Source organism: Chelon labrosus (assembly GCF_963514085.1).
Source record: "Chelon labrosus genome assembly, chromosome: 6".
Lineage (NCBI taxonomy): Eukaryota > Metazoa > Chordata > Actinopteri > Mugiliformes > Mugilidae > Chelon > Chelon labrosus.
This window is the reverse complement of record NC_140342.1, coordinates 5942722-6055178: the sequence shown is the minus strand read 5'-3', so window position 1 is coordinate 6055178 and position 112457 is coordinate 5942722. Positions and strand designations below refer to the sequence as shown.

Here is a 112457-nt window from a genome sequence, read left to right as displayed (position 1 = left end):
TCAATGTTCTTCCCGTCACTTTTGCGTTCTTGGCTGTCTCTCATCATCTGTCATGTTACGTCTTTTTTCTCCCTTTCCACTGTTTCTGCTTCTCACTCACCATTCAGTTGATGCCACGCTAATAAAACCTGAGTGGCAAAAAGTATAAATAATACCGTAATGTGAGAGGTACATTTTAGTATGGCTGGAAGCAGGCTGTTAATTTGTTATTTTCTTTCAAATTAACATTTTCCCCTTTGAAGGCCTGTATTCAACATAAACAGTTTGTAGTTAATGATGAGCCTTCATTCAAAAACCACCTTGCCTCGCTGAGGTTTTTTGCTTTGCTTATTATTACCCACCCGCAAGGAGGGAATTTGGACAGGGATGTTACGCTTCAGTTAGATGCTGCACAAAAGGGACAGATGGATGAAGGAATGAACAAACGTTTGTTCATTTGTTCGTCCATCTGTCCCTCACGCTAAAAAATCATGGACACAGTTGATTGTGACAAAAGTGGGAGTAATGATGCATCCCACCACCGCGCTCTGGCATTTTCAAATTACATTCACGGTGTCGCAATTAATGTTTGAAGAGTATATCTGTGGACCTGCTGAGAAAATGACACATACTCTTTAGAAAAACTGCAACTGCACCACAATGACTGATGCTGGTGTAGCTCTGCAACTGTTTACACAACAAATTTGAAGCTTACGGTACGTACACACCAAAATGACATCAGTGAGCTACCAGTAACAATGGGCGACTGTGATTTTGCCTCATGTCGTCTTGGTCTGGACCAAAAAGTCTTGAACACACCACAAAACTAGAGCCAACAACCAGCCTGCATACACACAGATCAGGCATAACATTATGACCACCTTCCTAATATTGTGTAGGTCTCCCTTGTGCCTGTGTTTTTGCTCTGACACTGTATTATCGAGCTATGCCTGTTCATATAGTAATTTATGAGTTTTAACAAAATGCGTCCACTGGACGATGGATGTGAGCTGAGACATTTTAGACAGCTCGTGGCATGTTTTAAAGAGCACTTGGTGTCAAAGGAGCAAGGAGAGTGCCGCCACTGATGTAAGATCAATTATTCAGAGGACCTCCACAAATGCCAGTGCGTATGTAGCAAAGTCATTTCTGTAACAGCAAGTAAGTGGCATGTTTACTTGTGGGGATAAGTGGTTTGTTTACTTGTGGGTTTTTTTTACTTGCTCTGGTCAACAACCTGCTCTTTACCAAAGACTGCACCTTCATTTCCCTGCTCACAGCTGGTCTGTGTGTGTTGGTCATCCCACTGGGAACAAACAAGCCTCCTTCCTCTGTCTGTGTGATCCGTGAGCCTTCGCCTGCCGAGGTGTGTTCTCTTGTTTGTGTCGTGATGCAGTCGACTTGCTGATGTCACTCCCAGTGTTTGTTGCTTAAGTCTCCTGAGAGACAGACCGTCGTGTCTGAATCATCAGGCTTGTCAGTCACAGATAGGCCCTGGTGAGCTCTGAATTGCCACTGATTTGAGAGCCACAGCGAGGCAACTATTATAAACATGAATAATGCATAGGAAATAGTTGATTATTAAAATGAGCTTTTAAAATCATCATCACTCTGCGTGTCTCTGAATTCCTGATTTGATCTAACCTCCTCTAACAGTTGTCTGCGGCTCTCTTCACTTCTGAAAATCCTTTTTTCTATTACTCGCTCACTGTTTCATCTTCTCTTTGCTGCTTCTGTCTCATCTCATTTATAATTTGTCACCTTGTTCCTTGCATTTCCTCCTCTGCCTCGTCCTTTCCCTTCTCATCCGCAAACCCAAATTACTCCAGTTTGTTTTTTTTTCCCCCCAAGTCCTCATGCTCCATCTTCTCTGTCTTTCCTCCATCTTATCCCAGTGCTATCTTGTACTGCCAGATCTACGAGAGCCATGCCTGCCATCGTCAACCTCCTCTTCAACGTGGTCTCCACCAACACCACCATCTCCTTCACCGTGGTGCTACCGATGGTCAGCCTGGTCTCTCTTTTGGTTGGGGTCGGAGGTCACCTCCTGTTGTGGCTGGTACTGGTGAGGAACCCCCGCAGCCGCTCCAAGCCAAGCTCCGTCCTGCTCCTCAACCTCAGCCTGGCAGACCTGGGCGCCCTGCTTACCCTGCCCTGTGTGCTTCTGAGTGCTGGTTTCCAGAACTGGCAGCTTGGTGGAGGGACCTGCGTCCTCCTGGGATTCATGACTTCTGTGACGGTAGGGGTGGAGATCTTCAGCCTGGCGGCGTTGTCGGTGCTGAGGTATCGCATCGTTGCACCTCGGACGAGACCTCCTGCCAGTTCAATGCAAGTGTGGGTACAATTTCTTTTAGTAATAGGGCTAATATGTGTGGAACATTCAAGTAGTTATGTGGTTTTCAAATAATTATGTGGAGTACTTACATACAGTCAAATTTTTTAATATTTTTGCGTATCTCTTTGCTTCCTTGAGTGGCAACACTCGATAACACCTGGTCCCCACCTTCTGTATGCTTTTTTGCTACATAAAGGGAAGGCTACTTCCTGCATACAATATGTATTGACACTAGAACATCCAAGGGTGTCTGGATAATTGCAACAGATAAAGGTCCTTCCCAGCAGAGCCAGGTGTATTGTATGTAGTGTTACATAACATAACCCATTTTTCATCTCGCTCTTCCCCAGGTTGTGTATTGTCCTACTCATTTGGCTGGTGTCAATAACCATGGCGTTACCAAAGGTCACCTACATCAACTTTGACGGCGGCTGCACGTGGTCAGTCGGCCGAGACGAGTGGCTGTTCTTCCTGGTTCCGGCCTTCCTGGTTTATTACGTGGCCCCTCTCCTGTGCATCGCCATCAACTGTGGCCTCATCATCTCTCACCTCCACCGATGCAGGGGCACGCTGGCTGCTGACAGACGCAACAAGAAAGCTACCGCCCTGCTCATCGGTTCAACGCTGGTTTTTGCGATCAGCTGGTTGCCCTACTACGCACTTGAGTTTGTCAATGTCATGTCCCCTTATGTCAGCTCAGCTGCTTCTCCAGTTGGCACATTCAGGCACAGGTTGTCTCCAACTTTCCCACCGTCCAACTTGTCAGCAACCACGCCAGGGTCCCATGAAGACACGCAGACTAGGGTGTCCCTTTTGTGGGAAGTGATGTCCTTGATGGCTATTTTGTTGGTGTGTCTGGCGCCTTGCTGGAACCCGCCGCTGTACTTCCTGTTATCACGCCCGGCTGTACGGCAGCTCCGGGCTCTCCTGCCTTCGTTCTTTCAAGAGCAGTTGGGTAAGAAACCTGCACAGCGCTGGCGTATCGCTCCAGCTCCTCCCCCATGCCTGACAGTCCCTCAGCCTCCTGCTCACTCAGTTACTCACCAAACCCTGACACACAAACTGACTCAATAAAGTTCACACAGCTGTGCTCACTCACGTAGCCCCACGAGATGCTTCATATTTTCCATCCCAAGAAACGCTGTAAATCCAAGCATACACACACACGCGCACACACACAGCATACTTTGTAAAGTGTAAACATACCGTAGTGGATGCTTGTGTGGTCATACTCACATCCTGCTTGCTTTTGAAACACATATAAAAAGGCTCTTGGTAACGGTGTGTGAGGCTCTCAAATAGATGGCCACATATCATAAACAGAAGGCATTATGAGCCATAAAATCACAAGGTTTATTTTCCTCATCACAATTCCACAGTCACTAAGCAAATTACTGTCCGGGCAATGGGAAGCTTACAGGGGAGGAGAGCTGTAACTCTGAAATGATTTAAAGGAAAGGGTGACAGCCAAATGAAGCAGTTTGAGGTGATATCAAAGCTCACATCATTATTTACAAAACCAGGTCACTGAACCGGCGTCTTCAGAGACGCCACGCGGGACCTGAACCCGGTATCTTAACAGCCTTTTTCAGGGGCTGAAGGACATCTGCTGGGGCAGCACTGACTGACACAGCTTATCCAACCATCTATAAACCACACTCCCCGTGGAGCTTTTAAACAAGCGTCTCCAAACGGCAATAAAAATAGCATCTTAAAAGTATGACATGTAGAACGTGCACAGCATGAGAAGAGCACTGCTATCATTACATCGCATATAGAATATTACAACAAGCAATAGTTCTCTGTAAGCCCATCATGAGCCATGCGACAAAGCAGAATCACAGGGGACATGCCTCCCTCCTTTGGAAAGCCTCCCAATAAAGGCTGATAGTAACACTGTCTGAATTCAATGTCATCTCCATAACCTTATGAAAAGAGGCATCCTGAGCTTATTAGTAGCTTTAACAGAAGCTGACTTGTTTTGTTCTGATCCTGAATGTGGATAATTGCTTGTTGAACAGGGATTTGACAGAAAGAATCACATCAGACAGCGTCTGCATGAGAAAATTACTTTTTAACAAGTGGACCCATCTGTATCCAGAGTGGTTTAACGTCACAATGTAAAGGGCACGCCTTAGACCTGCAATGGTTTTGTGACAAATTGTCTGAAGGCAAGTAATTGGATTTTTATTTAATTTTTTATTTTTTGTAAAGCAGTGGAGTAAATTTATTGGGTTGTTGGAATCACCAGAGCTGCCCTGATGTTGTAGGCTGGTGCCACAAGCAGTTCTTATCAGAATTTGGCGTCATAATACTCAATTGTCTTTACGCTGATGCAGAGAGAAAAATACCTCTGTAAACCTTAATCGCTGTTAACTGTTCATCCTTTAAAGTTATTTTGATGTCTTTTACAACAGACTCAGGTGACAGGGCTCCTATGGCTACGTCTCTATTATTCCTCTGTCCATCACCACATTAAGGCCACCGAAACAATTTGACTGACCTGATAGATCTTTACCGGGCATAGTGAATTCCAAACAGAGCGACTCCAGACCGAAATTCCCAAAGCTTTAGTGGGTGGGTGAACCGGGGTGGTGTCCAGGCTAGAAATAGTATGCACTGGGTTTGTTTTGCAGCTAAAATGCAGATGGGTTATTTTTTTCATATCTGAATCATAGATATTAAAAGCAGTAGTTCAACGTTTTGGGTTTATGCCTGCTCAACATTTAGCTACACCTAGCTAGCTTAGCCTACAGACTGAAAACAGCAAATGTCTAGCTAACAAATCCAAAAACTGCAGTTCCTTAAATGGCCACTTGAGGCTGGCTCTTAAAGCGCATCATTTCCCATATACATCCAGTTTGAAATTCCCAACTTTACAGCAGGAATAAATGTTTACAGCCCTCTCCCTTTTAATAACAACTTTGTGGGAGATGAAATTGTATATACCTCATCCATATCAAGGCTTCAAGTTGCATAAATAAGGATGTGATTACTCTGAGTGACACGTGGGTTATGTTCACAAGTTGTTGGCTGTTTAAGTACCTGCCAAGTTTCTGCCAACATAGCAACAGCCGGTGCCATCCACAGTGAGTTCAAAACGCGCCGCGGAGGGTTCGTCACCTGTAGGCGGTTTTTGTTGTTTTTGGAACAGATGCAGGTTAGTTTCTTTCCTACCTGTTTCTTGTGCTAGGTTAAGCTAGCGAGTTTCTGACTGTCTATATTTAGCAAGCACACACATTTATCATCGTACAAAAACACCCTCTTAAAGTACCTGTAGTGTTGTAAATTGATATTTTATCCAAGCTTGTGTTCGTAGTGATTGCTTCGTCTGATCAACATTAGCATTCTTGTGTACTTGTGCGTCAGAGTAAATGTAAGTCGGCTGTTCTCAGCGTGATTTGGTTCTGGTTTGGTCTCCAGCTTTGCAGAGCTGAAAAAGGTTTCCCAGTTTATAAAATAACTTTTTTTCTTAATCTTTTCACTGGGTAAATCCCAATGAGGCCAGGATGAAACTCAAATCAGTGCTGAAAACCTAAAGTATGAGCTTGAGATCATTCACTACGAGCACATCATCACCAAGAGGACCCACCTTTCTTCCTTTCTTTCACATTGCCCTTTAGATATCGTAAAACCTTCTTGGAACAACTAATCAGTTATCACATGCTTAAGCAATATTCATTATCATACACCTTCACTTCAATCAACGGGTAAAAGGAATTATGCCTATATAATTTAATAATAGACCTGTTATGATAGGCATGCGATGGTGATTAATATCTATAGTAATCCCTGAACTTGTGGGTGTCACCTTATTGGCAGCCATAAACTCTGCCTTAGTTACCTCTTGACCTTCTGACATCTCTCAGATTGCAAAGTTAAACGGCACACCAGAGCGTTTCCATTAGCAGGGAGCAGGCGTTTTTTTTTTTTTTTTTTTTGTCAATACTGTCTTGGTGGCTAATGAGAACACTTATCGCTGTCATCTGTCTGCGCTGTGATCCTCTCACGCAGTGCAAGGCAGTTGCGAGCTCTGATGTCCTGATGAGACATAATTAAGTCTGCAGATTAGTGAAAGCTTAAAATATAAGTCATGCACAGCAGGCCCACTGAGAGTATCCTTTCCTGTTCTATTCAGTATGTTTACTGGAGCCCTGGCGGGTCTCTAGGCCTGCTGTACCACTGAAAATACTGTGGGATCAGACGGCGAGCAGAGGAGAAGCTGGCAGAAGACTAACATCAGTGTAGGGTTTCTCATTGTCCAGATGATGATCCAGGAGAGGTCTTGGTTCTGCGTGTGTGGCAACAACAACGCACACTTACCACTTGATAGCCATAAAAGGATGTCAGGTTATTCCCTGCCATTGAACGCTATTTAAATCCCACATGGAGAACGCGTTGAAAGAGACACAGACGTGTAGTGATTCACAATTATGCCATCACTCAGCAGGGATGACGCTCAGCAACATGAAAGATGTCAGATCTTTTCAGTTTTTTAAAATAGTGGTTCATTATTTAAAAAAATACATTTGACACCAACTTTTAAAATTTTTAATGAGCAAATTCTTTGCATAGACAATCCTTCACAGTGTATTCTTTCTTTCTTCTATTTTAATGTGGCTTAGTTAAATGGGGTTTATTGCGCATATTTCTACTCCTTGAGAAAAAATAAACCATTTTTCATGTGCATGTGTGTTGCATCATTATGTTACTCAAATGCACAGTAGTTGTGCGTTTAATGAGTATTTTTTTTTTTCTTTTGGTATAAATAACAAAGATTTCAGCCTGAAGGCGAGACGTGAGAGTTGTTGATTCTGGAGCTCGGACACAAGATAAATTGGATTTGATGATGTCTTTAAAATTCATATTTTGAACTTTAACAAGCTCACGGGGTAATTGCTCCCTCAGGCTGTTTGATCTTCAAATGAATTTTGGGCCACTTTGGAGAAGCGCAAAAACTTTGCATCAGTTTATCAGTGTATACATTAAAGGCTGTATGTTGGCATAGAAATATGAATGTAGCTTCCAGATGGTACAGATCAATATCAGTATTCTTTTAGTTTAGCTTTGGTCTCTTCTCAGGGGAATACAGTACATCCAATGAGTCCATTTGTAGCTGTAACACGGGTTTAATAGAGCCCTGCTGTCATTTGGTCCTTGGTTAATATAGAAATATTGATCAGCAATGCACTAAATCTTTTAAAGTTTAGTACAGCTGTTATTGCTGCTGTAAAATACAGGATATCTGAGCACAAACAGATGCAAAGGCCTGACACCAAAATGCTAATACTGAGATGTCTGTCAATAACCAAGCTGATGGGGACGCACCACCGTGACAGGTTTGTGTCAGAACCGCAAACAAAGAAATGGGTAAATGAGAATTCCAGTACTGGTTCCCCCAATCTGGGTATTCTAGACTAGTGCAGGGAGATGTTTCTTGACTAAATCCAGCTTTGTTAAACTGTTGAACCAAATACCTGGACTGGTGGCTGGTGACCTGGACACACAGAATGCCTATTCATAAAAAATCCAATGGCCAAATCTCACTCCAAACAACATTTTTAAAAGATGGCAGTCCTGTGTTTTATGATTAGCAAGAAGCTTAGCAAGTGTATGTGACACTCACCAGGCTAAAGCACGATTCCTTTCAGCATGGAGACAAGTGGAACAAAAGGCAGCAAACGCATGAGCAGACAACAATAGAAGCCCCCGTGCATGCCTGTAATCACAAAGACTCGCAAACTGACAAGTAGTTCAAAAAGAGTTGTCTGAGAGGGCAGCCTGGCTCCAACAGGAGATGGAAGTAGAGGCAACAGCCTGCCACCCAGATCAAAGGGATCTGCCTCAGCCAGTCAACCCCTGGAAAACTACGTCAAACCTCCAGTAGGTGGGTGGGTGACCTTAACCCCAGCCTACAGCTCAGTGAAGCAGACTTTTCTGCACTCCAGGTAGAGCATATTGAACAACACACACCACAGGGACTGGAGGATGACAAGGTTGCTGACCTGGAAGAGGATTTGAAAAGCAATGAAATTAAAAATCCTCCAACTTTTCACATCACCTTTGGTGCTGTAGCTGCAACCCCTGCACCGCCTGGCACTGTGCCTAGCGAACACTGGAGCCTGCATCGTCCAAAAAGAACCCAGGTCTTAAAATTTGATGTGCTACGACAGCTGAAAAACTGCAAGCTGCTCGAGAGCCTGAAAACACCAGCACTGGATACGAGAACACCCTTGATCAGACCCAACGAGGCGTATTTCAGGCCTCTGAGCTGGAGTTTCACCAAATCTTGGGCAATAAGGAGGGAAAGATACCCACACTGGAGCAAAACAAAACCACCAAATGGGATGCCTTACTAAAATAGGACTAAATGTATATTAAACACGTGAATCACTGGATCTGCAGTGCATGGTTCTCACTCCAATCAGAAACTTGACCTCCATTTACGAGTTTCAGTTGTCTTTACTTTTCTTCCTTATAGTTCCTTTTCTGAAAGGTCACTTATTTTTCACAGTCATATTATTCTTTCTAATAGAGGGTTGAAAAACACTAATCTCTTCAGGCTGAGTGATAATCAGCCTCTTTTTAATAACCCGTGTTCTTCACATGAATTTCATGTGCGGCATAAATTCAACACGAACAAAAATTGGTTTGACTCAAAATATTAATGAAGTTTAGAATATTCAATCAGGAAGACTACTTCATGCTTTATTTAGGATCTCCTCTCATCAGCTGATTGATTTTGCCATCGCCCTTCTATGGGCGAATCTTTCTGCTTCTGTTGAAATGCAAAAATGTTCTTTGCTCTGCCATGGTAGGCAGCCACTGTATTTCAGTGTCAGAACGCATCCACTGTCTACGTCCTTCGCCTCATGGTAGTTCATGATTTTTATTTTGAAACGATCCTAATAAATTTGTGTTAGTGCACTTGTCTGAAATGTTTAACATGAGACAGTAGCAAATGAAGAGTGTTTGTTCTCTGTTGTGTTACACTTTACCAGCATTGCAAGACACACTGGAAGTTAAAGGGGAATTTGCCGTTTTTTACAACCTGAACCTTATTTCTGGCATAAAATACAACCGTTTACTCACCCATATAACGTTGGTGTCATTTGGAGTCGTTCGGACGATATTTAGATCTGTGTATATCCATATAGTGGGAGTGACTGGGGCACCGCACTGCAGCCTTTAAATAACGCATTATCTGCCGCGAAACTCGTTCATTTCACCAATATTTTGTTATGATATACTAGTGCTATTCCCAGTTGAGTCCGGAGTTACCTGTCATCTATTCGCGGACGTGCAGCAGTTTGTTGTTCTTTGGCCAGCTGTTACTCTCTCTGCCTCCGCATCCTCCTTTCAACGAGCTCCTCATCCGTATACTCTGGCTCAAAACGGTAAGGACGTCCATCATAAACAAAGTCGTCGTCCACAACCTCAGAATCGGAAAAATATTCACCATGTTGCAAAAAACTAGCAGTAGCAAATTACAGGTAAACAAGCGCTCAGAGATGACATCATCCAGGTCAGAGGTTAGTAGGTCGATCTACAGACCCTGGATGATGATGACAAGTAACTCCAGATTCAACGGGGAAGAGAACTAGCGTATCATAACAAAATATTGGTGAAATAAACGAGTTTCGCAGCAGATAATGCATTTCGGTGCCCCAGTCACTCCCACTATATGGATATACGGGAATCTAAATATCGTCCGAATGACTCCAAATGACACCAAAGTTATATGGGTGAGTAAACGATCATATTTTATGCCAGAAATAAGGTCCAGGTTGTAAAAAACAGTAGTTCCCCTTTAGAATAGAATAGAATAGAATAGAATAGCATAGAATAGAAAGCCTTTATTGTCATTATACACAGTACAATGAGATTTAAAGCAGCTCCTTAAAAGTGCACACAGCGCACTGTCCACTCTGTCCAGACTTGTGTGATGATATTAAGTTAAAAATAACATATTACCAAATATCAGTTCTGAATTGCTGAATTGATGGGGAGGTCATCCTTGGAAACAAGATGGGATGGGTGAGCATTTAAAAAAATAATTCCTTGGCGGGTGATTGAATGAACCATCTGTCTGTCTGTCACCATCTATCACAAACACAACAATCCACAGTCTGAGGAGCTTTAAAAGCGATCAGTCAGTGGAGCTTTCTGTCTAGTTAGCATGTTCCTAGGCAAATCTTGTTGTCTTTGAAAGGAAAATGTACACATAACAAACCAAATGCCCATAGCTGCCAATAATTCCTCTCAGGATGCTGGTTGGTGTGCACCTCCAGTGTTCAGCCACGAGCACGTAATTGGCCTGGCGAGATGGATTGTCATGAGATCTTGTCATATCAGGAATCTCACGAGAATCCAGCTCCCTGACAAGCTAAACAGACACGTCTAAGGCATGAAATATTCACACCGCAACACGCTGAGAGCTGTCATTATAACGGCCCCCAGATCCAGAGAACCAGGCTTCTTAACATTACTGCCAAGTAGCACTTCACTGCCCATGGCCTGTAAGTCAGAACTCCAATCTGCCTCTAAATGAAAGTAGGTTGAAGTAGAACACTCTTGTTCATGCTGGATTTATTTTATATTAAAGATGGCAGACATGAGTGAGGTCAGCTTCCAGATGACAATGCAGCTGGAGATAAAAGCTGGTATCTTCTACACAGCAAGATTAATAAAAGGATTTGCAGCACGCATGGCAAGAGGCCAAATGGCGTACTAATGAAAATGGGAGATAAGAGTTTACAGAAGCAACAGAGTATTAAAATGCGTGGTGTTTAATAGTATGAATAGCAGATTAAACATTAAATTAATGCCACCATCTGCAACAAGGACTCATAAATAAAAGCATCTGTAACAAACGTGCCTCTTTGTTTTTATGTTTCTGAGGAGCCCTTGCAGGTTTTTATATATAACCCCATAAAACTCTAAGGAGCAACTCAATTTGACTGAAGTCTGTGGGAGAAGTAAACTGGAGTGAGATGTGACAAAAAAAGGGTCTCAGCTCGGGGATAGACTGTGACAGGCAGACACAACATGTTATGGGAAACTGATTTTATTTCTCACATGTCGGACAGATATGATCAGGGACTGAGATGTTGTCAGCCCACGAGTGGTTATGTAAATAAATTGAACCGATGAATTTTCCGGAGAGAGTGCCAGTTAGCTAATGCACATAGTCACAGTGGTGGGTTCTGTCGGCAGAACTGGCGGTGATGGACTTGATAGCGGGCTGGATGCTCAAAAAACATCCTTCCAGATATGCGTTTGTTTAAGATTCAGTATTTGACGGGCATTTCACATTTGGCCTTTTGACCCTGCCGCCTTCCCCTCCCCCAGCGTGCAACCAAGATAATATTTCTCATGCAAAGGTCATCTGCTCCCTCGGTCGTGCTTTTCCAATTTACCTTTGCAATCTTGAAGAATGTCTCCAGCACTCCTCTTTCCAAGTGACGAGTAAAACCTTGTTCTCTTTGCATGGCAAGGACAACAGGAGGCTTCCCCAGGATTAGCATCAGTTACACTGTAAAACAAAAACATCCTGAAAATTGTGGCGGCAGATTGTATCAGTTTCCGCGTCAGGGAGCAATTTGAGCAAAGGCCCTACCAGCCTTTTCGTTTTCTCCCAGCAGCTCAGTCTCTGCGCAGTCCCTGGCAGCTGGTGCCTCTTGCTAGTCTAATGCAGCTGCAGCCTCGAGCTGTCTCTGCTGGACTCTTTCTCTCTGCATTAGAAAAATGAAGTCTATCCAAGTCAGCCAATTCTCTGCAAAAAGCACACTCGTTCATTCTCATTAAAATAAATTGGAAATTGAATTGCTTAGCAGTACAAATTGTCGTTTTTTTGACCACCCAGGACGACCAAGTTCATCAGCTCTGTTTTAGTGAAACATAAAAATCATTTTCAGTCTTTAGTAATGCTGTTTAATTCTCTCCTGTCATGGGGTGGTGCCAGCCTTCTCACGCTCCATTCCTCTGTACAGACGCCCCATTGGCAGCACATTCTTTAAGAGGCACCTCTCTGCCTCCCTCTGGCGGCCGCTCCCTCTCACAGCGACCAAAGAACCCCTGCTTATCTGCCGTCAAAACCAGAATGAAACCCAAACCTGGTGTTTGACAAAGGAGCACGTCTGAAGAAACGCATCATGGGCTGATATTTGCACTGGAGGGAAGAAGTGAGAGACGCTCCTTCACCCCATCACCATCCCTGCCTGCCTGCCTCCGTCCCTCCACCTCCAACCCAAGCCGTAGGAAGAGCGCTACACCAAGGACGCGCCCCCAATACACACTTTGCAGAGAGAGAGAGAGAGAGAGAGAGAGAGAGAGAGAGAGAGAGAGAGAGAGAGGTGCAGGTATTAACTGGAGGTGGGGAGGGACGCGCTGTGAGTGCCGGACGCGGGGACACCAAAAGGACAGGAGGGGATGTGTTTTAGTGCCAATGGCTTTCTTCCTTCTTCTTCCCATAACAAGTCGCCTCTTGCTCCAAACAGACACGCAGGTATAGGCTCCTTATCCACCTTATCCCAGTTTTTTATTTTTTTCTCCACGCGCCGCACCTCTCCACCCAAGTCAACAGAAGGGGGGGTTTTACGCGGCTGAGACTGAGAGGACTAACCGCCACGTTAAATGAATCGTGGTGCGTCTCTATTGTGCGCCGCGTGTCACCGCCGCCGTGAATGTGATGCCGGGTCCGCGGCCAGCGCAGATGACTTGAAGCACACAGCACCTGTTCCATAAAGAGAAGACTCATTGATAACCATGGCTGACCAGGTAAGGCGACAGCAGGTTCTCCACCTCCCTCCTAAAACCCACCTTGTGCGCTCTGCACTGTAGCAGACACACACAAAGACACACACACATACATCATGAGATGATGTGTTTTTCTGCTGCACACTTTGGCTTTCCCCCAGATATCTTGGATCTATGTGGGAATTCAGTTTAAGAAGCATTGCTTACTCTTTACTCTCAGAATGGGATATTTTTTTCTTTCACTTTCAGTGTGGACTTAGTAACAACTTAAAGTAAGCTTTGCGTGCCTTATAATTTGTCAACTCTCTCATTATTGTTTTCTGCCATAGCTCATTGTTTCTGACCTCCAGTAGTTGGGACGTGGGTTAAGGTTTGCTATTGTTTGTGTAGTAGTGATTAGTCAGGGTTACAGCTTTTATAGGTGGTCGATCCATCGATCTGTGTCTCTGTTTTTACATAGGTATCCATAGATACCTTGAATAGAATGGAGTATAATGAGCTGCTGTACAGTAACCAGCTTCCGATGAGACCAAAGTCCACAGACACCAACCAGGCTGCAGCGGGTACTGTTGCTGTAACTGGGCTGTGGAGATGAAAGAACAAAAACACTGCCTGTAGTATTAATTTTGTATTGTGCGCTGTTGTTTGGCCCAGTTTCTCGACAGCCTGGCGAGAGGAAGAGATTAACCCCTGACACACTGGCTCAGCCCGCGGTCACGGTTTACTGCCTCTGCGTGTACAGCTCCCCTGAGCGCTGCACACACTAAAGGCATGCTTAATTGATTAGCTTCTTCAATTAGCCTAATTGAGCTACCTGTGTGTGTGTGGGGGGGTGTGTGGGTGTGTGTTAATGTGCGTGTTTGTTTATATGTGTGTGTGAGAGAGAGAGAAAGAGCAGCAGCCACACCTCACACCAATACTACACATTAGACATGTTACAACAATACACAACACCACCACACTACTCTATTATACTATACTTCACTATATTATATACAGTAGACAATTATACACCTCTGCCCTAATCTATACTACTATATTATACATTGTGTTATAGTGTACCATACCATAATATAGCAAAAACTACTATACTATACTATACTATACTAAACAAAACTGTACTAGTCCAAACACTACTATACAATACCATACAATACTATGCTATACTATACTGTACTGTACTGTACTGTACTAAACAAAATTATACTAGTCCAAAAACTACTCTACCATTCTATACTATACTATACTGTACTGTACTATACTATACTATAACGATGCACTCTGCAATGGCATTATATACTATACTGCTGTATATTATACTCTACTCTACTCTACTCTACTCTACTATACTATACTGTACTGTACTGTACTATACTATACTATACAACAACAATACACTCTACAACTCTACGACACTATACTATACTATACTATACTATACTATACTATACTATACTATACTATAACGATGCACTCTGCAACGGCATTATATACTATACTGCTGTATATTATACTCTACTCTACTATACTATACTATACTATACTATACAACAACAATACACTCTACAACTCTACGACACTATACTATACTATACTATACTATATACTATACTATACTATACTATACTATACTATACAGCAAAAATCCACTCTACAACTCTATACTATACTATACTATACTGTACTATACTATACTATAAGCTAATTAGACTATGCTATGAAAACAAAGGCAAAGGCAAACTTGTCCTATACGAGACCCCAGTACAATCTAACAGTGGAATTAAATCCAGTACAACATCCCTGGTTCTACCTCATCTGTTTTTGCTGCCACCGTGTCAATCTCTCAATCAGAGGTGTTCAGCTCAATGTTTGAGAGACTTTCCTCTGTGGTGGTTCTGACCCGGCTTACATCATATTATAGTGTGAACCTGTTATTGTGTCTCTTTTAATTAAGTGCCACTACTCTACTTAAGTTTGCCACAGGCAGACTCTGAGCCACAGATGCCCAGCGGTGCTGCTGGAGCTGGATTAATTGCTGTATTAATATTGATGAGGGTCGTCTATGGTTGACCTGGTGGGGCTGCTAAACCCACACACGCACTTAGCCGTACTCACTGTTTCCTCAGCCAAACTATTGTTCTTGTGAAAACCCTTGGCAGACCCCATCACAGATTTCCATTTTCAAATAACTACAGAAGGAGCTTGAGACTGTGTGATTCTGACCTATTTTCATGCTGCACTCACTACATAAGCACAGTGCAGTACAGAGCCACCTGACGACACCAGTGCCCATATTACACACATCTGCCGCCCGTTTTCCTCTGCCCCTCTTGTTTGTCTCCGGTCTCCACCTTAAGCTCTTTGCACGCTCATCAACCTGCTGTCTTTTAGCATCCTTTTATCTCCTGTCATTCTTTCAGGAGCTCCCCCTGCCTTGTGTCTCCCTCATATCACCGCTCCACCACCTCACCCTCTGCCTTTTACACGCTCTGCATCTTCATCACCATCATTCTCTCATACAGGCACATATCTGCCTCACATCCAATGTTATCACCTCCCTCTTCTTTAGACACATACGTACACACAATGGAAACACCCTTCCCCCTATTCTCCTGTGATAATATTTACTAGAATAGACAGTGTTACAGGTGGACCTGTGACCTATTTGGAACAGAAGCATTTTAAGGAGGAGTGTAGTCCAGACAGAAACATCACATCGCATGTCATGCCTGGTGCCTGTTCTCTAGACTTACATGTGTCTTTCTTTTTATGTCTGTCTCAATTTCATTCTAGTATAGTATGTTTCTCACCACGGCACCCCCCCTCCGGCGAGGAAGCACACCCCTACCCGTCAAACATCAGCTGCGGAGGGAAGAGGCCGTATCCGAGGACTGTGATTGGATCCCAGGCTTGGAGGAGCCTGCCACATTGCCTATCAGCGACACAGAGGTGCCTCGGGATGATTCCTTCAGCCAGTCTGCTGCCGCCCAGCCGGGCTACCACAGCCACGGCGGGGCGCTGAGGATAGTTCTACTCGGACAGAATGGCGTGGGCAAGTCGTCGCTGGCCTTATCTCTGGCCGGGCAGTCGGACAGATCCCTCTCAATAGACTCTGAGACACAAGCATGTGGTAATGGCCTGGGCAGGGATTGATGGAGGGCGTTTTTGTGTGCATGTGCAGCATTATGTTGTGACTGGCAAACCTTATAATAGTTTCAACGATTCTTTCAGACACTTATTGTGGAGATAAAATACTTGGGAGGTCAGTGTATCCTTTCCTACGCCAGTCCTGAAATCAGTTCACCCAAACACTTATGTAGGCTGCTCAACTATCCCCTTTAGTAACGTGTTTTGTTAAAGCAGTTAGATGAGGGGATTGGACCACGATAACCAGGTGTCATGTAGAGAAGACTGATGTACATGAAATGTTCAACTGGAACTAGCTTTAGAGGCGCATAAAACCATAAGAAAATAATTTTTGAAGTAGTCTATAAAAAACTGAATGTGAAGCAAAGTTTTACAGCACTTTCACAGTTATGTTCATAGATTTCTTGGCAGAGACAGAAGTTCCACCCGTTGTTGCAGTCTTTTGTCAAGATAACCTGCTCCTGGTTTTAGTAGACGTCAGGTGTTAACTTGGAAATAAGGCATACTGGCAACTTTTCACTATTTCTAGTTTTAATGCAAAGCTAAGATAACCAGCTGTAATAGCCGTAGATTCATAATTAACAGAAAGCTACCTCAGCTACCCTGAGGATATATGCCAGTTATTGGTGTCTTGTCATTGGATATATTTCCCCCGTGAGAAAAAAAAAAAAAAACTTAATTTCCCTTTCCTTCCCTTGAGGCCCCTATCAGTCAGTAGGTCTGTCTGTCAAACTGCTCACCGCAACACCGGGGATAATCAGCTCTGGTCCTCAACCCTTCAACCAGCAAATCGATAAGTCACTGCCACCAAAAGGTGACTGCTCTCCCTTATGCATAAAGCCAACTAGCCCCTGATTCACGGCATACAGTATTCATTGCTGTTCATGTTGCACACTTTGATTCATGCATCATAAATGGACGGAAACAGCAATTTCGTCCAAAGAGCACATACATGTTTTCACAGATAGAATTCATGCAGTGTGCTAAATTATTCTGTGTCCTACACGTCAAAATTGCAAAGTGTAAAAAAAAGAAAAAAAATACACTGTTCGACGCCTATTTAATTAACACATTTCTGATAGTTTTGAACAGATGCTCCAGCACCGTATCAGCTGTGAGGGAAGTAACACCTTACCGACCAATGTGCGTCCTCGCCAAGTACAGTAATTACGAGTAAAAAGACAGCACTGATTAACACCAAGAGATGTGGTGTGCTTGTACTTTAAAATAGACATCTCATTCATGATAGTGGCCTTTCCAATTTCATTCAAACTGTCTTGGGCTAATGTGTGTTTTTTTAAAAAGCTACCTTACAATTACAGGTAATATATTTTCTAAGGATGTAATGACAGTACATTTCCAGTATATTGCACTACTCATTTTTTATTTTTTTTTTGTACTGAAAATGGAGTTGATATTAAAAAAGAAAATCCAGCTGATAAAAGCTCTTTTTAAGGTTTTATTAAAGGTTTTGTCTTGAATTATCTACAATGTTCTTATTAGTTCTTCTTCTTATTAGCTTAGTAGTTCTTATTGTGTTGTGCTTTTACCAACAACTAGTAGCTCCATGTGGCAGCATCCTGACACATTATTTTTTTATTTCACTGTGCAACAATGCTTTATTGTTGTCTATAAACTATAAAAACACTTCACAATTGCACATGCTCACTGTTCTCCTGCTGTGTATTCTCACTGGCGCATCGAATGGATATTAATCTGCTGCTGAAAAATGGTTCAAACTAAATGTACTACCTAGAAATGTGGTTTTGGTAAATCGCTTCTACCTATTTAAAAATTGAGATATATAGCCTATCGGCCCTGCGACCCACTTTCAGAGTAGGGCAGTCAAAAAGTATTGGAAAATGGGCTAATGGGTTTCCTTTCTGGGGACAATAACAAAACGACATGTATCACCAGCCGTATTCTTTGAATCGCAGTGTAAGAATGCCCTCGTAAACACATCAGTTGGCCCCACTTATTTAAACTCTTCACAGAAACCGATTTAAGCTTTCTGGAGTAGGTCAAGGACATTCCTTAAGGCTTGTCAACGTTTCGAGGCAGCCGCTGAAGCTGAAGACAATTTGTTTTCAGCGAGCATTTTATCTCCACAATGCAAACGGTCACATTTTATTTTGTAGCATGTCGCACCTGTGGTGTTTGCCGTCTCGCAGTGTGTGCTGTGCCGTTAATATTACACTCTGTGTGTGACATGGGCGTTTGCTTGCAGGTGAGGGCTACGAGTGCTCGGTGACGGTGGACGACGAGGACAGCAAAGTCGTCGTTTACGACAACTGGAAACCGGTAAGTTAGTGACAGAGCTTCTCACTTCAAGTTCTCATGCTCTCCAATTAGACTGGTTCCCAGTGCCCTCCTGCTCTGGTGACCTCCTCTCTACACCACCTATAAGTTTTTTCTAGTTATGGCGTTCTTTGCCTCAGAAAAAGGAAAAAATCCATTTGTTTGGTTTCCGTGTAAATTATTTGTGTGCTTTCAAGTGTAAAAAAAAGAGTGTGTTCGTACTTTTGATTTAACGCGTACATTGTGTGTGCCCTACGCCGTACAGGGAATCCTGCAGGAGCAGCTGTGCTTGCTGTGCTTAAGCTCCTTGAAGTTCTCTCATTCGGAAAAGTGGAAATCGCACTCTTGTTAACGCTATTTGTTTCAAATCAAATCTACCGCGAGCAAGAAACTTTTGGCGAGGACTAAAATTGCTGCCGCATCGTCAACCTTTTGAGCTTCACAGTTTGAGGGAGTTAATACGGCCGTGTGATGATGACATTTCTAGCAGGAGGGAGTTGAGCGACATCAGAGGAGGGCATTAACAGCTTCACCACGTCAAAATGCTCCACGTGACATTGAGTACATTATGCAAAATCAAAAAGCATGCAGTCATTAATGGCTATTAATATTATGCTCTCTAATTAGTGTGTGGTGTGGATCATCCTGTTCCAGATGTCCACTGAGCACTCTTGGCTCTGCCCTTAATATTAAATGAAGCAGCTACATTTAACTCTGAGGAACTCCATATTTTCCCTTCTTGGCCTTCTTCAAATCTCCCTGTCTGTTCACTCTATAGCGTTTTGTGTGTGTGTTTCACCTCATTCCACTGGTCCAATCTTGCTGAGAGTTAATTACATTTGTTTTTCTGTTCGTGTTAATACAAGGCAGGGCATTAAGGCTGAAGCAACAGACGCAGGCCAGCGGGAAGCTTGGAGTGATTCCAGGGCCGTCAGTAATGGGGGTGGGAGGCAGGGAGGGCTAAACAACATCCCACTTGGCAATTCATGCTCATGTTTTTGTACTTTTTTGTGGTAATGCACATAGATAGATTCACTAAATTTTCCTTCTCCCGCACATGTGCGTGGTTAGGTGTGGAGACAGATGTCATCCGGCCTCCTAACACGTGTCCTGGCCTTGAACTGGCACTGCCAGCACTCACTGTCCCAAGAGACAGGGCTTCTGGCCTTGTAACATGCTGCAAGTGTTCTCTATGGGGCAACCCAACCTACACTCGAGTTACCATAGCAACATGGACAGACACACATACACACACACACACACAACATACAGGGCTGAGTTAATCACTCACTCACGCATAAGATCATGCTAGAACAGTCAGCATCTGACCATGTAGGCTGTGGGGCTTCCTCTGTTCTCTCTGGCCAGCCGTCAGCGCCTCATCGCTCCCTTGCGATACAAACTTACAAAAAAAAAAAAAAAGCAAAACTGTTATATACACACTCGCCAATCGTTCCTTTAAGTGTTTCTTGGTTTGGCTCACAGCTGATTGACACATGAAGGTCTTGCTAGGGGTGTAATTTTCCGTAACCGCAGTGCAGGAAGCAGTGCACAACAAACCACAGGTAGAACTGTAAATGTGGAATTGTGTATACAGGCTGTGCTGACAAACCCGAGTGAGTGTGCACATGCGCTGCATGGCCACGGTCAACTGTGTAAAATACACCAGCGTACACATGCACAGAAGGCTGAGAGTCTGCTCAGCCAGACGCTGGGACGTTGCGAGCGTTGTTGACGTCACGGGGTAGGATGGTTTAAATAAGTCATCAATGTGCCCAGAATAGAAACACTGGCACACTTGGCCTTGACCTAGCCAGCCCAGGCTGTCCTCTATCTTTAGACTGACATTGGCAGTTGATAAATTTCTTTAACAGCAAGTTGGGTTCTCTGTGCAGGTGACCAAGAAGACCTCCTCACCTTATTTTTTAACAGGGTTTTAACATGTTTGTCTGTCTCATTGCCTGTGCATGTCTGACTTTATTCGAAGTGAGTGACTCTTGGAGTTTCCATTATTAATTGATAACCTAAAATTAAAATATTTATTACAGATAACTAAAAGGTGCAGCCTCAGGCCTGGAAAATATGTGGGCCAGCCATATACTGTATGTTTATCAGTGTGCAGTGAAAGGAATTTTCTGCTGCCCCTTAAGCTATGGATCGTTTATTGTGTTAAGGCAAGTCCAAGAAAACATCCAGGATGTAATTTGGAGGAAGATAATGGCTGCTCGACCACATTTCTTTGCTCAATTAGGACACAAAAAAACATCATTCAACCAGCCGGTTCTTGGAACGGAGACAGATTTTAACACTGAATCATGTCCTGGGAAGGAACTCCCCGGACATTTCCGCTTTCTTGTTTGCCCTTCTGCAGTCTTATGAGGGTCGTTCTGCACTATTTGCGGTTTCCAATTTCTTGGCCTAATCCACATCATTTATTACCTAAGCTGGTTTGTTTGTCTTAGTCTCCGCTGGGAGTAGCTACTCGTTTTATCAGTGAAGAAAACTCTGTGTGAACCAAACTCAAGTTTCTGAGTTGGACTTAAGAATTAAAGATATATATTTACACTTTCGAAGTCCTATTATGGCATGGTGTTGGAGTGTTTCCTCACAGCAAGGAGGGTTGTGGGCTTGTACTCACGGGCTGAGTGGGGCCTGTCTGTGTGGAGGCTTCCCTGTGCCTGCCTCAGTTTTCTCCAAGTTCTCTGGCTACCTCTCACATTGCAAAGAAAAATATAAAATAAACAAGCTGAAACAAGGGCAACTGGACTTGTCACTTTTCACACCTTGGGATTTGAGGCTCTGGCTAATAAAGGGTTAGAGCACCATGCATTGGGGAATGAAAACAGGATCGAAACTCTAACTCTAATTACAGGTGAGTATGGTCGTTACAGACCATAGTCCTGCTAGTGTCAGGTGGGCAACACCTACACATGTGCCTATTTAAACCCCAACTCTCATCCAGTCCTTTAGAACCGAAGAAGCTACTGGAATGAGCTTCAAGAAACCCAACAAGTTTAGTTTTTTTTTTTAGCTTGTTATAGCTTGTTTTTTTGGATATACCATGACCTGGAGAACCTTCACAACCAATGACATGCTTGTTAGGTTAACTGGTGATTCTGAATGTGTGCATGTGAGTGTGAATGGTTGTTTGTCTCTTTGTGTCAGCCCTGTGATAGACTGGCGAACAATCCAGGGTGTATCCCGCCTCGCGTCCTGGATGGACTCCAGCCCCCCCTTCTTGTGACCCTCAAAGGATAAGCAGTTATACATGATGGATGGAAAATCCTATTACAAGTTTTTGAGATAAGGCAGAATACAGATGGCAACTACTAATAGCTGCGCGTGACTTACAGCATTATTTTCAGAATGAGAATCCAAATGCCTTTATTGACTTTGCACGCAGTCCAACAAGATATTAAAATTGTTCCCTATGGGTTTCTGTGTGCGACCAAAAGGAGACAATATGAAAAGTATAAAAATGAAAACAGTATGTAAAAAAAAATAAAAAATACGGTGCAGATAAGAGAAACACAGTATATAAAAAACAACAACACTCAACAAGAACTTGACAGTAATAAATAGGTCACAGCAGCAGGAATAAATATGTATGTATATGTGTGTGTGTGTAGAGGTAGATTTATCATGGAAATACTGTATATTGCACAGTACCAGTCTCGAGTATTGAACAGAAATTGCACGGTGGATTGCACAGTCTCAAACATTAGCTCACTTATTGCTTTTGGATGAAAACTGTTCATGAGTGTGGAGCTTCGAGCTTTGATTGCTCCATAGCACTGTGAAGAAGCTGTCGCCTGGCTGGGAACAGTCCTGTGTGTGTCCTAATTTTCATGAATAAGTTAAAAACAGTTTAGTCTAACTTTGTTAAACAGACAAAATGTATTGACTACTCTGAAGGGGTTATATAATGTATTTGGGCACAGACGACAGCTAAATATTTGAAACACTGTAACAATTAGCCACGTATATGATATTAACTGAGTCTTCTGGTAATATTCTTTCTCGAAAATGTCCAGTGTAGACACAACCCCGTTTAGAAGCTTGGTATTCAGAATCACTAAAATATTATCAGCTGCTAACTTTGTCTGCTACTGTCCTTAGCCAAATAGCTAGCTATGCTATTTACTACAGTAAGCTAACTTTCTAGCGTGAGACCTAGTGGCGAAAATCTACTACTTTAAATCTACTCTTTTTTTCTTTTTTTATGACATCCCAGTAATATTAAAAAACGGGCTTAAGCTTAGTTTTGCATAACATGCCAATCTGTGTAACTGAATTTTCTAGGCTAGCTAGCTAGCTAGCATGACAGTTAATGGCATTAACTCAACATTTATATACTCATTTATAAAAAATGTCACATCTTTGGTATTTGTTTAAGTGTGATTTACTAAGACTGGGGTATAATCACACATTTAAATCAGGGGTGTCAAACTCATTTTAGTTCAGGGGCCACATACAGCCCAATCTGATCTCAAGTGGGCTGGACCTGTGACACAGTGGCACAATAACAACAACTTTTCCCTTTGTCTTACTGCAAAGAAGTACATTACGAAAATGTTTACATTTAATTAACTTTACTTTTACAGTACATTTTATGAACAACCTGAAATGTCTTAAGAAAAATACATGCAATTTCAGCACATTGCTGTCTGCTGTTTAGTTCTGGGTCTCTGTGTTGTGTTGAGTCTGCAACTCTGATTAAAGAGCGCATCCCTTGTGGACCAATTATGATTAACTTTTATTGAATAATTGCACTTAATGTCTCCTTTGTCATTTTTGTACTTTGCAGATTTATCCTGCAGGCCAGATTGGAGCCTCTAGTGGGCCGTATGTTTGACATCCTTGATTTAAATGGTCTCAGTGATTCATTCACTTCTTTTAACCTGCAACAGATCAATGAGGAGTAGGATTAAGAGTGATATATTAAGTGCAGCAGTTGACACATGTTCAAATAATAGTCTCGTGAGTTTTTTTTTTTTCCTGGACTAAATCGCTGATAAAACCTTATAATTCTAAAGTTAGAAAATGTTTTTAATACTAATACAGTATTGTGTCCTGGAGGATAATCCTCTTTTATCCTTCCCCTACATTTGGTTCAGAGGTCAGCCACAGAACCGCATCCCTGAAACGGTTAGGGATTCAGGGATTTACTAATGGAGAGTTCAGCGAGGTGGAGGGTCCACATGTCGACATATTAAAGCTTGAATTTGGGTCATACAGGGACATTCACTACTACACCATCCTTCATGTGTGATGTGGTTTGTAGACATGGCATGCAATAGTCGCATGCTAATATGCATGGTGCAACAGTCTGTAGGGTGTGCTAAGTATGTGCTTTAATGTCAGTTGCATTCAGCATTGACGGGGTCCTTCGTGGTCGTTGGTGTTCTGCTGATAGACTGCTTATGTGTGCATATGTGTGTATGTGGACAGATGTGTGGTTGGTTTACTCGGAGCATGCCAGACGTCCTCAGTAATACGTCTCCTCTATTAAGCATTGTCTTCAGGCGGCAGAAGTGCAGAAACAGAGTAAACCCTCCAACTCAGCATTCCATCTGCACTAAGCCCTGTCATCCTATTATCAGATTTTGACTTAGCCATCAAGCAAGGTGCTCTTCTGTCTCGCCCATCTTCCTTTCCTTTTCCTGTCTTTTTTCATTCCCTGCATTCATCACCCCTGCATCTTTATTGATCTGCCTGTTTTTTGTTTTTTTTTTGTTGTTTTTTTACTGTGCTTTGACAGGCAGTCTGTCAGAGATAGAACACAATCCAACAAAGTAGATATTTCCAAAGTGCATGTGCTTGCTTTTGAAAAAGCCAAATGGTAGCATGAGCGTCTATGTATTTATCTGTGCGTGTGAGCGCACTCTGTGCACGTTTAGTCCAAGCAGGTGGGGATGTATTTGACCTTTTGTTTCCATGTAAAGGCCCTAAGCTGCTTTGCTCATGTATCTTGTTCTGCAAAGCAAACGACTTTGCAGCCAATGGATGGCAGTTGCTCAAGGTCTGGGTTCCAGGCAGTGAGGACCATGTTGTATAATGAGGACCACATATAGCACAGCAAAAACGGGCCAAATGCTGTGTTTGCTGTTGTTTCCACACATGGAAGGAATAATAGTCTGAGTGCTCACAGAGCCAAAACATATTATGCAAATCATGTCTGATAAGTGATTCATTGTCCTCACTCTTAATGGTTGCTGATGTGGAGCGGGGCTCTAGCAAATGTGTGAGTTAATTCTCATGTGTGTGTATGTGTGCACACTTTCATATAATGTATTATATAATATTGTTTTTGTAAAAAGAGGGTTCAAACTTACATTAATATCCCTTCCAGTTCAGCAGTGCACCCCATCAACATATGACAAATCTGAACACCATTTGACCCTATGCCCATAGACCAAAGTTTTAATACCACCAAAAATTTGACTTTGAAATAATTTATTCCATAAAAATAGCAATGGATGTGATATTTTCCCGAGTAACAAGCAAATACATGATTAGACTCAAAAGCTCCCTTTAGCAATCCTAACTTCTAGTAGGCGTTTTCATTATTGTTCACTAGTCTCTGACATCAGCTTGCTGACATTTTAGACCAGTCATCCATGCAAAATTGTATTCATAACCCTCCATTTCTTCTTTCTGAGCTTTTCCTTGGTGGATTTGCTAGTGAGCTTAGGGATCTCTATCATGTTTAAAGGTCTGTCTTTCGGTTTAACTCCAACATCAACTTTTGGACAGATGGCCTCACGTTAACTTGTATGATATGAAATCATAGTTGAATCAGTGACTGCAAGGGCAGCAAGGAACCCTCACTGGTTCACAGATGGTATGAGTTTTTTAAAAGGCTGTCCTTGACCACACATGTCTACTGTTCCTGGGGCCAAACAACTCTGTCTGAGTCCTGCTCCTTGTCTATATGTTCACTGACAAACTGCAGTTTTGTCTTAAGCTTCTTTTTGGACAGCAAGGGCTTTTTTTCCTGCCACGCCAACCAAGCCGGTCAAATTTGTGCCCCCTTTCTGATTGCACTTTGGCACCTGCAATTTCTAGAATTACCTGAAGACCTTGTGGTGCAACACTGGGTTCTTGGAGACTTTCTTTTAGCATCTGTTGATCTGCTCTAGGGCTCTTTGTTATGCTACTAGTACATGGTTTTTCTTACAGGGGGATGATTTATTTTAGAATCCCTTTGCCAGGCGCATATTACACAACTCTTTTTCTGAAGGTCTTAAAGAGTCCTTTTGATTTTGACATGAAGACACCACACACTTCAGTAGCAGCCAACTGCCTCTACATGTCAGAGCTTTCATCTGTCACTCCCTTAGAAGGTGCTAATCACTAGCACATAATCTTAAAAACCTGATAAATTTTATGGATCTGATGGTGTAATAAATGTTGGGGTGTACTGACATTTTCCACGTTACATTTTCTTTATTGAAATTAGTAAAATTACTGCCAAACGCAGCCTATGTGCCATTTGATCATGTTACATTTATAAGTGTTTGATTATCCACTGATAGCTTTGTGAATCTCCTTGTTCTTCAGAAAGAAAAAGTCATGACAGTATGATACATGATAAAAAAACAGGGCTACAAACCATGCTTTCAGCTTTATTGGATGTGCTCTTCTTATCTATATCTCTGCCAGAAACAGGAAATGTTGAAAAATTAAGCCCTAGAAAGCCTGGCTAGTGAGTCATTTTAGATTATTTAGAACAGATAGACCAACTGATTCTACTGTGAGCTATACATTTTTGAAAATATACCATTTTTACATTTATGAAGGTCTTAATGATGTCCCCATTTAACTTCAATGGAGTGTAAAGTATCCAGTTCAGTTCACATTACTATATATTTACTTCTATGATGCGTGTGTTTTTTGTGATAAAGTGTAATACATGGTCATAAATGATGGGCAACAGCATGGGGCAGATGGAGGAGTCAACTGAGGATGTAGCCCAAAGCAAGAACCATGCACCAAAAATAAGACCATTATTTATTCATAATTTCAATATCGAGCCAGCATTGTAAGTGTAGCTGTGAATATAAATCAGATTCCAATATTACAATTGTGAATTTATGGCAATGCAACAATCTTGGCATGAGAATCTCAGCTTCACTGTTTAGAGGAATTAACGCAAAGGAATATATACACTCACCGGCCACTTTATTAGGTACACCTGTCCAACTGCTCGTTAACTTAAATTTCTAATCAGCCAATCACATGGCAGCAACTCAATGCATTTAGGCATGTAGACATGGTCAAGACGATCTGCTGCAGTTCAAACCGAGCATCAGAATGGGGAAGAAAGGTGATTTAAGTGACTTTGAACGTGGCATGGTTGTTGGTGCAAGACGGGCTGGTCTGAGTATTTCAGAAACTGCTGATCTACTGGGATTTTCACGCACAACCATCTCTAGGGTTTACAGAGAATGGTCCGAAAAAGAGAAAATATCCAGTGAGCGGCAGTTCTGTGGGCGCAAATTCCTTGTTGATGCCAGAGGTCAGAGGAGAATGGCCAGACTGGTTCGAGCTGATAGAAAGGCAACAGTAACTCAAATAACCACTCGTTACAACCGAGGTATGCAGAAGAGCATCTCTGAACGCACAACACGTCGAACCTTGAGGCGGATGGGCTACAGCAGCAGAAGACCACACCGGGTGCCACTCCTGTCAGCTAAGAACAGGAAACTGAGGCTACAATTCGCACAGGCTCACCAAAATTGGACAATAGAAGATTGGAAAAACGTTGCCTGGTCTGATGAGTCTCGATTTCTGCTGCGACATTCGGATGGTAGGGTCAGAATTTGGCGTCAACAACATGAAAGCATGGATCCATCCTGCCTTGTATCAACGGTTCAGGCTGGTGGTGGTGGTGTAATGGTGTGGGGGATATTTTCTTGGCACACTTTGGGCCCATTAGTACCAACTGAGCATCGTGTCAACGCCACAGCCTACCTGAGTATTGTTGCTGACCATGTCCATCCCTTTATGACCACAGTGTACCCATCTTCTGATGGCTACTTCCAGCAGGATAACGCGCCATGTCATAAAGCGCGAATCATCTCAGACTGGTTTCTTGAACATGACAATGAGTTCACTGTACTCAAATGGCCTCCACAGTCACCAGATCTCAATCCAATAGAGCACCTTTGGGATGTGGTGGAACGGGAGATTCGCATCATGGATGTGCAGCCGACAAATCTGCAGCAACTGCGTGATGCTATCATGTCAATATGGACCAAACTCTCTGAGGAATGTTTCCAGTACCTTGTTGAATCTATGCCACGAAGGGGGTCCAACCCGGTACTAGCAAGGTGTACCTAATAAAGTGGCCGGTGAGTGTATATATACATATATATACTACTGTAGACACAAAAAAAATGAATAGGCTTCCTACCAGATTGCAACGTTACTCATAGGATTTATGTTTATGTTAAATTTACGAGTCTTGATCCCCCTATGTCCAAGGCTTAGGTGACTTGAGCAAGCATCTGAAGACCATCGAGACTGATCCCCAGGTGACTTGCACAGCTGCCCACTGCTGGTGGGCAGTGGTTAAAATACAGAGATCAGCCACAACACTGGAGGCATTCCTTACTTCAGGGGTGCCCACACTTTTTTGGCTTGCGAGCTACTTTTACAAAGACCAAGTCAAAGTGATCTACCTGTATATGTATATGTATGTGTATATATATACGGAACGTTTGTCTTGCTGTTTGTTTTGGAATTGCAACAGATAAATGACTAACATCTAAAAAAAAAAATTTCAATGGCACGCGATCTACCCGCACTACCTTCATGATCTACCGGTCAATCGCGATCGACGTAATGAGCACCCCAGCCTTACTTTGATACCTACTACCACCTGCACGTTGTTGCGGACCAAGCACATGCCCATAGCAATAATAAGAGGGTATTCCTTGCATCCTGGTCACATGTACCTCAGATAGGCAATGTATGGAACCTAGCCATCCATGTGATGATGATGTGACCAGGCCACCTTCTGCGATTGCTCCGTGGTTCAGTTATGATGCTCAGTGTAGGCGCTTTGGGCCCCATACAGAATAAACTGTCATGCATCTGTCAGAACCAGCATGAACTTTTTTCAGCAATTTGAGCTACAGTAGCTCATCTGTTTGAGCAAACCACACGGGCCAGCCTTCGGTCCTCTCAAGCATCAACGAGCCTTGGCCGTGCTGTCACTGGTCCAACACTTTTCCTCACTGGGACCACTTTTGAGAGGTACTGACCACACTGCAGACCGAGAACACACCACAACAGCCAATTTTTTTATGGAAATTGAAGTGAATTGTTCACTTGCTGTCCGAAATCCTGTATATCCCCCCCAGTGACAGATGTCATCATAATGAAATAATGTAATTCACTTGACCAGTGATTATGACTGATCATTCGTAATGTTATAGCTCACTGGTGTATGTAGCTGTATTGTGTCAAGGTGAGGACCGCACAGGAAGATAACAGTGAAGTTAAACCTGACAAAAAATGTCACAATCAGCCAGATGGGTCTTTTGTTATTAAGATGGTTTCATTAATAAGTCTCTGAATGCTTGCTGAGCACTGTATTTGTGGATAATTTGAATATTTCTGTTCATGGGCCCTGCTTTTGTATTTGTGTGATAGTCCATGTGAATACGTGTATGGGAGGAGTAGGTACTGACAGATGGCCTGCTCTCTGTGAACACAGAGGAGCTGCTTAATCGAAAGACAAGGAGAAAGGGAGAGTTGGCAGAGTCCTGAGTTGGTCTGCCTCCATTTGATAGAGAGGCGTATGTACTTGGTCACATTTTTCCTCCTGGAGCGCTCCATCACGCTCCCAATCGATGTCCATTTCAGGTTTGTACTCCTTTGCTTACAAAGATTAGTGTTTCCCTGTCTCCGTTCCTCTGTTTCTGTCTTCTTGATTCCATTCTACCTTCCTCATTATCCAGTTGGACAGTGACAGGTGGCCAGTGGCTCCCTCCCCCCTCTCTTATCCTCTCCTTGTCTTTTCCTGTGCTCCATCAAACAGACGTAGTGCCAAGGCGCTCCCCGTGGATTTCCTGCTCCGGGGTCTGATGGTGCTTGGCTGGATGAGACAATGTGAATTTTTCAGGCGTCTGAAACTCTCTGGAGGGCACAAATTTATCTCCAGGGTTGTGGATGTAGGGCAAGGGCATCCACACACTCACACATATTGTACAAACGCGCAAAGTATAAAGTCCAAAGCTAGCAGGCAGATTGGGTTATCTGGTGGGAATAACAGGTTTTCATATTGATTCCGTCACTAGTGTTTATGGATTCAAAGTCGTATTTTCAGTTAAAATGCAACGTGATTGTGTTAGTGGGTCTGTAGGGTAGGATTTTGTCATGTTTATAAATAATCCACCGAAAAGGTTATAGATCCATGCTTAAACCAGTCCTCAAATAACTTGCCCTCGGTGTACAGTAATGTCAGGAGAAAAATCTCCAAGACTGTTATATTAACTTTACATTATGGCACTGCTCTATAAACACTGAACCCAAATATACTGGACTTTTTTACAGCCACGGTGCTTCACTACACAAAAAATACAACTGGATATAAAGCGGTAGTTCCTGTATGTATGTAATTTTATAATGTGACTCGTATTCCAGAATGTGACTTTGAGTGGCATTACGCTGGGGGAGTCAGGTCTCAGGTTTCTGTCTTTGGGAGAAAAATAGTTTGTATTGATTGTGGACATTCAACTATACTAAGATACATAACTAAGATAAAACGTCTTTTGTTTTAACTTCTTCAACCCCACACAGGCCTACAGACAAATGTAATGATGACACATTTACAGCGATCTGCCGCGACATTAAAACCACTGACAAGAGAAGTAAATAACATTGACCATCTTGTGACAATTCAATGTTCTGCTGAGAAACTTTTGGACCTGGCATTCATGTGGATGTTACTTAGACATGTACCACCCACCTAGACCAGACACCCCCACCCCATAGCAATGACACTCCTTGATGGCAGCAGCCATCCCCAGCAGGATGCAGCCTCACACTGGTTTCGGAACAACTCAAAAAACATAAAAAACAGCAGGATCCAAGGTGTTGACCTGGCCTCCAAATTCACTAGATCCCAAACTGATCAAGTGTCTGTGGAATGATCCACAGAGGCCCCTCCCTTCAACCCATAGGACCCAAAGGCCCCCACTAACATCATCCTGTTACCAGAGACACAACAGTTTTGAAGATACAAGGGAGACCTACACAATATTAAATACCATATCAACATATTTAGCAGATAAGGAGCAACAATAGTCATAAAAAAGTTGTTTATCTGGATACTTGACACTCTCCTTTACAATTTGTTTTGGTCTGCAACGACTATTGAAGTAAAGGATACAAGGATATTATGATGAAAAAATATGTTACTTAATTAATGCCAAGTATGGACAGCTTATTTTGTTGTCTTAGGTCATGAAAATGACCATGTCTGTCTTCTATCTGACAACGTTTACAGTGATTATCTGTGGCTTCAATACCAGGACATATCACCCGTCACATTACCCATACTCATTTGGTCTACTATTTATATAAAAATAGTTATTAGTGCAGCTTTAATGACCACATGGTCAGAATTCAGTCCAAAGTTAATTTGCATTTGATATTGCAGTTCACAACCGCAGAGAATTCAGTTGACTAAACCCTGAACCATATGGTCACCCACCTCATAGCAGACCTTTCACGGATATTAGATTGACAAGATATTATTTTGTGATAAATAATTAAGTCAACGAGTGATCAGCTAAGGGTGGATTTGACCATGAGTGATACCGGACACGATCTCTTCAGTTGGCATTCAGATTTCTGGTTTGATTTCTACTCTTTATTAAAAGGAAGAAACACCGACGCGAACGTGAACTCACAAATGCAAATGTACAGAAGCAGGAACTTTGACATGGCCCATGCTGCACCCTTGAGCCACCTTTAGTCCAGTGTGAATGCAGCTGACTGAATCAGGGAGAGGAAGTGAGCGAGGACAAAGATGGTCCCAGGCTGTTACATGCTGCTGTTTCTGCTAGAGCCACTCGGCCTAATTGAGCCTCTGTGACAGGAAGCCCCAATGGGATGTTGGTGGTCACTGTTAAGAGGGTCAGGAGATTCAAAGTGAAGCATGACATGCACGCCGTCAAGTTGAGCAAAGCCTCCTCTGCGTCCTCTCATGGGACAGTGATAAAAATTTGAGTGCTGCCTGCCTGGCATTGACACTGATGTCCGTTCAATGGCAAAGCACCAACACATAAACAAGGACAATGAGCTTAACATAGTTTTTCAAGGACAAATTGTCAATTTGCGGGTGGCATCAAGGGATCTTGTGTAACATGTCTTAGTTACCTGACATTCCATACCTACTCAGCTGTCACCCAATCTGCTTTCCATGTGCACACTGATCTGCCCCACCAACGCGTGCTTTGTATAATGCATGCATGTGTCTGTGCTTGAATCCCCAGGACCTGTCCACTCTGCAGTGTGATGTGTGTATCCTGGTCTTCTCGGTGACTGACAGGAGAAGTTTCCATCGTACCGCCCAGCTCCGCCTCCTTCTCAGGGAGTCCCAGCCACACACACCTATCATCCTGGTGGGCAACAAGAGCGACCTCGTCCGTTCCCGTGAAATCAGTTCAGAGGGTAGGTAGAAAGAGGGACGCTGTAGAGGGGCTCTGTAATGTAATGTGCGATTTTAACTACAATTTGTGGTTTTGAGGTTTAAGATTATTTAAAAAAGGATGTTCACACTAACACATGTATCAGCCTTTCCCCACAGCATATGACTTCCCACTTAACATACTATCGTGGCTCTGGTTCTGCTTTAGCATCCCTGCCTTGTACTTCATACAGAGCTGAGGCCGTCTCCTCAATATCAACAGAGAAACATAATCCAGAACGTTCTTGGTACCGAGGTTCAGTCGGAATTATTTGGTTATGTGATGCAGATTTGTGATTAATATTGAATATGGTGATGTAGGATTTACAATCTGGGTGATTACATCGGTACTTTAATAGCCAGTGAGATAAACAAGTATACGAGAACACGGAGCAGCTGTTAGTGATGTCAAGAGATAAGATAAGATAATTATTTATTTATCCCATGGTGTGAAAAACTGCAAAAAGAAAATAATACAAAAGAAGTGGCACATATGATAATGCACATGAGAGAATAAAGATGTGTAAACATAAGAAGGTTATTGCACAGATATTACACATGTCACTGTTTGTGTCGAGATGGTCCAGTGTGTGTTTTGTCTACTGGGAGCAGGCTTGGTTGTACACCCTCACAGCAGCAGGAAGGAAGGACCTGTGGTAATGCTCATTCACGCAGCATGGGTGAAGCAGTCGGCTGCTGAAGGAGCTGCCCAGTGTTGTTATGGCGCCATGGAGGGGGTGGGACTGGTTTTCCATCAGCAATGAGAGCTTTGCTATCATCCTCCGATCACCCACCACCTCCACAGGCTCAAGAGGGCAGCCCAGAACAGAGCTGGCCTTCTTCACCAGTCTATTCAGTCTCTTTTTGTCTGCCGCTGAGATGCTTCTGCTTCAGCAGACCACTCCGTAGTGGAGTCATTAAAGGTCCTCAGCAGTGCTACCTGCACTCAGAAGGACCTAAATGGTCTTAGCAGGTAGTCTTTTCTGGCCTTTCTTATAAAGTGCACTAGCATGGTCAGTGTAGTCTTGTTTTCTGTTCAGATGAACACCCAGGTACTTATTAGAGTTCACTATCTGTATGTCCATTCCCTGGATGTTCACCGATGTGTGTGGTGTGTGTTTGTCTCTGTGCAAATCCACCACCAGCTCCATGGTTTTACCAACATTCAGCTTAAGGTAGTTTTCCTGACACCAGACTACAAAGTTTCAGATGAGTCCTCTGTGTTCCTCATCTTATTCGTCATCATTGTAGAGGGAGAAAAGGAAGGGAGCCAGGATAGGTAATGGTGGGTCTGAGGATGGGGGAGCAGTGGAGGCGCAGGGTGGTTCTGTCCTCTGTGTTGTCGGAAGGCGGGTAGGGGGTGGAGCAGGTCATAATGGGTGTCAAGGGCAGTGATTGCAGCAGAAAAGGCGAGGAGGGAGGAGGGGCGGGCGACTCATCAAATCTGTTGAAGAAGATATTCAGGTCATTCAACCCCTTCTGGTCCTCCTCAGGCTGCTGGTTATTTCCCTCATGGCCAGAGATGATTTTAAGGCCCAACCAGACTCTGCTGACGTTGCTCTGCTGCAGCTGGTCCTCCAGCTTCCTCTTGTAGACACGCTTCCCCTCTTAGATCCTCCTCTGTCTTCAGGTCTTCAAGTAACTGTAAATTGTCTAGCCTTTCTTCTACAGTCCCTGACAAAAGTCTTGTCACTTATCCATTTTGTAGAAACAACAGTTTATAACCTGACTTTTAATTAATCCATTGGTTTTAGAAATGGCTCATATGAAAGCTAAAACCCTCCCAAATTATGTTTGATATACTAAAATAAATTTGCTTCACTGAAGAAAGATTGATCATTTAATGAACACAGAAAGGTCAGATTTTGGCAAGACAAAAGTTTTGTCGCCTACAGAAAGTAATGTGAAAATTGAACAAATCATTTACTTCAAATACAAAAATATGATGCATAACATCAGTGAATTAAGTACTGGTGCTGTGAGATCCATATTTAATATCTTGTATGACTTCCATGAGCTTGAAGGACTGCATCCATGCGGTTCGACAATGATTCATACAATTTATTGATGAAGTCATCAGGAATAGCAAAGAAAGCAGTCTTACATGCCTCCCAGAGTTCATCAAGATGCTTTGGTTTCGTCTTCCATGCTTCCTCTTTCATTCTTCCCCAGACATGCTCAATGATGTTCATGTCTGGTGACTGGGCTGGCCAGTCCTGGAGCACCTTGATCTTCTTCGCCTTGAGGAACTTTGATGTAGAGATGGAAGTATGCGATGGAGCACCATCCTGCTGCAAAATTTGACCCCTTTTATGGTTGGGAATGTAAGAGGTAGCTAATACTTCTTGATATTTTACGCTATTGATATTGCCTTCCACCCTGCAAATCTCTCGCACACCCCCATACTGGATGTAACCCCAGACCATGATTTTTCCGCCACCAAATTTAACTGTTTTCTGGGTGAATCTCGGATCCATGCGAGCTCCAGTAGGTTTCCTGCAATATTTGCGGCGGCTGTGATGTAATTCAACCGAAGATTCATCTGAGAAATCCACCTTCTGCCACTTTTCCAGCGTCCATCCTTTTAGCAGGCTGTGGGCCTTGGCAAATGCCACACGTTTTTTTAATTGCCTTTTGTTTAGTGCTGGTTTCTGGGCACTGATTCTACCATGGAGGCCATTTCGAGACAGGATTCTACAAACTGTTCTGGTTGACACGGGGACTTGAGGTGACAAGGCCTGGTGGAGCTCTGCTGCAGTGGAAAAGGGGCTGGCCTTGGATTTTCGAGCCAACAAAAGGTCCTCCCGAGCAGTTGTCTTGCGGGGTCTGCCGGACCTGGGCTGGTCAAAAACATCTCCAGTCTCTTTAAATCTTTTTCTTATTCTTGTAAGACTGCTTTCTTTGCTATTCCTGATGACTTCATCAATAAATTGTATGAATCATTGTCGAACCGCATGGATGCAGTCCTTCAAGCTCATGGAAGTCATACAAGATATTAAATATGGATCTCACAGCACCAGTACTTAATTCACTGATGTTATGCATCATATTTTTGTATTTGAAGTAAATGATTTGTTCAATTTTCACATTACTTTCTGTAGGCGACAAGACTTTTGTCTTGCCAAAATCTGACCTTTCTGTGTTCATTAAATGATCAATCTTTATTTTAGTATATCAAACATAATTTGGGAGGGTTTTAGCTTTCATATGAGCCATTTCTAAAACCAATGGATTAACTAAAAGTCAGGTTATAAACTGTTGTTTCTACAAAATGGATAAGTGACAAGACTTTTGTCAGGGACTGTACTACTGCCTGCCACTTCTTCTGTTGGCTGGTTTGACAGTTGTTAAGCAATGTTGCCAGATACAGCTGATGTTATCCATCCCAAAAGTGGTCAAAAACCATCAAAATCCACACAAAACCGCCAACAATCACGAGGTCGATATTTTGTTTAGGACTTTAACCACACTGATTGGTTACACAAGTGCAGTCTATCATGCAAATCAATGCAGTCGAAGCAATGAAATCATACAGACAAAAATCCACCAGCCAACCACATCATATCTAGCTACTATGAAGCCACCTGACATGTCATGTAGTTCAGTGACAGCCCTGTGGAGCTTCTGCACTCTTTAGAGTCAACTGTATCAAACACTGCTTGTTATGTGAAGACAGGAATGAAAACACAATAAGTATCTTCCTCTTTGCACAAACGCGAATAGCAGAGTTTGTCAGATCCTGCCTTTAAAGAACAGGCTGTCTGCAGCAGTTTGAGTGCCTCAGGAAGGAGTAAATGCGCGTCTGTTTTGTTTCAAATCAGCATTAAAAAGTAATTAGAGAAACTGCCAAAATAATCCCAAACCAGCCCAAATTTTGTTAACTCTATTTTTACCTGCAAAATTTAATTTAAAACCACCCAGCTGCGCATGAAACTGGCTGATCTGGCAACGCTGTTGGTGATCCAGCCCGCAGGCCAGCACCTACTAAACCGGAGCTTGGATCAGTAGATTTACAGCAAATTGTTGCACTGCAGTCTTAGTTATGTTTACATTTGCTTCCCCGAGAGACCACGTGCGTTCAGTGCTCCCCGATCTGGCACAAAAAAAGTCAAAATAACATCCTGTAGTGTGTGTTACACTGTTATTTTAAATCCTGCAGCGTGTGAAAGTTTAGGATTGGACCCAAGGAGCATCTGTGAAGTTTCCTGTTAAGCATGTGATGCAATCTAACTTCACAACTGTGTAAGACTGTAAAAGTAACCGGGCACTATTCAGCATTTCTTTCTGGGCCCCTTTTGAAAAGCTCCCAAAAGGACTACCAATTTACTCATATCGTTATTGCCTTTCCCACCGTTTTATTTTTAGGTGTCTGTGTGCATTGACTTGCTGTTATCACACACATGCCTGCGTTAACAGCAGCTCAGCTTGCAAATGGAGTCTTCATATTGAAACGACTTTTTGCTATTGTCATATAAACATATGTAATGAGACACAAATACATTATCTTGAGAAATGAGCATAAAGCTAGAGTCCAGACAGCAACAAAAAAAAGAAAACAGCATTGTGCCAGTTGTCATTTCAGTGGCTAAATTTGATGATTGCAGGTTTTGTCTATACCTCTTTCTGAAATCACTGACCCATGGCTTTTTTAAATGAATAGGAATTTCTAGTGCTAGAGCTGTCACTGTTGAAAACAAGCTGTACACGAATGGACAGCAAGCTTGACAGGCATAGCAACAGTAACTAAGGGGGGGCCGGGCTCTGTAAGCGGTTAGATTGCAATGAAACACGGAAAATTTGAAAGCACTTATTTCTATTAAGGCCTTGCAAGGATCTTACGGAAAATCTTAAGTCGAAAGTTTTTTTGGTAATTACAGTGATCTGTTCAATACTGATGCCTTGTGCTGTTGGCTGTAATGGACAAGATGCACACACACACACACACACACACACACACACACACACGTTTTCCCCAGAGAACAATGACACCGTGCTTTGTACAATTACTCATCTTTCCCTTCTATTTATCCTCTTCCCTGTCTTGTCTCATCCGTCTCTCTGCCCCGATTTTTTACCATGAATCTTTTTCAAGGCTGACATCATCTCCATTAGAAGGGCTCTTGAGGGATCTATCTTTGATCAGTAAAATCAATTTCTTCACTGTTTACAATAAATACTCTGCGGGCAAGACCTCTTGGGAAGATAATTTTATCATCCGATGTTGCTGAAGAGGGCTGTATATACTGTCTGGAACAGGTTAAGATCCCATACATCGTCCCCCTTGGCATTTTTATGTTTTATTATTTTACCACACTGGATCACAAATCTACAAATCGGCCAATCGGATGCAAATCAAAAACTATTTTCTCTTCAGCTCTGTAGGGCAGGCTTAAAACACGGAAGCCAACTTGTTATCATTCTTTAATTTGTATTCAGAAAAACATGTTCATGAATAATAATAATTATTAGTCAGATTCTGTCGATTTTAATTATCTCTGAATTGTATAGCTGCATTTGTCATTCTGCATGCAGTGTTTCAACAGCTGTTGGAGGGATTTCCTTAAAATTTGCCACACACAATCGTGACCTTTCAGCTAGTGCCACCTTCAGGACATCCCGTCACCCTCACCTATCATATGTTATAATTAACATGTACATTTACAACTTCAATCAGACTGAAACCAGTCTTAAAGATTCCAACAAAATGATCTGATAAGATTTTGATCGAGTGGTTCTGCCCATTGTGGAGCATTGAATCTGCCCATTTTTCCCCAACTTGATTTATAAGACTGCATTCATTCAATAGAAAAAGATGAACAAGATGGACTGAAACATACACTCCCCACATTTTAATTCAGATTTGTTCATCCTTTCAAACACCCTGTTTCTGTGCCTCCCGGAAACTCGTCATGTCACGTGATGTTTACCCTGCATAGGGCAAACGTGTTCTTTCCATCCAGAGAGAAATGGTGGGATGAAGTGTTTACATGGTTATTAGTCGCTGATCTTTTTGTACTAAAAAGATTATCAAGGGTTTACACTACCCCTCTCCCTACCTATCAGGCCAGATCAAGGGCAATCTGTTTGGTGGTTACATGAGGCATCTTTACTTCGATTGTGCTTTTATTCAGATTATTAGTGGAATGCTTGTGTCCATGTGATCTTATTATCATGCTGAGATTAGCATTTTGCCGTGGTCAAGCCTCAAACTGCTGCTCGTAGCATTTCTACAACTCGGATATAACAAATGTCATGTGTAATCCATGTCAAATAATTTCTGGCCAAATACGCCTGCACTTTGAGGGATTATTCAGCAAAAATTACATCAGGACGATAGGTAATTTTGTAAGTGTGTGGTAATGCTGCTTTGGTGCAATAACTGTATAAAAATAAATAAATCCAAGAGACGTAAGAGTTCACTGTACTTTAGTAAATATCACTGCCGGGCAGCAAGCCTTACATTTTTGGCACGCAACACTGAAGCAAGGACTTGGCAAAATGAATTCACTGAAGAAGAAACACACACAGTTCTGCACTGAATCCAGTTAGGGTAGAGTTTTGCTCGACTTTCTAAGTGAATGTTTATGGAGCGCTGCCAGGCCAGCCCATTATCTAAATTTCATTAGTTTCAAATAGAAACTGGGTGCAGAGTGATGGATGGCAGCTGCAAAGGATGAAAGAGTGACATTACAGTTTGACCTTGATTGGAATTTGTTATTACGTATATATATGGCACGTACTGAAAAACTCCACAGTCATCTCAATTTTCTCTGTATTTTCTATGTAAATGAATCCACTCTCTGCGAGTCCCTTGGCTGTGCTAGTTCATGTTTTGTCTTCCAGATGGCACATCTCCATTCGGATTATCTCCCTCTTACAGGACACCGCTGCTTTTGCTATCTTTATGTATGTTTGTTCTCGCCATATGTGCACAACTGGCGGCGCGCACATAAACACATCAAACGAGTTAACAAGCAGGACCCCTCGTCTCTCTCCGTCTTCTCAATGCCCGATGTCAGCGGGGCTGTTTCAAAGCAAGGGCTGTGATAAGAGAGGCGAGAAGTAGAGGAGTGACATGGGGAAGGGCAAATGTGTGAGAATGGCGTGCATGAATGGGAGCCTCAGTTTAGGGAGATATGTGAGGTGCATTGTTTGAACGTGTGGTGGTGTGTGCTCGGGGAGTGAGATTATTTTTCTGTCCTAGAATGAACCACTTTGGGTTCTTAGACCATCTGTCTGTGAATGTCTTAGCAAGACAAGGCTACTCTAGTTTTACATCCATGCACTGGGTTTGTCAAGCATCACTGTTTTGATTGCAACCTCTTTATGGAACACCATTGTATAAGAGTTGCAGTGCTCATCTGAAATTTTCCTGGCCTGTCCATGTTATCAGATTGTAGTCCTTTAGTGGTTATTTATAAAGTGCAGATTCCATCTTTTGTGATTCTCTGATTGACTGAGAACCCATCTCTGCAGCTCTGCCAGGCTTTAGTTTCCCTTCAAGCCCTTTTCTTTTGATTTTCTGACTGTAGATAGACAGAGACTGATTGGATCCCAGGCTGATTGAGACCCAGTGCTATTAAAAAACCCTTAGACAAAACTACAGATAACAAAGCTGGAGAGGCCAGAAAGCAGAGTTGAAATAAATATCTAGACAGAGACTCTGATATTCTGCACAGGAGCGCAGGCAGAAACACGGTTAAAAGAAACAGGCAGAAACATGTTGGGGATGCTAATGCTCTGTGTGTGCCAGGTACATGCAGCATTTTGTAGTTTGCTAACGTGTTCACTTCATCGGGGATAGTCAGACAAAAGCATCTCTAACGCTGATCATTTAAATTGACAATTTTGAAGGTTATGGGAAGGGATTACAGTCTAAAAAAGTAAGAGATCAACCAAGTGGGAAAACACAGATTATCACTGATGTGTCTTTTCCTTGTTGGAGAGCACTGAAAGAACAGAATGGACTGGGGGACTCTACCCTCCAGGCATTCATCATACACATGGCTCTGCAGGGTTTGTGTAATTACTCTCACTGCCAGTCGTTCCGCACTGTAGCTTTTTAAGTTTTGTAAACCACAAAGTGTTCTTGAAAGAAAGCCCTGAAGCCTCAGTAATATTTATCCATCCATTTCTCCGATGAGGTGACACTATAACAGGTAATGGATGAGTTTTTTTGTGGTACTTATGCCCCCTAGTGGCCAAAAATGCAAATGTGTAGCTTTAATGTTGTTTTAGAGTGAATGTAAAGAAAGGTTTTGGCTGTTAATGCTAGCAAGTATTTAAGTTCACTCTTATTGTATGCTTTCTGAGTAAAGTAGGTCATGGTCATGCAGAGTTTTTAACTGTAGAATTTAGGTTTATGATTAGAGTTATAACAACATTTAGACCAATCTTGGTGTTTAGGTTAAGTAAGGCCCTGCATTTTTTTACTTCAGGCTGGTAATAGGAAACGTTATGACTGCACACTTTTGGACAGGGACGTCAGTGGAACCAACTTAGCAGCACATCTAGTGTGTTTTTCTTTAATGTGCAGGTTAAACAGAGGCAGCAAGTGTAAAATGTGTGCACACTGGCGCCCGCACATGGCTGTCCACTCTAGTTCTGTCACTGCTCGGTGTACACTTGATGATATGAGCAGATGGACGGAGGCAGGGAGGGAGGCAAGGAATGAATGATGCCTATACTCAGCATATTCTCTCTTCTCCAAAAAAACCCCCCAACAACAACAACAACAGCCCAATGTGGTCAGCGATATGGAAATGCTCCATCTCCGTTCCCGGGGCGCCTGACAAGAACGTTCTTATGTTCTTTCCGGACAGGCCACATGTATTCTTTCTGATATGTGAGCCTGACAGGAAGCTGACTGGCCTGCTTGACTAACTAACGTTCTCCTTAAAGAACCCCGGGTCGGCCCGAGAGTGCTGAAGCTGTAAAGCCTATTTATGGCATGTACAGTGACACTTTTATTCCTCTATCTCTCACCTTCCCCCTCTTGCTACAGCTCTCTCCATCCATAGCACACACTGTGAAACACACACTGTCACACTGGGAACATATTTATTCATGGCTCAATGTGGTGGTAGTGGTGGTGGTGGTGGTGTGGCCCTGCTCCTCTGGGTTTTGATTAATATGCACTCTGGCTTCGTTTGCTGAGTCGACATTCTCTCTTTCTGTCTCTCCCCTCTGTCTGTCCGCCTCTTTCGGTTTCCTTCCTCTTCCCATTCAGGTTCATTTCATCGACCATCTTGCCTTTCATCTCCTTTCATCATCCCCTTCTTCTTTCCATGTGACTCAAGTTTCTCCCTATTCATTTTATATCCTCCGTCACGTCACTCCATCTGTCTCTTTCTGTCCGTTTCTTTTTCTTCTTGTCAGCGAACATATTGAGATCCCATCCCTTGATTCCTCTCTCCTCCCCTCTCACTTCTGCTCCTCTTTTGTTTCTCTCCTTTCCTCAATTCAGTTCCACTCCACGCTTTCCTCTTGTTTTCTTATCTAGTTTCATCTCGTTCCTGCTCCTGTCCTCTCCTCTCCTGGTCCCACCTCTCTTGTCCTCACTTACTTTCCTCACCTCTCTACCTCACCACCTCTTCTTCTCATTATCTTATCGCTCCTGTACTCTCTCAGTTGCCCTTGTTCAGTTTTTCCTCACTCCTTATTCTGTTCCATTTTCGTTGTCTCCTCTTCACTTGTCTCATTATCATCATCCTTTCTTCTCTTTTTGCTTGACTTGTTCACTCTGGTTTTTGATCTTCTTCCTACTCTCCTTTTGGTTGCTCTTCAATCTTCACCTCGTCTTCTCGCTTCCTGTTTCATCCTACCCCCTCCCGTCTCATTCTCTTCTTTCCTTTAGTTTTCCTTGTCTCCACTCCTCTCCTCTCCTCTCCTCTCCTCTTCAATTTAATTTCCCAAGCACTCTTTTAAAAGGCGATTCAATCAGCTGTCAGAGGCATTAGTGTGAGTCCTGTTGATCTGGTTTGGGATTTGCCTTGTTTTGTCTGACTTTCACCTCATGCTCTATTAGGTGACACTGCAGCAGGCAAACAGCTGCCGTGCAGTTGGATTATTACACCCAGATCAAATCTTTTTTTTAATTTTTTTTTTCTGTAATGCCTTTGTAACACTGAAATGTACAGTATATATTCATGCTGTGTTAATGCAGCCCCACAAAAAACAGACTACAGGTTACAGTGCGATGTCAACAATTCAGAATGTTAACAAGGTAGATTTAATGAGGCTCTAAGTATTTAGCTAATCACCTTCAGGAACAGATTCTTTCCATGTGAACACAGGAAACTCAGCCTGATTCAGACAATATTGGTAAGAGTCACATTCAGTTAAGATCTTCATATCTGCCCACATAAGAAGGCTTTGTTATTCTACAACCCGACTCTCTTTTTCTAGATCTCGGCCATAATTTGTAGCCTTCGTTTAATTAATCGTCTTGGGAATGGTCTAGGAAATATGCAAATTAACAGTTTACATCGACTCCTTAATAAAATGATCTGATAATATGTGTTTGGAAAAGTGTTTCACAATGTTATTGACAACACTTGATTCATTCAGTGGAGAAATATGGACCAAGATGGACCCACATCTTTTAAAGTTATTGTCTGAGAAACCTTTATTGCAAGTGGAGAGACTGAGAGGTTGACAAATATGGGGCAATAGAGCCATATTTTTCAGTGGTACTAGCCTTGTTTTAAACAACCCACTCTTTTGTTTCTGCCATGTTTCTGTCCCTCAAAACCTGTCATGTCAGAAAATGTGAAAGTATTTATCCATCCAGAGAGAAACAATGAGATCGAGTGTTTAGGATTTCATTATTGGGCATGCTTCACATGACAGAGAGGGACAAACAAGTCTCTGTAGTCAATTGGATAATCATACAAGCAATCAGAGCAATGAAGAATGTGACATTAAGCAACGGTGGTCATTTTTGTAGTAAACTAATTCAATCCAGGTGAAGTGTGTGACTACAGTACTGTTACTCTTCTGTCTATCACCATATGAAGCCCTTCCCAAATGATTTGATTGGTCTGGCAGATCTTTGCCGGAGCATACTCAGTTCCCAGCAGAGCGACTCCAGACAACTTTCAGCTGCAAGCATTTTGTAGGCAGGGGAAGTCGTGCTGACTTTCAGGCTATAGTTCTGCAGAAAATATTAGCTAATTGTTTTGGTTTTTACAAACTACAAATCTGCTGTCATCATTTCCACCACAAAAAAAAAAAAAAAAAAAAAAATCATTGGCAAGGAAGTGGGTCTGGCTTCCATGTTACTAGTGTCCATGTAAGCTTGGCAAGAGACGGCAATGCAAACTCCATCCACCAAAAAATAACCTTTAAAAGCTCCATAAAAAGTTAGCGAGTGGACCTTGTCTAACTGTACTCTTTTTTTTTACCCTAGGCAGATTAAGCATTGTATCACTTAAATTTTGATTGTTTTATTATGAGAATGTGAAATTGCAGCGTCACAACTAAACAGAGAGAGTCTGAAATGAACCCTATTACCTGGAAATAGGTAATGATCTGTGTTTTCATTTGTCTGAGTGGAAGCATTATTCTCCTTTCCAACTTGCCAGCTGCAAATGACAGAATGAGAAAAAAATAGGGCAATTAATGAAAAAAATGAGAGCTACTCAGTAGTTCTGGCATATTCAATCTAAAATTACAGCCACATAGTTTTCCTCTGTTATCCCTTATTGATGTTTTCAAGTGCTTATCTTATTCCATTCGCTTTACTTTTGTGCTGTGTTTTGGTCCCATTGTGGGTAGATCGTCTGCGTTTTTATCAGTATTTCAGCTCAAAATTACCGTCTGAACTAACACTCAACAAAAAAATGTCCTTATATAACCCACACATAATTCATCCACGGCTGCGTCCTCTTCCTGCTGCCATTACTTTGCAATCGTTTTAAGTATTTTTTCATACCCATACCGTGATTATGAACGCCAATAATAAGCTTTAAAAACCTTTTCAGCACACAGCTGTTAGCTCTCAGATATTCTCTGTGAAGGAGCAGAGGTGAAGTACAGTTGGGGGGAAAAAAGCCATTTGAGCTAACAATGAAGTCCATTTTGTTGCAGAATGATAGGTATCTGCCAGCTTTCCTTATCACGCTGGCTTGTTTGACCAGGGACAGACAGGAGCTTTTAGCAGAGATACCGAGCCATGTCAACAACAAGCTCAGTCACCTGTCCTTATCCAGGAGAGTCACGTTGAGATTGGAGCCATTTCCCCATTTGAGCTGTAGCCAAGAGATTTGAGCTTATACAACTGAGCAAATGCCAACATTAAGCCTTTCAGCCACAACTGTCTCTCCCTCTGTCTCTCTTTACACTGGCGAATTTAACAAATACACAAAATATGCATTTGGGCCTTACATGGTAGTTAAAAGCAATTAATTTTGTCAAAACATAGGAATCCATCTGTGTTTATATTAATGACTGAGCAGTTGAAAAAAATGAAATACAAGATGGAATTCCTAGGAGAAAATTGGATGCACATATCTTCGGCAGTGTTTGTGCTGCAAATAGTTTCTTGTTGTGTGACTTCAACCAATTTTCTTCAAAAAAGTTTCCAAGGCTTTCCATATTTCTTTGTCAGAATATGGAGTTTCATACTTTATTGTGCCCTTTATAGGGTCCTTGAATCAACCAGTTTGACAAAACAACCATTAAGGTCTACTTACTTTTCTACTTACCTTCCGCAATACCATGTGATCTACCTTAACTGCTGACCAACGAGCAAAATTAATTTGTTGATGACGGGCACATGATATAAATGCTCTTTTTCATCTATTACTATTACTATTTTCAGGGTCAACATGAACATTCATGTCTATCCTTAATGAGAAATGGCATTTTGGGTTTATGATGGCAAAAAAAAAGAGTCTCTACATTATTACTTTTTTCTTTCACTGTCAAATATTTGAGGCAAGATTGCAGAAGCGTTGTAAACAGAGAGTGCCGTCCGGACACAGTGAGATGCTGCAGACTGATTTAATTTGTCACAATCTGGTGTGACAGGAGTGACAAACACTTAAGAAGCTGATAGAGTCTCCCTTACAGCAGCAGAGCAGTGAGCTCTCTGATCTCGTGCTGATACCCATCACACAGCAGCTGGATGGTTAACATGCTGCTTTCATGATCTAAGGTCTGTAAATTTCAAACTGCTTCCTCTAATTGGGGAATGCAGCTGCCGCTGTGTGAAGCCTTGGTTGTTTAAAATGAGCACCGTTTAAAAATGTTTCTAAAAAAAAGATCTTTCTCTCTGTCACCAGAGGCCCAATCCAGCGCCATGATGTTCGACTGCCTGTACTTGGAGCTCTCAGCCTCCTTAGACCATGGTACCAATGAGCTGCTGGAGGCGGCAGTGAGGGCTGCCAGGGGCGACTGTGTGGGCCCCGGCTGGACAGATGGCGACCCCGGGGCGGGTCGCAGGGAGAGCCTAACGAGCAGGGCCAAGCGCTTCCTGGCTGGGCTTGTGCCGCGCTCATATGGCCGAGACCGGGAACGGGATCGGGGCCGCTACAGGGAGATGAGCCGCAACCGCGGCAGCAAGATCCTCCGACAGAAGTCCCGTTCCTGCCACGACCTCAGTGCACTGTGACACACACACAAAGGCAAAGAAACACACTCCACATGAACACCAACACACACACCAGATTGAAAGATACGGGGGAGGGGAGGCGCAAAAGATGGAGGAGGAAAAGGGACTTGCGATGGAGATGAATAAATGAAAGGACAAGAAGACAATGGAAAATACTCATATGAGTGGGAACATCGGGAGGTTGACAGGAGAGAAATTCGAATGTGACAGATAAAGGTCAAGGCAGAAGGGAGAAAAAAATGAATCGATAGAGCAGACATCCGCCTGGATTGCAGCACTGAACCAATGAGCAAAACCAATTTTGAGAGAGAGATAAATATAACAGAGAAACAGGTAAGGCAAGCTTGATTTGCTTCTCTGGCTTGGGTGAAGCTGCAAGCACTCGTTACCTGATGAGAAAAAGAGAGGGAAAATTAGCGAAAGAAGCACATCAAGATGCTGATTTGATGCTCAATGTGGCTAAGTGAGAGGGAGGTAGGGGTCACAAATGAACACACACCCAAGTAGCACGCACTGATTATGTAGAGACTGATAGCAATCTAATGTATACCTATTATAGACCTTGTTTTATAGCATGCAGAGTAGACGATCGAAGACATGACCCTGTAGGTTTCACAGTTACCCTGTGACTGACCCTGGATTTAATGTACCTCAGTGGCCAATAGCTAATGCACAATCTAGCTAGTAAATATCTCTAGCGATGCCACCTCAAAGGCAAATCATTTGTAGAAATTCTCCTTCTCTGCACATCTTTGGCCAGAGTTTCCACACTGCATCCACCGTTTCTGTCCCATACTGTTTTTAAGAAATATTTGATGATACCATTAATGACATATGTTCATCAGAAACTTTTAAACAAGGTTGAGACATCAGCACCCAAGCCATATATTTGCTGAATGCAGCCTGAGCACTCAGCACAAAGAACCCTTTACCGTAGGATGTGAAGCAAAGGATAACATGGCTATAAAGACGTTAGCAGGGATGACCAGACTGAACTCTTCTTCGGTTGAAGCTGAGTCACACAGGACTGGGATTTTCTTGATTCACAGGAGGAAAAACAAGAGAAAACCTAATCTACCTGTGGCTGTTTGATGATTTCTTTTGTTTTTCTTTTTACCCACTGGCATTATTATGTGTTTGGACTGAATTCTGTGGGGGCTGGCCACACAGGTGACCCAAAAGAGAACGTTCTGGAAACGTTGTTCCAATATCTCGTCAAGTGTGGCGGCGTCACTGACACATTCTCACTTGTTTGTCACCGTCTACTGAGCACTCTCGTCTTTACCACTGAGAATAAATACATTTTTGTTTGACATACTTTGTGAGCATTTTGTCATTTTTTTTTCATGACAGTACTGGGAAGTGAATGTCTCATTACAGCTGTTAAATATAAGTGGAAGGATGTCTTGACGGGCCTTTGGATGACTCACCAGCGTCTCAGGACACTTGCCCCATTTAGGACTAAGCAGCAAAAAGATGCAGTGTCAACATTATGTGGCTGTAACAATATCTCAGGTTTAAAATAGACTGTATCAGGATAGAATATGAACCAAGACAAGCAATGTGAGCTGACAAGATGTATATAGAACACGTGAATTTTGGAAGATGTGGTAAATTACTTGCTTAATGATGAGAATGCAAAAAACGAAATTCGTCTTCAGTAGTTTTGACTTTTTTTGTGGCTGGTGTAGCCTCACAGTCTCTCACAAATAAACTGAGGTGGCCCACATTTTTGTCCACATCACCCTTAATATTTTCATTTCAACTGATTCTAATGTGTCAATATTTGGTCAGTTTGGTCAAGCTTGCATTTATATTGTTACTTAATCAAAACCTGGACTGCACTGATGCATCTTTTTGGTTTTCTGCTATTCCATTGCTTTAGCTATTAGCCTACCCCATTTTCCCATTACATTTATGTATTTTAACCTTTTCATTGTGTTTAGCTGCCAGTTTCAACTGCTTGTCTATGATGTTGACACTGCAGTTGCTTTTAGCTAACCATTTCAACCAAGGTCATCACTTTAAGCTATTTCAGCCATGTTTATCACTTTTAACTAAATATTTCCACCATGTCCATCTGTTAGCTAACTATTTTAACCATACTCTTTTAGCTAACTAGTTCAACCATTGTTTTCGCTTTTCGCCATTTGTTCGCTTTCAGCTAACCACTTTAACCATGTGTTATCACTTTCACCTAGCTATTTCAACCATGTTTATGACATTTGGCTAATTATTTCAACCATCTCCATTTATTAGCTAATTACTTCATCCATCATTTTTGGACAACTAGCATGTAATCTCTTTTAGGTAGCTATTTCAACCATGTTCATCACTTTTAGCTCTTTTTTTTCAACTATGTTCATCTCTTTTAGCTAACTACTTCAAACATTTCTAGCAATGTTTATCAGTTTTAGCCAACTATGTCAACCATGTTGCTCCTCTCTAATCATTTCACATTCATCACATCAACTTTAATCATTTAACAATTACTTTCACTGTATATTTCACAATAATTCACCTTTTGATCATTATTTGAATGACCATTGCTAACAGTTTCAAACATCCGTCCATTGCTTTTAAATGATAATTGACCATTTGGCAATTTCTAGCTCCAGATTTTAGCTCCTTATGGTCATTGCATGACATTTTGATATTTATTTCAACTTTTTTTATTTAGCCATTTAGCACTGGCCTTTAAATTCAAACATGTTCATTATTTTCATCTGACTATTTCAACACTTTCAGTAGTTACTTTTGGCTATTTATTTTTTAACCGTTCACTTATTATTCAACATACATAATTTACCTTTAAGCCAATTGTTTGAACTATTTTGAACAATTTATCCATTGCTTTTAGATAGTGAATAAGGCCATTTAGTACAGCAAGATATTACTTGTTTTTATTGTTAATCATTTTTGACTGCTTATCCAAAGCTTATGAGTTGTTCTAATTATGCATTGCCTCAAGCCAACTGTTTTAACCATATAGAATAGAAGATAAGAAAACTCCACACAAAGCCTTTGCGTGATTTGTCTTCCATATTACTCGAGTAAGACTACAGACAAGACTGATAGATACGCCTCTGTCCCATTCTTCTTTTTTTGTGAAATAGCCAATTCACTTAGAAAATATATCTGACCATAGCACATTTTATTTATATATTTTTTTTCCACATTATTCCCTCAATATTTGTTTCAGTCTCCACGATAATAACCACAAATGTTATATTTATTCATTGGGTAATATACTTACATGTGGATGGTAATTCCAGTAAATTTACATTCTCTTTCTCTGACATGCACAGGTAGCTGTACGGCAATCATTCCGAATATAGTATAGTATATAGTACAAGCATTGCATAGTAGCTCCTGTCTAGTGTTCCATATGTACAATTTCCACCATGTCCATTCATTTCTGCAAACTATTTCAACACTAATAATTGTAATGTATGCATGTAGAGTCATTGCAGTGGGCAGCCCACGGCGAAGGGAAAATTAAACTGAACAGAGCTTTTCCACAGCACACATTTTGATTTGTCAAACACAGTCTAAAATGGGAATTAATCAGGATAGTGTTGCAGTAATTGCTGGGACTGAGGCGTTGTTAATATTTTTAGTTCAGCTTGCGCTTTTCTTGCATGACAAGTCAAAAGGTCTGCTGAAAGAACCATGCGTGCTCTGATGCTGGCAGGATAGATTTATTCACAAAGCTTGGCACATAAAAGAATATTTTTTTAAGAAAAGTGAGAAAGCATCTGAACACTCCCATTGTGTGCGAAAACTGAAAGCAACCTTGTTACCACTCGATTTTGCTACTGGAATCGAGTTATGCACTGGGGAGCTTCGATCACAGGGCTTAAAAAGGGGGACATGACAAAGAGAGGGAGGCAACACTTTACCTCATACCTGTTTGATAAAACTTTCCATGTAGTTTGATCAAAAAACAAAAACTCTGCTGTGATCTTTAGGGTATTACCTTCTCCCTCAAAATGAAAAATACAGCTAAAAATATCTCTGCAGGGGCTGGTTACCTGAAATAGACCCAGAAATGAAGCCAGCTACATGGATTATTTATGGATGTTCAGTTTATAAAACAACACTTAGATTAGATCTAGACTAACATCTAGTTACATAATTCTCTATGTATTATGTGCTGATTAACATGTTAGCATGCATTAACCTGGCTATTCATGTTTTAGCACACCAAAAATATTGGTTTTATACCGTAAAAGTGTTTTACTTCATTTTTGGTGTTTCTAGAAAACATAATGCCACAAATGACCATGAAAACAACTCCCATCCTTCTGCTCCACCCAAGTTCTAGCAGATGTAGAGAAGTGCCTCGGGCTAAAAAGCAAGAAACACTGTACCCAACAACCAGTCACATGAGATCATCCCAGATAGCTGTGCTTTCAGGTTCTGATGCTGGTAGGGTAACTATCAGGAGAGGATACAAGGAAGGACTCTTGAGAAGAAGGCAAACTGGCAATGAGACAGAGGGGTTGAGGAGAGAGAGAGAGAGACTCAGAGGGAGAGACGGGGTTGGAGAAATGCTTTGAGGAGTAATGGTTGCTTGGAGACTGTTGTCAAGGAGACGATGAGTCCTAGAGTCCTTTGGCATCTCAAATGTCCTATATTTATGTTGATTTTCTGAAAGAGGAGTTCTTTTTTTTGTTTGATTTTACTTCCCTCCCATTAGCTGAACAAGAGACTGACGGCAATAGGCGACACAGAAGGGGTGACTTTTTAAGCTGGCATTTTGCACAGTTTGCCACGCAAAACAGAAAACACAAAGGATGTTATCGCACCCTAATAGGTCAAATAGCTGTCAGATCATACCATACGTTTGACAGCCACACAGAAGCCGACGGGGATAAAGAGGACGGAACTGAGGACAATATGATAGAATTTGTTTCTGTGACACCGTATCAGTCTCTCGAATCGTGACAGATATCCTCCCTCTCTCTGTCTTTCTGTCGCTGACTCATTCTGTGGGCATATACTGTGATTTTCGGGCAAAAGAATACTTCTTGAGAGCAGGCAAGACAGAAGGAGCTTAGAAGACAAAAAAAAAAAAAAAACACCCACTGTGTGCCAGTGAACTTACTCCTCACTTTTCACCAAAGAAAGACTATTTTCAGTAAGCACTGTGCGTAACTAATGAGATGCATATTTTCTTGAGGTGTGGGTGTAGACATGTAAGAAAAAGGAAATATTGGTGACTGGGGATAGACTGGGGCATATGGAGGCTGCAGAGACTGCGATATACTGGGGCAGCACTGAAAGGAAAGGAAGCATTTCCTAAATCCCCAGGGAATCTGTGTGATTTGTTTTCAAGGAGCAACATCTCATCGTAGCCCAAAGGTCATTGTTCCTCTGCTTTGTTTCAACAGAGCCGATTACACAGTACATGCACAGAGCTGTAATAACCCAGACAACAAAAAGGAGCGATGAAGAGCCACACCACGATCTGAATATCATGCTCGGCTCAAGACACTTGTAATTAAAAACTGGCTCGGTCAAAGCAGGAAACCTACAGTGAATCGTTAGGCCTGGTGATTGTAATAACGGGTTGAAGAACAAAGAGGCACAAATCAAAATCCTTATGGGCTGAATTCTCACGCAATGCTCCGCGCACTCTTCCAGTAATGTGAATTAATAGCAGGTCAGCAAAGGCATGTGCACTGGATAATAGATCAAGACTAAAACAAGATTCTGTAACGAGATTAGCATCGATGTTAGATACTGTGCAATGCTTTAAGTAGAATTAAGACCGGACAACTGCAAAGCCAGAAATGGACCAATCAAACATTTAAAAGGTTTATTTATTCATTTTTTAAGTAGTTAACATTTGGCAAAATGTTAGTGAGCTTTATACAGATCAATACTTGTATCTGGGTAACAACTATTATTGTGTGGGGTGTCACTACTGGAGAGGATTGCTGTGTACTCAATGTGTTCAGGTTCGTCCATTCATACAGATTGTATGTGTGCTTAAACGTATAATAGACAGAAAAACTTACCACCAGCATATGATGCCACTAACCCATCCTATACTTGATCTTTACATGAACATGAATATGTTGTGCACATTTCAAGGCAGTCTGACCTGTAGACCGTGAAATAGCATATTTGCAAAGATGACAATTTGCTTTTTTTTTTTCATTCTGCAAGAAGATCTGGACATTCAAAACAAGATTCTTCCCCAGAGACTAGGTTTTTCAAATCTCTAGGCATGACTACTCAAAGTTAAAGCATCTCATACTTAAGTGTTGTCATAACAAAACCTCCACACCTGAATGCAACATATCTCAATCGTTGGGACACCCTAGGAATGTGAAAAAAATGTTTTTCCTACAAATGTGGTCGAAGTGATTCAGTAAATGTGGCTCAAATGCAAACAAAATGGTGGTTCAATCATCTTTAGTGATGGGTGCACACTCTGGAGTGAAAATTCAAAATAGAGAAACCTATGATGGCAATGCTATGTGAATGAACTGAGCGTTATTTATCATCGACACATCTTGTCTTGCTTTGTCACTTCACGCTCCTTCCTCTCCAAATAGAAGCACCTGCCAAATAAATGCCTTCCAGCTTCAAATCAATTTCTAATCAATAAACACGGTCTGTGACAAAAACAGCTCACTGCTGAGGCACAGATCAGTTATCTAACAAATTTGTTTCTTTCTTAAGGAATTATGAGGAAGCGCGACTACCAGAAGACTCCCTCCACGCTTTCTGATCACCCAGTGCGTTCATTTTACCAAAACTGTTTTTTCAGTCAGCAAAACCACAGTCACAAAGCACAGTAAAAAGGCTATAAACACAGCTGTGTGTCTTTGGGTCAGTGTTTCAGTGACTCTTATGTTGACACATTTGTGCTGGTGTTACTTTACTCAATTGCAGAGCGAGGCAATGGCAAGACATGACTCAGAATAAATGTTCCTCCAGTGCCCCCTACAGGTCAAACTGCTTCATACACCCAACAGGAGAAATATCTTTAAAACTAAACGGCATTTCAAGAAAAGAGCTTAAAATCAACACGATTAAAAAAAAAAAGAACATTTTTTATTCAATTACATTGAAAAAAAAACCTAAATGATTATTCAAATATATACTTTTCATGCAAGAATGTCATTGAAAAGCTTCCGCTTCTTGGACTCGCCGGTCTGTATTTCCTTCCAGTGGGCTCTTCTGTGTGCAAAGTGGGAGAGGGCAAATTTCGCCCACACGTGACGTGCAAACTGATCCGACCTCAGCTGGCTTTCGTTTGGAACTGGAAGGAGAGGAGAGACATAAATGGGAGTCATGAATAGGGAAGAGACTGAGAGGAAACGTGTCACAGTACAGAAGCGTGTATCAGTATCACCTAGTTCCTGTGCGATGCTTTGCCTCTGACTGACTGAAGCACTGTTCCACACGGCTTCAAGTACCCGACTGCCCAACCTGGAGCAGGCCATTTGGACGTACTGACCCTGGGAGAATCATTATTAATGTTTCATGTGCTTGTTGTAGTTATTTATATGTAAACAAAACGATAAGGTTTGCACGCTAACACAACTGCGCATGTACCTCCAGCCTCCTAAGGATCTTGCCCCTGCCCTTGTCACTGGAGGTGGTGATGAGGACCTGCAGGACATGGCTGCCTGCGGGGTCACAAGCCAGTGTGAGGAGGTCAGCTGGACTCAGAGTGCGCAGGCTGCTGAGGAGGACTGAGCGATCCTTGAACTTCGACAGCGCCTGGACCAGGCGGGAGCCGTGGTAACAGATGGAGGACAGTGGGACCTAGAACCAAGACCAGACGTACCTCACTGCATCTGCAACTCATTCACTGGACTGGAAGGGCTTTTTGGTGCACAGTTGCTCTTCTGTTTCATCGAAAATGTCCTGACTACAATTAAAATCCATCTGCAAATGATTTGATTAGACTTCTCTGGGCTGTTTACCTCCGTCTGTATGTTGCCCTCTGCTGTGTCACAGTGGTAATACACGTCATAGGTGAGCAGGGACATGAAGAGAGGGAGGCAGCTGACGTGTCGGGAACCAGGCTCGGCACAATGGAAAGCCTGAGGGCCAACACATCAGCATGAATCAAACATTAAGTAGCTGTCAATTTCACTCATAAAACAGTAGGAACAAAATCAAAACGAGTGTTGTAATGACTTAAGATCCATGTGAACCTTTGTATTCAATTAATAAAATACTCTTTAAAGCTTACGTTTAGGAGGCACTGCATCATCTCGCCCTGTTTCTCTTCACTTTCTGCACAGCTTTCTGCTAGCTGGACGATCACACCCATGTGACCTGTGGCCAAGATGGCCTCCAGACCCTGGACAAGCTCATCAAACAACTTCAGGAACTGTGGACAGAGGAAGAGTGAAAGGAAGTCATGGAAGAAATCCACAGAAATTACAAAATCTCCTCAACACTGAACTTGTAACCTACCAGTTTGTGTTTGGCAGAGGCTGCCGTTAGCCTCTGTACAGGGAAGTTGGCAATGGGATGGAGGGCTAGGTCAACCAGATGACCCTTGAGGTGATTCTTGTAGAGGTCGCGGAGAAGTGGCTTGTGGGCCAGCTGTATGATCATCTCTACAAGGTGACTGGAGGCTTGGTCCTTCAGAAAGACTAGAAGAGGACTGCAGAGAAAACAAAACCAGCATTTAAATATTCTTAGGAGTCAACATTCGTCACATTAAAGTGTCACTGTGTTAAAGTTTCGTCTCTAACCTAACTCCAGGAGCAGCGCTGCGACTCGTCAGGTACTCCATGATGCGTTTGAGGAGCTGTTTGCAGAGTTTGGGTCGATTTCTGTGACACACAGTCAACATGGTCTGGAACACTGCGCTGGCGACAGCATCTGTCACGCTTACTAGAAAGAAAAGAGAAGAGAGGCTTCTTCAGACCTCCCCGCCAATTTATAGGTGCCCTGCGGCAGTAGCAGAAGAGCCCTGTTTCCATTCAGGGTTTCTCACCGGAGCACATTCTCTGTCTGGTTTGGAGAGATTTTAAATCATGCAGCGGCTACATCCATGTTTTTTGCAGGTTCCTCATCTCCTCTGGGAGCACATTGCTATCACCAGATGCAGACCAGTGAACTAGTGAGTAATCTGCTTCAGGAAGTTGTCCGTTCAAAAGCATGCATGCTCTTGTGTGGTCAGAAAGTCCTCACGGTAACTTCAAGTTGAAAGAATATAACTCATTCAGGTGATGTTTTCTTCCAGGGCTGTGATCAAACACACATTAACTCCCAGTGTATCTGGACGGTGGGCCAAGGGTGATTTATTATAGCCAACAGTTGACCACATTAAAAACATTTACAATGAGATGAAAATGAGACAATTATGTCTAATTTTTAAAAGTAGTAACAGTAAAGGGTTTGGACACCTTTATTCATTCAAGGGTTCTTCTATATATTTATGTTTTTACCATTTTCTATACAAAGATGTTACACAAACCAAAATGTGTTTTAAATGTTAGCTTCTTGTTTTGCTTTGATGCCAGTTTGAACACTCTTCCTTCTCACAGCCAGCTCCATGAGGAGTTTTTCCAACAGTCTAAACTGAGCTGATAGCCGCTTCTACTTCATTCTGAGTTTAAATCAGTTAAGTATATGTCGGGTGATTGTGGAGGCCGGGTTTCATGGAGCACTCCACCACTCTGCTTCTTAGTCAAACAGCCATTACAGAGCCTGGAGATGTAGTTTAGCTCAATCAAATCTGTCACACGGAGCTGGGGTGGCATGTCTGGGATGTAGAATGTTGCTGCAGTCACGCTGGCTAAGAGTTGCCTTGACTTCTGAATAAATCACCAGCTGTGGCACCAGCAAAGCACCCCCACACCATTACAGCTTCTCCTACATTCTTCACGGTGGGAAGTGCACATGCATATACCACCTGTTCACCTTCTCTGAGTCACACAAAGAGACGGGGGCTGTAAGAAGTTTTGACTCTACATGGACATGGTTTTGATTTATTCATCCTGGCGTTTGATGGTTTTCGTGAAGAGTTCTTGAGATTTTCCAGGCTTCAAGATGTATCTTAAGGTAAGGATGGATTGTTGCTACAGCATTTGTATAGAGCTTCTTCCTCTATACCAACACTACCTCAATGCATCAAGACAGCAAAAAATTCCACAGGTTAACTTTTGACTGACTTTGACATGACAATGGCTACACTGAGAAGCCTACAACATAAAACACATTTGGTTTGTGTGAGACTTTATTTACATAATCTCGTCTATGTCATTTCGTGGTTTTAACATCCTTCTACAATGTAGAAATGGTAAAAATAAAATAAAACTAAAGACAAACAAGGTGTGTCCAAAACTCTATATTCTGTATTCTCTATATTTGGGCAGTGATTATCTGATAATCTGATAATTTAGCTCAGACTGAGACCGTTTATAAGAATTACTAACCATTTTTTAAATCCATTTTTATGATTAGCTCTTGCAGTGTTAGATTCCACCACTTCAATATTAGCATATAAATTCTCCAAATAATCTAAGCAGTGTTCTGTTCAATCACAAGCTGCCACTGGGGCCTTTTGACTCTCACTCTGTGAGCCCTGACAAGTATTAGACCAGCACTAAATGCTTTTCAGATTCCAAGGAAAATGTCAGCACTGTCCAGAAAGTAGAAGATGGAGGCTGTGCTGCTGGCGTAAGGCAGAATTTAAAACTAAAATGTACAGAAAGAAAATTATGCAAAATCCCAAAATAAATTGGAACTAAGACAAGCTTAAATCAGCTGTTGACTGTCGACTCGTCCTCCATTTTTCATTCCATTTAACAACAATTCAAATCAATCTTTATTTGAAAGATCTGACATTGATTCGTAAAATCGGATTGATTTTTTAATTTAGAAATCTCGCTGTTGTCTCGCACGTCAAATCTAACCACAAATCTAGTCCACGTGTGGAGCTCTGACACCATCAGGCCTGAAAGCCTGAAAGCTGACTGGATTAAAAAAGTATGACAACAGAGAGGAGCTGGACAAAAGAAGAGCTATATTAGAGATATTCCATATAGAGGTAAAATATTGTGGAAATACCACAAGTCTCTACTAATAATAATAAAGTGAAAATCTTTCTCTTTCATTACCGAGTAAAATTGTTTTGAAACTGAAGTACCTCTAAATGAAATGGATCTGGACCGTGTGATCAGAACTGAACCTATTCAGGAAATCAGTAGTGATACCCAGCTGCATTAATTATTACATTCAAAAAGCAATACAAAGTGTATACATAACAACAGCAATCCATTTAGCACAGAAAACCATCAGTTTAGCCTATATACACACCTTTCCTGTGGCCTTGTTGCACTACTAGAAGTATCTCTTTGTGGGAACGCTGACCATAAAAATGCAACATTCAGGTAATGTAAAAATTGCTAAGGCAAGGATGAACTACAGAGGAGTGATGAAAGATGACTCACGGTTCACGTCTTCCATCAAGGTCTCCGTGAGGCTTTTCAACTCATACCAAAATGACGTCGGGATCTCGAAGTCTGTCAGCTGAGGGGCAGCGTTGCGTTCTTTTGCACCTGGTTAGAAACAAGAATATCAAAAGAGAAAAGATGACACGAATACAAGCTTAAAGGCAAAATACCTCTGGGTACTGATTTCCTGACACAACCTCAAAGAGCTGCCACTGACAAAGCCAGCAGATCAAAAGCTTTATTTTCTCCCTGGATTTCTTTGAGAAAAAGGAACTGAGGTGAAAAACTACACCAAATGGAAGAAATAATTTAATTTCTACGTTGATCAGCCACTCAGACAGCTCTCTCTCTGCAGCAGGTAACAGTGTCACCGTGGCAGTTAGGGTGCTTTAAAGACACAGTTTGCATCAAAACATTTCTAATCATTTCCAGAGTCTTTAAATCTTTAAACACAAACACTGTGAATATATTTTTAGATTCAGTGTGACTTGCACTTGCCAGAGATATCATTGTCAATTCAGGCTAATAAACATAACCTGAATACGTAACCCATGTCCACAAATAGTTCTTTATGTGTAATTATAGGTATAATTTTTTAAACATAGTGTGTTTTATGTGCATAATCAGTTCATTCAACTCCCCAGTTCTCAACTGGGGAGTTGAATGCGGCTTGCTTGAGCACTGCTAGCAACCGGGCAGAACTTTTTTCTCGAGCCTACTATTCTGTGATTGGTCAGAAATTGCAAGCGGAAGTTGCAAGGGTTAATGCAGAAAAGCCGAAATGCTAGCAGCCACTCTGTTAGCTCCTAGATGATTATATTCGCAGTGCGACCGCTAATCTCCTGGGCAGAGATCGACATGCTGTGTGTGGAAGCATGGTGATTGAACGGACGTCAAAAGGACTGGCCGACATCCAAAAACAATAAGAAAAAGAAGTGCAGCTCATCGTCTGTCACCTGCATCTCCCGAAATGTTTAGCATGTGTGATGTATACTGCAGTGGGAGGGCACTGTGAAGACTTAGGAGTTCAGCACTCGAGTTTCTCGTGAAATATAAATTACTTGGTCAAAACAAACTTTTTTCTTGTTTTTGCAGTCCTAGGAGCGAGGACAAATTTCTCGAGTGTGTAACAAGCTTAACTGTGCGTGGTTGCAATTTTGTGTGGAAATGTCAAACCTTCATATAATTCAATGCCACAGGCTCAAACACCATTCTGGTATCTCAGTTGACAATAGATGTTTATTTGTTTATGTTTATTTAAAATCTTTGGAATTGTCCCCAACAAGGATTATTGGGTGAACATACAGGGGTAACATTTAAACAGCAGCCTCTAATTTGGCATACTTTAAATGGTGTACATTGATTATGTGTGTGTGTGTGTGTGTGTGTGTGTGGGTGTGTGTGTGTGTGTGTGTTTACCTGGCCGAGCCTCGGTGCGAGGCGGTCCGATGCAGCCTCCCAGAACATGCAAAAGTGTGCGGACCACGTGTGAGCCGTGAACGTGTCTGATGAACTCTGCGCTGTTGTCTCTCACCACCTGACTCAAAGACAGCACCTGGGCCTCCAGCCCGCTGCAGCTCTCCTCCTCCTCTTCTTCTGTGGTAGCAGATGAATCCTTCTGTGACGACTCTGAAAAGGACGAGAAATAAAAATAGAGCTGGTGATGAGAGATTTTTCCAATTAACTACCTGAAAAATGAGAATACACAGGTGATTGTCCACAGAGCTTACCCATCCACCTGGACATCTGTCTGACGGCACTCTCCACCACATGACCCCCACACCGGTCGCAAGAAACCGCCTTGAACTCAGAGCCCGATTCTCCACCCAGTTCAGCCAGCACCTCCCCCACCTGGTCGGGGCTAGACAGCGTAAGAAGCCGCTGCAGAGTGATGCTTCCCGCCTGGTTCATCGCCACCAGGGCCGCCTTGCCTTTGACTTCCATGAGGACATTCTCCACGAACATCTCTACAAGCAAAAGGTTGAGAGAGCACCGACCGTGATTATGGTGGCTGGAGTTATAAATAGAACTGTAGCAGAGCACGACACGCACGGAGGCAGAATAACCTGCTCATTATATTTCAGGTAAAGTGATGCAATACGCCTGCAACACGAAGAAAAATATCTCAAGGTCATCGCAGGGAACGGTCACATCCAACTGGCATCATGACAGCTCATGTCAACTCTTTTCTTAAAGCACTATTTGGACTTCGAATTTGTCAGATTCACAGAAGCACAGAAAGTATTGACTAAAACCTGCTCCAGTAAAAAAATAAGACTGGATACTGTTGGAAACAGGTGACAATGACAAGTCAGTCTACAGTAAATGTAATTACAGTCCCTTTAAAATATGTCATTTCCATGCTCTCGTTCTCTTTTCCTCATTATACATGACAGGATATAATGGCAGTAAATGACAGTTAATGAAACTGACAGCTGGTTGGCTAAAACAAGCAATTTGAAGGCTATAGGTGAAATAGTGTGTGTCACGCCCACAAGCTCTGCTGCTATCAGTGCAGCGGCAGAACGGATCTGAACACATTCATGCTGACAGTGACAGCAGGAGCTATGCCCCCACCGAGAGCGGAGCGTGGTCCGTGTGGAAGTTTCAAACTGAATGGTTTCATACAATCGTATAAAACTGAGCTAGCAAACGTCATACGTCTCACCGTCTGTAGGTAGATCACTCCATCTTTTTTTTTTCAATTCCTGGCCAACACTATGCCTATGTCTATGCCATCAAGACACGAAGATTTACTGGGAATTAACATAGAGATAAATGAACTTATTCACGTATGGCTTTTAAATTCGCTGTCTCCGTTTCTTCCCTGAGCAGCTCATGACAGTCCTCAAAATCTAGACGTCCACTAGATTTTGAGGAACAGTGAATGTTTTTTTAAATGATCCTTTTTTTTTTTTTTTTTAAATGGCAAATGACAGCTGTATTTTTAACATAGATGTTTTCAGGTTTTATCTCAGGTGTAATGTACTGTATGCTCAAAGACAAACAGAACTTCATATTAGTTCCTGAAGCTAAAATAACCAAATGAAAAATAACTCAACATTTAACTCATTACCTAAATATTCAGTAATGGTGTTTCATCTCTAAGTGATCGCTCCAGTCTTGCTATATGGATAAACTTTACCCAGAAAAACTGGCAGGGCATTTTCATTTCAACAGTCCAAAGTCCTGGATTTTCTTTTCTCCATATCATGCCGTACTAAATCACATATTTGTCTTATTATGGTAATGTACTACAATGTGTAATAGGACCTGATGCACGTTCCTATTTTTTTTTTGCTTTCATTCCTGTGCTATACTCAGATTTACAGAAAAATAATCATTATCACCTCTCTCCTCATTATCTTCAAAGCCTTCACTGAGTCTTTCTCCGACTCTGCGGAAATAGCCCACACTCAGGGCGTCCAGCCGTTTCTTGCCACCATCTCCTTGGGCTTTCTCTCCGTCTTCGGCTCCCCTCCTCTTCTTCTCTCCGCCTCCTCCCCCATCTTCATCAGTCTGCCTCCTCTTCTTTCCTCCCCCTTTCTGTGGCTTTCTTTCCTCTGCTTTGGCCAGCATATTTTAAACCTTAACGCATTCAAGTTACAAGTAGGATGTCTTGTTCACCTGGATCTTCTGGCTGAAAGGTGAAACTGGTGTGGAGACAACATTAGATTAAATTAGATGTCAGATTAGATTCAACTAGATGTCATTATACATGTTTAAGCACAAGGCAACAAAATGCAGTTAGCATCTAACCAGAGGTGCAGAAGCTGCAAGTGCAGAGTATGTACATATGAAGTATACATTAGGATAGGAATCATTTCACCACACAGCACGTCTTCTTCAACAGTGCATTTGGTTGTCAATGAAGATATGCTACCGGCAAAGTTTTCTGCAGATCTCAGTACCTACACTTCCATGCCTGGAAGTTAGTGTGAGATGGTCACATTGCAAATGTAAATAAGGGATGTATATTTGTTAAGTAAGTTCAATGTACGCCGAATTTAGCCCTGAATATTAATGATTCGAATAATTGTCTATATCATGTTCTACGAGGTCAATGTGGTCTCGACAAGCGACGGCAAATACAACTGACATATTCAGTTCAAAGAGTTCGGCCACAGGACAGACAAGAGGAGGAGTCCATACGCTGTAACACAAACTATCTCTGTATCTGTCGAAACAAACAGACAAACGGTAAAGCAGCCGCGAGATGAGACGTTCGGCTGATTCAACACAATATATGTTTCAATAAAAACAGAATATGTGGCAGACAACTCAGTTTTCACTCACGTGTGAGATCCGTGGACCTGACGGAACTTCTTGACGCATAGTGATGACGTAGTATTTGGGTACACTTCGTTTCCTGATTTTTTTTTTCTTTTTTTCACCACAACCCACAGAAAGCAACAAGCGTTCGCTGCCGTTTGAGTAAGACTATCCTCTGAAAGGGAAAAAGAGCAGAAAACAAAAATACTGTTGTACATTAAAGACATAAAAAAAATTCACGACCGTTTGTTACGTATGTAAAATAAAGGCTACTCAAAAAATTTTATTGAAGGTTAAAAAAAAAAAAACTAAACTAAAAAACAAAACAAAACATAAATTATTCTATAAATTAATTCATTAAGTTGTATGAATTAAATGCGCCAAAAATAACAGTGTGTTAGGCATCAATGGATTCATTAAAAAATCATATTTATCATATCATTCAAATCATATTTTAGTTTATTATATTCATTTGTGTTCTGTTTTAATCTCACAATTTACTGTTAAGGTTTGCTATTGTTTTTTTTTGTTTTAGTTTTTTTGTTTTGTTTTTTAATTAATTTTTCTGGTTCAGTTTTAAACGTACTTTTAGTGCTATTCAAAGCTACTAAAATATTTTTTTACAGCAGAGGGCAGTGTGGTTACTTTCCAAGTAGAATGAGTATGCTATCCTGAGTGTGGCCAAGAAAAGGTCTGGACTTGGCAGGCGCGTGACTCTTAAAATAGGTAAATAAATACATAAATAAAGATATGCAACCAGTCTTTAACACCATGTACCATCCCAGCTCACACAACAGAATATGCTTGGTGGGTGTCAGCTTCAAAACATGTAAAACACATGCAGTCATTGTTTTGTTTGACTATTAAAAGACAAACATTTGTTAAAAACACTTTTGTTTTGTTGACTATTTCAATGAATGATCAGGAAAAAAGCATGGCAGAATTTATTTTAAGTGGAGATGTTTTTATTTTCATGGTTAGCAAATATATTTCAGCAAGTGCAGGATGAGTGGTGATGCTCAGTCCAGACCTCTTTTGATTCCATTCTTTCATCTACAATAGCTGCATCAATTATTCTTTCTTTCTTTCTTTTTCTTTTTTTTTGTCTTTGGACAAGTACAGTATTTTACACTGTCGTCCTTCTGCTGTTTCCACAGCCTAATGGTTTAATTACTGAGGTCAAACACAATCCCCCTTTTAACAACATGGTAAAAAGGCTAATAGGGCATTCATGTTTAACTCTCAAAATCTAAAGTTCTCCAATGGCACTTGATCCAAAACTATGACGCTTGTGACATCATTATGCTTAAAGTGGAAAGTGACATATCCTGGCTACAAAAGTGTAGTAAGAGTTAGGTAAGAGATGCCGTCATTGTTTAATCATAAACATGTACTCACTTCCACAGGTAAATGTTAAAGCAGAAGATAGGTGGATCCCGTATTAGCTGAATCTCACACAATACACATCCAAAGTTCACAGTGGGGATGGAAACATGATTTATTAGATCTCTACAATTACTCATTATTTGATTTAGCTTTTAGCCAACAACAACAACAAGCTGTGAATAACAACACAAAAACCAAAAACCCGAACAGAAAGATTAGTTCCAGGTAAATGTGACGGGTACGTTTCCTGATTAACTGGCTCTCCAGAAAAGCCAGCCCATCTGGAAAGTGTCTTGCTAAAACTTTGGAAAGAATTTTTGAGTCCACATTCAACAGTGAGATCGGCCTGTACGAGGCGCAGTCTTCAGGGCATTTCCCTTCTTTAAGAATCAGTGAAATATTGGCTTCCCTCAATGATGGTGGGAGGGTGCCACACTCAAAGGAGTGGTTAAACGTATTCATCATAGGCTCTAATAAAAGACTTTGAAAGTCTTTGTAGAACTCGCTACCGAGACCATTACTGCCTGGTGCTTTGCCTGTTCGAAGGAGCTGAATGGCCTCACGCAGTTCAGCCGCTGATATTGGGGCATTTCATTTAGATTTCTGATCTTGTGATATAGTTGGCAGATCAAGTTTGGAGAAGAAATCTGCCATTAGTGTTGAAGCATTGTTAGCTTGTTCCAACTGATATAATTGTCAAGTGGTCCTCACTCTTGTGAGGTTAAACCCCGCAGTTTCCCCCACTTGAAAGGGTAGCTTGTAACGGATGACTTGGACTGGAATTCACTCAATGACCAGGAATCAATTCTTTCTTTTCTTTCTTTTATTTTGAAAGTTGACGTGGCCAAAAGCAGGTGAAAAACCTTAAACCCAAAACACAAATACAAATACAAATACGTCAAGAAGAATATATACCAAGAAGCCATAATAAACCAACATAACCCAAGATCAAAATACTTAATTTTAAACTACTAGCAATTAATCTTGAAATTAAGTAGGAAAGAAACTCCATATTTAAAGCACCCAAATAAATTGAAGACACTTTTTTAAAGCACTGTTCAAAGGATTTTAACTTAAACTCTAGCAGCTTTAACCTACTACAAATACACAGTTCCGTACTTTTTAGCCTTTTAAAGTCCTCTAAAATACAGTACTTTTAAACCTACATGATACTAAATGTATGACATTTTAACTTACAATTCAAGCACATGATTTTTCCCAATACAAACATTTTAACCTGAATTTGATTTTATGATTCATTTAAAGTCCACATGGCACAAACAAAAGCTCACCGACTCCTCCTTCCTTGTTTGAACAAGCTTTAGTTCTGCGGTGTCACTTTTCAGACCCAGTTTCTCCACACATCTTCACAATGTGCTTACCACGCTGTGAGTGACTCCACTTCCCCTGATTACCAAATCATTCCCACCTGGTGATCATCTACTTGTCTTCAGGCTGGGAGCCACACCCAGTGCAGGAGCACCCAGGCAGAGAGGGTGTGGTCTGCAGCTCAGCTCAACACCTCCCACTCGATCTTCCCACGGAAACCGCTGGAAAGATCGCACATAGTGAACTGATGTCAAAGATTTCTTCCTGGGCTCCCTGCCTGCTCCTCCACTGGCAGCAGGACCACCAAACGTCGGACGTCCCGGTGAAGAATTGTGGACTGAAGGTCCCTCCGAATGCTGGAGACGGGATGCTTGGATGCAGGATGCTTGAATGCTGATGTTGCAGGCCTCACCTCAGGGATACAGGAGCTTGTCATAACTCTAATATTTACATCCCGTACAATGTTTCTGGAGTCTGGGTTGACACTAACGACTCTTCCAAGCTTAAAGTGGCCCCTCAATGCATTCTGGTCGCAGAGCCATACAATATCTCCAATCGCAACATTCCTCTGTGTGGTGTGCCATTTGCTTCTCACAAAAAGATTAGGACCGGCAAGTTGGCTCCAGGACCTCCAGAATTTGTTGACCTGGTGCTGCATTTCCTGAAGTCTCTTATAGGGATAGCCTATGAAGTCAAATGTTTTCCAGTCACCACTTGAAGATGCTCGTCCCAGCAGGAGTGTATTGGGTGTAATGTACTCCACGGTGTCTTCATGGCTCTGCACCCTGGCATCAATGGGCCGTTCATTTGCAAGATTAGCGGCGAGCTGAAGTGTCGTCTGAAGCTCACTGAAACTGAGCCCCGACTCTCTTCCCACACTCTGGAATGCCTTTTTCACGATCCGAACAGCTGCTTCAGCAGAGCCATTCCGATGAGGTGAATCAGCTGGCAGGATTTTCCAGTGCCAGTCAGTCCCATTTTGAGCTGAAGTATCCTCCACAGCAGACCTATCCAGGCCGTCCAGGAACAGATACAACTCCTCCAGAACAGATTTGGCACCGACAAAATTGGTCCCTGGATCAGACCAAATCTTTTTAGGATGGCCTCGAATTGCTGTGAACCTCTGATAAGCCATCAGAAAGCTTTCAGTTGACATGGTGTTGGCGAGCTCCGTGTGGATTGCTCTACTGGCCATACAGCAGAATATGACTCCCCAGACTTTCATTGTGACTCTTTTCCTCACATCATCTTTGACCTGATAGGGGCCAAACAGGTCAACTGCTGTGAACTCAAATGGGGATGCTGGCCTAGTTCTCTCTTGAGGCAGATCACCCATCACTTGTTGACATCTTCTCGCTCTGGCTTTCTTGCAGATCACACAATTTTTAATGACTTTTTGAGCAATAATTCGTCCCTTGATGACCCATGCTCTCTTTCTCACCTTCAATAGAGTCGCAGCCACTCCCTCGTGACCCTTGCTGTGAGCTTCCCGAACCAACAATGTTGAGACCCAGGCGTTACAAGGTAAGAGGGGGACACCAACTCTGTCTTCATTAAAAGTTTGGACTCGCCCACCACAAACCAGTAGCCCAGTTTCTTCCTCTTTGAAGACCACCAGCCGGTCTATTGTGGTTGCTGGAAAGGTCACACCCTCTTGTGCGGCAAGAAAAAGATCTCTTAAAGCATCTTGGCGCTCTGTTGCAGTGACGACTCCGACTGATGAAACTGCCTCCCACTTTGGAGTTCCGAGGATCTTATTTTTAGCTGCAAAGCATTTTGCTGCCCTCCAGACCCAGGCGACAGTCTTAACCAGGTGAGTCAGGTTGCTGAACCGTCCTTCATTCACCAGGTTTTGGACAGCAGCACCAGCAGGTGGTCTCCGACACTCCAGATCTGGTGGCTCCTTCTTCACCTGAGCTCTTGTGAGTGCCGCAGCAAATGATTTCTTCTGCATCCTTCCAACACTCTCTCTGGCAGTTGCTGATACATCCTTTGCAGACTTAATTGGCCACTCCTTTGCTGGTAGACTCAGGAACTTTGGTCCTTGCTGCCATGGTGAATTTTCAGCCAACTCTTTTGGGCCAGCCCCACGAGTGATAATATCAGCGATGTTCAGAGGTCCAGGAATCCACCACCAATCCTGGAGTTGCGTGCTGCTTTGGATTTCTCCAATCCTGTTGGCGAAAAAGGTCTGGAAGCCATAGCTCTCACGTTGAATTGCACCAAGGACTGTTTGGCTGTCGACAAAGTGGTACCACTGCTTGACTTGAACCCGGCCATGTTGTTCAAAGTACCTTTTCAACCGGGAAGCGAACACTGCTCCACATAGCTCTGCCTTGACTGCTTCCCCCTTGTGGTCTAGGGGAGCCAGTTTAGCTTTGGACTCCACCAGCCTCACTGTCGGACCTTGGTCACAGTCCCACCGCAGGTACAGGACGGCACCATAAGCATGATCGCTGCCATCAGAGAAGGTAATTGCATCAGGCTCAGCTGGTGCGCTCGCTGGTGTCAGGGCTCTAGGGAACTTGACTTTGCCCAGCTCAGCATATTCTTCAAATAGGCTGATAGCATCCTCTCTGAGCTTTTCTGATAGCGCAAGGTCCCAAGTGTCTCTGATGGTGCTACATTTTGGTTTAGCCTCCTGGAATGCTCTCCGAACCAAAATGGCTCCTTTCTGCTTTACAGGCGTCGTCAGACCAACTGGGTCATACAGCCCAGAAACTTGGCTGAGTAACTCTCGTCGTGTCAGTGGGTCTGGTGTCTGAGCTCTCACCTCTTCCAGTTGAAGGTCTTGGCCGAGTCTCATTTTCCTTTTCCTCTTTGAGAAGTTTATCCCAACCATGACATGAAGCTTGTCATCCTCCAGGGTGTAGCCGAGGCCAAGAGCTTTGTTTTCCTCCTCTTTGAGCTGATTCGGCAGGATCACAGTCTTTGGAGTAGCTGCCTGCTCCTGTTTTCCAACAGACTCTCTCCTACTTTCACCAGAGAAGACCCACGGCTTCAACAGGAACCCTCCTGCTCCCAGAATCTGCTCCACATTTTCTGTGATGACTTTGAGCTGATCCAAGTTGTTATGAGAGGTCAACAGATCGTCGACATAGCTGTCTTCCTCTAGCACTCGACGTTCTTCCTCAAGATGGCTAAACTGGGGGAGATTCGCAGTCTCTCTCATGGCGATTTGAGCGATACAACCTGCTGGCTTGTCTCCAATGTTAACTCTTGTGACTGCATATTCACCCAGCTCCTCCTCCTCAGAGTCACGCCACAGAAACCTATGCAGATGCACCTCTTGATCTTCGAGCCACACTGAATTGTACATCTTTTTTATGTCTCCCAAAGCTGCAAAAACTCCCCTCCGAAACTTGAGAAGCACAGCACGAATAGAGTTGAGGACGTCAGGGCCCTTTAACAGGAGATCATTGAGACTCACCCCTCTGCACTTCTGACTACTGTTCCAGACTAGTCTCACCGGGGTTGTGACGGAGTGTGGGTTGGGTGCAATGAGGTGGCTGATGTACCACACTGGGCCAGTCCATGTCTGAAGGACGTCTTTAGACAATTTCATTGCGGCCTGGCGCTCAATCATCTCGTGAACTTGAGCAGCATAGGCGGCCTTCCACTCCAGCTCCCTGGTCAGCTGTCTCTCAGTCCTGAAGAATGTGGCCTCAACTGCACTCCTGTTGCTTGGTAATGTGGCTGGATCTTCTACCCAGGGGTACTTGGCGTGCCAGTGAGGCCTCTCACTGTGATCATCAGCAGCTACATATGTGAGGCCATTTTTTATCACCTCCAGCTCCCTTTCTTCAGCGAGGGTCATTTCTTTGCCGCCAGGCTGGCAGTTTCCACAGCGACAGCCCCCACATTTTGGGATGCAGCCAACACCGATACTGTCCCATTTCCACCACTCGAGGAAGTTGGATGTAGTAGTTGCACAACTGAATCTCTGAGGTTGGACGGTAATTGGGGCTTGCTGGCTTTGTGGAGGATGAAGGGGGACTACACATGTGTGTTCTTCATACTTTACAGCAGCTGCTCTCATAGACCTTGCGAAATGCGTTTTCGATGTGTGGGCTGATACAGTTACCTCCTCAAACAGCTCAGGATGGGTGCCAGCAACTGTCTTTCCCATTGGCCCGTCCCACAGCACAAGGTCCCCCACCGTGCGGATTTTCTGCGGGGTCAGCCGGCCCTCCTTGTGACTTATAAGGAGGTGGATCTCTCTTGGCCTTGCCAGGTCGCCGAGTGGGACGTCTGGGAAGAACGTTTGTAGTTTCTTGGCTGACACATGTCTTTGGATGTCTGCAATGCTGTCTAGGCCGTAGCAAACCAGCTGGTGGGATCTGAAAGTGCCTCTTGAGGTTTTGATCCGAATTTTCAGGAGGTACCGCTTTGTTTTGACAAGGACTTTCATGCCGCCTACACCATGGACCACAAGCGTGATGTCTTCACTTCTGAGATTGAGCCGACCTGCTGCCTCATGGGTGATATAATTGGTGTCGGAAGCTAGGTCGATCAGGGTCCCAATTTTCTGCCCAGCATTGGCTGTTACCTCCAACAGCATCATGATGACAGGCCTCTCCACTAGGCCGCTCTCTGCCAGAAGACTTGAGTGGCTCTTTGCGATATGGGAGGTGCTTGCTGCTGTGTTACAGAATGCGTCCCGGCATTGTTGGGCTAATTCAGGTGAGAGATTTCTGAAAAATTCTTCCTGGGCCTCGGTGTAATTCCTCCTGCTGCCACCTCCCACTGTGCTGCTTTTGCTCCTCCTCTGGGCCATGTTGCCTCTGGATGCTTCAGCATTGGGACACAGATAGTAGTGGTGGTCTGTGGCTCTCTTCTCCTCACACTCAGGGTTTTTACACAGGAACGAAGTTTTGCAGTAATTACCATCATCATGGACCTCCAGACATTTCCAACAGGCTCCCAGCTTTTGCACTGCATCCTTCTTCTCTGTGAGCTTGAGCACACGGAACTTTTTGCAGAAGTACAGCTTTTTCTTATGCTTGATGTCCCCACAGACGACACATCCTGAGAGATGGCTACTTGATTGGTTTGAGGCCCTGGTTCTGGCTTGCCTTTGGTCAGGTCGGATTTCTTTCCTTAGCGGCTCTTCATCCCTCAACTGATCCAGCTGTTCATAGATGCTCTCTTGACTCTTGAGAAAGGCCAGAAGACTGTCAAATCGCTTCTCTGGTTCAGCACTAATTCTCTCAGCAGCATAGAGGAGCCACTCTTTCTTCAGTGCATCCGGAAGCTTACTTTCAATTGACCTTGTCACCAGAGGGTTCTTTAAAGCGCCAGTGTCACCAAGGTCACTCAGGTCTTCAAGAGCCTTCTCCACGGCTTGGATGAGCTCAATAATTTTCTTGGGCTGGTGAGTTTTGGCAGCTGGAAGTCTCTGGAGCTCCTCCACTATTTCAATAGCGATTGCAGTTTTGCTTCCGAACCGGTTCTCCAGGACACGAAAGATGTCGTCTGCTGTATTGTAGGTCATCAATCGAATATCTCTCATTATTTTCTCATCCAAACTGCTGGAACTTTTTGACTTCTTTTGACCCAGTGGGTTCTCCTTGCCTCTGGAGGGCCTCCCAGTCTCTTTTCCAGCGATGAAAGTCTCGCCTGATTCCAGTAAACTTGGGGAGGGAGGTAGGCTTCAGTCTAATGGCTGCTGGTGGGTAGCTGATGGAAGCTGCACTCACAACTCTTTCGGCGTCTTCTTCAGCTTTTGCTTGAATGAACTCTGCTTTTCTTGACATTAACTTGGGGATCATCTGCTCAAGCTCCCGGACACGCAGCTGGAAGTCTTTCTGCTCAGCAGGAGGGGCCCAACACTTCCACTGCGTGTGCAGTTCTTTTGCTCTCTTAACCAGTCTTTCCATGTAGTCGAACATGAAGTCAAAAGCCTCTTTATTTCCGCCAGGTCCAAAAGATGCCACACTCACTACTTTCTCCTCCGCAGCCTTTACTGCCATCGTCAGTTCCTCTTCTCCGAAGTTGGCCCACAGTGTCTTCTGGATAAGCTCCTTTAGCTCGTTCAGTTTCATCTCACACTCACTTGCAGTTTTCCCAATATCGGCCTTTTGCTGCTCGCTCAACCCGGGAACATCTTCGGAATCTGTATCCAGTTTCACCTCTGCAAGGTACTGGGCTTCCACGTCATCGTTGGCTTCCATGACTTTGTTGGCCTCAATTATGAGTTTTTTGAAACTGCTTATGAGCTCCTCTTCAGGTGTGATGGCGTGCATCCGGACTATGTTGTTTGCCAGACGGGAGAATTGCCGCTTCGCGGATGTCCTGTTGGCTTTAAGCTTCTCCAGTGACTTTGAGTCAGCCATCTTCTTTTCAGCAGGATTGGGTGAGGTGATTTCCAACGTTATCAGGCCTGGCTGGTTCCAGTGTTCACAGCGGTTTTTCACTGTCAAGTGGTCCTCACTCTTGTGAGGTTAAACCCCGCAGTTTCCCCCACTTGAAAGGGTAGCTTGTAACGGATGACTTGGACTGGAATTCACTCAATGACCAGGAATCAATTCTTTCTTTTCTTTCTTTTATTTTGAAAGTTGACGTGGCCAAAAGCAGGTGAAAAACCTTAAACCCAAAACACAAATACAAATACAAATACGTCAAGAAGAATATATACCAAGAAGCCATAATAAACCAACATAACCCAAGATCAAAATACTTAATTTTAAACTACTAGCAATTAATCTTGAAATTAAGTAGGAAAGAAACTCCATATTTAAAGCACCCAAATAAATTGAAGACACTTTTTTAAAGCACTGTTCAAAGGATTTTAACTTAAACTCTAGCAGCTTTAACCTACTACAAATACACAGTTCCGTACTTTTTAGCCTTTTAAAGTCCTCTAAAATACAGTACTTTTAAACCTACATGATACTAAATGTATGACATTTTAACTTACAATTCAAGCACATGATTTTTCCCAATACAAACATTTTAACCTGAATTTGATTTTATGATTCATTTAAAGTCCACATGGCACAAACAAAAGCTCACCGACTCCTCCTTCCTTGTTTGAACAAGCTTTAGTTCTGCGGTGTCACTTTTCAGACCCAGTTTCTCCACACATCTTCACAATGTGCTTACCACGCTGTGAGTGACTCCACTTCCCCTGATTACCAAATCATTCCCACCTGGTGATCATCTACTTGTCTTCAGGCTGGGAGCCACACCCAGTGCAGGAGCACCCAGGCAGAGAGGGTGTGGTCTGCAGCTCAGCTCAACAATAATTTTGTATAGAAATTTGTGTCATTTATTAGTTTAGAATCAGAGGAGCAAGTCCCTGACCCATCTAAAATTTATTTAATAATTGAGAGGCCCTTCGCTTTTTTGTTGAATTGGCCAAATATCTTCCTGGTTTGTCCCCATGTTCAAATATTCTTTGTTTTGCATATCCTAAATTTTCCCCTGCCTTTTTTGTTAGCAAGGAGTCTACTGTGGAGCAATCATTTTTTTCAGTTTCGGTGCTGCAGGTTTCTTGTCATATTCCCTCTCCGATGTACTTAACCTTTTTTCTAATAAAGCCTGTTGTTCCATATTGTCAGGTCTTTTGGTAGCAGTATAGGATATGATCAAGCCCCTGGCATAGGCCTTGGAGGTCTCCCAGAGCAGAGATGAGTTATTACCAGTGGGGGAGTCAGTGGCAAGGAAATTCTGCCTAAATTCTGTAGTGAGATATGATATGAATTTGTGATCTTTTAGAATTGAGGTGTCCATTCTCCAACTCATGGGTTTCTCAGAGGGTTCTTCAAATGTGACGTTCACATACACTGCTGCTGCGTGGTCTGATATTATAATGTTTCCAACTGAACAGGAGACAACAGATTCTATAAGCTGTTTTGGGGCAAAAAAGTCATCAGTTCTGGTGTAACAATTGTGAGGATTAAAAAAAAAAAAGGTGAATTCTTTATCTGCTGGGTGAAGCGTCCTCCAAACGTCCACATATCCAAAGTCGTCACAGAGACCAATGATTAGTTTAGGTCTAAAGCACCTAAAGGAAACTTGTCCATCAACGGGTTCATAAGACACTTAAAGTCACCTCCTACAATAGAACTTTCCACCGCAAGCTCAGATAATTTGGCAAATGCCTCCATCAAAAAATGACATGGAGGACAGTAGACATTTAAGAGAGCAACGTCCTGCCCATGTAAGGAGGCTGAAAAAGGTACAAACCGTCCATATTTAGCTTTAATACATTTTGACACTGGTAAATTTTTCCTAAAGAGTATTGCCACCCCTCTGCTTTTGCTGGGGAAAGATGAGAAATAGACTTGATCAAAGCCGCACTGTCGCAACTTTAAATGCTCCTCATCATTCAAGTATGTTTCTTGCAACATAGCCTTATCAATCTTTTCCTTTCTTAAAGATGACAGTATTTTTCTTCTTTTGATGGATGAGTGGCTTACCTTAATATTCCAAGTGCACAGAGTCACTGTGTCACAGGTCATATCATTTTTTACTGGAAAGATTTAAGCTCCCAGATGTATTATAATCTCTGAGTAGATTTTGTACCTGGTTGTAGCCCAGCTGATTACAAATAACAGATCTATCTGTACCTACCTGACTCCTGGGTTGCTTATGGAAAGATAGCTAATTTAGTTTTTTTTTTAATGTGTAGTCTTTTTAATGATTTATTTTTAAGGCTACTGTGAGTTTTCTTCCAAATAAAGTGTGAATTTGCTTCTGAACACAACCTCCTCTGTTAATAAACTACTGAATAGTAGTATATTAAGTATAAGAAAATAATCTGTTTTAATGTGCTCTTCAGTAAATTAGTCATAGTTATAATTTTGAGAAAAAAGAATTTCTCTCAGAAAGCACGTAGCTCTACCTTTGATACATCGATGAGAATATTTACATGCTTCAGATTCAGGGCACACATGTTTAACTCTCAAAATCTAAAGTTTTCCAGTGGGACTTGATCCAAAACTATGATGCTTGTGACATCATTATGCTCACAGTGGAAATTACATATCCTGGCTACGGTAAATGTTTTGGGTGAACTTAATTATAAGTTAGGTAAGAGATGTCGTCATTGCTTAATCCAAACTGGAACATGTACTAACTTCCACAGGTAAGTGTTGAAGCAGAAGATGGGTGGATCCCGTATTAGCTGAATCCAAAGATCACAGTGGGGATGGAAACATGATTTATTAGATCTCCACAGTTACTCATTATTTGGTTTAGCTTTTAGCCATGTTAGCGGTGTGGCTGTAGAGAAAGTGTCAGCCAACCAGTTTACTGAGTGGCAGAAATATTTCAAAAAAGGCACGATGGTTTACCATGCTGTCCAGAGGATGATTCCCCCAGGTGTTATCATATATGTTAAAGTATGTGAACTTTTTATGAAGTGCTATAACCAGGTGTAAATGTCCATTTGATCAAAGCACTGCCTCAGTACTCCTTGTGTACTGCACAGACTTTATATAAATATGAACTGTAATGACTATAACAAAAGTTATAGTTTTTTTAGTTTTAGTTTTTTTGGTGTAGTACCAAATAGTAAATGCAAACATTAACTTAGATGGTGAACAATAGCTATAATATACAGTAATATCAAATCTATCTATCTATCTATCTATCTATCTATCTATCTATCTATCTATCTATCTATCTGACTCCTGGGTTGCTTATGGAAAGACAGCTAATTTTGTTTTTGAATGTCTAGTCTTTTTAATGATGTATTTTTAAGGCTACCGTTCTCTTCAAAATAAAGTATAAATTTGCTTCTCGGGATTACAGGAATACAAAAATTTTAGATAACTAGTGCAAATATATGTGCAAATGGGAATGTAAACAACGAACTGAAAAACGTGAATAGAAGCTGAAAAAGTGAACAGTGATTAGTCCATGGCACGACTCCTGTGGACTCTATGCTTGTAGATGCTCTGCAGGGAGGGGATTGGAGTCCTGGTGATCCTCTCAGCAGTCTTCACCACTCTCTGCAGATGTTTTCGGTCCACGGCCGTAATGCTGCCGTACCACATGGTGATGCAGCTGGTCAAGATGCTCTGTATGATGCAGCTGTAGAAGTTGCAGAGAATCTTAGGTGACATGCCGAACCTCCTCAGCCTCCTCAGGAAGAACAGCCTTCTTGACCAGCTGTGTGGTGTACAACCTCCTCTGTCAGCAAACTACTGATTCTGATAAAGAGAATAAGAAAATAAATATAACTGTTGAGTAAGTATGATTTTGAGAAAAAAAGCATCTCCATCAGAAAGCACGTGGCTCTGCCTTTAATACGTAGATGAGGATATTTACATGCATCAGATTTTTTTTTTTTTTTGTTTTAGATCAGCAAGAACAGGGAGTCAAGAGCAAACAGTCGGAGTAACAAATAAATCAATTGTTGACCAGCAGAGCTCCTGTTGGCTTTGTGTGTTTGTGCTCATCTCCAGAGCAACTGCGGCATGAATCAGCCCCCACACAACAAACCATGAATGAATGCTGCAATGGATTAAACTTTAGTCACACAAGTACGCAGACGAATTTCAACACACTTCTGTAGAATACAAAACACTCTTGATGTCATAGGCTGAACCCGACTATGAGTCATGAGTAAGGTCAACAGTAAAAATCTGATTGTTAAATGCTTTTCTGCCACTGATGACTGGAGTGTACATTGTGAAATTTGCCCCCAACCTCTGTCTTTATTTAAAAGTATGATTATTCTCCTGTGGAATCCGGAAAAAATACTGACATTGCATTTGATAACAGTATGTTATATCTGGTATTATTAAAGGTACTATATAGGGAAATATATTTTAACTCCATCAGCAGTCTGTCTGTCATATACCCACAGCGATAAACTGGTTAGCTAAAAAAAAACAAAAAAAACAAAAAAAAAACCAATAACATGAAAACTGAAGGAAAGGGAAGTAGCTAGCATACACAAAAACTGCTCCCCAGAACTTCTAAAGCTTCCTGTTTAACATGTCCTGACCTCTTCTCAGTTTTGATGCTATGTCTATTTTTAGGCAACAAGTAGCCTGTCTTAGCATAGCCTAGCATGAAGGTTAAAAAATAAACAAATTAGCATGTTGCACCTTATTAGTTTAATGTGTTGTGTATTATTTTTATTTGTTTGGGTGGACTACTATTGTCTAACCATTTCATGTTTGCAAGCTAGACTACGTATATTTCTAGGCAAAAAGATGCCTGTTAGTTAAGCTACAACAAATAGTTCCTTAGCTTAGCCTAGCATGAAGATAAAAAGAGAATTAGCATGTTAAATCCTATTTTTAAATGTATTTTATATGCTTGTTTGATGTTTTGGGTGAATTTTATAAGAGTTTATTAACAGTTTCATGCATTAATTATTTATTTATTTATTTATTTTTTTTTACGGTAGGCTTGGCTAAAATAATTAACCTTTGGAGAGACCCAAGCAAACTTCCTGTCTTCATGCTTAGGAATGCTAACAGGCTATTTAGCATTCGTGACAGTGACTTTTGCGTCACGTGGGCATATAGAACCTGCTGTGTTCCTTTACACTTTTTCTGGCATTTTAAATAGTAATAATAATTCTAATGATGTGGCTTTGCTGCACTTTTTAATCCTCCTTACAGAAAAGGTCAGAGGAACCTGGTTATTATTTAACAGAAATGTGTCAATACTGAACATACCAGAGCTATTCTCACCGACACTCCCTGACACAGTTACTCCACCATATGTTTGCAGAGAAAAATCCCTGTGCATACCTATTACCCTTTACATACAACAAACGGCAGCCATACAGTAATACATTACTGTATTTTTTACAACTTGTGCTTAGTTAAAACAATTAAAGGATACTTCGTACATATTGTGAGACACATTTGCGTCTCTCACAGTCAGGAAGATTCACTTGGCACGCTGCTGTGCTGTTTGGTTTCCCACGCATAGTGAGAGCCAGGATCCAATCTCATCTGTTATACTCTGATCCTCAGAGAACCCAAGTCACCTTTATGTTTCTTCTCACGCCCATTGCCCGGCAGAAGCCGCAAATGCTGCCTGAGTCATTTATCATGCAAGTGTCAAGCCAGCAGCATTGACAATAAATGGTCTGCATTTTCCACAAATACAAATAGTCAGGAGAAAAATAACTAATGTATGGCTCCAAGCAAAAAATGGTATACAGTTTTTTTCTTCAGTTTGTCAAATTAATTTCCCACAGTATTCCTGTTATTGGTAACGGGAATGAAATCAAAGATGTAGCTAACTGATTATCATGGCTCTGTTCCATTTATGTGTAAGCCTATAGTATAGTCACTGGATAAAAAAAAGAATGAAATGGTTTCCTGTTTTTACAGGAAATCCTTGACAGAATTTAAATCTTCAATTGTCTTGTCTTGTCTGTGCCATATGGTTATATTATATCAGTATATATCAGTCCCCTTCTATGCAGCAGGAGATAGTGTGGTGTTAAATCCAGCGGCACCAGAATAGACAACAGTATCATCTATTCGGTAGACACAGTGCTGATTATCTTTCAGCCACCCTTTGCACAAAGCACACCTTAACACATGCAGCACAAGTATAGTCAGAGTCAGAGGAGCTAACTGAGGACTGCACTGAGGAAAAAGTCACTCCACTTACTTTGATTCACACTGAAATAGCTCAAAAAGAACTGGGTGGATCATCGTGTAATTTTGTACAGACAATTATGATCCCCCCAGAGGATAAGGCTCACTGGCTTTGGGAATACCCTGGTTTCTTCCCATCCACCATGAGCTTTCACCTTCACGATTATTGGGTAAACTTCAGTGAAATGTGGTAACACTTTATATCTATGTACAGTATATCAGAGTGCTGATTTAGAGGATACATTTTGGTTGTTCGCTGACTTTTCCTCTAGCACCATTATCAGATCCGGGTTTGTCCTCTTCTTAGATAACTTCTTGCGTTTATAAACTATAACCTATAAAACTAGCGCAATTACATTACTGTCAACCTCAGCTGTTCTTTGGGTTTAGTGGTAATTAGAGAATCTTGCAAGTAACTAAGATGGTGAATAAGGTAAACAGTATACCTGCCAAATATCTGTAGGTTAGCATTGTTGCAGTGGTCATATTAGCATTTACTGTAAAGCACCGCAGGACCGTAGCACAGCATCAGAGACCAGCTGGCGGGCTTAGATACCATTACATAGTCCATCAACTGTGACTGACAGAAGAACACTGGTTACTGGTGCACTTTAGTCATCCACACTGTAAGCTATAATTTGTTGATGACACTCCTGGAAGCTATGAGACAGATAACAGACAACCATGATTTCATTATCTTGTGTTTTTACTATGTAGATGTTTTGGAGTAAAATCAAATGCAATGGCAAACCTGTACGGGCAGGTTCTCACTTCCCATTGTGGCCTGGGTATGAGGTGTCTTGAACTTATGATGTGACTTATATGATCAGAGGTCAGGATGGGTGTGTCATTTGAGGTCTTTGTGTAAACCACCCAAGAGAGAAGTACTGAAAGAGGAAGTGAAATCTAGCAACAGAGGGTTTTCCAGAACAGTGACAGTAAGCTGTTTCCGAAAGTTCCGGACAGAATTAACCCATGTCAGTCAAATTGTGGTTTTGGTGGGTATTTTGGTCTAGAGGTCGTAAGTTTGTGGTGCATGCATTATTTTTGATTTTATTGTAATACAAACGCAATTAACAATTTGGACTGTGTGCGTTTGGCTTATATTATGATTCTTTGACGTTATGTGCAAGAGTGTTCGTTGTTTTTTAATGCTGACTCTAAGGCCACTTACTTTAAAGTAAATTCAAGCACGAGGTCCTTATCTTTCTCCTCTCCACTCTCTGCCAGGTTCCACTCCCTTCCTGCATCGGAAAAAAGTACTACTGAGGATTGCATAACTACCGTTCTCTCCTCACTTTTCCTCTACGCGCCTGTGCGTACGCGCTACACATCATTCAATATTAGGTTATGATACGTGCGCTCTGTGACGCAGCGCGCACCAAGGAGCGCGACCCCCTAGTGGGAGTCGGGGAACTTCAGCCCATTTTAGAGGGTGGGGCGGCGTGGGCTGAGTCGTAAGGAAGAGGGGTGTGTATCACTTTAAAGTACCGCGCACTACATTCCGGGACACGCTTATAAGAGCTCCGGTCCAAGCGCGCAGCGAGAAAAGACCAGAGAAAAGTTTCCAAAACTTTTTCGGCTGAGAGATAATTACTCGGAGCGCAGCAGAAGTTTCACCGCCGGTCCAAAGAATAATCCACAAAGAGAAAGTAAGAGCATCAGTCTTTTATATTTCTTTCTTTTTTTTCTGATAAGTGAAGTGTCAGTTCGTGCGCGCATGATCCAGCGGTTTTTACTTAAGGACAGTTACTTTCTACAACTGACGTTTCATAGGATGACTGTCCACAGATAGAGACGCTCACATACAGACACGGGACAGACGGTATCACTCAGTTTAGGATCTGCTCTTGTTCCGTATATTAAACTTCAGCACCCAGTGAAGTTTAGCCTCGGACTTGGGAAAGTTTTTTGTCGCCACATCTGGTTGGTTTCCAGCAGCAGTTAGGCTACAGACAGAAGGTTAAGCATTAAAGCATAAAATCATAATCGCTTAGTTTAGGCATTTTCATGTTTTCAGCCTTGTGGGTTGGTGGCCAATCACCAGCTTACCTCTTCTGTCAGAGACCCACATGACCAGACAAACAAGCTGTATCCTCCTGACTACCAGGAAAAAAAAATATTGTCCATCACATTGTTTTAAAAAAATTCCCCAATCTCAAGTTGTTATTTTTAAGATATCATATAACTGATGGATAATGAGAAAGAGAAAAGTACCAAAGCCTCACCCCTTCACATTTGGTATCATTGAAAAGCCCTAAATGTCCTCTGTAGATAGTAAAAGGAGTTAATTCACTAGTATGCAGTGGATGGGAGATACTCAGGTTTACAAATGTCCTCCACAGAGGACAAATTAGAACTACTGGTAGTCAGGAGGATATAAAGCTGATGTTGTTGTTTTTGAACAGTGGACTTTAACTGGCAGCATTTATCTCAGGGGGCCAGTACAGGCGTAGCAGCCTTGCTGGCATACCAACACAAACCAACAGAAGACAAGTGCAGGGTTGCAGAGGGATGGGCACGAAACAGTGGAGAAAGTGATAAGTGTGTGTGTGGCTGTGTGTGTGTGTTTCAAGCTTGGCTGATGCCTGTATTAGAGACCCATTTAAGTTTGTGCATCAAAGTGTAAGGGAAGAGCAACGCTGCCAAGAAAATAGGCTCGTGGGATGGCTTTTCATGGTTTTAAGGGGTTCAGTGGTTGTCTTTAATTGGCCAATTTTGGGCCACCTAGGTGCAGTGGTGAGATAACGCTGACACAAATTGCTAACACAACACCCCGAAAGACCTTTGCTCAGTTCTTATGTTTTGGAACAACCTGTATGTTTTGTTTTTTTGTTGATTTATTTTTTTTTTTCGGTCAATTGAACACGTTTCTTTCCGTTTATCATCCAAACTATGTAGCCATCCATAGTCCACAAGTTAGTAGAGAAACATAAGTTAATTTAATACAAAGTAGTGAAAGTATGAATCAATGACTTCTGTCATATGTTTTATTTTGTTAGTTCCACTTTTAATTTACAGAGTCAGGGAGTGTCTTCAGTTGAATGTGGAGACCACATTTCAAAACATAAAGCTGGTCCATTGTTTTCGGCCTCTGTGATTATGAAGGTTTCTGCTAAATACTGTGGGGATTTGAAGGGAGGGGAAGACTTCTGGCCAGCAGATGAACTCAGGAAGACATGGTGTGTGAAAAATGTGAAAAGTGTAACATAGCATCCTGCACACACGCAGATGTTGCACACACACACACACACACACACACACTCTTCTCACTTGCAGGCTCTTAGTGTCTGATACTATAAGACGCCCCTCCCTACCACCTCTTTCTCAGCTGTTGCCTGCTCTTTGAACTCTGCCGCATAGCTTCACTATCACTTCTCTGCCCAAATCGGTATGTTTGATGCGCCTCCTAAGGGCAAATATTTAACCATGAAACTCAATAGTAAAGCAGCATTTATCAAAAACTGTTGCTGCTGTTTGTTCGTTTGAAATATGCAGGAAGATACCTCAAATGTCACCATTCAAATGTCACCTGTCTTACTGCTCTACTAGGCTATAAGTAATGCTGAAAGTGTGTTAAAATTGTTGAACAAAAATGTACCCTGCAGAATGAAATATCTACAACAGTGACAGTCACTGACAGCGAGCCGAACCCTTTGGCTGGGGGTTACCTTATCCGCCAAAATAAGAAACTGCCCATGCTCGCCATATCCAGAAATTGCTGCCAAAGTGTGCTTTCTAACTGACTACTATCCTACTAACGTAACCACCAGCATTACCATTGAAGTTAAAGACCATATCTTTAGCTTTACTAAAGATTACTTTTCAGGTTACTGTTCTACTCTATGTTTGTAAGAATCCTGTTGCTACACTGAGTGGAAGCCAAGCAGCTTACTGAAAAATGGCAAAAACTCCTTACCTGAAGTGTAAATCTATCTGCTATCTGCATTTGTGTCTTGTATGTTTTTCTATACGCACCAAAAAATAACTTAGTCACCATAATGCTATGCTGTCTTGCTAAAAAACTGACACAAGGGCAGATGTTTCACTCATCCAAGCTAGCTTCCTAGCTAGCTTCATAGACTGGGCATTTCGGTTTTAATTGGTTTTAGCATCAGTTGTTTAGCATTCAAGTGTCTATCAAGTCAATAGGCTATATTGTTATTATTATAATTATTATTATAAAATTTGCTAAAAATATTTAGATAAATGAACTAGAGCTGGAGATACGTATTGCCTAGTTTTTCCCTAATTTACAGTGAGTTAGCATTAATGTGTTAGGTAGCTAAAGCTGATAAAGTCTACTAGTGGCAGTTGAATATGTCTTTGACTTGTGTTTCTTTCCATGATTGTCCAGGGGAACTACCCTTTTTGTTGAGCTGTGTTTCATCTGTGTGAAATCGCAGACCCATTCTTTCAAAACATGACTAAGAATTTCAAAACTAGTCACTATATTACCGTAAACTCCATTGGGTGGAAAGCTTCAGGACTGTCGACAGCACCAAGGGAGATGCGACTCAGCAAAGGGTGTTTGTAGAAATGAGAGTCATCGCTCTATAAACCATAATTCCCTTATACGTGTTTACCTAGCAACACTGTATTTCTCCTGACTGTGTACATTACTGCAGCTCATTAAGGGTTCATGGGCGGTTTACAAGGGCTAACAAAATTTCACTGGCCCTTTAATGTTTGAGCAAAATAGATTTATTTTTGCATGCTAACCCTGCAGCCTGTGTGGCTTTCATGTTTTGATTGAGAGAAGATGCAGATGGTGAGAATAAAAAAAGGGGGGGAGGGGGAGGGGGTAAGAGGGAAGTCCTCCTCCATCAGCCTTTCAGTGTATTCAACACTTTTTTTTTACTTTCCCAGCATTCCTATTTGGTGTGTGACATTTGAACCTGAGTTAAAAATGTGGGGATGGGAAGGAAGGACGTGCTTATCTTCAGTGAGACAAATGATCTAATTCCCCTGTGATTATTAGTGCAGTGTATGAGGGTGGGGATGTGGCAGGGTGATAAATGTCCGCATGATGCACAAGTACTGTACACCTACCCCCGCGGCGTATGTGCACACAAAGAGCACACACGACAAGCACAGAAACAACATTACTCTCCAGCTGCAGCTGGGGTGCAGCAGATGGATTCCAGCTGTTTGTAGATGTTATGGTAAATCACACAGCCAGTGTACCCGGCAGGGCTGTACGGCTAAATACCCCTGAATGCTTTGGGAGTTTGCCAAGTCCAAATCAGAAATGTGGTAATTGTGGGAAAATAAATAAATAAAACTATAATGACTGTTTCTTGATTGAGAGATGAAAAGAATGGAGAACTGGAGAGATGTTTGGTTTATCACATCGGAATGAAATGTTCTGTAGCACAGTGTTTCTCTAATGACCTCTTAACACTAGCGTCTGCAATTTTCCGCAGTTGTTTTGAGTTTGGTCTGCATGTTTTCAAGTCTCAACTTATTCTCTATCACAGATTTCAATTTAAATAGAAGTGTGAGTGTGACATGTGAGTCATAAATTCTTAATTTAATACTACCTGAGTTGCAATCAATTAACCTCTTATTTACCTGATTATTGGATCAATAGTTTGGTATGTCAACTGCATAAGAGAACAGTGCAAATATTCTGAGGTGCAAACAGTCTAATAGTCTAAAATCCACACACACTCGTTTACATTTACTGACTGGTGGTATTACAACAATCATCTTCCAGAGCTCATTTTCACTCCAACCATATTATTTGCTTATTTCTGTAGTTTTCAGGCAGAGCTTTAAACCATCTTCATACCTAAAAAAGCAGAATAATTATCTTTGTTTTATAGCAGTGGGTTGATTGGTATCAAAGATTTTACTCCTCAAACAGAGACAGCAACTTTTTTCTTGTCTTTCAGAATGCCAGGTGAGCGACTGACAGTGAGAGGCACTTCAGAGATTGGGCGTTTCCCTGGAGCCGCACCCCCCACCAGGGTGGAGCTGACCATTCACAAGCATGGGGAGAAGAAGCAGGAGGAGGGAGGCTGCCGTCGCTGGTTCAGGAAGATGTGCCCGTGCTGCTGTAAGCGCCAGAACAGTACCTCCTATGATGTTACAGATAAGGTGGAACTGGACAAAATCCCATCCCCGGCCCCAGTCGTAGAGCCCACTAAGCCAAAGCCTGAGAATGGAGAGGCAAAGGAAATGGAAGGTAATGTCTCTGACTGTTATTTAACAATTAAATATAACATATTTTTATTCCAGCTGTATGGGCAGTTTTTTGCTTATTGGACATACAATGTGCATAAAGGATGGATGTAGTCACAGAGTCCTAAAAGTGAAGCTGGCTTCAAAAATTCTCTAGCTCCAATAAATGCCATTTAAAAATTGTCAGCTTCTCTCATAAAATAATAAGTCAGTACATTCAGTCAGTATGTCAGTAATTCAATTCAGTTAAATTCACTTCTTGTTGGTCAGTGGTGGTGGTGAACGTGGTCCATTTGAACATAATTCCGTTATTAAGGAGATATGAAGAGGTAGGGTAGTGGAGATGTCTTATCTAGAGGGATTAAAAAGTCAGCCAGATCCACCTCAGCTCCTCTCGATCTCCTCTCTTCTACCACAATATGATCAATTCTGACTCCAAAAAAACAATCGTGATGCAATGGGGAAAAAAAACAAATGTGGGGCTTCAAAATTGTAGTCCACAGATGAATGGATGTTGTCAGTGTTAGAATGTCCTTCTTTTATATATATTAGGCCTATAGTCCACGTTCCTCAAAAATATCAGCACAATTCCAACAGATACTATGACACTGTTGGCAGCAGAAGCATAGTCACATACTTACATTTGATATGCAACTTTCCTCTCTCAGAAATTAAGTTGTCGGTGTGCTCAGTGGACCTTCTGAGCTCCAAGACGGGTCAGAACCGACGGGAGCATCACACTGACATGTATCATGGTGATGAGATGATCATCCGCAGAGGACAGACCTTCCAGATGGAGCTGGAGCTCAACAGGCCCTTCAATGCCGACACCCACAAGCTGCACCTGGACCTAAAAACAGGTAGGTCTGCAGTACTCATAAACAGATAGTTAAGAAATACTGTTGAGTACAAGTGTCTCTTTTCCTTTTCTAAGTGATGGTGGGACCAAGAATGAATACTGTATGTCCTAGATCATATACTGTGTTTCATCATATTACTTAAGACAGATTAAGGAAAGAAGTCGCTGTTGTGTAATATCAGTCTTAGTTAGCTAAATGTAATGGGTGGATAACTATAAGTGAAGTGGCCTAATGGGCAAATAGTTAAACAGTAGAAAGTAAAGAATAAACAGCTGAAATAGCTAAAAAGTAGTGGATACATAGGTGGTAACTGAAAGTTACAGTAGCTAAATGATAGGATAGGAAATAGTGTGAATGAATAGCTGAAAATACTATATATAAACAGTTTAAATATCCTAGTTATCAAAATGGAATAGATAAAATGTTGAAAATAGCTGAAGTGTAGCTAAAAGAGTTAACAACTGTGAGCTAAAAATAGTTGATAAATATTTAATTTAGCAAAGTTAGCAAGATGGAATAGCTGAAATACTATAGCTAAGTGTAAATAAACAATAGCATGCTATGTTAGCTAAAAGTAATAAACAGTTGCAAGTGCTAAGCCAGCTAAAAGTAATAGCCTAGATTAAACAACTGAAATAGCTAAGGCTAGCTTTGTGTATAAACCTGCTCAGTAGCTCATTTGACAAGGTTGTCTTGTATGTCATGCTAAACAATAAGTACAACAATAAAACAAACATGCTGAGAACCACTGCTCTAGACTCTGAAGACATTTTATAACTGTTTTCACAGCACGAGTCCCATTATCCGTGATGTATAAGCTACTCTGATTTTCATGAGCAAAATTGCAGAGTGCCCCTTTCACCAATAATAGTTGCACATGTAAACACTAAGGGTCAAACCACTAACTGTTCAGAGTATGGGAAACACGGTTAAAATGCTACGCGGAGGTGCCGTGTTTAAATCAAGCAGCTCTTCAACTAGAGCTACACCACAAGCTTTGGATTCCATCCATCGGCCCACAGCATTAAGAGTTTCCAGACCTCATGACACCGGACACCTCCCTCTTGTATTTCCGGGCCTCATACTGCACGGCTGGGAATAAATGGACATTACATCACCACACAGAAGTGATTTCTTGTCACCTGCTGCTTAGATAGGCCTTATTGTAAGTGAGTATCTAACTTAGTCACATTCATCAGGCTGTAAATACCATTATTTTCTGGGGAAAAGGTTATGTTAAGGGCACAGAAAGTGCACTAAAAGCAGTGCTCCGTATTATATTTTACTTTTGTAAGCTGTTGGTCAACTTGCAATAAAGATTCTGACCCAGTTTTCAGTAAAGACAAAGTGGTTCCAGTCTTAAAGATTTGGTGTTTTTCACATTTCCCTTTGAATAAGTACTCAAATGTGACAAAGGAAGGGCAGGGTGTCCTGAATGCAGTCAGATGGAGAATAATGGTTTCTTAGTTAACTCCATAATTTTTTCAGCAAATGGCAGCCCTGCGGGGTGCCACAGCAACTCAGAGGAAACCATCCAGTACATCTTAATCTAGTTTGTGGGTGGGGTGGGGGGGTTATCTGTCCATTTTTCATGAAAGAGAGTGTTTTCACAAAGCTGTCTTACTTAATTATTTATTTTTTGTGTTTGGTTAGCCCATACCTAAATATCAAGTCATGTTCAAAGGAACACTTTAGCTAATTGTCTTAAGATAATTGTCCTAAGAAATACCACACACAAATGTGCTTTGCTTTCTACGGTGAAGTGTGTGTGGTGCAGTGTTGGAGGTCCTCCAGCCTCAGAAATGTGTTTGCTCAGAGAAGCTGTGTATAGCCAGGCCAAAGGTTGTGATCCACATGTGGGTTACAGTTTGTTATTGTTGTCATCCTCTGGAATTACTCTGACTCAAGCCGCCAACTACATGTTGCAATGAAGTCTCATTTGATTTGCATTTTCAGTTTTTATATTTTATCTGCACACGAACACGTTTCATTTTGTTTGTTCCTTAAAAGCACTTTGTTGCACCATTGGAGGTTTATTTATTTAAAATAAAATAATCTGTCACTGATTTACAGACAATTGAAAGACAGGTAGTAGATTTTTTTTCAGCCTTGTATTAAACTTCGTATTTAAATGTTTCCAAGAGCATTAATGGTTTCTAGTAGTTCACAGCAAATCCACTTTAACTTCATGCAACTGAGCTGGAGACAAGAACAACGATGCAGAATGATGTTAATCCTAGCAACAGTCTCCTGCACAGTTCAGAGTGCTATTAATCTCCTTAAATACATTTTTGCAAAAACATGAGTAAAAGCATGTCCCACAATGTCGAAATATGTCTTTTATTTGTAAAGCGTTTTTAGTGTCTCTTCTTATTAGTGTGTTCTTATGCAGCATTCAGTATGTGCCTGACAATATCACCTCTCTCATGTAGGACCACTGCCCGTGGTATCCAAAGGCACCCACATCATCATTCCACTGGTGGAGCACCTGGAGGATGAACGCTGGGAGGCCAAGATCACAGAGCAGAACGGCAGCAAGATCAAGCTGTCCGTCAACTCACCGGCAAATGCTGTGATCGGGCTGTATGGGCTCACCGTGACAACTTGCACTTTGAAAGGCGAGGCTGCAACTACTCACAACTCCAGCAAGACTATCGTCATGCTCTTCAACCCCTGGTGTGAAGGTAAGCTGGTAGTGGGGTGGGAATGGGGCAGAAGGTTTTCATGGACTGAGGGCAGGAATGTAGGAGAGAGCATGGAAAGAAGTCGAATCATGGCCAGGTGATAAGAGGAGTAAAAATGAAGGAATGAAAGACAGGTGGTGTTACATAACAAGTCTGAAATGAAATACGTACTATCTGGAGTAATGTTAAGTTTGAGGGAGAATACTTTTAAACAACAAGTCAACATCGCTTTGAGAGAAAAACAGCCTGGAGCAGTTCATTTCCCAGAACTGCTATCTATCTGATAGCAAATAGATGTCTATTTAGCTATTTAATCTCTGAAAGGAGGCCTGATATAATGTGGCACATGGGTGAGAGAGACGAGCTGAATCCATGAGAACATTGCTGTCCATCAAATAGCTACAGCGTGACAGTGTGTGACTGTAGGAGTTATGTAACTCAACTGGCTCTAATTCAAGATTTCTGGCTACATGATAGCCCCTTAAGCACTGCTTTCAGCTACATTTGAGATCAAAACAGTTTGTCTATGCGGTGAAGCAGATCTTGAGCTGCCTCATTTATAAAGTGTTTATACAGATATGGATTTGAACCTTTGTTTATGCATAAACTATTGCGACCCTGGAAACGTGATAAAAGGAGATTTTAAAAAATGACAACTTCTGCACAACTTCTGGTGGTTAGCACTGATGCCTCACAGCAAGAAGGTTCCTGGTTCGAATCCATCTGGGGCCTTTGTGTGTGGAGTTTGCATGTTCTCAATGTGTCTGCGTGGGTTCTCTCCGGGTACTCTGACTTCCTTCCACCGTCCAAAGACATGCTTGTTAGGTTCATTGGTGATTCTAAATTGGCCGTAGGTGTGCATGTGAATGTGAATGGTTGTCTGTCTCTCTGTGTTAGCCCTGAGATAGAATGGCGACCTGTCCCAATGTCTCCCCCCACATTTTCATTACAGAAAATGAATGAATATTTAACATTTTAATAATATTTTTAGTAACTTAAGCACATTGTACGTTAAAACTAAAAAAAGAGAAAATCCTTTTGTATAGAATTTCTACACAGTGCAGACAGCTGAGACGGTATGACACTTGTGCCAGCGTCAATTGACAGTTTTCCATTCTGCTGCACATTTCCAAGTACTCTACACAAACATTACACTGTTATGAGTTTTGTTTCTGACTTGGTTTCTGGAGAGGATGGCTTATTTTGTAGGCTTAACAGTAGTTTTTGTGAATTAGTTTAACTTGCAAAAAGATACCTGCTTTAAACATATTTGTGTGACTTGACCTTATTTTGGCCTTTAAACTCTCATTTAAAATGTCAACTTAACATGTAACACGTGCTAGCTGCTGTTAAAAAGGCGTTACTGATAATTCCTTTAAATGGAACGTGTACTAGTGCTTATGACATGGGAAGTTGTGCACACAAAATGCTTGGCATTCAAACTGATTGGCCATGAGTCAGAAGTCGTGAGAAAACCGCTAATAGGTAACTGCTGGAGTCTAGAAGCCATCAGTTTCCGCACCTACAAATGTCTTGTGGCAGAAAGTTGGTCTGGAAGCCCTCCATTGGGAACTAATTGTGCTCTGGCAAAGATATGTCAAGGCAATCAATCATTTGGACAGGCTTTATGTGGTGATGAACAGAACAGTGACGGAGGACTATTCATTTGCATGCAGAGGTATTTTTATCTCTGTATAGGCTGAAACCTGCCTCATAATAAAATCCAAATGGCATGTTATCATACTCACATTCTGATAACAAGACTCTGACTGAGCAAGTCTGATTCAGTCATTTACAAAAATATCAGCACGCCTGTCACAACTTGTAAACTCAGATTACAGTTGCAAGGTTCTGAAAACCACAAGAGGGTTCATATGGACTCTTCTTGTTAACCACGGTAAACTTGACCCCATTCGAAAGCGCCATACGTGATATCCTGTCGTGTATACTTGGGTTTTTCCTGCTAGGACAACGCAAAACATCTTCTTTGAAAAAGCTTAACAGAGAGATGAAGTCATGACATCAACTCCGGGTTAACTCTAGGTGTGGGCCCTAAAACAAAAAAATCAGTCAGTGCAGCATTGCATTATGATTATTACTGAACACAAATTCAAATTGTATTGTGTAGTGCCAAAACATGTTCCTATTATTTTGACAACCCCCATTTTGGTCAGAGGCTAGGTTAAATAACAGAAAACACAAACTTCATCCTCCAGAATGAGCATTACCACTTTCCTGATGCAGTTTCAACATAAACTGAGCATTAGTCACCAGTCATGAAAGACTGGCTGTTACAAAAGGACACATTTGTTGTTGAACTTGGCAAATGAGTGTATTTACTACAGCTGCTTTTAATACCATTTCTGACTTTTTTTTGACACAAATGGTAGTTCCTTGTGTTCGAAACTGTGCTTATGTACAAATTTATCAGTATTTCTTATTTCTGACATATTTAAAAAGGAAACAGAGGTCAGCTTCATTTTTATTATGTGTACTATTCTATTATTCAGTAAAGAAAGCATGAGGAAATGAGGTCCATTGAGTATTCGCCTGAGTTTTGCAAATTATCCAGACAGGATATTTGAGAGAAAGAGGTGAACTAGCAGCGCACCAGAACCTGGACCTGGATTTGATAAGGAAGACTGTCTGTCTTTCATTGTGGGTTTGCTGCTCTTGGCAGCGTGCCCAATCTCCTCTTCCCTCTTTCAATCTCTTTTTCCCCGAGACCAATCTCTGCCTCACGCTCATAAAAGTCAAAATCCTACAATTACTGTATGAAACGCCACGGGGCAAGTTCAGAGTAATCCCTGCAGCTGGCAACCTGTCCTCGCCATCGCTTTTACTGCTGCCATGTGTATTTCCTGCAGTTTTATGCCTCTCCCCACCCAGCTCCATTCTTGCTATCTGCTGACCCGACCCTCACTCTGTAACCCCATCACTCTCTTCTCTGGCCTCCTCCTCCATATCCTCCTGTGTGTCTGTTCCTCTCAGGAATTTTCAGTAAGAAGTGAAAACCACACTTATAACAACTGCCAGATACTGTCAGCTTCAACTCCCTCTGCTTCCTCCAGTAAAATCTCAAGACACTGCGTTGTGCTTCACTCTCTCTCCCTCCACCCTGTTCTCTTCCAAGCATAACTTCCCCTCTTTCTCTCACGCAACCCCTCCTCCAGGACTTTGTTAAACCTCTTCCTTTCACTTGCTTTTTCTCATGCCCATCTTAAATACTCTGAAAATGCCAGAATTTTCTTTTTCTTTGTCACGTTCCTTTTCTCCACCCACGGGTAGTCGTGGTGGCGCCATCAACGGATAAAAGGGATAGGAGAGGATATACACAGATTTGTGAAGCTCCTGCAAGGGGTGCACGCCCTTGTCTGTAGCGCTGATGTCACTCAAAACAGACTGTTTCCCATAGACGAGTGTGGGCCCCACTGCAAGGTCCATGGAGTCATTGTGTTTCTTAACCATTTCCTGGCCTCTGGAACATGCTCTCATAAAATGTGAAAAGAAATCGCATTCTTAAGTGGTTCAGTCACTGCAGAGGTGAAAAAAACACAGATTCTGGGTCACTTTCACTGACAGGGAGGAAGACGAAGCCTTCCTAAAGTCTTACATGCAAAGGATTCCTTGTATTCTCTGCCAAGAATGGTTTAATTGGATTGAACTTTAGTCATAACTTAGCAAAATGAGAAAGTATATACAATGCTGGATAAAATAGTTGGAGATGCACAGTTATAATGCGTTTCATTTGTTTGCAGAGGACACTGTGTTCCTGGATGACGAGGAGGGGAGGAAGGAGTATGTGCTCAATGACACTGGAAGGATTTACTACGGAACTGAGAAACAGATCGGTGCCCGCACATGGAACTTTGGGCAGGTATGGACTATAAAAATGAGACGTGACTGGAATGTGCTGCATCCTTATGTTCCTGAATGGTTGTTACATCTACAGTATGTTCCTACTGACGTCGTGCTCGAACTAGCTCCAAACACCACAGTTTTATTACAGCTGTATGTATTATGCTTAGAAAATACCTAGAAATGTGGGAAGAGCTGACATTTCTGCTAACGATAGTTAGACAAGAGTAAACAGTGTTTTTGCTGGGGGCTATTTTCGAGCTCAGATTATTACACATTTGGTGCACAAGTGGGTACTTCCAGTGGCAGGATGGTGCATTCCTGTGGAACAATTATGTGTTTTTACAAGGTTTGGGGAAAACAATGGAGCTCTGCTATATGTCACAGAGGAAACAAATCTAGCAGGCTTTAGCTACAGGGCTAGTACTTGTTAAGAGTGAAATAATTGAAGATTCAGTCTTTTCTTGGCATTTCAGTACAGAGCATTGGAAAATGAGCTTTAACTGAGAAGATTATTCTCCTAAATTGAGGCGTGACTATGACTATGACCTAAAATATTTCACAGTGAAGACTCTCCTTTGGAAACACAATGTTCCTGCTGTAATTTATAATTTGATGTCTCCACCGCTGTATTCTCATGGAGCTCAGGATCATTTTAATTTCATAATTTAGTCTTTTTTTCCTTTCTTCACTGCAGTTTCATGAAGGATTACTGGACGCATGCCTATTTATCCTTGAGAAAAGCGACATGCCTCCGTCTGGTCGTGGGGATCCCGTCAACGTGGTCAGAGTTGTGTCTGCCATGGTGAGTTAATGTGCATCAAAAAACAGATAAAAGAGTCATTATTTGGAACATTTAAAAAAAAAAAAAAACTGGTCATTGCTTCAAACCAACCTGAATGCCTTAATCTAATTCATTGATTCTCTTTTCAGATAAATGCTCAGGATGACCTTGGCGTTCTGGTTGGGAACTGGTCAGGGGACTACTCTGATGGAGTGTCTCCGGCTGCGTGGAGCAGCAGCGTGGAGATCCTGAGGAAATACCACTCCTCCGATGGGACGCCCGTGTCGTACGGACAGTGCTGGGTCTTCTCTGGGGTCACTACAACAGGTGAGCAAGAGAAAAAAATAGCGTGCACTTGTTGGCGTGAGAGAAAGCGAAGGGCGTGTTTATGGAGACAGGCTGAACCTTAGTGGGAGGTGGAGATTTGGCACGTGAAGGGAGTGTACACTGTGTGTGTGTGTGCTCTCTGTGTCCACATCAAAAAAACACAAAGAATATACAAGAGAGTTCCCTAGTTCTCATCTCAATTAAATTACCACTCCAGAAATGATTGTGAGCGTGGCTCTCTGTCTGTCAGGCCCTTTTCATTAGCTCACACTGTAACTCTATCACAGAACACTTCATTCATTGAGCGTGCATGCAAGGAGCCTCACATGATAGCTAGCTGACCTTAGTACATAGCGTTGCCCCCGATAGCAAGCCACAGCTCATATACACCCTAAATACCTTGCATAGACATTCCCGTCATACCTCCTACTTTTGTCACAGAGCCCCATGTGTCGCTTTCATTCAATCACAATAATAACATACTAAGGAACCATTCGAATGCCATCCTTGCAGAAATGCTTTAAGTATTATTATCTGCTAATTTGATTACTTTCAAGTATTAAAGGCCAGTTCTGTTTTAATTCATCTATGTCTGTCTGTCTGTCTGTCCGTCTTGGTTTCCAGTGCTGCGCTGTCTTGGAATACCTGCCCGCAGTGTGACCAACTTCCAGTCTGCTCATGATACTGATGTGTCCCTCACTACAGACGTGTATTTTGATGAGAATATGGAGCCGATCGACCTCCTCAATAATGACTCTGTCTGGTAAGACATGGAGGTGTGCATGGTCAGGACATCCTGCTATGAAAGTGGCCTGCTGCTAAATCAACACGTCAGGAATGTGCCATATATTTAGAACTGCTCCGTAGCATTCCCTCTAACTTGAAACCCCAGAGACGCCATGCACTCTCAATGATTTACTCTCAAACTCACTAATCTGGTATCTAGCTCCAGACTATCTTGTAGTACCGGTGTCCTTAGAATGCCCTTCGACATGCTAAAAGTGTGCTAAGTTCATTCCTTATGGCTAGTATTGTCACCTCTGTGATTCAAATTCAAAAATACAAATATCTAAACCCTATCTACCCATAGGAATTTCCACGTATGGAACGACTGCTGGATGGCCAGACCAGACCTGCCTCCTGGAAACGGAGGCTGGCAGGCTGTCGACTCCACTCCTCAGGAGACAAGCCAGGGCACCTTCCGCTGTGGCCCCGCCTCTGTCAACGCCATCCGCACTGGCCAGGTTTACCTCAAACACGACACGCCTTTTGTCTTTGCCGAGGTAAGAGCACTTTGTTATTTTGTTCTGTTCCATTGCATTGGTATCCATGCATTAGCAAACTGGGTATTTAGGATGTGCAAAGGTGGTCTTTGGAGCTGCAATAACTGCTGTAAATCAGACATACATGTAATAGATACAGTAAAAATATTTTCTAGTGGCATCACAGTATTCATTTCTTGATTTCTTGATTAACAAGGTGAACACAGAATGGGATCTCATCATTTTCCAACTGATGAATAACATAATTTTGATGCATAATTTGGTTGAACTTCTCATGAACTCTGATCTTTGACCTGGTCTTCTTTTTTCTGTCAGGTCAACAGTGATAAAATCTACTGGCAGAGGAACTTCGATGGTACCTTCAGTCAGATCCACAGTGAGAAGAAAGCTGTCGGCCACTTCATCAGCACCAAAGCAGTGGGCTCAGACGAGCGGGAAGACATCACACACCTGTACAAACACCAAGAAGGTACTGATGGGGTATTTTACTTGACCAACTGCAGACCTACCTTTTATTGCTATTCAAGAACCAGACAGAATAATTCCTCGATAAGTAATGATTATTGACCTGTCTGTACAATGTTAAAATACGCCTCTCTGTTTGTTTTGTTTGGGAAGACTGTGTGCCGTATCTCTTGTAATTTTTTAGAAACTCTGAAACCTCAGACAGAATGAGGTGCACTCACCTACTCCTTCTTTTTTTGCTGCCAGGTTCAGAGGAGGAGCGCATTGCTGTGGAGACTGCTAGTCGCTATGGCAGCAAGCCAGACGTCTACTCCTCACCTATGGCAGAGGATGTGTGTGTGGAGGTGAAGATGGAGGGCGAGGGGCCCAGGATGGGAGCCGACGCTCAGCTGAGCATCGTGGTGAAGAACCTGAGTTCGCAGCCCCGTCGGACAACGCTGCACAGCCAGGTGGCTGTCATGTACTACACTGGTGTGCTGAAGAACGCCATCAAGAAGGACGAGATGCACGTGGAGCTTTTGCCCAATGAAGGTTGGATTTCCTCTGAGCTTTAATTAATATTTATTGCTAAGAAAGATTTAAACCGCCATATATGATAGAAGATGCTCAGACTGACAAGGTGACATGGAGAATTGTTGTTTTGGTTTTAAGACCTGCAACTTTGTTTTTATTCCCTCTCATTCCTCTGAACCCATGCTAAGCTAAGCTAAGCTAAGCTAAACTAAACTAAGCTAAGAAGATTCCAGCTGTGGCTTTATATTACCATACAGACAGGAGAGTGCTGTAGAACGTTACATTTTCATTATATTTTCCCAAATGTCAGAGCATTTATCTAATGATAAGTAAGACTTGCAGTGAAATGTACACCTAGCTCATCTCTTTACTTCTCCATGCAGAGAAGACCATTGAGTGGGTCCTGCCGTACCAGCAGTACCAGAACCAGCTGGTGGACCAGGCAGCCCTGATGCTGACCCTGGCTGGAAGAGTTACTGAGACCCAGCAGGTGCTGGCCAACCAGACGACCTTCAGGCTCCGTACACCTGACCTCAACATCACGGTAGGATTATATTATATTTAGCATTTTTATAATTAGCATTTAAAACTTGTAGTAACCTTGTTCGGTTTACTTTGTCCCTCCTGACTAATTTATATCTTACATCTCTCGACAGCCTGTGGGAGAAGCTGTGGTTGGTAAGGAGATGGCAGCCAAGATTACCTTCACCAACCCCCTGCCTCGCACACTAAAGGACGTGGTGTTCAGAGTGGAGGGCCTGGGCCTTCAGAAGGGCCACGAAGTGGTCGTAGGGTAAGAACACTTCCTCTTACCTTCTGCCTGCCTATTTCTCCCCCACACATTTTCTTGTCTGGATTAACATTTCCCTCTTCCTTGCCCCTCTCAGTGATGTTGGCGGTCACTCCACGGTGACACTGACAGAGCACTTCATCCCCATCCAACCCGGGCCCAGGAAGCTGGTGGCAGCCCTCGACTGTAAACAGCTTACACAAGTGCACGGAGTGGCTGACATTGTTGTTCTTGAACAGTGAGCGTGAGACTTTCAGCTGCAACTACAACAATTATTTTCCTTATGAAACACAGTATAAGGTACACAGTGTATCTAATTATATAAAGTGTGCTACGTACCTTAAACCGTCTCAATTATGTTGAATTTTTGATAATCTAAACCTATGAGTATTATCAGTATTATTTTTTTAACTTTAAGATCGGCTGAAACTTCTGCCTTGCTGTGGTGAAGTATGCGACAGTATTTAAATTTGTGCCCAGCAAACCAAGTGCCTGAATTAGTAAGTGTTTGTGTACTGAAGTCATAAAACTGTCCTAACACGAACACTTCATATTCAAATATTCTAAAGTATTTCAAGACACTGAACAAAGCATGTGAAGGTGCAGAAAGTCCAACCATTTTGTGACAATGTAAATACTGTATGTTCATATAGCTCGTCATAATGTGAAAAGTATTCTGACAAAATGAACCTCACGTGGCTCAAATGAAGGGAGGCTGTGGAGTGTTTGGAAAGGGAATCATGCTGAAATTGGTGTTGACATTTGAAAAAAAAAGAAAGAGGCATGTTATAATTTCCTGTTCTTTTATTCTGTTATATTTCAGTAATATTTCTGTACCAATTGAACATGAACACAACAAAAAGGACAACTAATAGGTTATTTTAATCATCAGGTGAAATGTAAAGTCCCTGCGCCTCCTTTATTTTGAAAAGAAACAAGTTAGCACTCATAAAGAAGAAATGACTTGCCAAATGCAAAATGTTCCTTTCCAGATGTTGCTCTTTATTTCTTGTGTGTGTTTTTCCTAATTTGTATGTACTCAAACTGACATCAGCTGCACTGCAGCAAATATGCAAATCTGAACAGACCACAGTGGCCTTAAGTCACCTCAGCCTTAACAGTGTCTAGTCTCTTTACCTTCCACACTCCAAGTACAATGTGAAGGAAACTATGTTAATAACCTTATACTATTTATCTTATCTTTATTATTTTTTTGTATCATCTGTGTTGTATTAATAATAAAACTAAAACAATGACCTGGCTTTAAGTGTCCTACTTTATATTTATATTTCTTTCTCTTTTTATACTTTCACAAAGTGATTATATTTTGCAGCAGTGATAGTTTTGCTATTTAAAAAGTTTACCTTTTTTTTTTTTTTTTTATTCTTAAAAAAGGCCGACTCAGGAAACCTTGCACAAGCATTCCAATGCACCTGTACTTTTTTGTACCTGTGAAAATGGCAATAAAGTCAATTCTGTTCTATTCCACTCCAATGCGTCATTAGACATGCCCTTACTGGTTAGAGATGAGGGAGGATAAGATGATGTAATCCCAGCTCTGCAGAGGAAACCATTTATTGTAGCTGTCTGCCACAAAAAGGTTTGGTGCTCTTTGCATGGTTTACTTAATCATGACTAATTCCAGCTGTGCAAGTTAAGGCAGGTGACACACCTTTGTCACATTTCATCATTCAGAATCATTCGTTAACAGGTACGTTAAGCTGACTGGGCAACAGCAGTGAGTGATAGTGTGATGCTTCATCAAGAACCTGATCATTATTAAAATTACATCAGTAACAATAACACTGTCATCTATTCCTTGCTATGTGAACATGAACCCTGTGTGCTCCGATCAGGAAAAACATTATGACCACTGACAGGTGAAGTAAATAACACTGATTTTCTCTTCATGATGGCACCTGTTAGTGGGCAGGATATAAGAGGCAGTAATTCAGCATTTTGTCCTCAAAGTCAGTGCATCTCCAAAACAGCAGCTCTTGTGGGGTGTTTCCAGTCTGCAGTGGTCAGTATCTATCCCTTGTGGTCTGATCCAACAGACGAGATACTGTAGCTCAAATTGCGGAAGAAGTTAATGCTGGTTCTGATAGAAAGGTGTCAGAATACACAGCGCATCGCAGTTTTTTGCGTATGGGGATGCATAGCTGCAGTCAGGATGCCCATGCTGAATAATCTGTCTACCACAGAAAGCACCAACAACACAATCTTGCTTTTAGAACTTTTGTTAGTCAGATCATATGGATGCAGTATTTATGGAGAACATCGGAAACTACAGCCTGATCATATCTGACACTTGAATGAGTACAAATGCAGCTTTAAAGCAGGAAAGACACACGTTCATTTATTTATTTATTGAGGCAGAATAAGCTGTTGGTGATGCACTGAATATAAAATTCTGAGCTGATACCAGTGACCAGCCCTGATGCTAACCCTGTCTGGAAGAGAATCAGAATCAGAATCAGAATCAGCTTTAATGGCCAAGTATGTGCACATACAAGGAATTTGACTCCGGTAACTTTACTCTCTTGTACATAAACACACAAACTTAAATAAGTGAAAGAAAATTAAAGTAAAAATAAAATAAAATAAAATAAATCTCAATCTATACACATAAAATATAGAATAAGAGCAGATATGTACACCAAAATCAGGGTTTTATACAGGGACTATATACAGTAGTGCAGAGTTATTGTTTGTTCAGGAGGCTCCGTACTCCTGACCTCAGCAGATCATTTATTTATTTATTACAGATGCAGCTTTAAAGCAGCAATAACGGATACTTATTTATTTAGTACTACATTGATACCCACGTTTAAAATAACATAATCTGATTTATTTATTTATTGTTATTCATGCCCACCTTTTTGTGCCAGAGCAACAAATCTTCATTATAACACAAAAAAAAAAAAAAGAAACTAACACTAATGAGAAAATGAGGAAACATAAATCCTTACATGCCTACAACTACGTCCTGAATGGTCATGAACAAGACTTAACTTACAAAGATTTAACAGATGAGTTTTGTGTGGTGTGAGCCGAGGTTCTGCCTAGTTAGCGGCATCAGGCTTGGGTTATGAACAGAACCGTGGCAACGTCTTGACAGCTAACTGCACTAGCATGGCTAACCTACAAGCTGTCAACCATAAAGTTAACTACATATGTGATATGTGACAATTATATAGGCTAATGGATATGCTAACGGAGGCGATTACATAGGCTAATGGCTAAGAAGCTAACTAAAAAGCAAAATGTTTTTAGCTGTGTTATGTTTAGCAAAATATGAAGTAAATGAAGCTAGCTTGAACATAAACAATCTCTATTGTTGTACAGATACCATACAGCATTTCAGGATTGTGTGTCAGAGTTCATGCTGCAATACCTGTGTAATTTAAACACTGAACTGTGGTTAATGTCATTTCATTCACTCATTCCATTCAGCAGTAGAGATGATAAACAAGTGTTTGTGTTAAAAAATTCAGTGTTTTGTTTTGAAAATGTTTATAATTGAATCAAACAAAAACAGAATGCTCCTGGATACCATGTTCAGCTTTAGTAACTGGACCTGAACCTGCCACGGATCTTACTGGGGGAAAGTATTCCAAGTTGATTTTGCTTTTGAATTATTTCATAGTGATTTTTCTGCAAAAGATTGAAAAAGAAACAAAACAAATCATCAAACATCTTCTATCAGTTTTCAAAGTGGACCCACAGACAATGCAACAATGGTGACGTAAGTAACAACACTAATGATCTCCTGAAGTTTTTGATTCAAAGCACTTAAATGCTCAAAAAAACTTGAATCACAGTAATAAGTCAGTAGTAATACTTTTATAATACTATGATCCACAGCATACTGGAAGCTGTTGTAAACAGGAAAACCCCTGTGGTGTCACTGCAGAGTCCAGGATACTGGATGTACAAAAGGCTGAAAAAGCATTAATGCAGAGGGGTTGATGCCATGGCGCAAGACTGCAGCCATGGTTGTCAGTTTCACATGCCTTATCAGTATTTGAAATGAAAAGCAACGAAATATACATTATAATATACGTAATTATTAATTAGTCCATACTAACATAACTCTACTCCCACTCCTGCTTAGCTGGAGGCAAAACAATCCACAGGAATACGTTAGCTAACATGGAGCTAACATTAGCAGCTTTTGTTGGCTTGGTTTTGACAGTGGTGGAAGAAACGAACACTAATGAGAAAATGAGCTAACTGTACTAGCATGGCAAACCTACAAAATGTCAACCATAAAGTTAACCACACGACAACTATGTCACATATCACAAGTGTTTGTGTTCAAAAATTCAGTGTTTTGTTTTAAAAATGTTTCTAATTGAATCAAACAAAAACAGAATGCTCCTGGATATCATGTTCAGCTTTAGTAACTACCTGGACCTGAACCTGCCACTGATCTTATTTCTTGAGCGCTCTGTTGAACACTGGGTTGAGTTAGTAGATGAGAGGCTGCATTAATTATCAGTAGAAACACTGCAGTGAAGTGAAACATTGTCACTTGATTTGTGTGTCTCTTAATCTTCTGTCTTTGTCTTTCCTCAGTCATTGTTATGTTGCTGTAAGAGATGGCACAACACCTACACCAGCTAGCGGACAACATTGGAGCAGCTCACATCTTCTCAGCAGGAAGGAGCTATGCTGAACACTTCCTCACTGCTGTATTCAGAATGTCTCCTTGTGTTCTATGAACTGACTTGTCATGGTTTAGAGCTGCATTAATTATTTGCTCTGAACATCGGTTTGAATGAAAGATGTAATGCTCCACATACACTACACCATGGGCAGATGGTCCTCAAGGAACTGACTTTACACATGGACTAGTGGCTTTAGAAATAATCTAAATAGAGTTTTCTGCATCTTGATCCAAATAGTCTTTGTCCGGGCATCCTTTTATTTTCTACTCAGGAGTCTAAAAATGTGTAAGGAGCAGTTTTTATTTAAAATGCACTAAATATTTAAACAATTTGACAAGCTTGGATAATCTCCACTGACTTAATACATTTGTCATTTTCTCCTCAAAGCTTAAATGAAACAAGCAAAAAGGTGGCAAGTAGAAGTAGTTGATGTAGAAGTGTTGAAAAAAACAGCTCTTTATCCAAAAACTTACCATTTCTAAGGGTATTGAACTTAAAGTTGGTCCAATTTTCCGATCCCAAATCTCTGCAAACGCATTTCTAATTAGTGTAGACAGCCAGTTGACAAAGAGGAGTTATGGCCACCAAATTTATTTAATTTAATACTGTTACAATTTACAGCGTAACAAACTCAACGACTAATAACCAGTGCAAAATTGATTCAAAAAAACAACTCAAAGGTATCCACAAGAAAAGTTAGACCTGGAGGCTGAACTGGGGGAAAGGGGGTAGACTGAGCCAGGTCCTGTAGCAAGCACGCATATGCACCCTGAATGACGAACAGGGCCGGTCAAGGCATCTGCTGACATTCTGTTCTGTCAGCATTGTGACATTGCACTTATAAGATGATTGAAGGGACATCTTTAGAGGGTTTTTTAGCTAAAAAAGTACACAGATGTTTCTTCAACCATTCACTTTGTCTAAAAATGAAACCGACACAGGTCAGTCTACTGGGATTGATGCTCTAAGGTGTGGCTTGTACTTTTTTCTTCTGCTCTTTTTACTTTTTGTTTCTACCACTCAGCTATAAACAATATTACTGACATATAATGCCCTGTAATGGTGGACTGTGATAAATTCAACTAATGTCAATTCTGTATTTAAGTACAGCATTGATAAAGCAGCTGGTCCATGCAAGTAGGCCCATTTCATACATGCCCATATCAGTGTTTATACTTTTCACAATTATTTGTCTGCTACAGTTACTTTACAGGTTAGTATTAAAAAAGGGATTTGTATGTTTATATAAAACATGTAAATATTTCATATCCCCAGCGTATTCCGAGCGTATTCTAACTCTCATACTTAAAGAATATTGTGCTGGAAATGACATACAAACTCTTACTTGGCATTTTTTTAACCACATCTGACAGACAGACAGAACCATAGAAATTAACATTTATTACTGACCTCTACTGGTTGGGCCATTAAGTGCATCCTGCACAGGTAGTTTGTCAATTAAGCTTTTTATTGATTTCAAAGTATAAAATGCGAACAGTTGTTTGACACAGAGCAAAAGAGTTAAAAGAAAAGAAAAGAAACAACAGCATTATATCAGGCACATGTCAAAGAGTGAATCAGGAGTTATGTAGCTGATCAGGAATAAATAAAGATGCACCTGTTTCAGTTAAAACATACGACAATGCAACAATATTTAGTGGTGAATTCAGTCGTTCACTATGTATGAACTCAATCCTGTTTCCAATACTTTTACAGATATAGTACTAAATATATAGTAACAAATATCAGCAAAAAAATGTACTGTAATAATGTTAACAATTTATGATTCAGAACTTAAACACATTCACACTCACGATGCCTAGATATACCCTAATCCAAAGCCATGCATCACAATGGACTGCCTACTTACGTTCAGTTTTTCTACACACACTCACATGCAGTTAACGGATTCACATATTTTTTCGACCACTCTGTTGAACTCCTCTGGCTGATCGGCATACACGTGGTGGGACGCTCCATTTATTAGCTGCAGTGGAACAAATAAAGACTTCAAATTACTTTATTAAAATCACACTCATTCAAAGCAGACCTGCACATTTTTGACTCATAATTGGATGATCTGTATGTAGGTCCATGTCTATTTCAGCATTTCTATATCCACTCACCACTACTTTGGTGTTAGCCTCGCTCCTGATCTGGACCACTTGGTCCCCGGACGAGCTGTCCACCCAGGACTGTGCTCCATATAGCATGGTGACTGGCATGGAGGGGGGCAGCAGATGAACCCGCTGCAGCATAGGCCTCTTAGCCCAGCCTAGAGACTCCGTCATGGCCCGGAAACCCACCTCTCCACTGGGAGGATGTAGAGAAAGAAAAATTGAAGACATAGGAAGATATCAACATTTTCTAAGGAGTGTATTTTTCATATTTTTTTCCCGTTGTACCTTGGGGTCTGTGCGTTACAGTGGTAGATGTACTGCGTCATGGTGTCGTCATCAAACAGGTCATCAAATTTCCTTTTGAAATCAGGACGGAATCTGTTCACCAAGCCCGGACCTGAGTCAGTGACACATTGTGAGATGAGGGGAAAGCCACATTTGTGCCACAGAGTGAAAGCAGACAGATGTTTACGCTTCTTACCCCATGGGCCTGCTGCTCTGATGACAGCCAGCGGGTTGAAGAAGGAAACAATCTTTACAAAAGCAATCACCCAGCGAGGAGGGGACTGCCTCCTCACCACCTCCGTCTGGTTTTGTGTCTTTGGTCGCTCTGGGAAACCCCAGGGGTCGACCAGGATAAGGTGGGACACTCTGAAAAAAAAAAAAAAAAAAAAACACAGCAGAATATATATTAACTGGACTATTTTCCATCAGCTAACAAAACAATTACAAATAAGATTATGCACACTTCCATTAGGATGGTAAATGGCCTTGCTTTTATACAGCACCTTTCTACCTATGTTACTCAAAGCGCTTTACAGTCACAGACGCATCTACCCATTCGCTCACACAAGCACATGCACCAGTGCCACGGACTGGGAGCAACTGGGGGTTCAGTGTCCTGCTCAAGGACACTTCAGCATGTGGCACATTCCAGAGATTGAACCGCTAACCCAGTTTTTTAACAGATAATGTGGATAAGCTTTTGAGTTAAAGTAAAATCACAGTAATATTCAATATTTTCCCATCCATATCATACTACATGTTAGTAAAAATGTACACGATGTACAAATGCACTGTACCTGGAATGCAGCAATTGACCAATCTCTTTTTTGCTTTTGGTTGTTATTGATTCCACAAGTTTGGGCTAAGTAATAAAAATTAATTATTCAATCATGCAAAGCCTTTTCACTCAACACATCCTACACTGCATAACTACCACTCAGTGAGAATTTCTCAGAACTTCCATTTAACTTCCACAAAAATAATTTGTATAAAATAATTTTGTGAAACAAAAGGAAATTAGATTAAATGTAAAAGTGATTATAAATTCATTAATGCATTCGTTATCTGTAAGAGCTTGTCCTCAAGAGAGTTGCAGGGAGACCGGATAGGTCAAGCCTATCACACAGCTATAACAGAGAGACAACCATTCACACTCACATGCACACCTAGGGCCAGAATCACCAATTAACCTAAAAAGCATGTCTTATGACTGTCTGAGGAAGTATTAAGACATATAATTTGCCATCAATTCACTATACAGTCCTAACTTCTGTCCCAAAGAAGTTTCAACTTCATTCACACGTTGAGACTGGAGCCTCTGACTGATAATGGGTCTGTAGAGCTCCATTCATGGGGAAAGAGGACATGGACAAACAGTCAGCCTCAACGACAGGTAAGTATCTAGCCTTTAATGGACACTAGTTGTACCAGTTTCTGGTCGTTAACATAAACAACTCAGGCATACTTCTGATGGGTTGTACCCACAGAGTTTCCTATTTAAACCTCAACTTCCCCCGGTCCCTTAGAACTGACAAAGTTACTTGGATGAGTGGTGAAACAACCTCTCAAAAAACTCTACAAGTTCAGTTGCCTTTTTAAACACTTTTTGGATATACTCTGGGAGGAAGTTAAAGCGCACAGAGAAAAGCCACGCAGGCACACAGAGAACATACAAACTCTGCATAGAAAGACCCCACATTAGAAATACAACGAACTATAAAATAAATATACATAATTAACAATGAATAAATATTACATGCATAAACATAAATAAGATTATCAAGAGTCACATTGCAAATAGCCAAAACAATATATAGCATGCAAGTTAGGACCCAGGGAAGGGGGAGAGACAGTGAGCTTAGTCCTGCAGTCAAAGTCTAATACATATTTTTAAGGCCTGCCAATGTGAGGACCGCCAACATTTTGTCCTGCTATACTTAATGTCCAGTAGCCTACACAACTGTGTTCAAGTGATCATTTACAGTTGCCTTTCAAATTACAGACAGTATTTTGAATCATTGCTATGATTCAATAATGGGGGAGGGGTGCGTAAATGTGCATATTTTGCAAATTTTGGTTTTATAGCAAAGGAAACAATTGAAAGAATTCCTTTATCTGTGTGATACAATGAAGCAAGAGAAAGCAGCTGTTTAGATTAGACTGGAAACGAGAGGCAGCTATCCTTTCTCCGTTATAAAGTGTAATAAAGTTGAAATGTATTATAATTAATTCCTTTAGTGGCATGATAGTGCTGAGATTGGTAAACATCCAACATGACACAATTCATGGTGATTAAAATCATGTTTCTGCCTTTACTGACATCTTAGCAAAGAATGTGACCTACTGAAGCCCTTATGCCTCAAACAAACAAAGTATTTCATCACAATTATTACCTAGAAGGGTACTGGATGGCATAGGACGCAGCCAGGTATCCTCCAAGGCTGTGTCCCAGCAGGATCATGTTGTCCAGACCTAGAGACTGCCTCCATTGTTCAATAGAGTCGACAAACTGCTCCTCTGCCTCGGCAGCGTCTGAAGGGAAGGAAGGCCTGGAGCTCCTGCCGAAGCCCAAGAGGTCAAAGGCGTAGACAGGCCTCCACCGGCTGAGAGCGTCCAGGTTCCGGACCCAGAGTCCTACCCCTCCTCCAAAACCGTGCACCATCACCAGAGGTGTCTTATGAGCTAGAGGACAAACAGAAAGGGGAAGGAGAAATCAATGTTTTATGTCATCCTTTACAGCTCTGTTGGATCACAGCTGTTGCCCCCCTATAAACAAAGACTGGGAAGAGGAAGGCAGAGGTCAGCACCTGGTTTTGCAGGTTTGTGAAGCAGCTTGTCGGTGAGGGTCAGAGTCCATATTCGGTCCTGGTTTGGTAGGGTCACAAACCTGGCCCACAGGTCATTCTGAATACCTAGTAGTGACCAAACACAGAAGAGTGGGATTAGCAGCTTTGGCCACCATCGGGCGATCACATAATCACACCGAATATGTCAAGAAACTCTTACAGGCAAGAATCTTGGACTCTGTAGTCTTCAACAGGGACATGGAGGTTGGACGCCAGGAAGGCCACCAGCTCCAGATTGAACTTGACCTAACGAAGGCAACGTTGAAAGAAAGAGATAGTGAGAGTGAGGAGATGGTAAAGCTTCTGATGCAAGTCCGAGGGTTAAAGCCGGCGCAGTCAGTGTTATCACGATTTGCATGGATAGCATGTGAGCGCTACAAGGCCTGGAGTCATGTTTCAAAGCCCACATACTATCAATCAAAGTCAGGGCAGAGTGGTGGGAGTGGTTTATACTTATCCTGGTTACCTATAACCTTTAGCCACTGATTATTACATAACAAGACAGAATTATAGAACAAAAAAAGGTGTGTAAAGTGAGCTGAGGTGGGATCAGCCACTACTTCCTGTCTGACTGGAGGTAGGAACAGGCCAGAAGCACAATCCTACCTCCACCATGAATACACCAAGAACATCAGGAGACCTTTCACCTGGTTGCCAACCTACAATGCAGTTCAGTTTTGCTGAGTCACTTATACAAGTCTGGCTCCCTGCTGATCCCTTCTTCAGCTATCACTCTTAAACACAATACACAATAATACAATAATACATAAAGTCACAACATCCAGTCATTTACTACATTGCCCCCCCCCCCCCCCATATAAGTGGTAATGGATTTTTCGTTATTTTAGTAAAACATTTCAATGATGCATTTCTATAAATGTCAAATAACTGGTTTATTTTCCCAAGATTTATGTACATAAGAATAATAAAGTCAAACAGTCTGAAAACATCTACGTGTAACGTCCAAATGGGCTAATCATTGGTTCAGGTACAATGACACAGCACATCCTTGTATATATGTTTTACACAGAGCCCGGTAAATGAGTCAACACGTTCAGTTTTTAAAAGTGAAGCTAGCGTGTGTTATGAAAGGTCGGCTATTCGGCTATCGAAGTTACTCACTCTGCTTCACAGTCGTTCTGTATGGGAGCTGTGGCTGTAGCAGGATCCATTTGTTGGCATATTCCGGTTACTACATCCAGTTAAATCGAGGTTATTAACTCTAGCTTCGGCGTCCGATGTGAAATAACACTGAAGTCCTTTGTGTATGCTCGCTTTTAATGTTTTGTAACTCGTTCAGTCCTACGCCAGTTGACCAAACACGAAGATCGCCTCTCACGAAGATGCATCAACTGAAGGCCAAAAGTGTTGCTCCTTATCAGTCGAATGCAAAGCGTGAACGGGCCGTTCACAGTCAGCCGATAACGTATTTTCCACTTTTTCTGGGTTGCTTTTTCTTCAATTACAATTTTTACTAACTATCAAATTCACACTACAATAAATGTATTATATTAATGTTTTGCTGCTGCTATACACACACTCGTTAGTATATGTGCGTGTGTTTCCGTTGGTAAAAAAAAAAACTGAAAAAGAAAAAACATATTCGTCAGACACGATTCGTTAAAAAACAGGCACTGGAGTTAAAATTAATGACGAGAAACAAGACTGCAGTTGACACAACTACAGCGCAAAGTACCGTCGTAGCAGATCATCATATTCATTTTTACACATCTGTGTTCTACGGTGGGCGGCGCCTAGAATCCCCTTAAACAACTATTTGTTATACTTTTGCTTGAAGTTCCGAGGTACCCGGAATATATTCTGTGCAACACCGACGTCGCTTCCGGTTGGTCAGGACACGTCACTCGTTAGACTGAGGAAGAAGACCCGTGCAAAACTCGACCCTTTTTATACAGTCAAGAAGGCAAAATCATGTCGAACTCGGTCATATCTGTTATCTCTCGGTTTCTGGAGGAATACACCTCCACGACGCCCAACAAGCTGAAAGTGGTCGACGCATATTTGCTGTACATCTTGTTGACAGGAGCGCTGCAGTTCCTGTACTGTCTCCTCGTCGGCACCTTCCCATTCAATAGCTTTCTGTCGGGTTTCATCTCATGTGTTGGCTCTTTCATCCTCGCAGGTAAATCTTTATTCAGTTAAATGTTGTTATATCTAGGAGCACATGCATTCAACGCGTCAGTTGGCGGTTTTCAGTTGCAGAAGTCGTGGCGCACTAGTGAGCTAGCACTGGCACAAGTTAGCTAACTATGCTAAGACAAACGGTGATATGAGCTGTCCTTATATTAAACATAAAACACACAGTTATTTTCTAAGTATGGAAGTGGGGTGGCAGGGGTGACACTCACTACATGATGTTTGGGTAAAAAACGTAGTGGGTAACATATTTAGTTTAATTCAAAATCCCTTCTATTTTAATCAGGCATAATTTTAGACACACGTGAGTATCATTCGCTTTAAGATATAAAATGTATTTCCATTCAGCAGCACCACAAACTACAGCTTGAACTGTTTCAACATATACAGCACATGAGATTTATGTATAAATTGTACAAGTGTTTTAGTATCGGTTTTTAGCTAGGTCTGCGTAATAACCTGTTAACTTAATGTAGTACTTTTTTTCAGTAGCTATTACTACATAGGACTTGTTAGGTTAACTGGTGATTCTAAATTGGTCGTAGGTGTCCATGTGAGTCTGATTGCTTGCTTGTCTCTCTGTTAGCACTGTGATAGACTGTTGACCTGTCCAGGGTGTACCCCACCTCTACTGGGATAGGCTCCTGGTCCCCTGTGACCCTCAAGAGCAGGGGTGCCAAACTCATTTTAGTTCAGGGGCCACATACAGCTCAATTTGCTTTCAAGCAGGCTGGAAACATAATAACGCAATAACATAAATAATGACAATTCCAAATGTTTCCCATAGTTTTAGTGTATAGAGGTACATTATGAACATTTTTACATTTATTGAACTACCTAAAATATCTTCTGTTAAGTTCTGTGTGTTGTGTTCTGTCTGCTGCTCTTGCTAAAACAGCGGACAAATTAGCCATAGCAGTTACTTTCATTGAAAATCTGCAGTTTAAGTCTTTGCAAATTTATGCCGCGAGCCAGATTACACCATCTGGCAGGCCGGTTTTGGCCTGTGGGCCAAACGTTTGAGACCCCTGCTCTAGAGGATAAGCGGTTATAGATAATGGATGAATGTTGAGAACTAATTACCAACGTAATTTCTGCTACATGTCCTGTCTGTCTCTTTCCAGGTTTTTGTGGTTTCTATCATTTGTATGCAACCTAATGCTTGCATTTGAGCCACCTGTCAGTGCAAATGTATCTATATAAACCCTATCAGTGCTTTAGTCTCAGTTCAGAAACCTAATTTTAGAAATGATAAATGCAAAAACTGCAAATGTAAGCATGAGTTGTTGAAATGACCATGTAATGATTAAAAACTGGAGAGGTAGAGGGTGATGCTTAGGTTTAGAGGCAGCAACCAGCGATGGCACCCGCCTGTCTTCTAAAGCAGCCATGGCCATAATTATGCATAACATTAAGCCTCGATATCATTTAAAAGGATGAGGAATATAAAAATTCATCATCCATAGAATTTTTATAAATGAGGAAAACTAGCTGTAGAGACCAAAATCATTTTTTTATACCACGCTGTAAAAATGTTTATTCCTGCTGTAAAAGCTGGACAACTCAGCTGTTGGTTATATATGAACTGAAGAACAATAAAACTCACTCTAAATCCTCTTTATCTTCTTCCAGTGTGTCTCCGTATCCAGATCAACCCACAGAACAAAGGGGACTTCCTGTCGATCTCCCCGGAGAGAGCCTTCGCCGACTTCCTGTTCGCTCACACTGTCCTCCATCTCGTTGTGATGAACTTCATCGGCTGATATGGACGTCCATCCAACTCAGGTTGTGGCCCCTCTCCCAGAAGGGGTATATTTCACACATGAGCTGTGCTGGGTTGAGAGGGAACATCTCCATTTAGTTCAGTGCCATTGCCACAGTGTAGTTAACACCCTCATTATCCAGTATTTCTTAATTTTACTTTCTGTAGCTGGTTTGTGATCCAGTTAATGGTCTCCTAGAGATATATATAATGGTGCTTACAGTCTCCAATGCCTGATACTAACAATTTCGGTGCCTAAACAGAGCCCTTTAGGCCTTTTTTAGATTGGAACATTCTTTAATACTGATATGAGAAACCCTAAAAATATCCAGTGTAAATCTGCGATACGTATCCGTGGCTATAGGGTCTAGCCTCTTAGAGGACAATTACAGATATAAAGAAAAATGCACTCTTCTCCCCCAGGTGGTCTCAGTCACATTAACCGTCATTTCCAGTTCTTCACTTCATTCTCTGCGGAATAGCTTGACATAGTACATGTGATACAATGTGTCTCTGAGGAGGTCTGCGTGATGCCACGTATATGCTTTTGGAGTGATATTGAATTTTTCCTCTTATGGGGGTCGTTGGGGGCGGTTCGCTGTTGCTTCTGAATGACGACTTCCATAATCCCTATGCTACGGGGGCGGCTGTGGCTCAGTAGGTAGAGCGGGTTGTCCACGAACCAGAGGGTTAGCGGTTCGATCCCCGGAATGTGCCACATGCCGAAGTGTCCTTGAGCAAGACACTGAACCCCCAGTTGCTCCCAGTGCGTGGCACTGGTGTGTGAATGTGTGTGTGCTTGTGTGAGCGAATGGGTGGATGTGTCTATGACTGTAAAGTGCTTTGAGTACCAATAGGTAGAAAAGCGCTATATAAAAGCAAGGCCATTTACCATTTACCATTTACCACTTACCACTAACCCAGCCACCTCTGCTTTATTTTCCCCACAGATCACGGCCAGAGATGTTATTAAACCTCCCCCTGAAGACATGACGCTACGTCTGTTTTTGTGCCGCAGACTTGGACCGGCCATCAGTGATTAATTGAATTACACTTGCCATGCACGGATAAAAAAAAAAAAGATTCTTTTCATTTTTTTTTTTTTTTTTTTATTTTTTTAAATGATGACATTTGTAAAGCATTCCCTTTTTGCACTGACACACAAGAAATAAAAACATCTGTAATGCTGGCATTGTGAATACTGCAGCAGTTCTTGAATAGCAGTTATGTTCCACTAAAAATTAAAATTATGAATACGTTATTTGAGACAGAAAATTGAAAATAATAGTATATGGACTGTTGCGTAAGTGTATCCTATCCCGATATATATGCAAACAATGGATTTTTTATTTTTTTTATTTATGCGAACAGGCCTCATATTTAACACAAAACAGACAGTATTCATCAGACAGGGCCTCTCCAAACATCCATTACTTTTTTGCTGACTTTGCAGCTTCATGTGTGATGTAGGAGTTTTCATGCTTGGTAGATTTGTGTGTCTCTATTTAGAGCTGAGTCCTTGACAGAGAAATCCTTTTAAAAGGTCACCATGAGGAACAGTCCAACATCCATCAGACTTCACAAGTTTAAAACATTTCCACGTTGTGCCACTGTCCAGGCTTTTTTGGGCTCTCTGCTTCAGCAAAGACGGCTTCAGTCTGATGGAAAATAATGAATACTACATTAACAAGGCAGCTGTCTTGGCTTTGAGTTCAGCTTAAATTTCATGCCTAAATTGACATCTGTGTGGGAGGTGTAGCCCCTTAAACAAACTTATAAAAAAAAGTTTAGGCGTTCAGAAGTAATTGGATAGATTTTGTCTGACTTTATCTTCATGAAGCCAGACAGAGTCATTATATTTAGCTGCAAATCCTTAGCAGTTAATGACTGCTTGAAGACTCAAAGCCATCCCTGCTGATGCTTGCCCAGACCTTGGCTTCAGACATCCTCAGCTCCTCCTCCTCATGTTGTCTCTTGCCTTTAGTCACATCTGCAGAAAATGGATTGCAGCCAAATTGTCCAATTACTTTTAAACCATGCAGTTTGGATATGATGTATTATAAGGGCTACTACATCTCTGACAAAGTTCTTTTATAGCAATGCGAACCTACTCACATTAAAGCATAAGGTTGGCTCTTAAATATGTGTTGAATTGATGAAGTTTCTAACCTGATATAAGTATATGTCACTCTTCTAGTGTTGCTTTGTTAACCCAACAGAATATTTAAAGTTACACTGATCAGCCATAACATTAAAACCAGTGACAGGAGAAGTACACTGCGTGTACAATTATGAGGCAAGTGAGTATTTTGACCATATTGTCATTTTTATGTATACTTTCCAACTCCAAGCTGAATATACTTGAATGCCTATTGGATTTAAACATACTAGATGATGTGGATTTGTGTAATGATCAACACCCTATATCAGGTGTGCACAATTATTAGGCAGTTTCTTTTCCTCAGGCAAAATGGGCCAGAAAAGAGATCTAACAGACTGTGAAAAGTCAAAAACTATAAAGCGTCTTTCAGAGGGATGCAGCACTCTTGAAATTGCCAAGATATTAGGACGTGACCATAGAACCATCAAAAGTTTTGTTGCAAATAGCCAATAGGTTCGCACGGAACGTGTTGAGAGAAAAAGGCGCAAATTAACTGTCAAAGATTTGAGAAGAATCGAACGTGAAGCTAGGAACCTGTTATCCTCCAGTGCTGTCATATTCCAGGGCTGCAACGTACCTGGAGTGTCCAGAAGTACAAGGTGTTCAGTGCTCAGAGACATGGCCAAGGTAAGAAAGGCAGAAACCCGAGGTGGAGATGGAGTACAGGTATGGGCTGGAATTATTTTTTTCAAAACCTACTGCCAGTTTCTAGAAGACACTTGCTTCACACAGTGGTACATGGAAAAGTCTGCATCTTACAAGAAGACCATGTTTTTTATGCAGGACAATGCTCCATCTCATGCATCATAGTACTCCACTGCATGGCTAGCCAGTAAAGGCCTTTAATATGAAAGAATGATGACATGGCCCTCTTCTTCACTTGACCTAAACCCTGTTGAGAACTTGTGAGCCCTTGTCCAAATTCACTAGATCCCGAACTGATCAAGTATCTGTGGGATGATCCACAGAGGCCCCTCCCCTCAACCCATAGGACCCAAAGGCCCCCACTAACAACATTCTGTTACCAGACACCACAGGACACCCTCAGAAGGCAGGCCAGTGTCCATTCTCTGATGAGTCACAACTGTTTTGGAGGCACAAGGGGAGACCTCCACAATGTTAGGAAGTAGTTTTACTGCTTTCAATTGATTAAATTATCTAGATATTTCTTCCTTTACTGTCCACCTTTTGCAGATATTATTCTGCAAACTACACAGACTGCACCAAACGTTTTAAGCTGAAGATTACAACTCCAACATGCGTGTCCCCACACTGCCAGCTGCCAACTGCTGCTAAGAGAGGGCAAAGCAAGAACATTGTGCCCCAGAGTAAAGAGAGGGTGCTCTTCTATCACTCGTTCTGGAAGTGGCGATCGAGTCAAACGTATTGCTCCGAAATTACTTTAAACTGCGCGGAGCCGGTCCTCGCTTACGCTTGTCACAGAATGCAGTGACCCGAGGCTACGTTTTGGCTGGGCTGTGAGTGCGCAGGGCCAGTTTGAATTGGAAATGAAACCGCCTTGCTCTCAGACATGGAATATAGGTCGTCAAGTTTGGCATCCCAGATTTCTCCTGGAAAGGTCAGATCTGAATTTCCGCCTGTGCTGATTTATTAGAAAACAAAGAGGCAGTTCCTCTGCCTACTTGTGTATATTACATATATAAGCTGAATCATCATTGTAGCTCTTGTCTTAGAAAAAGGGCACCACAACGCAGCCTCTAAATAACGCATTATCTGCCACGAAACTTGTTTATTTCACCAATATTTTGTTATGCTATACTAGTGCTATTCCCTGTTGAGTCCGGAGTTACCCGTTATCTATTCACGGACGTGCAGCGGGTTGTTGTTCTTTGGCCA

The 112457-nt window shown here is 41.8% G+C and overlaps 6 protein-coding genes across 7 annotated transcripts; 4 read left to right on the top strand and 2 right to left on the bottom strand.

Moving 5' to 3' along the window:
• Nucleotides 1-1551: 1551 nt before the first annotated feature.
• Nucleotides 1552-3716, top strand: LOC311489399 (galanin receptor type 1). Its single transcript, XM_084546469.1, has 2 exons — nt 1552-2313; nt 2665-3716. Exons 1-2 carry the CDS (start codon nt 1907-1909, stop codon nt 3386-3388), a joined length of 1131 nt encoding a protein of 376 aa, XP_084402595.1. The 5' UTR covers nt 1552-1906; the 3' UTR covers nt 3389-3716.
• A 9285-nt stretch (nt 3717-13001) lies between these two features.
• Nucleotides 13002-45838, top strand: rem2 (RAS (RAD and GEM)-like GTP binding 2). Its single transcript, XM_084546565.1, has 5 exons — nt 13002-13093; nt 15866-16202; nt 18447-18520; nt 32029-32206; nt 45509-45838. Exons 1-5 carry the CDS (start codon nt 13082-13084, stop codon nt 45835-45837), a joined length of 930 nt encoding a protein of 309 aa, XP_084402691.1. The 5' UTR covers nt 13002-13081; the 3' UTR covers nt 45838.
• Nucleotides 45839-51600: 5762 nt separating this feature from the next.
• Nucleotides 51601-61620, bottom strand: nop9 (NOP9 nucleolar protein). 2 transcript variants are annotated; one of them, XM_084546859.1, is made up of 12 exons: nt 61038-61620; nt 60629-60931; nt 59009-59245; nt 58698-58907; nt 57276-57383; nt 54570-54711; nt 54286-54478; nt 54059-54199; nt 53787-53906; nt 53413-53625; nt 53210-53315; nt 51601-53116 (listed from the first exon to the last, which is right to left on the bottom strand). In XM_084546859.1, the coding sequence occupies exons 2-12, from the start codon at nt 60855-60857 to the stop codon at nt 52962-52964; spliced, it is 1854 nt and encodes a 617-aa protein (XP_084402985.1). In that variant the 5' UTR covers nt 60858-60931; nt 61038-61620; the 3' UTR covers nt 51601-52961. The 2 variants fall into 2 exon arrangements, with proteins under 2 accessions (XP_084402985.1, XP_084402984.1); XM_084546858.1 differs by having other exon boundaries at nt 61575-61620.
• Nucleotides 61621-78358: 16738 nt separating this feature from the next.
• Nucleotides 78359-95828, top strand: tgm1l1 (transglutaminase 1 like 1). The gene is made up of 14 exons (XM_084546857.1): nt 78359-78498; nt 82744-83036; nt 83701-83892; nt 86325-86576; nt 90335-90453; nt 91132-91239; nt 91368-91545; nt 92170-92308; nt 92636-92828; nt 93144-93297; nt 93540-93824; nt 94190-94350; nt 94463-94599; nt 94694-95828. Exons 2-14 carry the CDS (start codon nt 82745-82747, stop codon nt 94836-94838), a joined length of 2355 nt encoding a protein of 784 aa, XP_084402983.1. The 5' UTR covers nt 78359-78498; nt 82744; the 3' UTR covers nt 94839-95828.
• A 4890-nt stretch (nt 95829-100718) lies between these two features.
• abhd4 (abhydrolase domain containing 4, N-acyl phospholipase B) lies at nt 100719-106256 on the bottom strand. Its single transcript, XM_084547397.1, has 8 exons — nt 105643-106256; nt 104681-104766; nt 104482-104586; nt 104068-104356; nt 101871-102040; nt 101675-101786; nt 101396-101582; nt 100719-101256 (listed from the first exon to the last, which is right to left on the bottom strand). Exons 1-8 carry the CDS (start codon nt 105690-105692, stop codon nt 101161-101163), a joined length of 1095 nt encoding a protein of 364 aa, XP_084403523.1. The 5' UTR covers nt 105693-106256; the 3' UTR covers nt 100719-101160.
• A 104-nt stretch (nt 106257-106360) lies between these two features.
• On the top strand, nt 106361-109638 carry dad1 (defender against cell death 1). Its single transcript, XM_084547387.1, has 3 exons — nt 106361-106663; nt 108310-108462; nt 109390-109638. The coding sequence occupies exons 1-2, from the start codon at nt 106453-106455 to the stop codon at nt 108438-108440; spliced, it is 342 nt and encodes a 113-aa protein (XP_084403513.1). The 5' UTR covers nt 106361-106452; the 3' UTR covers nt 108441-108462; nt 109390-109638.
• Nucleotides 109639-112457: the final 2819 nt, after the last annotated feature.

Excerpts from the sequence above, each read along its gene's own strand:
- nop9 (XM_084546859.1), bottom strand. The coding sequence starts at position 60,857 with ATGCTGGCCAAAGCAGAGGAAAGAAAGCCACAGAAAGGGGGAGGAAAG. Across the intron at positions 57,384-58,697 it reads TCGCACCGAGGCTCGGCCAG|GTGCAAAAGAACGCAACGCT; the intron begins GTAAACACACAC and ends GTTTCTAACCAG. Across the intron at positions 53,117-53,209 it reads AAGCATCGCACAGGAACTAG|TTCCAAACGAAAGCCAGCTG; the intron begins GTGATACTGATA and ends CTCTCCTTCCAG.
- dad1 (XM_084547387.1), top strand. The coding sequence starts at position 106,453 with ATGTCGAACTCGGTCATATCTGTTATCTCTCGGTTTCTGGAGGAATAC. Across the intron at positions 106,664-108,309 it reads TGGCTCTTTCATCCTCGCAG|TGTGTCTCCGTATCCAGATC; the intron begins GTAAATCTTTAT and ends ATCTTCTTCCAG.
- tgm1l1 (XM_084546857.1), top strand. The coding sequence starts at position 82,745 with ATGCCAGGTGAGCGACTGACAGTGAGAGGCACTTCAGAGATTGGGCGT. Across the intron at positions 90,454-91,131 it reads GCACATGGAACTTTGGGCAG|TTTCATGAAGGATTACTGGA; the intron begins GTATGGACTATA and ends TCTTCACTGCAG. Across the intron at positions 91,546-92,169 it reads CTCTGGGGTCACTACAACAG|TGCTGCGCTGTCTTGGAATA; the intron begins GTGAGCAAGAGA and ends CTTGGTTTCCAG.
- LOC311489399 (XM_084546469.1), top strand. The coding sequence starts at position 1,907 with ATGCCTGCCATCGTCAACCTCCTCTTCAACGTGGTCTCCACCAACACC. Across the intron at positions 2,314-2,664 it reads CCTGCCAGTTCAATGCAAGT|GTTGTGTATTGTCCTACTCA; the intron begins GTGGGTACAATT and ends GCTCTTCCCCAG.
- rem2 (XM_084546565.1), top strand. Across the intron at positions 18,521-32,028 it reads TTTACGACAACTGGAAACCG|GACCTGTCCACTCTGCAGTG; the intron begins GTAAGTTAGTGA and ends TTGAATCCCCAG. Across the intron at positions 32,207-45,508 it reads CCGTGAAATCAGTTCAGAGG|AGGCCCAATCCAGCGCCATG; the intron begins GTAGGTAGAAAG and ends CTCTGTCACCAG.
- abhd4 (XM_084547397.1), bottom strand. The coding sequence starts at position 105,692 with ATGGATCCTGCTACAGCCACAGCTCCCATACAGAACGACTGTGAAGCA. Across the intron at positions 102,041-104,067 it reads GCCATCCAGTACCCTTCTAG|AGTGTCCCACCTTATCCTGG; the intron begins GTAATAATTGTG and ends TTTTTTTTTCAG. Across the intron at positions 101,583-101,674 it reads TGTAACGCACAGACCCCAAG|TGGAGAGGTGGGTTTCCGGG; the intron begins GTACAACGGGAA and ends ACATCCTCCCAG.